Raw genomic sequence first — 106,199 nt, forward strand, 5'->3', positions numbered from 1 at the left:
GGGGGCTAAAAAAAGATCAAAAATTTGTTTTTGATTTTTTAGAAAAACGAGAAACTACCGAACGTTTTGAATACGGTACCAAATACTACCAATCAACCACCAAACGATTGGTAAAAAAAAATATATCAATAATCTACTTGGGGGGGCTAACTTTGTTGAGGTCGCTGACGCGAGTGTGAGAAAGTTGTCGCTGCCATCTATGAGCAACGATTTGAGTAAACCTGAGCACGTTTGTTACCAAAAATACGTAAAAATTTTCAGTTATCTTTTTTCTCATCGGTTTCGCTCAACAAGTGTCTTAATTAAAATTACGAGATTTTAACCTACAATTTCGAATCTTTGATAGTGCTTTGTCGCACGGCGCACGGGCGGATTCTTCGCGTCGCGCGGTGTCGATTATCGGGCATCGGTGTGAAGTTATCCGCGCGTAGTTTGAATTTCTCGCCGGCCAGCGCACATCGGTCATCGCTCGTCCGTTTATAACTGTCGCGTCGCGTGCAACGACCGGTCATCTTTTCGCGTTATTTACTCGTTCGTAGCGGATCGTGCGTGCCATCGGGAGCGTCGTACAAACTTCCGAGCGACTGTCACGTTGTGGGTAATCGTGTTTCTCCAATGGACATGTGTTTGGATGAGCGAGTATCCAGAACGACGAAACGAAGCAGCCGGAAGCCGGAGCAGGGCGAAGGACGGGGCGGCATCGATGGTGGTCGACGACGGATCGGTGAGTAAAATTATTTGCTGCATCCGCATGCTCGTTAATCTTCGCCGCGAGCTTAATTACGCGATTTAACGGGACGAGATCGTGAGTCGGCACTCGACTGCCGATACAAATTCACGGCAAATAAGTGGAAAGTAGGTTAAATTAACCCACACATGCGAGAGAGAGAAAAGTGTCGCAGAACAAGTACTTGGGATTTCTCTGGCCGCTTGCACGCGCGGACCACTTTTATTCGATAATATAAAACTGTCGTGGTAGAGTTGTTACAATGGCGTGCAGCGTTCATTTCTCAGTTCCACGTACATCTCGTGCGAATTGATTGCGGTGTTCGTTCCGCAATATTCCCACCTGATCAATCATAAAATTATTTAATTAATTATTATTGTATGTACAATTTATTTCGGCTTGTTGCATAAAGCTTGAATGATCTGTAATTCGCATCAGATTTTAATTCAAAATTCTAGTTATAATTTTATGTGCTGTACGTTTAAATATGTATATAAATAAGTAAACATGTCATATATGTATTTAATAATTAAATTTATAAGATATATTTTATATATTTAATTAAATTTATAAGAAATATTTTATATCTTTGATAATTAATATATAAAATATGATAAATATATATTAACATAATATAAAAGAATTATATACACATTTTTTTACATAATTTCAACGCTTGTATTTGATATAATTTCTCTTGGTTTTTGGTATCATATGACACATAAAATTATAAATAGAAAATTCCAGAATTCTGACACAAATTATAAATTGTCTCTATAATCGGCTTAAACATGAACTTAATCACGAGACGCGATAGAGAATTAATCCTCTTTCTTCCGAATAAATCTGATAGCTAGCGAGTTTTTATCGAAATAATTATATGCTGCGCATTTACCTATGGCCCTTACGATCTTCGAGAGCCAGTTTATTGAAAAGTATTACGTCCGTATCCGGATCAGTGTCCTCCTCGGTCATGTTAAAAGTGCGCTGATACGAGACGACACCGACGATTGATGCAACATCTTCCGTTAACGTGTCAAAATCCACTGCCGCAATGTTATAAAACGCCATTTGTTCGTTTATCCGTTTGGATAAGCTTGAATAATATTTCGAATATTACAATATTTAACGGCTCTGCTACGTAAATTAACGCAATTTACGAAATTCAAATATTTATCTGATTTTATCAAATATTTACACATAGATAAATTGTGTAATTTACGAAACTCAAGATTGATCTTTTTTTTCAAATATTTATGCATACATTGTGCAATTGTACGTTACAAAAGAATATAATTAAATCACTATCTTTTGAAAAAAAGAATTGTAGAATTAAATGCCAACGTAATATGTAACAAAAACTTTTAAAATTCATGCGATATTTATTATATAGCAATTTTTACTTACGTGCATGGAATTCTGAAGAGTGTTGTGGAATTAGCAAGGAAGATTTTGAAAAGCAATATACCAGATGTTTTTAGCATATTTTCGGACGTCATCACTGATGCTCTGACTGGTTGACCTGAAATTTACGACATTTTCCAAGTTTCGTAATAATAAGGTCTCGTATAATTTTGCTTAAATATAATTTCGTATAACAATTGTCTAATAATATATTTGTATAACAAATTAGTATTAATGTCAATATTCTTCTGCTTTTCTATATTTACTCCATTTACTCCAATGAATAGATAATTATATCCTTGTATTCTGATACCGCAAAACGGTGTTTCGGCTTTAGTCGCCAGATAATAGATTCCCAAGGCTCCACGATTAGCCGCGTAACCCATCTCTTGGTTCCAATTCGTTGATTCCATAGGGAAGCATGTCCCTTTTGCATAGGATATTCCTCCTTGTGGACAGGGCCATGCGATAAATTTGCATTTCTCATTTTGCGAGCGGACGGTCTCTATATAGAGCTGAAAAGCTCTTAAATGGCTACACGCTATATTCTTGTCCAATAAATCCTCTAAAACAAATTGTCGAAAAAGAGATAAATGTAATAAAGATAATAATTAATAAAAACAGATAAATGTAAGATAAATGTAATAAATATAATTAATAAACCGAGTAATAAACATTTTTTAATGAGAAACGGATTAAATACTTTATGATAATCGCAAAATAAATCTAAAACTTTTTTTTTTGACGTTATTAATCAGTACAATTTGCTAGTAATGTGTATTGAAAAATTAAAAAAACTATATGGGAATAAAATATTTTAAAATTTAGACACGATATAAATATTTTGCATCTTATAATAACTTTAACTGACAATAAGTCAAAATTGAACATAATTAAATGGAACGCATAATTAAATATTGGACTACTTCCTGTTAGTGTATGATCGCGCTCGCGGATCACTTTTTAATTTACCTTTCAAGTGACTGACCATCACCGAGTTCTTAATATCGGTGCAGCCGGGCTGCTCTCTGCCGCCGTTGGGGAAAAAGTCGATGTGTCCGATCGGCTTAAGTAGGCCAAAGCCATCCATGAAATCCTGAGAGCCGTCGGTGTGAATGACATCGACGAGACGGGCATCGGTGGCATCCAATTTTCTCGCCCTTTCCCGGAACAGATGATGCCTGAAGAAGGGTGACGCCGGGTCGAGACCCGTTATGCGACCCAAAAGCAGACTTCTCTTTTTCAACAGTTCCGAGGCGCAGCCGGCCACGTGTGCGCCGAGACTGAAACCGATCACGTGGATGTTGACGGGATCGACCCCCAAATTAATGGCGTCTAAAAGCACCAAGGCCAATTGCCGGCCAACCAGTTCGCTATTTGCCACCGCAGCTCCGTAAGAACTGCCTGCCCCCTTCGTCCAATCCAAGATAATGACGTTTACGTCTTCCTGTACGCGAAGTTGAACAGAATTTTGAAGATCTTAACATTTCTTTAATGATTGCTTGAAAATACTTTCTTTCGATTTACAATGGTAAATCGAAAGAAAAAGATGTTTAGTTAAACTGTTAAAACTGAAAGATAAACTCCTGAAGATTACTATATCGAGAAGGAAATTTATGCCAAGTAGTGCGCCGACGTCGCTTCCGCTGCCCTTGAAACCGTGTATCAACACGCTGAGAGGCTTGCTGACATTGAATTGGGAATGAACGATGGACTTTAAGTTGTCCCCGTACTGTAAGGGTTTCGGATTTTGCCGGTCCGCACGTGTGTAGAGGAAGAACCTGGTTTGAATTACGTTAGGATGCTCGGGTGGCCGTTTTATCGATAAATGCGGCGGCGGATCCGCAAAGCAACCGAGTAGATCTGAAATATTTGACGATATTGGGAAATAAATATTTATTTTAAGACATGTTAAAGTTCCGGAAAATTGACCGTTTGTTATTTTATCTGGTTTAAAACTTTCTTCTTTACAATTTTAACATTTGTATTAAGAGAAAATAATTAAAAATTATTTTAAAATATACTTGTTTGAAAAGAAAACGAATTGCAAACGGAAATATCGAATTTGTATTAAATTTGTTTATGTCAACGTATTAAAATTATTCTAGATAAAAGTAAAATCTGTGTTATCTTACCGTAACAAATTTTACTTTTTTCCTCGCGAGAAATGGCAATCCGTCTTAGCATACCACGATTTCGCGCCGTGAAACGTTTGACTGCAAAGAAATACAGTATCACTTTAACGGGAAAAGTTTAATAACGGAGCTTCAATCGCGATATTGTGTACATCTGCGCGTTATTAACATTTCTTTTGCCTGATCGCCCCACTTATACTTTACTTTCACCCGCGGAGCACCGCAAATTATCATTGGCACAACATCGCTTCAGTACGATTTGCGCGCCGGTGGATGCTATATAGTCTGCGCTCCCATAATTTAATTTTCAATCTATCACAACATTGCAATATTGCATCATGAACCCTATTATGATAGTCGTGCTGTGAAAGTGTGTCATATGTAAATGCGACCTTAAGGTGCAAAGTACGTCGGTATCTCTCATCGTGCGAATGTTTGTTTCGTGCGCATAGTGAGCGTGTGTGGTATTTGGTTTATGTGATTTTTTTTTTAGTTGAATGACATTTCACGACGGAAAAATTTAGATATTCTGCTTCTGGCGACTTATATGCGCGTGTGCACGGCGCACATGTCTATACAGCAATTACGTAACAAATATCAGCAAATTATGCTGGTATCAACCTATATTAAAGTTAATGAACCATAAACGCGGTGGTCCGATCAGTGAAGATTTAAAGTTACACGATATATTTGGAGGGGTAAAGCCTTAGTGATGTAAGTCAAATTTTTTAAAATATTGACTTACATCACTATATGGCTTTTACTTATCCATTTATACTTTAACGAACTACGATAATATTACGTTTCATCGGCAAAATCATTTTTTTACTTAGAAAAATATTAAAAAATAATTGGCAAATACACAGTGTGTATAAAATCATGTAATCTACATTAATAGATACGAAAATGATGAAGAATTTTGACAATTTTTATTAGCGCAATACCTGATTTTCAATCCAAGCACTTGATTGTTATTTTTATTATTCTGATGTAACACGTTTAGCATTATATTCGTTAGAGTACTTACCAGGCTGCAATTTTCCGGCAATTGACGTAATAACAGCAATGATCATCAGCAAAGCAAGCAGAACACGATGAACGTTGACTGACCGCATCTTGCCACTGAATCGTCGAAACTTCGCGTCCTTCGTGGAGATCGTTGCATCCCGCTTCTCCTCCTTCTCCCACGCTTTCTGCCGCTTCTTCTTCTTGGTCCTCTTCTTCTCCCGCCGAATTGCTTCGCGTTTCTGTCGCTGTACGCTTTTTGTTTGCCTACCGCCAGACTCTGCGCCCAGGAACAAGCTCTACCCAACTGTAGAAAGCGCACCTTCTATGAGCAGCCTTCTTTTTGCGCAATCACCTTTCCGCTTGCCAGAGCCTGACGACTGCTCCAACATTATAAGTCTAAGTTTGCGACAATTCGCGACAAAGAAATTTATTTGACGTCGTCTATTTTGTTTTTGTTTCACTTACGTTACATATTTTCCTATTTTTGTATTTTTTTTTAATATATTAAAAGATTTAAATAAAGAATAAGTCAGTTTTATAATTTTATGATTTTAATCTGGAGAATCTTCCTTTTCTTTATTTAGAAATTAATTTTTCACGTCAAACAGAAAATATGCCGAATTTAGATATGTTCTCGATTGATAATCTCCCATCGGTAAAGTTCAGTGACATTGGCGTGTGAGTACGCTTTCGCTGAATAACTACGACTGCCTTGACATGATGTAACTATGTCATACCATCCTCCAATATAGACAGAAACTGCATGCGCGGCGTTGTACGTGCGACGATGCATCGCTTTCACTCAAATAAATTATATGCGACGTGTCTTCTTGCATAAAACACCTGACACCGGACGAAATAGAAAACAGATCGATTGCCCCATCTATATGGACAAGCGATTAAACAGGTTGGAGTAAGTGCGCGTTCTTTTTTACGTTCATATATCTCATACGTATCGCGTATGAATTATCGCCGAGTAATTAATGTAGCGTTACGACTTGCGAAACGGAATCTCTTAAATAATTCTAGGCGTTTCTAACGCAGAACTCTGTTTTACGGGTCAGTACGGTCAATTTCTTCGGCTTAAATTACTCGTAACCGGCCGAGTCAGTTTCGCGATTATGCAAGTGTACACACTGAAATTACATAAACTGAAAACAAGTTAATTATAAGTTATGCACGTTTCGGTTATGCTTTGCTCAAATCGATTTTACATCATTCTAAAGCAACACGCGTAAAAATTGTGACCCTTACCTCTTTCAAAACAATTAACTTAGGTGATAGATGTGAAAACAGCTATATAAATTGATAATACCAAATACTTTCACTTCTTTAACAAACGTATAAAGAAATAATAAAAACAGCAAAATAGAAATTGTATTATTATTCTTTAGAATTATTAATTTTTTGTTTACTTCTCGCAATGTTAAGATTAAATTTTTAATTTGTAAACATCTGAATTTTACTTACCTTCGATTTTATAAAATTAATGAATTTTTTTACCAAAATTAGATCAGAACATCACGCATCCAATTAAGTTTTGTGCTGAAAACTGACCACGAAGAAGGGACAGAGACATAGCAGACGATTACTTATAACATATTTATTTGTAATGTTTTATTAATATACTCCTTACCGTAGACATATATTTATATCGTATGGCAGCATATTATTATGATATTGTATAATATAGGTGAGGTGACTGACAGAACGATTCATTATTTTTCTTTTATTACTCTCCGCGGCCGAAGAACGACACACGCTTATTCATTGCTCCCTCCCACGCTCATTCATACCCGTGTCCACACGCACACACGCATACGCACATATTGAAACACACATACTCCGTACTCGTCTACGTACACTCATGCTCCTAATTGCTCCATTTATTCCGCTACAGTCTCTTTCGTTCCTTCCTCTCGCAATTTCGCGAATCGACAAAGCCGCCCGAACACTTCTTTCACTTCCCATTGCAGCCTCTCGACCGGCATCTCGCGTTCGTCCCGCACTTCGTCGATTCGTCTCCCGCGATTAACTCGCATTCGACTAATTAATTGCGCCGCGCGCGTCACACGCGTATCGACCGCACGCGCGAACCTCTGCTAATTGCGATTATCGCTGGATCGCGCGATAATCATGATAATTATTATGATATATAGTCTCGTTTATATTACTCGCTCGTAACATTATCTCATACTTATCTCGCCTAGTTAAAATATCAATATACATTATAATATACTCTAGTAACGATAATGCAACACGTCGTTAATTTATTATACTTTGCAACTTAGAAAAATAGTCCTGGCTAGCCGCGGCCGCGTCGCGTGCGCTTTCTCGCGCGATCGATCCTTCAAAAGCGCTCGATATTGTTACATGCCTGTGTACATCCGACATATATTCTACATATACATTTATCTATATATATATATATCTATATATCTTTCATTTTTCTAATTTTCTGGGGCATTTCGCGGTCGCCTAGATCAACTTATGGGAAATATTCCAAGGGATTCTCTAATTGACTAAATCCACCGATCGAAATCGATCGCTCGTTTCTGGGATACAGAGGAAAACTCTCCTCCAAAGTGGTTATCTATGAGTTCTATCGATCCCTCAATTTATTTCGCATAGGCGATCGGCGATCTTTTTTTTTAACAAACGCGCAGCTCCAGTGAAAAATCAATGTGTCTTTCACTATTTTACGTCGTATTGTGTCACTCGTAAAATATAATCAATGTCGTGCAACACAACAAATTAAGAGCGACATTATAAATACGTGATTTTTATGTTTTATTTTATCGATGTTTAATTCTAAATTTCCATTTTTTTCCCCTTTACTATCAGAATCGAATTTTGTCGATTTACATATAAATAACATTTTCTTCTAACTTAAAGGCATGATTATTTCCTATTTTACGAATGACGCTAGGAAAGTTAGACGCTAAAATAATTTAATAAACAAAATGTTCGGATTTTCAAGTTTCGTTTCCTTTCCAATTTGAGTATAATTATAAATTCTTGCGATTGTCAATTATTGCCGGGCATAACCAAGTTCCGATATCAAGTGATCAAACACATGGTCATGATCGAACAGAATCATTGACACATATTGCAGCGCGCGTTGTGTTATTTATTGAGAACGGCGATAAGTTAATCATTCTCGCGATTAAGGAGCGATTTTATTTTTGTGCTTGCTTCCCGATCGCGGATGACTCGACGCGGTCGCGATGCAATAAAATCTATGAAAACAATTAACGGAACAACGGTAGTATTACCCCTTTGAAGTTGTCACGCTCTACTATATCTACTGTTGATTCTTTTTTTCTTTTTATATATATATATATGTATAATCGGTTAACGAATCGCTCGTTCGCGTATCGTTGACTCGCGCGTCGGACTGGCGCGAATCTAAAACACCGACTTAAGCGTCGCTCAACAGCGAAACTGGAGTCCTACGTATATCATGTCGCACACGATATTACTCGACAAAGCTCACTCAGATTAACAATCGAGAAAAAAATCAGTCATTTAAGCATTCGAGAATCGCGACGGCGTAACTTTCCCGATTGACGATTTTCTCCTCGCAACGAAATGCAGCGATCGCTTCCGAATTGCCAAACTTAACGAACCTAATAACAATAACGACGAAAAAAATGAAACGTTTAATACGCTACATCTAAAATGAAATTTACGTCTCGGCGCATCGCGCGAATTTACGAGACAACGAATCTCGTTTAACGAATCGTCGATTTTTTTTCGTTACATCAAAACGCTCGACCACCAGATAATCAACTTATCGTAGAAGAGCCTCTAAAAGGCATAATTTTCGTATTGCAAGTAATTCTCTTCGTTTCTTTGGTGTTAAAGTCGACTAGTATCCACACACTGCGCTCTTGCACTTTCTTGAGATGTGTTCAGCCTTAACATTTTTCCCGACAATTATTATTTATTTATTTATCAGCCCAATCTCTTTTCTCCGTCGAAATAATTTGGAGAAAAATGTGTCGCTTGAACTTGCAAAATTTTATTCTAAATTCAGGCAAGCAGATTTATCTCAGTAACTTCAAAATTAAAGAGACATAAATTGATGACGGCAATTATTTTTATAATTACGAAATATTTTACATATAGATTATAAAATTACGAAGTGCGACACCATATCATAACTCTTTGTTGTAATACTTTGCCGTCATATCTCTATGTTGAAGTATATTTCAACATAATACCCTCATTCTAGTTCCAATTTGAATTTACAGATAAATCAAAGGGCATGTTCGTATAAGCTTTTGGGAAGAACCGAAATTTATGAGGTTCGCGTTAAAGCTGAACGCATGATTTACAATTGACGCATTTGTATATCTCGTTCACTGACACATATCCGCATATTCCCATGTACTCGTACACGCACAACACGCAATCGATCGATCCTCGTCTTTCGGATAGTGAATTTTCATATTTTTTTTTCTCTTTCTCTCCCTCTCTCACGTATTATCGGTTCGCATAAGCGGCCAATGATCTGGCATGAGACGCGGCGACGCACCCTCGCAATTATAACACTAATATACCGACACGCTACTGTTTGTTTTCGTTTAAATATACATCTACTTGCTTGATATAGCGATCAACGATAGTCGTCCTCTTTTTTCCTTTCTCTCTTTACTACGATTCTTCGTTCGCCCCACTCGCTCTCGCTTTTCAGCCGTTTTTTTTTTACGCGCGCATATATCTTCGCCTTTTCTCTCTCTCTTTCTCTTTCTCTCCCTTTCTCGCCCCTTTTTTGTATACTTTTAATGCTGCAGTTTCGATTAGAAGATCCAAGTAAAATTATTTAAATGCTGGCAATAATATTTATCTAAGTCGCGACGATAGTTCTCGATTACTGCGTAAATACTGATAGATATACTTGTTTGTCGTTTACGTTGCACCACCATCTTCTAGTATCTCGTCGAGTATCTTTTTCTCTTCACTTCACTTTCGTTTCACTTTCTCTCTCCCTGTCTCCGTTTTTTTTTTTATTCTTTGTCGTATTTATACCTTTCTCATATTTTTTTTAATATTTATATATTTATATCTATATCTCTTGCTTTTCTTACTGTCGCTTCTACTCTTTCCGTTTCGCTCCCTTTTCGTTTTCCACTTCTGTCTTTTCTCTCTCCGTCATAAATATATTTGTAGACTTAAAATTTTCAATTTATAGAACGATTTAATCGCTCAATCATGCAGTTTTACTTCTGTTTTCTTTTTTTAAATTGTATCTTCCCTCTTTTTTTCTCGCGATCACTCTTGCCACCTGTCCCGCATTCTCTCATCAGATGCATTCTCTACCTTTCGCGCTTTCAATTTACATTAACAACTATAGTCGTTTAGTCTTGTAGACGTCGATTACTCGCCGATTACCATGATTTACTTCAAACCGTTTTTCGCGATTACAATCTTTGACAGCATATATCATCCTTGTATTCCGTATAATTACTATAACTGATATTATAATTAGCAGTCTGATATATTTGGTATAAAAGAATTTGACGACGTTGTTACTTAAATTTAATGAATTTATATTTGTTTGCAATATATTTTTAAACCGTTTTACTTGTAATTGAGTTTTTCGTATAGTTTCATGATAATTTACCGTTATTACGATAAAAAAATTATATAAGAAAAGATCTCTTTAATTTTCGGAGTATTTCTAATTATATAGAAAATAATTCTATTTTGCAATCCCCGATATCGCTGGTTATTTATTGTATTATTGTACTTATCGTTATGCTACTCTCTCATTTTTGGTCATTTCTTATATTTTCCGTCAAACTTGGCGCGATTTGAGTGAAAAGAAAATTTGAATTGCGAGTATACGAATAGGAAGGATCGATCGAAAATAGCCTTAGATCTTCGACGGTAATTAACGTCTTGCATATTCCCCTTCAGTAGTCGTGTATGATACATTTAGTAACTGTGGTTGTACATTCGTACTATATCTTTGAGTTTCGACTAACAGAGAGAGTTTACAGGCTTGTCCCTAAGCACTAAGAATAATCAATCTTTCGCCCCTCTCTTTCCTCTTCGCGCGATTATGATCGATAATGATATAGTTCGCAATGATGCACGCATTGATATAGTGTGTTTACGGGAGAACGAACGCGCCTCTGTGGTTTACGTATGTTTAACGCGGCTAAAACGATGCGGCAATTCATACGGCACTGCAGCGGGTATGGAAAAGATTGTGATGTGTGAAAACGATTGCCACGAAAAGCGACGTTTTTCACGAAACGAGCAATGACAAGAATGAGGATCGTCGCCAATCGCGCGAAGATGACACTCGTTGTCCTCGCAGAACGCCGAACGAATTATTTTTCTAGGTTTTCCGCGCTTGTTTTCTTATAAAATTGGAAGAAGTAAGTGAAGTAGAAATTTCCGATCGTCGAAACGGTTAACATGCTCGGTTCCGTCACGTAAACTGGAAGTCGTAGATTTGTGCGAGCTACGTGCTGAATGAAGCGTGAAAACGAAAACGAAGATCGGCGCCGAAGTAGGATATTAATGACATAATTTAGAATTTTATTTTGTACTGGCTCTCGATCCAAGTCCAACCCAATTCGCATTTTATACATCGTAAGTGTATGTGGAAATTCGGCCGCGGCATTAATCTCTGCGTCACTGTTGATCTCGAATAATATTTATAGTAGGGTTTTAATCATAGGATCGATGTACAAAAATCGGCTTGTAGAAATTCGTTTACTGACGTGCCGTAATTCCAATGCTGCAAATAAATGTAGATGGGCCTAGCTATCGTTTCCTTAAAGATTGAGTAAGAAAAAATGTTTTTAAATATTGAGAAAAGGATAAGTGTGTTAAAGTGTTTATTGTTAAAGAAGGCTGCAACTTTCCGTGAAATTTGTCTCGATGAGAAAACCTTACGAACGTTAGTTAAATCGCCGAGTTTTGCACGTCACGTCTACGCTACTGTTCCGTATGTCAAAAAAGAAAATAGAATGAGAAGATGCTACGTAGCAAGAAAATAAAAAATAGGAAATTCTCGTTCAAGGTACAAGACGTGCTTCCCGATTGACTGTCGGGTCTAGGTCGAAGCTGCGACTAATTCTAAAAGCGTGTTTCTCGTTCGTCTCGACCGGACCGTACGAAACGCAATTCGCTTTCCCTAACAGTTAATACAGTGTTGTGAGGCCCATTTTGTTTTATTTGTTTTACCCCTAACGCACTTTCGCTCGCTCTCCATCTTCTCACGATCCTAAATACAAATCATATCGACATATCGAGGGCTCGCAAATTCTCCTTTGTGTTTATAGGCCCGTCTGTTTTTCTTTGTCTGGAAAAAGAAACGTGTCTTTCCTCTTTGTTTCCCTATGATATGTAGGACGATGAAAGCTTCAGGGTAACCCTATGACCTAATGATGCCCCTGCTCATATGATTCATTCATTAATTTCGTTTTCGCACACCAGCCATGAGAAAAATCCTGAGAAACGCTGCTTCGAACGGGGATGGTCTCACATTGTTTAAATCACTCAAGTTGAGACTACGTCGTATTAATTCTTTTAAGTTTTCTAAGGAAATTTTATTAAATATCCTCTGCACTGCTTTCAGCTCAGTTATATATTATATAAATGTATATAAATTCAATAGTATTTGAATAATTATTTCAATGAAAATTTCAAAGTAAAATAAGGTATTTATAAGTTAATGTTTCTTATGATTTAATACGTAACCATCGCGTTCAGAGTATCGTTTTATTAATTTTCTCCGGCATTATTCACAATTATTATCTACAACTCACACGTTTGCCTAAGTAGGATGCATCCTGGGTGGGATATGTGTGTTCAGAGCGATTTCGAATGATATACATATTTCGATAATTACACGAGAAAAGCTACGCTCGAAAATACAGGTGTACATATACATGACGTGTGTGTTGCGCGCGTTTTTATATATATGTATATGTGTGATTACTTCCTCTTTAGTCATGTTGCGATTCAAGTCTTGCTCACGTGACAACTGAGACTGAAATTCATTATTTACAAGCAGCGTCTTCACATCCCTCCTCGACCTCCCTCGTCCAGTTCACCTCGGTTCCTTTTACGCACGAAACTCTCCCGAGAATTGCGTCCCCCGATTATGTAAATTATTATTATTATCGCTATTATGTACAGCGTCTCGTCTCTCGAGAAACGCTTCTCTCGGGGAAAGGAACGTCATCTTTCGACGTCGCAGCTCAAGCTTGAGAGAAATTTCCGCGCGAGATGATGAAAACGATCTTACTAGTTCCAGTCGAAAAATTTGCACATATTGATGCTAAAATATAATTAGCAATTACAGAAGATTAGAAATGAAAATTTGGAGTCAAATAAAAATTTCCAAATAATGTAACTATGTCGCAGCTTGGAAATATTTGATATATTTAACAGTAAAGTGCAAAGGGATGTCCGATCTTATGTATTGCGTTTTCACCATCGCAACCTCAATTTCCTTCGACATAAAACTGAACGCGATTGCGGCGAGATGGGATGGCGACGCTTATCATTAATATACCGACTATTAGCTATTATTATCTGTTCAGAGTCATTGAGCACCAAAAAGGAATGACAGTACATTATTAATCTCTGCTTTACTTTTCCAATGACTATTCCAGCGACTATTTACAATGCTAACACTCTGCACACGTCGTGTCGCGATCGGTGACTCGGGGAATTTGACTCTTCCGCGATCTTCTCGCGCGTCTTCGGCATATACGTATGTCGCGGAAAATATTCTCCGCGGATCGCCCGGCATCCGGAAGGACGAAGGAAGAGCAACGTAAATCGTAGCCAAGCTGTGCTAAAAATCGTCTCGAGGTTTTCTTTTTCAAGCGCTTTTTAGATCGTTTTGTAACACGAAGAAATTGGAGGCGATTCTCGGATTTTTCTCAGATCGGAAAAATCTTACGGTTCAAATTATGCGTAGGATTCCTCGAGGATACCGCCATCATTATTTAAACAAAGAATACGCGGTAATGGTCTTTGCAAAATACTTTTTTTTCCGTCGGCTAAGCCAACCGCATTCGTAATCGATCCATCCATTTATTTGAATTATCTCTTAAATTTCTTTTTTGATAAAACTACCGTGGACATTAATGCTTTGCCGATCGTAAACGATCCCGTTTGTTTGGAAGGAATCGGAAGGACTTGATCGATCGTTCTTAAAGAAAACGAAAGGGCTGATGTGTGCGACGAATCCTTCCGCTTCCTTTATGAAGGATCGATCGCCGTATCGGATGTAATGTTTGTCAACCTCGCGACGATTCGGGTTTGGGAAATAGCTAAAACTATACGTATAGTATACAAGTGTTATTTGTAGAAAGTTAATTATGGTTCATTTACGTACGAAATTTATGGTGTCGGAGCGCGGAATAAAAACCGATGCGCTCCGCTACGTTCTGCTTCTAACTTATAGAAAAATCATGAAAAAATTTTTACTTTTTCTTTCTTTCTTTCTTTCCTTATCTCTCTTTTTTAGAAACGTTTTAGTATGACAAACGTGGTCCATCGTATATATATTTATATGTAAGTGCTAAGATTCAAAGATCCAGTAGACTTGTATCCATGACATGGTAGTCATTTGAGAATATCTTATAATGTAATTGTTAACATCGCGTGCGATTATACATATAACTTATAAACAATATATGTGTGCAGTAGCAATAGTATATTATTAAGTTAGAAATATTTAAACTTGTGCGCTCCGTCCCTTACAGCGAAAAATCGATTTGTTTAGCCAGAAATTCTTGCGTTTCTTAAAAATAATAAACTAATACTTAGGATTAATTTGTTGCTGAATAATTAATTACCTTAATTAGCTTAAAAAATTAAAATAAAGCTAGAAGTGTCATATTTTTGTCACTATAAAATTTAATTAGGGTCTTATTAGAGATACGATACATTTTATAAAAAACTTTCAATTATTGATAAAACTGTGCCCTCTTTACATATATATCGCGATTATTGATTTAGCATAAAAAAGAAACTATATCTAATATATGTATGTATATATTATATATATGTATGTATATAAATTTTTTTATATAAACGTGCTTGCAAAACCATTCGATCGAGAGTTCTAAAATCGTGAATACAAGTCTCTGGATCTGTTTAACGCGAATTCCTCCATAAGTAATAATAATAATTTCTTGATTAATGAAATGCGAGTGCACAAGAGAATCAGGTAAAGCGGGTTAAAAAATTATATTTGTATATCGACGTTATGCCCCTTGCTCTTCTCATTATTTTACTATCCTTCGATATCTGCGTCATCTCCTGGCAAGTCGTAAGCAAGTTCTGTGAATTTCTAGCGTGACTCTCGAGCGTTCTTGACTGACTTTTCTTTTGTTCCCGCGAATTTTGTTATTACGCGTATCTTTCCGATCTTTTTTATTCTTTTCTATATCTATCCCGACTCGTTTCTTTCGGAGGTGTACTCATTTTTTAAAATTCGAAACTCGACTGTTTAATACGGCCAATCAATAGCACGAGATCGGAATACTCTCTGTTACCTACCTACTGTTTTTTTTTTTTTTTTATTGAAAGAAGAGATGCAAAGGGGAGAAAAATGATAAATAAAATGTGGGGATTGCGATTGTGTGGGAAAGTCGAGAGCACGATTTACTGCGTCCGTTTGCCGTCCCTGTTCCTTTGCTTAGCTCAATTTGACCAAGGGGTTATCCTGCGCGAGCGATACGAGGACTCTCGAAGGACCTCGCGTTACATCCAGTCTATGGCGCGCGCGAACAGAGGGATATTTTCGAAAAATTATTACATAACCAAATTGCGGATATAGAACGCGCGAAGATCCCGATGAGTAATATCCTCTAACGAGCTTCCGCTATCCTGCTGATCCTCCGGCCGCGTTTGTCACGTTTTTTTTTTATCGAAGGAGAAAAACTTACGAAAAATTGCATATCTTATCATTTATCGATAATCGCAAATTTATACAGGCAAACATGTGTAATAATAATTATTTTTATTAAATATTCTTAATATTTTTAGATAATGTTTTTCTCGGTAAGATACAGAAATCTGGAGACTGTTTTTGGGTATTTAGATATAAGTATCTCTTAGATATCTATACTCTGTGGAAACGCGTTGCCTCAGAATTTCTGTAAATCTTAGTAGGGATCAAACGTGACTCTCGCCGCCATCGAAAGATTTCAATTCATTTCGGATCCGCGCGTCAGCGGAAGAAACTACCTTAAATTAAATCACTGGCCATATCCTGGACTCCTTGCGATCGACACGTATCGCGGCTCGTTAAGTCTCGATTAATATGTATATATGTATAATGTGTATGTATATAATGTATATAATATATATATGTACGTAGCTATAGGTATAACAACAGTCAATTATATAAAATTGCGGCAGTGTGCTTTCACGTATAATAGTTAATGTTAATCATACTCTCATTCTTGCTCTCATTCTCTCTCTCTTTCATAATTGATTTATTACTAAAATCAGGACGGCGAGGAACACTGGATACTTTGTGTCTGCGTCTGTTCTTCATGATGAATTAAGTCGATCATATTGAAAAGCCAAGACCTCATATGGGCTTATAAGCTTATGCGTTATGGAGTGTACGAATTCTATCAAAAGTAGAGCACAATCTACAATTGAAGAAGTTTGACGCAATGCGGGTACAAATTAAAAACTTATGATCTACAAACAAAGCACTTAAAAATTCACAACGCTCGATCACGGAAATGGATTGTATGAATATTTGACTTTATTCGTAAATGTGTATTGTTTTATTATTCGATTCTTGTGAACATTGATTCGTAGTGAAAATGTAACGCCAGCATCCCGCAAATAATTTAAAAGGAATTGCTTCGAAGATGAAAGGATCACGATTGGCTTTTACCTATGAATTCTACTTTTACGAAAAGGGATCTTTGTTTCTCCGGAAAATCCGTTGATATATCCGCGGGGAAACGAAAGAGGATACTTTTGGTACCCGGCATTCACTCGCACGCACTCACCCACGCAAACACATCGAACGACATTCACACAGTCTGGGGCTGGAAATACAGCTAGGATTGCGTATGGCGGCTCGTATATGTATACGTATATATGTACACGTTACACTCAGCTATACAATTAGTCTCGGTTTCGTGGCTACTTCAATTAAAACTTTACTCTCTCCCTATCTCCTCGCCCCGTCGATTTGCCCTTCGCCCTAAACCCTCGAGTACGGTAACTCTCGCGCGGTAACGCTATAACTGTGCGGAAATAGGTGATTACGCGGATGTGTATAATATCTATTTATACGTGCGTGTTTATACAGGTTACAGTGCTCCTTTTTCATTTTTTCTTCATCGCGAACCAAGCCACGAGTGAGATCGTGTGATAACAGTGTGTTACGGCGATAACTATGACGAGTCGCGATCGGCGCTCGTGGCTTCGCTCCGAATCGTAGTGCGTGATTTTATCGTCGCTCGATCGTTTCCAACAATCACGGCGACGACACGGCTGCGTCTACGTTTAATTCTCCTCCTTTCTTCCCTAATCGTTTATTAATTTTACGTTAGTTCATTCGCGCCTCTCTCTCTTCTCTAGCGCTCTCATTTGCTCATTGCATTTTCGCATTCTTTCTCTCGTTCGATCATCGTTTTACTGCTTTAGACGTATAATAATACTGGCTATTTTTTACTCGTTTTTACGTTCCCCGTTTTTAAAAGTATAGATAATTAACGGTAGCATTTCTGTTTACTCGTAATTATTATCGTTTTCGGTCAGTTCCTCCCGCGGCGGCTTCTCCTCTGCTCCTCCTCCTCCTGTTCCAATCATCCGCGACCCAATCTCGGACAATCGATCGCCCGGTATTGATACAATAGCCAGTTGATTGCCCGATACTATATCTATGCGCAAACATGTCCGAACGAATCCGCCTATATGTCCTATTGTCGACATGTAGAAACACCACCATGTCCTCGCGCTCCCCTCTTCCCCGGCGTATGTATAACATCTTTATATATATTATGTATATCGTCTAGTTCAGCTGTTTGTTTGTTTGTTTGTTTGTCGGTTTGTTTGTTCATGTATCTTTGTTTTTGTATACGAGAGCTAGCTAACGCTACAAGTAATAGTTTTTTATCAAAAGCACACACGTAATATCGTGACTAGTCTACGTATGTATATATAATATGTATATATAGTATATCGCATATAAACTGATTATTATGTATGCCACATGCGCCTCTCTTCGTTGACCGGCTCGCTTAAGTTATGTGTGTTGTGTGTCATGTGAGTCGTGTTGACGTTAGTAATGCCGACGATGACGACGTGGAGGGACTATTCCCTTTCTCCTCCTTTTTCCTCGTCCCCCTTGGTGGCCCGAGAGCATCGAGGGCAAAGTGTGCGCGATGGATCCATCTGCGATCTAACATTTGCTCCGAGAGACCATTACTTGTGAAAGGCTATCGAGTGTTTTCGAAACAAGGAAACTCTCGTGACGTGCGGAGGACTGAACGTGTTTGAGGACTGAATTGTTTGAGTTGCCTTCCCAGCAGCGACTTTTTAATAACGTAACGTAAACCATCTTCACCTCCTTACTTGTCTAGCATTTCGGTTCGAATTGTAGTTGCTTCTAGCAGAATAGATATATGTATATCCATCCCTGATTTATCTTCCTATGACGAATAACGATCATAGTATCACGTCTCTTCGTTTGATTGCTCGACCACCTCCGTGTAACGCTACCTTTTTATGACTATATTTAATTAAATACAGTCGTAAGTATACGTATCGCATTTTATTCCTTACGAAATTTCAATTGCGATTAGAAGAGGCGATAAATCGAGACGTAACATTCAAGGGAGATATTTACTATCGCTAGTTTTTATTTTACTACATAGTAGCTCCAGCATAATGTAGCAACACTGATCGAGACCATTTGTCCGTCCGCCTTTTCCTTTTCTTGCTCTCTTCTCGTTTAACTTTAACAACTCCTCGCAAGCGAGCATGCCCATTGCAACAGAATAGACTGGAATCAATCAACTACCGTAACTCTCGATTGGGGTGCGCAACGAAGATTCTTACGAATCGACATTCGAACATTAGCACCGTGCGAGACTTTCGTCCAGATCACTTTAACATGCTCATCCTATCTCGTATTTAGCTAAACGTTATCAGCCCCTGATAATCCGAGAATATTTACGATTCTACAAAATTAACGATTTTAATAAAATTAACTAAGTCGCTTTCTGCAAATTTGTTTTATTTCCCGAGCCGATCGGTCTAACTTTCAATCTTCTGTCCGTCAATACCACACGTAAGAATTGACGAAGCAGCCCTTAATTCGTCTACGTTGTCGAGGAATGGTCATCTCCGTGGCTTCTCCGTTACTCACTGCGCACACCCGCGCGACGACGACGGGCCACAATTAGTGCGTCTTGGACATATGTTGGTGTCGATCGTCGTCGCTCGCTTCAACGTCACCCTCGACGCCTTTCTCGCCCTCCTCGGGATGTTGGGGATTACCCTCCTCGGTGTCGACGCTGCTCGTAGGCGTCACCTGCTCGACGCCGACACCTGTACCGGCGCCGGCGCCGACGCTAATGCCGCCCGACGTGCTCGATGTCGTTGTCGTCGTCGTCGCCGTCTCGTCGCTCTTTTCGTATACCAAGTTGCCCAGGAGGCCCTTGTTAATTGGCTCTGGCGAGGCCTCCGACTCCTCGCTGCTAGGTGAACCGGGAGACGAGACTATCACCTGCGCGAACAAAATGGACCCACCGTCAAGGTGTGTCGGTTAGTCGCGCTCGACGTCGTATACAATTGAAATTCACGAAGTTTTATCAGACGTTTCGAATTTCTTGATACAATAAAATAGAAAAAATAAGAGGAAAAGAGAGAAAGCATATACATAGAATCCTTACTACTGAAAGTTATTAGAATTAATATAGTTTTTTCATCTGTCTAGATAATATGTTTTTAGATAATTTCTTGAAATGTTCGAAACATTTGATTAACTATGTGGATGACACTGTATATATATTCTCTGATACATATGTTATGGAAGGATAGTTTCCAACCATAAGCTCGATAATAATATATAAAACTTGTGTGTTATCCTATATCGTCAAAAATTCTTGCAATTTATATTTCATTTTGTACTTATACCTTTTAAAAAAAAATATTTGATTTATTAAATAGAAAAAACAAGGCCAATAAACGAGCATTAAAAGATGTTTAAAAACATATAATCAATAGGTATATATACATTGTTTTTTCTATTTAATTTTTAATTTATACGAGCGTAGTTACTTTTTATTTATATATTTGATTTATATTACGAACGAAATCCAACGTGTATTTTCTAAGAAAATTAATAATTCTGCGAGATCGTTTTCAAGTCGGTTCTGCGTAATTTCGCGGATACCAGAGAGTCGTGGTAGTGGAATGCAATTGTGAGCATACGCTAAAATATGTGCTACATCAACGTAGAAAAGTATTTACAAATACTCGGCATGTTGGCGACATTTAGATCGTATAAAACGTGATAGCATGAAGGTAGAATGAGAGTTACATGAATGAATGATGAACGTTTCTCTGATATCTGAGTCGGGCCATGCATGTGACAACGAACTAAAGGCGGCTGATGTACACGATAATGAAAACGATAATAACGATGATACCTGTGCAAGAAGCGGCGTCTCTGTGCTGTCAGCGGTTTGGTAGAGCCGGCAATTTGCGCTTGCTCTGAAGAATACGTGCCCAAACGAAAAAAGATAAAGAAGACAACGTAAATTGTCATTATAATAGGAATGACGTCGAAACTATATACACAAAATGGAAATTATATCGACCCAATATATGCCCGTAAAAGATACAGAAATGACATCGAGCATGCACGAAGGTATTTCGCATAAATGATAATCTACCTATGGAATATATGTACATAAACTTATGAAATTTCTATCGCGAGATATAATAATGATTAATGGTAATGACTAATGACAATGAATGACAATCGCAAACTATTTCGGCTAAATATGTTTCGCAGAATAAAAATAGACTTTTTCTTAACCAAGAATAATTTTTTCAAAAATACATTTTTTCCTAGTCAGTTTTTTCTCTCTACTTTTTGTAAAAATTTATATTTAATTAGATAAGTTTTTTTAATTATATTAATTATTATAGTGTTTTATATCGTAATTGTTTTTACTTTGACGTGACAATTTTTGAAATTATCTTTGAGAATAATTGATTGAGAAATGATTGAATATTGATAGAGAAATGATACAACTTTTCAAATTACATACTCCTCGAAACACTACATGCGAAAACGTTTGCGAGTTTGTAATAAGTGGAAGTTCTTTGATCGAAATCTCATCGTGACTGAAAACACATAAGCAGGGCGAATAAATCACTAAATGGCGTAGATTCGATTTCGTGGAAGCGCGTCGCGATTGAGGTTGTCTGCGAAGCGAACAAAGGAGAAATAGAATCGGTACTTTGCCTACCATGCTGTTCAACAATGTTTCAATATGCATAGGATATGACAAAAAGCGAGAATAGAGAAAAACTGAGTATATACGTTCAGAATATTTGGCGAGCGTTTTCTCGATCGGTTTTTCTGGTCCCGAAGTTTTTAATTGCTCAAGCAAAGATTTACGCAAGAACCAGAAAAATCAATGCAGTTGACCCTAAACAGTATAAAATAATTTACATAAAAGTACTAAAGAGACAGACTCTTTCTAATTTAATAAGAATATTATTAGTCGTATATTCTTAAAGTCTTTGATGATATTCTACATTTCCTGCGTTTAAATTTTCATAGGCAGCTCAAGATCATAAGCATTTGTAATTCAATAAAGTATTCGTAACGAAAAAAGATCAGAACTGTTTAGGGTTAACGTTCACTTCGACACAACGTTCGAATCGTGCGAGAAACGCACACGTATCGGTGGCCTACCTGACGAGGCTTGACCGGTGGTGGAGGACGAATGGAAGGTCCGAGGACTGCGGCTACCGTAGTTTGGGGTTGATGATGAAGTGAGGGTGGCTGCTGCCAAGGCAGCCCTGTGCGTCCCAATGTTCCCTGCAGTTGCACCTGTTGCTGCAGCTGCTGCTGCACTTGCTGCTGCGCTTGCTGCAGATGCTGCTGACTGCTGCTGCGCTCGACTACTGGCGTAACTCGAGGAAGTGTTGAACCGACTGAAGAAGTCTTCCGAACTGTCTGTGAAATTAGCTACTGATTACTCGGCTCTTAGACGACCTAATTTCTTTCTTAACGCGCACGTCAGTAACTAAGCCCAAGTATAACAATTAGAACAAAATCAAGTTAAATATATGGAAATATATCATCGACTTAAATCTACGAAAGAGCAAGTTTTACGTAAATTGATGAAGAACAAGTACATTACCTGACTTTACCGGCCAAATCTCCAGTAGGTACTTGAGTACGGCGATCGGCTGTTGGAAATCCAATGGGGGTCCGTTTTCTTCCGAGTGTAACATCAATACCGGGCCGAAGCAAACGGCGAGGCTTGCAGGTGACATTTTATTGCACTGCGACACCACCATCGCCAAATGATCCAGCAAGTAAATCAACGTGCACTATTAAACCAAGAACACACGTAATTAGAATCTGAGTATAATTGCGGGAAAAAAAGCCTCGTCGCGTATGTAGTTTTACTTCTTCTGGCTACGGTCAATGCATTTAGAAATAACTTCGTGGATACGTACCCTGTTGACCTTAGGCAGGCAATCTAGTATACTGAACATAAGCTTAGCGTTGCCTTGCGGGTCGTCCGGCAAACAGACGGCCAGTGCGTCGACCATCATCTGGTAGAGGCACTTCGTGAAGAGAGGTTCCGGAAGTTCCCGTAAATAATCCTTCAATACTCCTGAAAAGGACGGTCACGATCAGTCGTCTCGCGTTTTTCTTGGAATTATTTTATTGGAATATTTTGCGACACGTTACCAGTGATGACGTTGATGTCCGGCACGTTGTCGGGCGACAGATTCACGGACCGTGCGTTCCTCTCGAAAGCTTCCCTAAGTATCCTCTTTTTGGTCGCCGAACCGCAGAGTCTATACAAACCTGTTGCACCAAATAAAGCAACAATTTTTATGGTGCACACACACATGAACACTTTCGATTTCGAGACGTTTTCTATTATTTGTTTGATACTTACCGATAATGTCAAGTCCTCTTCTCTCTACTTCTTCGACGCAACGCCACACAATAATTGGAACATTCGGGATTCCCATCGCCAAAGCCGTGGAAACTCCACCAGGAACTCCACCAGTTTTAGTTTCTCGACTCACCTATTTAGTTAACAAAAAAAAAAGATTATTACATATTTTAAGATTTAAATGGATCAATCTAGAAAATATTAAACCTCTTTGCCTAAAAATTAAAGATTGCTATAATTTCTCATTATAAGAAGGGGAGCTTACCACTGTATCCAAATCAACCCCGAAGAGAGGCGCTACCCTTGTAGCTAAGGATATGACCGGCAGACCCCTTCGACGGAAAGTTTGTTGGGCGTCGGTGTATCGTAGTTTTAAATAAATTGTGCCACGTGGCTCGACCTTCACGGCTAGCTGATGTTCCGGCGACTCTTTCAGCAGACTCGCCAAATGTACCGATCCCTTGTAACAGAGTTTATGCCTGTACTGTGGGTCCCAAGAGTAAACGAGCAGATCCAGCTGCCGATTGCCTACGAGGTCCAGCTCGAAGGTTTCGTCCCAGTCAAACATCAGATCACCGGTTCGCACTACCGTGCGCGCTTTGTGCACCCTGTCGCACTCCAATACGCAGTACAAGTCTCTCAAGCCGCAACTAGCTATAGTTTTTTTTTTTTTGCGAATTAGTATATTTATATAACGTAGAATTGTTATATCCAAGATTGGCAATTGCGACATTACGGAACATTATGTCGTTTAAGTATATGAGATTAGGGTAAAGCAAGCGAAGTTTCCGATAGAAAAATATGGAAATTATTTTACTAATATTTGCCGATCTCGAACGACGCGCAGGCATACAACTGTTTCATCTAACGCACCTAAATTCGGCTGACCTGAGGGAGTGGAAGGTGTAGTGGCAGCCGATGAGGTCGTAGTCGATCGGAGACCGCGCCCCGCTAAAAGATGGACCGATAACAATCCGCTGACTCCGCTTGCCAAATCGCCGCCGGTCGCATCCCCGAGCGAGCTCAAAAGCGAGCTCGTCGAGCTTGGAGTGCCCACGGTCGGCGGCTTCTCTATTTTATACTTGAGGAACTCTGCGAAGCGAAACGATCTTTTTAGCGCTCTCAATTTTACGAAACGAGGCGGTAGACAGATACGCGATAGACTGTCTAATCACCCGCAGGATTAATATCTAGCAGTATTTGACCCTGAGTTCTGGTAGGCGTTGGGGTAGGTATGCTCCTCGTAGATTCCAAGTCCAACAGGTTCCTGATCCTCCTGACCGACGTCGCCCGTTGACTCGCGGAGCTCGTCAGCGATGCTTTCTGGGCCGCGAGCGATGAGCGCGCGCTCGAAGCCACCGAGGCTGGCCTCGGATTCGTTGTACCGCGATGACACGTCGAACTGATCGCCGTCGATGCTCTCAGATTCGCGAGATTGACCTGTTGGGCCGAGGCCGATCTCGTCGACAGGCGATCGAGCGTGGTCGAGAGCGGCCTGTATCCACCGTAACTGCCGTAGTCACCCTGCATCAGCCAGGAAGAGATACAGAATACTTCATTACATGCATTCATGACTTTACAAGTGTCTGCTCGATTGAGTAATACCTCGATATTAAGTTTGAGATAAAATTACAATTTATATGAAAATCTATTGAAACTAAAAGTAATAGTTTAAATTAATGATCTAAATTCAAAACAATTTAAAGATCAATTAAACAGATTAATTGATTCTTATATCGTCTTAAATTTAGATTGACTTATTTTACATGCATATAAATACATTTTGCGTATTCATATTTTACATTATTTCTATCCATTTCTATCCTAAGAAATTATGATCGAGTTTATTCATCAAATGTAAGCTAGTGAACTATTAATAGAATAACAGGAAGAGCTATTAGGCAAAATTGATTATTCTATAGTTATTCGTGGTAATAACAAATCTAGCGATATTATCGGTCGATTATCGGAGTTCACTGCGATTTTACCTGATTAACAGCTGCATGAATGTTCTCGGCGCTGTATGTGTAACGGGGTGGTCTACTTGTGGTCGCCCTGATCTGCTCGTACAGGGCGCTGGTACTCGGCGTGCGGCTCAGCCAGGCGCGATACTCGTCCGACGTGAACACACTCGGCGAGGACGGTATCCTGCCTATTTAACGGTGGTTCATGTTAAGTACAGCCCAGCCAATTGCATTGCCGGTTATTGTCTTGATTATCTGGGGCTTACCTCTGTCACGTCTGATGGAAGGCAATTCCGGCGCTGATAGAGCGCCGTCGCTGTCCTCTTGATCGATCAGGCCCGACGCGACCGTGCTGAGGCCCGACCTGAGACCAGGTTGTTGAGGCAACGTTCGACCGCTTCGTGGTAATGAATTCGACCTTAAACCTACGGCAAAATCTTGTAATTTAATGAGAAATGCATTTTGCCGAAAGCAAATTGAATAATTGAATTTAAGATTCTTATAATTCTCTGCAATCTTACGTCCTTTGGACGTAATTGCACCGCATTTATTATCTCATTATCAGTAGTATTTAGACACTACTTACTACTTACACATAAAATTTTAATACTCAATGATTATAATTATAATTAGCAAACTCTTTTAAAATATATATAAGATTCTTCAAATTATAAGTCGAAGAACCAAACGCTTAACTAAATTTGGCTTATTTCCATGGAAATTGATTCGTAGAAAGATTATCAACCGCGAATAAATCCGGAACTTTGAAAGTGCCTGAATATAATTAAGCTCGATAAATGTCTTAACTTACCTGAGGAACTCTGACCGATTTGTGACCTCGATAGGGTAGCTAAATGCGACACGGCGCTGCTTTGAGATGGATTGTTCATATTGTGCCTATAATAGTAATACGCTGATTTCGGTGAACTGGAGCATGTAGCCTCGGTGTCGGAGGCATAGTCCAACGACGGTCGATGCCGCCTCGTCAAGGTGCCGAATTGTCCTTGTCTCTGCGCGGCGGATGTTATGTCAGTCTGTCCGTACCTCGGGTTGTAACGTAATGCTGATGTACCTAATAACGACACAATGCTATTAGAATATAGCAAATGCATCTATTATCAAAAATAGAAAATATTAACTTCACACGTTTTAACTTTATTGTAATGTATAACATTTTCTGCCGAATTTTTTTCATACATTTCATATTTCTCTAGATCTTCTTGAAACTACATTATCATTGCAATGATTTCGAATTGAATAAATTGTGTTTTCTGCGGAATTTAGGAACTTGAGAGACATAGAGTGATATAATTCTTATCGAAGGAAATTTCCATGTATAGATCTCAAGAGATGGTGAGAGAGAAAGGGAGGGAGAGAGATAAAGTAGACGCTTCGATGATAGGTAAACTCATTACGGACCTGATTTCAAGCTGGATCTAAGAAGGGTATGTCGCGCCGGCGTCGTGATGCTCGTGTAATCGACTCGGGGTAGGTGCTGGTCGGAACCACTCCTCGGCATGATCCTTCCGCTTCCGGTGTGCTGACCGTAGCCGTAATGGGTCGACTGCGTGGTTTGGCCCGACAATCTGCCGCCGACTGATTGCATTCCACCACCCGTCGACATACGCCGGCCGCCGTTCGAGGGCATCATGGGCCCCGTGTAGAAGGGGTGTACCTAATTGCATGATCGCACGAATCCTTTGAGTATACTTCGTTCGTCATTCCTTAGGTAGATTTTTTTTAAGTTGCCGATCGCCGTGACTCGCGAACATTCCCGTTTCTTTTTTTATCAATGATTGCCAATTTATTGTCAATAATTGTAATTTTTTATACATTACAACTCTGGAATTTAGATTCTTGCGTAAAAAGTAACGTCAACGGCAATTACAACGATAATGTCTCATCTCTTACGGTCGATCGACGACATCGATTACCTTTTTTTAGCGATGATATTTGCTTATAATATGCTTCGTAAGCTCTGATAAAAAATAGATTAATATAAAAAAATTTTAAACTTTAAAAGAAATGTAAATACGTTGATCTGTGCACAATTAAATGTACACAAAATTTCTTTAAAATGTTATAAGGCTTAATTATATATATATATATATATATATAAAATTTTCAAGTGCAGTCTTTGATAAATTATTAAAATTTATAACAGCTGAACGCGATGCTGAGCAAAGCGCTGGCAATCGATAATCGATCGAACGCGATAACACTAGCCATGGCAGTGATTAACGTTATCCAAGAACACAGGCACAAAACGCAATCGAAAGAACAAACGGACAGCAAGCTTGCAACAAGGAAACATAAAATTAGGGTTCACGTCGCAAACAGCGGCAGGTGTACGCGACTACTACGGTTTAAGAACGCACATAAATATCCGTTAACTCGCGTTACGCTTTTTCTAGGTAGAACTCTAAATGAATGCACCGGTGCACCGTCGAGAGTACGACTAAACATTTCCCTCATTTGTTATTAAACGCCCCCCGCGATTATCTCGTTTATTAATTCTTAAACACGTCGCCGGATAATTTATTGTATCGCGAGTGTAGAAACTTTTTTTTAAAATTAATTCTTTATTAATACCAAAATTTAGTCTCAAGCTTTTGCAATTTTTATGATTGTAATAAGAGGAATAATTTGATTAACGAATAATTATATTTATAAATTGTTGTTATATTATTCCGTAATTTCTTTGATTATTCAATGAAAGAAAAGATACAATTTTTCACATCTTTTTTACTATTCTGGCAAAATGTATATTTAATCTTCCGCATTTTACTGGCTCGATCTCGGGCTTTACATTTAAAAACTAGCATCTCAGCAAAGAATGAAAGAATCTACGTTAAACTTTTTAAGGAACTGAGGGTCTAAACGATGATTGAAATGTAAAATGCGTTGCGTGGGGTGGAGGCATTCGTTCGTCGCCAAGTATATACACGAAAAGGAGGGAGAATATATTTATACTCGTCCATTAAAGGCATTGTACAGAAAATTGCAGTCATACACAAGTCTAGATATCAAGATAGAGTTTGTGTTGTCTTTACCTTTGTAAAATCCTGGTTAATTTCAATGTAGCATTCATTCATAGAACCGATTAGTCATTTGAAGCACGTGGTCGATACGCGAGCGGATCGGCGACGCTCCGCGTCGTTCGGAAATGCATTCGTTGAAATTGTCAGACATTCGTTTTCTCGACGTTTATTCTCACGACCGTGTTTGCTTTCGGGATCATCGGGATAGAATCGGGATAGAAATCCGATACACAGAGCGAACTTACAAAGAGTCGACATTTTATGCGAGTGACATTTCGATCATCGCGAAATACGCGATTATCTGACATTTTTTATTTAATTCTCCCGTTTTGCAACGCATCGAGAAATTATTTTGCGAATTACTCTTTTTAATTCCGACAATCCGAATGACACGGAGATCGCGAGACAGCAAGTGTCCCGAGACATTGCCACGAGTTCACCACTTTCTTTCAGTCGTAAAATATAGCGTTCATTGGAGACAGTGAAGGACAAACGAGTATCGAATTGGTGCAGACAGGTGTGAAATGGTGCTCGATCCACATCGTCTAGAACATCTATGCGTAAACTACATCGGATCGAGATCACATAAGCGACATGTGTTTCAAAAAAATTAATGTCAATATTACGACGAATAATAGAATCGTCATATTCTGTAATAATTAAAATTAAATAATAATCTTCTCATATCATGAATACTAGAAATATACATTGTTGGAAAATTATTATTACCATTTTATTCAAATTAGTATTTAATACAAAAAGAAAAAATATTTATAGCTTTTAGTACTTTATGATTATCCATGTTATATATTATTAATTATTAAATTACCGATTCAATTAGATATTAAAATTCAAAAATTCTTTACTCTCTAATTTTTAACTTATCCCGAAGAACGATTTGTTCTTCGGTGATATTCTCCGTCGTTCTGATAGATCTCGATCCGCGTCAGGATTTTCGTATTTTGGCACTTGAAACATCGCCCAAGACTTACTTTCTCGGCCAAGCTCTCTAACGTCTTCGGATAACCGCGCTCGTACGGCTGAAAGTGTTGCGTCGACGAAGGTTTTGGCTGGTGCGTGATAACCGGCGGCGGTGGTGGTTGATAGGACCAGTGACCCTCCGGCCGTGAATTATAGTACAGATCGCCGTTACTCGATCCGAGATCTTGGCTCGATCCCAAACCCGTGAGGCCGAGTCTCGAACGCGACGGCAACATTTCGCGCCCGTCGCCTCGTCTACGGCTACTGCCATCCCTAGACATAAAAAATTGACCTCCATACATTACTCGAAGTCGCTAATAATAGGGTTTACTGTCTTAATTTATTTAAAAAAAGATTTAAACGATGTCGAATATCGGGACTAACATAGTACTATTGTTGTAATTGGAGGATTGTTCTGGAATATCGGCTTTTCGTTAACAACCAATTTATAGTCTCAACAAGTTTCTGTACGAGAAAAAAGATAAAAAGGTTTGTAATGACGTCAGCAGTAAAGCCAGCCACACGGTGTCTTTAAATAGCCAATTTGTGAGATGTCTTTCGACTATTAATTCAAGAAATACATACAGAAATCAGTCCGAGATAATACCTGACGTGATTACTTGTTGCGTGGTCACTCTCGTCCTCGTTCAATTCCCTCTTGATGACTACTACCGGCGGTGCCTTGTGCTCAGTCTGGCGGCTGTGCGAAATTGGTTGATGTGGACCGTGCCTCGTGGCCAGGACAAGTCGCCTCGGTATCGACATGATGATCACAACGTCATCCAGGCTCATATGCGTCACATCGACCAGATTCACCGCTAGGATCTCGTCACCTACCTGCACGTGCGAATGCATGTTGACTGGCGAGTAGCCGATAAAGACGAGAAACGATACCGCGGCGAACAAGAGGATAAATATCCCTCCCGAATGCGGGACCGATCGATGCCCGAGACCCGCGAAATGTCAAGGTGCAAAAGGATAAATTTAATTCGGCGCGTACTCCCCCTCCCCCCCTCTGTCACGTCTCTCTCTCTCTTTCTTTTTCTCGAAATAGGTTCCCAATCCTAAATGGCTGCTCCGAGCTCGTTCCGAGCACCAGCGGCAATTAAGTTCTCGCCTGATAAAAAGAAGACGAGGCGACGATTCACGGATGTGTCTCGATTCTACTCGCTTCCCTCGTTTTCTCCATCGCGTCGGTTTCTCACTGTCGTCGTCCCGGGCGGGCGAACTTACAGGACGACGATACTCACCTTCAAGCAGCCGCTGTTGTACACGGCGGTCTCCAGGGCTATCCTGGAGATAAAGACTCCGTCGTTCCTGTCGACGCCATTGCCCTCGCGTATGTAGAGGCCGAGGGTCTGTCCCGGTCGTTTGATTATCTCGACGAAGTGGATAGGGTGCTTAGGATCCTGAAACGAAGATCGTCGGCGAGCTTTCTTAATTCGTGCCGTCGAGATATTTCACAGCGTTCGCGCGCGCGTCCCGAATAAAAATTACCCTGCGCAAAATTGCTCCGTTGTCGTGAAAATAATTTTCTCCCAGAATCCCCGGGTGGTACAAATTTAGTCGCGGTGCGAGCAGATTGTTACATTCTGTTCGTCTAACTCTGTGTGGCAAAGTTAAATTCGCGGAGAATTATTATCTCTCGATATATCTGGATAATTTGCTCGATAGTTTTAACAACAGTATCAGTTTCTACAATCATGACGAACGTAGCAAAGGATTATTTTGAAAATTAAGTAAAATAAAGTAAAAAATACATCGCACAAAATCCGTCTAATTTTAACTGAAACAGTCGAGTTTAATATTAAAATTATGCGACCTGCTTTATATTGGGTTTTAGCAAATTTCTGAAATTATATCTGTATAATTCAGTCTCTCAGTAAAATAATAAATATTCGTGCATTTTTATATATCCCAAGCACTAGTAAAACAAAAACGATAAAATATATCCAAAGGTTTTTTAATGCTATTCTATAATTGAATATGGATTTATGTGGAAAAGCAAGGAGATATATACGACGAACAGGGAGTTAATATGTTGACCATAACGAAAGAATTGCGCGTCGTGTTAATTTATGACGAGATATTTCGTTATAACGCAAATGAATCACAATCTGTCGGAAACAGACGGCTCATCGATAACGTACCTGCATAGCAATGAATTTTTTCGCCGCCTCGGAAGCCTGTCTACCCATTTGCCGAGGCTCAATGACACGCACGACCATCTCGCCTCTCCGCTCAACAGCTTCGAGAGCCGCCGCTGTCGATGCGTCATGATCGTTTTCGACAGTCTCGATCTGCTTGAAGATCTCTGTACTGATCCCGCTCACCTGTAACGGTACATCAGCCTTCCGTTTCAGAAAACGCATAGCGAGATTTTACTATCGTTTGCATGGACCGGTGGAATTGTCTCGATGACGAAATAAGTAATGCTTTTCACATTTATTGCTATTTACTAAATATCATTTCTATCATGCAAAATATACGAACATTAATTAAAAGATAAAACATAGCAATAATGTGTTTGATATAAATAATAAATAGAGAAATATTTCAACTAAAATATATATGATTTTATTAATTATATGATTTTTATGTAACAAGATATTTTTACTTTTAGGAAAAACAAACATACACACACAAAAATTAATTTCTGGCTTTGTATTAATAATCAATTAGTAAGATATCGCTATTATATTTTATATATTTTATTACTCACTTTGCTTATTCAAGCAAAGATTTATGATAGTTTGATTTAAATTTGACATGTTTAATATAATAGCGATCAGATTACGTGAACAATACGTGACGATTAAAGCACACGCCGATACGTTTCTGTCGGTCGTCGAGACAGTTTCACGAGCAACACAATAGGGTCCCGGGTTTCGGAATCCATCGTCGCGCTGTCCGGCAATTGAAGTTTGCCGACACAACCAACACTAAATTCGTCCATTGTGTCGGCAACGAGTTAATGAAGTGTCGCCACTACCTTCCTGAAGTCTCCTTGAATGACCATGGGGGGTGGTTCCTTGGGGCGCAACTGGTTGGCAGGTGCCTGCCTCCCAGGACTTGCGCTTATGTCTGTCACTTCCCCCCGGCCCTCCTGTAAAGCAATAACCGATTATTTTCGCCGTTTGGTTAGGCTACTCCTAAAGTGATTAGGATTAATTATTGCAAAACGGAACGACAAATGAAAAATGACGATCGTGTAAGTTCGGTCGTCGAGATATTAGGCGCGATTGTGGGCAACAACATGCGATATCGAGAAAATTTGAACGTCCGAGTGGTAGCCCCTCATCGAAAGCGGATTAGTCAGGGTCTAGATCAATGATAACCACAGCAACCAAACTACATATGTCACGGGTCAGCTACATATATCGCATACTCCATTGGCAATTACATAACTTGGCTTCCCCACATTTTACGTCATATAGGATCGCAATGATTTAGAAAGTCGCGATTATGATGATAATGAACTGATAATAGATTTATGTAATTTAAGTAGCAATATCATCTATGTATTTTTTTTGGTGTTTTGTAAATCAAAACTTAATTGAAGAGTTATTTAAGTAATTCAAAATTTTATTTTATGTTATTTCTAAATTGAAGAGATTTCATATAAGGATTCACGAAGAAAAAATTATTTACTAAAATGAAAAATTCAAATCGTTAATCGTTACTACGATCAATAAAATTATTGTTAAGTGCAATCTGATAAAAGCAAGTGACAAAAATCAGACGCACTTAAACTTCTGCTTCTACTTCTTGAATATCTCATATCAATCTTGATTATTAAGATGTAAACCGTAATAAAGTTACCAAATATATTCCAGAGAAATTATCTAAAATAGCACTTTTTTATTCGAGACAAATACGACGTGTAAATGTAAAACTAAGATCCTCTCAGGGGCAGAAGGGAGCCCTAACAAAGCACGCGACGTCTCGCGAAAACTCATCAATCTGTCACTTCGACAACGCACAAGCACCAGCCGTAAATCCTCGCGCTCGTTGACCGTGATTTCGGATAGATTCGCACCTCACTGAGACTATCGAGAAAAACGTACTCTTATCGAGCCACGCGAGCTCATCTACCTGTCACGAACATCACCGTAAATCTTCGAGCTCATTCGTTAACCGCGGTGTCAGAAGATACCGAAGGGGGGGGGAGGGTTACTCGCTTCTAAGGGGACTAAGATTTTTGCGGGACAATAAAACCTTTAATCGATCGCGCCTGCCTCGAGCAAGCTCATTCCACCTGTCAGCACACTTAATAGTCGTTCGCGATGCCGACGGAAGAACTAGCACAAAAGGGTGAACCGTGGGAAAAACGCACCCCGCGGAGGCATGTAACCGGAACGAGCCACGCGGCAGTGCCGCACATCCGGTCGCAGAGCGACAGCAGGGACATCCACGCTGCCGCGGCCGATTTGCAGCCCCTTTCGCTCGCCGACGGCGGCGGCGGCGGCTCCTGGAGCTCCTTGCCGCCCTTGCTGCCGGTAGCCCACCACCCCCGTGCTCCGTCCGTCTTCTCTTTCCGTCTCTCGGTCTCACCCGTCTGCCGGGCGAACGCCGCCGCGCGTGTCGCGCTACCCCGTCGCGGCGGTCCCATACGTGCGCGAGTCGTCCTCGGCTAGCACCGTTCAAGAAGACGCCGGCCGGTCTTCCTCCCTTATGGCCTGTCTCTCTCTCTCACGAGCGCCAGACCACTAGCCCCTTCTCGATTTCATGACTGGCGGACGCCCGGACGGTGCGAAAGGGCGCGCGTAGGATGATTAGTAGGTAGGTGTCCGATGAGGAAATGAGTGCGACAGAGTGAGAAAATGATAAATAGACAGACGGAGAATGAGGAAGCAAGAACGAGAGAGAGAGAGAAAACGCGTGGATTACCTTGCGGAAGAAGAAGCACCCCGAGCCACCCCTGTCGCACATCCTCGCCTACCCCATGGTGGCTAATATGGCGGGAAGCGGCGTTCAGGAGCGAGTACGAGTGTCGGCGGTACGAGTAAGGGGTAAAAGGCGCGCGTGCGCCATCACCGGGGGGTTATCGTGTCGCCGCACGCGGAGGAGTAGTATGAGTGAGTATCGACCCGGCGTGACGTCACCTCACCCCCTCCCTCGACGTGCCCTCCCTCTGCCTCTGCTCTCTTTCCACCGCGACGTACCCCATCTCACCGCGCTCCTCACTCGGTCTGCCTCTCTTCGTCCTCTTCTGCCTCCCCCCCCTCTTCCTACGCGCTCGAGCACTCCTACTACCTCGCAATGTACCTCCAACGCTTCTCCGCCATCCTCACCCCCCTCTTTCCCTCACCCTCTGTGTACCCATTCGATTTCTCTCTGTCGCGCCCGCTGCTTCTTTCCGCGTCATCCTCTTCTCTCATTATCTTGGTCCTTCCCGTCTGCGTAGTCCTTCTGACCCTCTGTCTTCGCCTCTTTTCTCTCATCGTTCATCCCCCGAGGACGGCGCTTCCTGACTCTTCGTATTCGCGGTTCCCCACAAAATGCTCTCCTTCTCTCCAGGTATTTTTTGGTGTTTCGGCAATCTCGTTCACGCCTTTTTACTCGGACTGAATTACGCATGAACACCCCCCTGCTAGTTCATTTTGTCCCGTTTTGCTTTCGGGACGCTCTTTGAAGCGACCGAGTCAGCTACTCGCGTAGTTCTAGTTCTTTTTAAGCCTCTTTCCTTGTCTCCTTCCCTCCTGTTATCTATCTTCACGTTCCTCGCATTTTTCTTGACCGTGCGCGCAAATCGCCGTTGTCTCTATGTCCCTTAAGCGTCGCTTTTCATGCTTCTCTCACCTCGCGCATGTCTTCCAATTCTTTTCTTTTTTTTCTTCGCGATGCGCTCTCGTTCCCTCTCCTCCACTCGCGCGCCCTGTCGCTCTTTCTTCCCTTTCCCCGAGAACTTGCGTTCCGTTCTCAGCCCGCGCGGTCGCAGCTCCCTTCAATTGGATTTTCCCCGTTTCGCTTACTTCTTATTGCGCTCGCTGCCACTCCACTTACGGGTGTCAGCGGTCGCGCGGATTCTCTCCTCCGACCTCTCACCTCACACGACAGCGGCAACCTTGCGTTCGCACTTTTTTTCGGCGTTACGACGGATTTTTGCGAACCCATGAGAGTGGATTTCTTTCTGATCCGTACTCGCGCTCGCGTTCACCCTTCATGCATCAAAGTGTCGTTCCGGTCGTCCGGTTTCTTCTACCACGATAATGTCCCGAGTTATTTCCGCGTGTATCTCTTCACCGCGTCCTCTTTTCCCCTTGTTTTATCGCTGCATCTTTTCTGACACGTTTCTGCACACGATATCAGTTTGCACGTCGCACATTCCCGTATTATTTCACGTGTCATCTCGCGTGTTTCCCGAGTGGTACTTTTTCCCTCCCTTCCCCTCTTCCCAACGTGCGTTCGCTCTTTTTGCGCTCTACCCCTGTGTGCAGTTCCCGTATACGCTCGATATACAGAGTATTTACTTTTTCTCGAGGTTCTTCACCCCTCCATCACGTCTGTTCTCGGCTACTACTTCCCCATCGCGCTCAACTTCTTGCTCCACATATGACGGCGGTACGCAACTCCATTACAGACAGCAGCTGCGACTTGAAGCCGGCGCGACTCGGCCCCCGGAGCGATAAATAAGCCCCGGGCGAGGAACAAACGCGAGAAACGCCAGTAATGCACTTTCCAAAGTAGTCTATATCATCATCCTCTCGCGTTGACATAATGCAAGTCGTTTTCCAGCCGGAGGGTCACCTCTTTGTAGAACTTGTAGAACGTGAAGCGACATTGAGCAAGAGCAGATCGCCGGTATTGAATGTACAATAATATTTTTATTGAAAAACATTGTACAGCAAGCTTACGCTGTTTCTCTCGCGAAAAACAAAATATCAAAAAGAATACGGGAAGCAGTCCAGTAAAATGTAGAAAAATGATAAATACGAGAAATATCTCACAAAGATTTTTTTTTTATAGAGCTTCCCTTGATATTAATTGTTTTATTTTATCTCATCTCTTGAAAGAGCGAAAAGCCAATGTAATAACGATGTCACTTTTAGCAAAATAATTCCATGTCGAAAACATCAAAGGTCACGAGCTGAAAAATTGATCTCGTTGAAACTTCGCGAATAATGGTCAGCGATAAAATCTGCAGATAAAAATCCATCGGAAGGTACAAAGACCTCCCTGCGAAATAAACTGATTTCCACCGCCAACATAATCCGTTGATTTCCGGAAGGTCTGGTAATGGCCATTACGATAATTTGGGTTACGGCGATCTTCGAACATCCGCTTCGAAAATCACGATCTCTCGTTGAACTGAACGGCTGCTCTTCTCCCCCTCCTGGATCTCCATCCTTGTCGGACCACCCTCGCCCACCCCGTCGTTATTTCGCCGACGTGTCCAGTGACCTACGTGGATGCCCATCGCGATGATTTACGAGGTAGGGGAACGGACGGACGACCGGATTCTTCCCCACCAAGCGCGCGGGCGAGGAGTACGGCGCGGCGTGAGCGTAATGGACGGTGGTGACAATATAGCGATGGTAGTAACAGTAGTAACGCGTTGTAACGCGTGGACATCGGGGAATGTTGTAATGGCGTATGCACGGTATATTAATGCCGCGTTCCACGCACACTTTCCGCTTTCAATTTAATCCACAATGCTTTTTCTACCCTCAGTGTGCTCTCGTCCTTTTTCTCTCTCTCTCTCTCCTCTTCCCCTTATCTTTTTCTCCCTTGGTACACTCGCCTATGTTATAAAGTGGGCGGAAACTCTCTTAACGATGTGCCGGATCCTTAATGCGAGGAAAAATTGATTTCTTTATACGGCGAATTCCCTACTTATACGCGCCGTCGCATGGCCATCCGTTATTACTTAAATTTTTACGGAAAGATGTTATAAATTTCATGTAAAGAATGGCAGTGCTTTTCAAATTATACCAATATTATCTGTCACGATGTAAGGACAGTTATATTTATTGTAAAAAATTATACGATTTCGTTAATGACGATAATTTTTCAAAATTTTCATGATTATCGCAGATTATATTACACTTATTAGAATACTGTTCAAATATCACGTTCACCTTTAACATTTAGATTCCAACCACTACGTAACGTTATTCATATCGTATCGCAGTAATCGATCTTATCTCGATAACGTAAAATTAAATCATGTCTTTCCGTTCTGTAGTTCACGCTTTCGTGATAGCACGCGAAGGACGATGAATAATGATCATCATTCATCGGCCTTACCCTGTTACGTCGTCTCTTAATATCCCGTCAGATATTATTGTAAACGCGGCCTACCGAGCATTCCCGCAAATTTATATCTTCCCTACGCGGGGGGGGGGGCCGCAAGTTAACGGTAATCTGCTTCGCGGAAGGGTCGCTTGAATTTAATGTTTCCCGACCTACGCGCAACCCCAAACGTGCCCGCCAAACTCTCGTATTGTCGAGTTACTCGTTGGCAAAGTGGCAGCATGGATATTGTGCAACTTTTGACAACGGGTACTAAATTCGTGCTCCGGTTTCGTGTCTCGCGTTACCGCTACGGGATGGAAAGTTCGGACGTGAGTTTTGTACACACGCCGTACATCTAGTGCCACACTGGAGATCCTTATTTCCGATACAAATCGAAATACACGTGAAACGCATGCGGAAGATGTATCAATATATCTTCAATGCGATATATTGCGGACCCTACCGCAATGCTCAAGTACATTCCTCGATATATGTACATAGTGTACATATATAATGGAAAACATACCATATCTGACATCGTGAGTCGAAGAAATAACTCGATTAAGATCTCATTATCGAATTTGTACGCTTCATTAATCTTTGTGTCCTTTAAATGAATTACTTTCGTTTCGCGCGTGAGAGAGCTTGGAAAAATTACACTCGCAACCAAGCAGAAAATAAAGTTTTACTTAAGGGGTTAAGAATGAGGAACGAGGGCGAAGTCTGGCCTACAGTCCAGAAATATATCCTAATGGAATCGAATCCGTAGTGGTCGATTTGCCCGATCTCCGTTTCAATTTGGTACGAATATTTTGACCTATGAGTTTTCGTTAGTCAACCCAGATTCTCTCAGAAATAGAAAACCGTGATAAGACCGTATCTTGATGATATGAAAGGACTGGCGATTTCTGCTTTTAACCCCTCGTAATATGCATCGAATTTCACACTGCTGCAATACTTGCTATAATTTAATAACGGTGCCGTCCTACTTTCGCGAGATAAATTTGGTTTCAAGCAAAACTTTTTAATTACGAATGCAATGCTCATGCCCACGAGAATATATGAAAATTTTATGCTACTTTTAAATTTTAATGAAGATTGAACTAAATTTATGTTATCAAAAAAAAATTTGCACAGTTAGAAACTAAAATGCGTTCTTCAACCATCATTTTCAATTTGAACAGGAGGATCTGACAGTTAGATAGAATTTCAGTGAAGGGAATAGAGAGATTGGGGAAGCTAATAAATAAAATAGATACGTAACAACTCGCCATCGAGATTCGGTGCGCATTGCAGTGGTAACTTCGCGAGGAAGCTAGAAGGAAATAGCGTACATAAATCGCGTCGTCGCGGAGTACGCGTCTCCTTTCCTACCCTCCTGAAAATTCCCCGGAAGAAATCTCGCGGTTGCTCGCGGGGCGAAGGTCGGGACGAAAGGTCGTCGATACGCCACTGCTCGTAGTAGTACGCGAGCATCAGTAGTAAAGCGTAGTAGTAAGTAGTAACGACGTGTACGCAGGCGTACGCACGTTCGGTATCAGCGGTCGACTGCCGAGGGGGATGAGGAACAATTTGAGGGTGAAGGGGGAGAAAAGGGACGAGGAACGAATGCGGGAAGCGAGCGAGAAAGACAGACGGAGGAGGAGACGGGGGGGGGTGAACGAGAGAACATCGGAATGGGAAAGAGACGGACCCGCGGGATACACGGCAGAGGGAGGGAGCGACGAACGGCGAGGGAGGGTGGATGAAGGACTCCGCTATACCCCACCTGGATCCCGCGATACGATAACCGTTCAATGCGCCTGCGTTTCGCGGTCCCGAAATGAGCGGGTTTGGAAGTGAATTCGCGTGTGCGCTCGCGCGTCCCCGCCGGCTTGACCGCACACACATTGCTATCTCCGCGGCTTTACGCGCGTGTGTCCTCCTCCGGCCAGATCGATGTGAGCTGGTGTGAGTTTTATGTGTCTGCGTCTGGGAGACGCGCCCGCGAAAGGTGTATGCACCCTTCGTTCGTAACCCCGACGCGGATGATGGTCTTCGCGATCGCTGTCTTTCGCGAAATCGCGTCTCATTTTTCTTCGACGGTTGCCTCGGTACACGGACTGAATAATTTGATGGGATCAATAATTCTACGAGTCACGTTTCGTGGTAAGAATACCGCGATGCTATCGATTGTAAATCGTAATGCGCTGGTGATCGATTTCCGTCGAAAATGACGGAACATACGGAATTTCAATAAAGGAAAGATTCTTCATTACTACTTGAAAGTGATTTTTGAGCAGATTGCGCATATACGCATAATTATATTTTTAATGAATAATTAATTAACGGCGTGATAAAATTGTCGCCTGCACCGATAAAAGATTTGGCATACCTAAGTAATATTTTATAGAGATTAGTTTTTATCATTAAAATACTTGTCGTTTATAATCAACTTTCCCAATTAGCGATAAGGGGAATCCAAGATTAGTCGCAACAATTTTAGGAAAATTTATATCTCAATCCAATTAGATCTTATAGGAGAAGCATGATATTTGTTACGCGATTATTCAACTATACTGCTTCCCGTCGACATATACAACCACTAAGGGTTCCAATTATCGCCGGTGTTACAATTGTTCCCGGTTACAATTGACCCCCGCAAACGGTCCTATTGACTTATCCAGCCGTCCGGCTCGACTGCACGATAACCAAGACTTCAATCACGATTAAGTTAACCGGGGTTGCAATCGAGCTTACCACCGGCTGTAGCTTCCGTGTAGCATCGGGGGTACGTGACTTAAATGTGTCAGGTGGCGAACGTTTCAGCGGGGCGGAGTGCTCGCGTGATTCAAGGGGGCAAAAAGCGTCGGCGCCGCCATAAATTGCAACAACGTGCTCGTGGTGCGCACAGCTTGTGCGGGACCGTAACAAATGTAAATTGCAGTACGTACCGGTTTCAAAGATCGTGAAGGAGTTCCGAAAGACGCCGATAGACTCGATCGATAAAAAGTACACGATGGATCGGTGCAATGAAGGGACTTTATCTCCCCTCGCAAATATACAGGTGCATTTTGCATGCTCCGTTTATTTCTTGCCTCTAAAGTATCACGGTAAACGCATAAAAATAGCTATTGCTTATTTTATTTATATCACGTTGAATCAAATTTTTACCAAGAGAAGAAATTCAAGTTTTAATTTGTTATACGACCTCGATTTTGGTGCAAGTGCAGTGACGTACTCTGCAAACAAAAGTATACTAATATTTGTTTAATACATTGAATCCCGAGTAGAATGATATCAGTGGCTCCGATAAAAAATTACTTCCTAAGATTTTCAGTTATAATTGCAATATTTTTTTTATAAAGCGCATGCGGTTGTGTTCTTTACCTTCTGTGTAAATGATAGAGCGGCTCGTTTGTTCGTGCAATTGTTTGTTTTCCACAATTTAATTAAATGACCTGGTAAATCCGCGACACGAATCCAACGCGGACGGAAATCGACGTGACGGTTATCGCGGCTAGTCGCATTAAAACTGACGAGCGATCGACCGGTTTTTATGCATCTCGCCTTGGCGCGATGTGCGCGTTATTGCGTCGCGATGGCTTTATAGCGGCCGAAAGGGAATTTAAATGGAAATAGAAACGCGCATTGTTTTACGCGGACTCTAATAAAACAACGTGACATCGTGCGGGGTGCGGTGATATAGGTCATTAGGCGGCAAAATGAAAGTACGTTAACGTGTTTCCCGTAAACGGCATCGATGCTAGAAATCGATAAGTATGCAAATGCTGGAGTTGCGCTATTTGAGGCTAATAGTAGTTAAACCGTATATTTATCGAGTGTAAATATCGAATGGATATTACGAGAATTCTGTGCCAAATATAACTCTTCCGAAGAACATTCACATATTCTCGAGTATATCCATTATTTCTCAGCAAGAGAGAGAAAGAGAGAGAGAGAGAGAGAGAGAGATCGCATCTGTTTTCTAATCGCATTATAAGACACCCCGTAGTGTCAAATAGAGATTTGCGTTGCATTGCGAGTTGATATCTCAAATAATCAATCGTTTCAATTAAAGCGAGAATTAAATGTAAGTTGTCATTCGGATTTACATAAAATCGTGGTCCCGTAAAATCGATTTCCATAATCGGACGGTTATTTTTCGGGGAGAGCCTTCAGAAGCCGCTCCGTCAAACTAATTTCCGCCGTGGTTATATTTGCCGTGTCCCATATGTGCACAGGAATCGGTGATATCGGTGTGTGCACCGTGTGTACGTGTGTGTATGTGTGTGCGTGCGCGGTGGTACGAATATTGCGCTCCAACGCAACCGCACGACATCATACATGTAATATTCGACTCGTACACACGAGAGAGATACGTTTCACTGTTGCCGCACGTATGCAAGTTCCCAGAGTGAGCCTCGCACATCGTAGAGAGTCACACACCGCCCGCAACCTGCAAATATTCTCGCGCTCCTTCTTACGTTATTCTATCTGCGAGCGTGTACGGTCTCTCGCGTTCCCATGTGCAAAATGTAACGACGTGCGTAGCGATGTGCGGAGAATTTTACACGTTCGGGTGTAACGAGTGCGGCTCTCTCCCGTCACGTGCAACAGGAACTTTTTATTTATATGCGCCGTTGGAATATTAAACACGTGCTAATGCACGGTACCAGTAATAGTATGTATAGCGCCTATACGTGTATAAAAGATGGCTCAAATTCGTGCCCATGCGGTGTATAAAATGAGAGAGAGAAAGCGAGAGAAAGGTTTCTCCATCAATTTTTACATTTTTCTTAAAAAATATATCGGAAGTACTGATAATAAATCGAGAAATGTAAGCTTTGCAAACTAAGAGAGAGATTAGTTAATAAATTATAATTTGTTCTCTATTAATTTGCCTTGTTTATCAGCGAAAAAACGTATTTCACTTGAATTTTATTCAGTTCGACGCTTATCAAAATATATTAAAAAATTTGGCACAGACATACATACATACATACATACATACATACATACATACATACACACATACCGACATTTTTTTAAATGCAATATTTCGACGTTTTAAAACACTCTGAACATATTGACATTAAAAACTCAAAAAACAATATTTTTTTTGGTTTCTTCTACCCCTATTTTATATATAATTCTTTTAAATTTGGTTGATTAGAGCCAACTTTATACGCAATCAAAGGTTCATATACAAATTTACGAAAATGAAACATCAGGAAATATGTGGCACGAATTTTTGAATATCTTCTACGTACGTTCTCAGCGATGGTCTATATGCACGCTACAGCACTTTCTCATATGTCTGCCTGTACTTTCCGTTGGGTCGATGCACGGTGGTATAGTACTGTTTATTAATGGCAACATTACCCCCATCTAACCGCCGTAATATCTTTCTATTATTCATACGTGCATATAAATGCACGTATTTTTGTATGTTTGAGCGAAAAATGTATGAAAAAATAATCAACCACTGCGAATGAAAAAAGTAGTACGATTGACCCAGTTTGCTAAAAAATTAACCAGAAGCTTTTTATTTTATCGGATTAGCGTAACTTTCCAAAATTAGCGTATCGTTTTTATCGCAACTATATATATAATGAAATGGAATATATGTATTACTTTGCTTATTTTATAAAGTAATTACTGCCTAGAAAAAGTTACCACACAAAATTAACCGGTAACCACAAACATCTAAAAACAAACGTATAATTATCAGAAACCTCATTTTAGAAAATCTACAATTTGCAAGAATTCTTCAGAGAATCCTATTTATAATTTTATATGTGTCGTGTAAATCCTACGCATATATGTTCTTATTCAGAATTTGCTTTCAAGTGCGTTTTCTGTATGTAAATTTATGGACAGAATTCCGTTGTGTGATCTCTCGTGTGTTGTAAGCCATCCAAAATGGCTTTAAAGCGCGTCCCGCAGTCTCTCCTTCCAGACGTCTTTCGGACTTTAGTAGACTTTTAGTTGTTCAGCTCCATTTTCCAACCACCCACACGCGCACAAATAGACATTTGACGACACACGGAAGAGTTTAGAAATGGAGAGGGAGAAAGTTGTTAGATAATGCTAATTGCGCGATGCCATTAGGGATGCTATTAATGAACGGAGCTGTACGCGAGTTATATGCTCCAGCACGAAGCCGGTGGATGGCGGCGCGGCGCGGCGCGGCGGTACTTATGCGGGCGCGCGCGGAGAGTGGACGACGTTCTCAGGATCGACGACGACTCCAAGGAGAGAGAGCAGGGGCGGCGGGACGGCACCTGGCCGCACGAACTTTTGTAATTAGCAAAGTAAATTGCCGGTAACCTCCCGATCCCGCGCGCGTGCGATACGACTCTCGCGATACGATGTTTCATAATTTAATAACGCGCCCGGTCGAGTTTGCGAATCGTCGCCCGTCTCGGCGACACAACTTTTAACCAAATGCGTCGGGGCCATAATTGAGGAGGAAAAAAAACTTGCTTTTTACTGTTCTCTCCCTAGCTCTCTTTCTCGATATAACGAGATTCTTTTCTCCGCGATACGCGATACACGATTATTTGCGCGACGAATCGCCGTCGCAAACGAGAATCTTCGTCTTAGGATTCTCGAGAAACGGAAAACCACGACTCATCGATTCCGCTGTTTACCCCCCCCCCCCCCCCCGATTGCCGTATTCTTGAGAACGTCGTTAGCCATAAATATCCTCCGGGAACATCGTTTTCCATTGAAGAGCTTCTCCTTCATTTCCTTTTTATTTTTTTCTCCTATATTCATGCGCGAAATAAAATTAACGAAGTAAGCGGACGCGCTTCTATATGCAGACGCATCTGTGCTATAAATAGAAATCTGCAAGTCCAGAGTATCTTATAGGATAAATTTCGAGAGGCTTGAAATTAACGTTAAAAAAAACTAATTTGCCATCTTGTATTCCAATAAAACTGCAGAGTGAAATATACCCTAAATCTTACGTAACCGTGCCTGCGTTCCGTTTCATGAATTTCTAATCCGGCCGTGAAATATGAACGAAGGACCGCGAGGAAACTCTCTCCTTCACCTCTCGCGTGGGTTAAACCATATAGTTTCCCAGTTAGCCGCAGCATGGATCCTAAATCCGTCTAACGATGTCGCTTGTTTGGATTTTACCGCGTACAGTTTATGAAGTATGTATAGGGGGATCGATCGATCGCATCGGCGCGTTCATGTACAGCGTTCGTCTTTTCACAATCTCGGAACGCACACGAATGCCGGCATACTGATAAAAGAGATAGATAGATAGAGAACGAGAGAGAGAGAGAGAGAGAGAGAAACTCGAAAAAAAAGAGAGAGAAAAAGCTTTGAATGAGCTTTGCGCAAACCGAGAGGTACGAGAGGAGTCCGGGGGAAAACGGCGAAATCGAGTCGGTCACTCGGAAGACATCGCCCGTAGAAATCGAATAACGCTCTCTCTTCGGGGCTTTATCCGTGGAAGCGAAGAGAGAAACGCGCGGCTTATATTGGGCACGCCCGGGCCACTCGAAGCGCAAAGTACACGTATAATCGTATTGAAAGGCAAATATGCGAGTATCCATCCTATCCTAGTCCGACGCTCGTTACAGATCGCTTTATTCTATAATACTTCGAGAGGCGCGGCCAGAGACACGGCCGAAGAATTGAAATTCAAAGGGCGCCGGCGAAAGCTTTCCGTTATAAAGGGATCCAATAAAAGGGAAATATTCAAATTTGAGTAGTACGTCTTTTCTCATATTTATAGAACAGCCGAAGAACGTCGAACGGAGATTCTCCCGTGCTCTTCTGGTGTCGAGAAACCAGCGCGATAAACTGTAGTTTTAGAAATGTTTCAGACTCAAATCCTACCTTTAAATTTGATAACATTATCCGAAAAGACTGAAAAAAATTGGATCTTTCACTTGCGATCTCTCATTTGACAAAAAATATCGCTCACTTCGGTGAACAAAAAAAATACGATATATTAAATTCGATCAATTTTACGTACCAATGATTTTACGACGTTTTTTAAGAACGACAGATTGCTCCTATTTGTAAATGAAACTGTTGGGGGCCGACAAAAATATACGTACACGGCATATCGGCCTTCTATACGGATCGATTTATTCTACTTCGAGCGGCAAAGAGATTTATTTGATGGGCTAGACGCGCGCGCCATAGAAGCGCGCGTCGATCAAAGCAATGTTTCCATTGTAAAGGCAGGTAATTTAAATAAAAAGTGAAAATATTAAAATTCATAAAACATATTTTTATCCAGGATGCGCTCTCTCCCGTCCATGCGCATCCCGCATGACGATCGAGAGAGTATCAACGTGTGTAACGTAATTCATAGACTGTCGAGTTTATTTTGCGCGATGAGAGAGCATGCCGCATTTGAATGCCATAAATTTACAAATCTAATTTTTGGAAATGAAAATTGAGCATTTGTATTTCAAATCGTTCTGATAAGGTCAATAGCTTTTTAAAGGGTAATATATTAGTGATTTAAAAGTTTTATTTTAAACCTCGCGTTCTAAAAGAAACTAGAGTGCAATGAAAATGTTTTATCTCAATAATGTGCCAATTTGCATGTGTGCATGCGATTTGAAAATACTCTCGTATAGTCGAATAATTATTTGGATACGTTAACTACATTAAACTGTTTGGATAATGCTCGTACGATTGTGTCGTGCGTAATGAGTAATTATTATTCAATCGACTAATGCAATCACACATTTAAAAATTATTGTTTAAACAGCCATTTTATTTGAAATAAACGACGGTACTAAATTAATCGTGAGTATACTATTTCGCAGCCTCCGCAGCCATGATGTTCGCGTATCGCGTATTTTTCGAATCAGTCCATTCGGGCCGCGAAGAACAAATATTCCGAGATGCAATATGGAGAGAAGCGAAATGTCGATCAAGATTGTGCAATCGGAGCAACGGAAATTCAAGACGCGGATACTCTTCTCCTTTGCGTTTTATAAATTATGCATTCGGTATCGACGTTCCTTGTCGATCAACTTCTTTTCTCTGCGCTACCTCAGTATAACCCGTAGTATACCTTGTGATCGAAGAACCGGCGTATACGGTAGACGCATTTTCCGCCGAAAAGCAAATTTTCGAGAAGCGTTTAGAATTCTACGAAGCTTGTATCGTTTGCTGTATCGAACTGCGTAAAGAACTTTTAAACTAATCCACATTAGAAAATCCAAACTTTTTCGATCAATTTTATCGAGTTTATTCTGCGTTGCTAGTAAGTGTATGTACATGAATTCACGACATTACGGTACACGGCAGCCTGGAAGAAAGAAACATAAAAACAAATTTGATGTGTCCGCGATTCGGGTTCCAGTAAATGACATATCTGATCTTTTCCGAACGATATCACCCCCGCGATTGCGAGGTCTCGCAATAACAAATGGGAAAGCCTGGCGCTGACAGGTAGGAAAATACAGGTCAGGCGCGAGTATCCTTGTAAAATCATGGTGGCATAATAACGATTTCGCGCGGCGACTACACTCCTCTGACTCCTCCACGCGAGGCAACGCCGCGCACCCTCCCGTCGCGTCGTTTCCATCAACCACTTTCTCGCATCTGTCTCCCTTAAAAAGATTGTCCTCTCGATCTCCCTATGTAAATAATGCAAAACATTACGAGCAGCGTCGACACTGGTATACTGAAATATGCGACGAGGTATATTTCGCTTCCGAGCTCTATGAATTCTCCATCAGGGTATGAAAATATGCATTATTAATATATATAGTATATTTTTACCGAACAAAAGTTATTGCGTGTTATCGCTTCTGTGAGATACGTATTAATAACGTATTTCGTATAAATATACGTATTTCAATATTTAAATCGGGATATTATATTAATACGTTTATTATTATTTGTTGCGTGCAACGTGTGCGTGCAAACACGTATTTTTGATGCACACAGCCATGTATTTTGTTGATCCACATCCTATTCGAAATTCTCTGTCGCGGATTATAAATCGTACAAAGCGGGATTCACTGCGAAATCTCGTAACGCGCACGTCAGCGTTTGGTGAATAATCCATATTGCAGAAATTCGATCTTTCTGCAACGTAATCTCAGAATGCCGGCAACATGGGACTTTCAGAATCAAGAATTCTCGAAATTTTTATTTGTTGAATTGCTAGACGCATTCGAATTCTTAATTAAATGGCCGGAAACTCGCGAATCTCCATTTCTTCAAGTGTTAAAGTTTCTGTATCTCGGACTATACGTCTTCAAATGTTCCATTCAGTTCTCGTTGATCTTTGTACATTTTCCCCACGCGTTTATCTTACCCTTACATAACGTAGCCGAATCATAACTAATGTAAAGTGAACTCTCGACATGCCTTGGCTAAAGGTTATAGACTGTTGCCGGAGGATCGATTGACGGTTCCCAAAGTCGATAGCCCGGCTACACGTACACTTGGCATTCGCGCGACTGTCTGTGTTAAATGTCAAACATGTCCGGAACTTTCGGCCAATCTGTACGTCGTAATTGTTATCGTTATATCGCACGTCCCGTTTTGGAAGCGGTCTCATCAGGGATCATAATTAGCGCGGCCGTGGCCGCGCAATCTGGTAAATTGGGCAAAATAAATCGGTGAATTAACACAAGTTGATAATATTTTTGTTCATGCGGTTATGAGTTAGCATAACGCAATAAGTAAATCGTGATAATCAGGCTAACGGCCACGCAATGCAGCGGCGAATTAACAACAATTTCCCGCTTCGATGATGATTATTTCTGCATTCATGCATACGTAATTCACGCACACGCGATAGAAACCGCGCAATTTTTTGGCAACAATAAAATTTGACATAATTTAGCCTCTCGTGTCTCAAACGGTACTCGAAATCGTCCCAATTATGCGTCGTAAATCGAGCGAGTTTTACATCAACTCGATCAATCATCATCAATCATCGTAATTAGTTATAATTAGCTTGTATAAAGCAGCATAATTATAATCCATAATTAATACGTATACTGATTATAATATTGTACGTTATTCGAGATGAATAAACGATACGTCTCGTTTATGATGTATCATCGCGGCGATACAACGCAGCGGCGACGACATTAATGAAATAACTGGAGAGCGTAATTTATTTAAATATATATATATATATATATATATATATATATATGCCGTGATCGAAGCACGTAGGCACGCTATGAAAATGACCAATATGAAAGAGGGGATAGAGAGTAGAGAGAGAGAGCCTGTAAAAGTCGCAACGGCAATTATCGAATAATGTAATAAATTAAACCGCCTGCACAAAATTCCTGCGAAACGCCGTGCGTCCAATGATTTACGAGCAATTCTATGGAGAATTCAGGGGCACACGCGAGGTTCGTTCTTCTCATATTATCAATTGACCCGATTGCTATCACCAATATTCCCGATGGAGTCCTTCGCGGTATAGCTACTAGATTGAATTATATAGCTAACGATTTTATCCAAATCACATCGCGCATTATCGCATGAATCTGATTCATAGAAGCGCGCAATAACGCAATAAGCGATAATTAATTTGCTCGTACGCTTCTCGATTTGATTTACATTCTTATATGAAGTTCTCCCAGTCTGTTAGTTTCACAGATCCAAATTTACCAAAAATAGAAAGATATAGAAAGAAATCGATCTACGAATTTCCAATGATATCAAAAAATGATGGAAGTCTTCGAGGAAATCGTGGCGTCCAGCTGTCTCCCTCGATAACCGAGTCTGATGCTTTTCGATGACTATAAATCGATGTTACCGGAGACATATAAGTCGCAACATATGTTGTCGAAATAAGGATCGATCATTCGTCGCGAACGAGCAATTCCTTCGGTTTTCTCACCGATGGATCCTTTCGTACATTCTCGCCGAAGAGCTTCGAAGGTGCGAGTCACGGAAGGGAAAACTAAAGCAGAGGTACAGACTAGAAGCATCGTAACGATCCAGCTGCTCCAGTTCCGGCGTGCCAGGGGCAGTGCGCGGGGGAAAATTGCGGGGCCGTCTCTCTGAAAATCAAAGGGACGCACTCCCTTCCGTCCGACGTTACTTCGTCTCGCGCCTACCCCCTTTCCATTTTTTTCCGCCTGTCAGGATGATGTCCACGTTTTAATCCACGGATGCCATTCTCGTCGAGAGAAGAGGTATTTCGGTCGGGACGAGCGAGCGGAGGAACAGAATTTTCCGCCAGCCGATCCTCGCGCCGCTATTATTTTTTATCCCGAAATCACGCTCGTTGAGAGATATCAATTAAATACGATACGTTCTAGAATCCTCGATTCTCTATTGCGAGAGAGCAGATTTTCGGGCGTATCCTCGATTGACTTTTCGCCAAGAATAACTCCCCTAACCGTTTGTTTAAGCGCGCCATCGAAATTAACGGGCTGAATCCGGTTGAGAGTAACGAGAACATAAGGGTATACATTTGTATCGCAGGATGGGCATCGCGAAACAAGCTGCGGGTCCTTCGCGTTAAGAAGAGATAAAAAACAGATAATGGCGGTAAAAAGGAAAGAAATAAATCGGGGAAGGCGGATCCGACGATGTGCATTTTTCCCACCTCGGTTACCCTCAAAGAGAGAGCCGCGTTTACGGTACCTTAACGGTATCCTCTCTGTACATATATATGTACCCGTGGGGTACATAATCGCGCGCGCCTCTCTATCTCACCGTCCGCTTTCTCGAGTATCTCTTTCCCTCCCTGCCTCCCCCTATCTGTCTCCCCTGTTCTTCACCCGTTTGTCATCCCCTTCACTTTTATTCCCAGCGCTCCTCTCTTCGTTCGAACCCCGACAGGCAGGGCGACAATTAGTCCTCAATTATGAAACCTCCCTCGGCGCGGTAACGCGTGACCCGGAAAGAAAGGGTGGCCTAAGGGAGAGACAGAGAGAGAGAGCCGCTTAAGGATGTGTCGCACGCGCGTGTGCAACCGATCGAATGCATGCACTTTTCGATGTGGTGCGGCTAATGGAGGGTCGTCGACGTTAGGTGCCTATCGTCTCAAGCGTATCGAGCGGCCGATTCTTCTTCGACTTTCTTCATCGGTGAATAGTTAATGATGAATCGATTGTTCCCTCCAACTTCGGATTGAACCAAATATCCTTTGAATAAAGGAAAGTTCGGAGGACCTACATAATTCTTTCAATTCTCCGTAATCATTTTTCCCTCCGCGTTCTTGTTTTTTTTTACGAATATATTTCCTTACTTCGCCTTATTTGCTGTTCAACCCAATTGAGATTTCAGAACGATACGGCACCTACCTGACGCCCTCGCGAAACAATCTGTTACATCGACGACTGGCGTGATTCCAATTCTGAATTATTACGCGCAAATTTGACATGCACGGGAGCGCGGCCTCGTCGGGGGTCCGTCGCGGCGGGGTTACCTGTATTACACCTGCGTTCAGGCACGCGTGTAATGTCGAGCAAGAATGCGAACAAGCGAGCACGATCGTGCTTGCGCGGCTACGTCGCATTGTTGCGGCAGGAAACTTTAATCCGACCGCCGCGCAGCTGCGACGCGTTGCATCGCTTCGGCCGGAGAGGCCCTAGAATGTATCTCGGATAATATAATGGCATACAGGCAGTGAGAGGCGCACAAAGACGAGAAAGGGAGAGAGCGAGAGAGAGAATGGCAAACTGGGGCAGAGAGAGAGAGAGAGAGAGAGAGAGGATATTCGATGACTCACTTAAAGAGATGCACTACCTTGGAAGCTCGGAAATCAAGACGTGAAATTCTGGAAAAAGCATGTAAATTGAAGAATTCACTGTTCTCACGAACGAAGATCCCCCATTTTACGCGTTTCAAAGTAGGTGAAATTAAAGAGAGTGCCAAGAGACGAGACGCCGCGAGCGGGGACGATGAAAAAGAGATAATAACGGTGGCGTTGTAAGGCGGGATTAATAGGCCACTCATTTGGCGAGTTACATCGTCGCCTCGTGCGGAACCTCGTGGAGTATCACTTGCCACGCGATTAATCGCGCAAGTGCGCGAACATAACTCACTCGGGGATGATTCTATCCATATACGTATATATACACACAGCTAGATATTTGCGGCTAATTCCGTTGCACGCGTTATAAATAATTCTGATAATTGCACGCTTAATCGCGGAATGCTGGCGCGGGGGTGATTGCCGGTTAATATCGTATTAACACGTCGGGCGGCCCCGACGGTCATAATCGTCACGCCATTTCATATCTTGGTCGAAATCGCGTTAACGTCACGGCGCGTATAATAAAGGACTGTAATTAGCATGAAAAAAAGAAAAAAATTTGATAACGGTCATACAATTACAGCGTACAATGAGAAAACCGTGAATGTTAAATTAACAATATTTTTACGCATTCTATCAATTTGCGTTAAGAGAAAGAGCAAATATTTATTCGCACGCTGGCCAACTCTGACGAGTACAATATTTGTAAAACGCAGCCAAATATCACGACGGGTATCGAGTATTTAATATCGACGATTACAACTCGCTCGTTATTTTCATGATATTTCCAGGCAATTCCGGCGTAAACGCCGTGCATGGGATTGATCGAGAGACCAAAGGCAGATGGCGAGGGATAATTAAATATTGATTTTGCATTAGAGCGTGCTAAGATAGAACGACCATTCATTAACGTGTTGTAACGAGTGCCGTCGCTCATTGGCCGATCCATTAAAATCAAAGACCGGCTAGGGCCTCCTGGCCATATTACGCGACCGTTCCCTCTGTTCGCCCTTTTCTTCATCTCCCTTTGAGGTCGCCCGATTGTTCCACCTAGACGGTGATCTGTCGCGATTACGTCGCCGGCAACAAACTTTCCTCCGGAATAAGAAAGGACCAGACACTCCGCTCTCATTAAGTCTTTGTAACTCTAATTGATTCGACAGAATTATTACACGTATATCTCGATGACACGATCTAAAATTGTTAAAGTTTGAAAAAAATACATGCGTTTGCGCTTCCTGCATGCTCGATCGTTATTATTTCAATCTGCGACGGAACCGCAATAAACACTTATTTATCCCTTGTTCGTTTATTCGTACAAAAATATAAAAATGCAATATTACTTTATAAGATGGGTTAGAAGTCCGTGAAAGAATTAGCGATTAACATATAACATGAAAGATATTGCGATCGGGATATTCGAGACATATATTTTTTTTATACATTCTATTTATACATTCTGCTTATACATTCTATAACTCAATCCGAAGATTTTTTCTTGTTAATAAGTATAGCCAAGAGAAACATTTATATTCCGTTAATATTTTTAGAGACTTGAACTGAGAGAAATCGAGTGTTTTGCCCTTTACAACTACTTTCTGTTTAAGTTGTTGATCTTTCTATTTATGTAACTGCTGGGTATAGAATTATAGATTCATAAAGTGTCGTGTATATATAACAGGTATATTCTTTTTCTTTATCATTGCTTTGTACTATTTCTAGATCACTTAGAAGTGATGTAGACTGATTATTTCCAATTAGAATCCTCCCTGTAGATGATTACAAGAATCGAGTTATCGAATTTACCTAGATGAAAGAGTTTGAGTGCATTAACCGTTTACTCGCGCCGTAACGACTGCTATTGTAACTGGTTTCGGCGAAAGAAGTCTGCGCGCTTTTACACCGTCCTTCCGAGAACTTGTGCAAAGTCGTTGATTTTGTAGGGCACTGCACTTTGTTCTCGGAAGGGTATTTCAATATTTACGCGCTCACGGAGCGCGCGTAGTCGCGAGATAGATAGCCTTACGGATAAACGAACAAGGGATAAGTGAATAGATAAGTGTTTATTGCGGCTCTGCCGCAGATTGAAATAATAATGATCGAGCAGTAAAAGCGCGAACGTGAAATGCGTGCGGTTAGTAATAATAGTCAAAGGAAGGAAGAGTTCGCGAATCACGCGATCAAATATTCAAGGACTTTAAATTGGACGTAATCTGTGCGAATCGGCCGGAAAGAGGGATTCCTCGCGATTATATTCGCATTCGCTGGATGTAATACAGGCACATTGCGCTCCGCTTTTCACGTCTCCCGCCGATGTTTCTGCAGAAATCCGGAGAATTCTAGGCGTAACAAATATTCTCGAGACGAAGGAGGAGTAAAGAAATTACATCTCCGGGTTGAATATTTATCCGTGTAGAATCTCAACAGATTTTTTGCCGTTATTATTACATCGCGATTGTTTATCTGTAAAATTTAATCAATTTTCTTTGAGAATAGACGCAAGACAGTCACTTGCTTTTTTAAAGCTAATTTCTACGACTAATTTATACGAATAAAAAACTCACACACGAATACTCACAACCGAAATTGCATAAAAATGAAAAACCTTCTATAATTTAATTGAGGTTCAAATTTAAATATGTTGTGCCATTTTTAAGTTGTTTTTTCGAACAAATTATTTAATATTAATGAAATGAATACGCGACTGTGCGTGTGCGTCTACATGTGCGCATGTGTGTTTTAATTCTCTTTTAAAGATTTCTAAAGAAACCAAATAATTGACGTTTGTTATTCATCGAATTGTTAAATTATGCAAAACCACTGAAGTGACACGTATAGCTATCACAAAAATATGTAATATACAATTTATAGATCGCTTACATAAAACTGTCATCTGCGTGACGCAAAATAGTATAAATTTGCATTTTCCATCTTCTCTAATCATCAATAATCTATGAACGTTAATATATGTGCACATGCAATGTACATATGTATATATACACAGACACACACGATCAAGCTATAAAGTTACATCGATTTTTTTCAGTGTCTTTTTTATTAACGAGCTGTGCATTAACGAAGAGGACCGCGAGATTAAAGTTTGAATGATCATTTGGTGCTCCGCGCGAAAGTTTTATCCACGGACGGGAATCCGCGCGCCGGATTCATGCGTAATTAAATTTCGCGTAAGCTCGCGTACATTGACGCGAACGTACAATCGCGAATGCGTTCTCTCTCTCTCTTTCTCTCTTCCCCCCCCCGGCCTCCCCCATTCCTCTCCTCCCTCTCTTATCGAGCATTCGATTTACGTCAGCCCGAATTCGGGTCACGCTGAATGATTTATTCGATCCAGTAGGTCGCACCTATATTTGCAAAATGCCGTTTGTACTACGAGCGCACTTCGAAAGCGTATTTCCAAACGAAACGTCCGAGAATTTCGGAATTTTACGCCGGGCGAAACCGTCGCTCTCGCGCGCTTACGCGATCGATAGCCGGCTAATCCCGGATCGACGAAACGTTTTCGTTTTCCATCCGCGAAGCGGAGCTTTCCACGACCGGTATTCAACGGATTATTAACGCTCGAAAGTTAACGACGTGTACGTGTACGAGAAGTTAAACTAATAATTAATCGGTGTATAATTAACGAGATAGAGTCTCTTTCCGCCGGCAGAGCTGCAACAGGGGAAGTCTTATGAACTTTTGAGAGAGTAAAAAGACAACATTAAGCTTCATTAAATAATATGTCGCGGCGCGCAATTTATCATCGAGAGGATACTTTCGCAATTATTTATGGATATCAAAGTCACGACCCCCGCTTGCCTTCCACTCGCAATCGGGACACTTTTCTCCCGAAAAGTGGTAACGTTCGCGGCGTTGCGGAACAACAACGGCGCGATTTTGACGCGGAATAATTGTTTCCGCGGAAGTCGAGAAGGGGAAGAGAAAGGGCGAGATACAATTACAATTCAAATTAGCCTCTTGTAACAACGAATCATGCCGCTTCTGTGACACCCGTTATGCATGAGCGGTTCGCCGCGTCGTCCTTGCCGAAACATCCGGTTTGCGTGCACGTAGAGAGGACTCGATTGCACGTAATGCACTCCCCTTCTCCCTCTATCTTTCTCTCTTTCTCCCTTACTCTCCATAGGGGGGGAACGATTTTCGCAGAAGCATGCAAAATATCCGGCCGGCTGTGCCGACACGCGTGATACGCGGAAGGAGCGTAAAGCCGAGTTCCGGAAACTTATACAACCGCCCCCTCCGCCTCTATCTCGCTTATGGTAATATCGAATCGGAAGTTACTTTTTACGACGCGCCGGACCCTTTCCTTGGCACGCCGTCAAGCAGGATGCACACACAAAGGGAACCGTAGCCGATATCCGTTGGTTTCAGGCAAGATCTATTTTATCGTGCTTCATTTAGCGCGCGGCGCCAAATTTCGTCGGGACCGCGAACAAAGTCGGCTAACAGCGGAAACGAGTTGTACAAGGGAGAAGTCGGGTAAAAGTGGATGGCGCGACAAAACAGAAGATACTACAGTTACTCTTACTTGGAAAGTAAATAATACTGGGAAATCCATGAACTGTTTTCCTCGGAAAAACATGCCTTGCACGGAGGAAGACTGAAAATGCTATTTTACTAAGTTGCTTTAACTTTTAATTAATAACGTAGAAAAACTCAATGTAATTGATGAATAAAGTTCTCCTAGATCTTTTATTCACTTTTCAGATCTTTTATTCTTGAATGATTTTTAGACAAAATCTATATTTATATTTTCATATCTCTGATAATTCAATTATATATATATTTTTTAATAAATTTCAGTTATAACCCTATTTCCTCCAACGTTTTTTCCGCCCCTTTCATCCTCCAACCATGCACTTTCAAGTCAGACGTGTTTTTCAAAATGTTAACAGCTTTGAAAAATTCTCCAAAAATTATTATAATATCTTTGTACCTTCGACTAAAAATCAATGTAAATAACATTTGGAAATCATTTATTTAAATATTTTTTTACAACAACTATATGTTGACAAACACACGTTACGACTCGTTTTATTTAAAAAATCATAACTCACGAACAAACAAATTGTTTGTCACGATCATTTGTTTTCCGCAACAAACGAGTGTTAGAAACTCGTGGGACACTAAAGGGCGGATTGGAGGAAATAGGGATAAGGTACATTAATATCTGAAGGCTCTTTAATCATTTATATCTCAGAGAGGTCGTTGGTATTTCGAATTTTTATTAAAAAATTTGAAAAACTCAGCAAAAAATAGATTCTGAGAATTATTAAACGTGAAGAAAAGTTTGTAAAGAAAATGAAACGCATAACGTTTTTTCACGCTGGATTTGGCAGTCGCGTAATCGCAAGTCGAAAGTGCACATCTAGCTTCCGATTTGATTCGTTGCCTTTATGCGCCGGACAAGTCGAGCGTTCGAGTATCGGACACCAATATAATCGGGACGCGGTGGCCGGGACAGAATTCGTGTTGACGAATGAGAACTTTTTCGATTTCCGAGGATTTCCCACGTCATGAGGATTGAGGCTGCTATATATACGCGGGCGACCGTGCCTCGAGCCGGCGCATTCTACTTTCTAAACGACGTCGTTTATTATTTTAATGATGTCATTAGTGGAATTTAAGTTAAAGTTGTCAACTTGCCCCCTCGTCCGGTCGGCACGGTGTAAGTCTCGCCAAGCCGTGTCGGCGCGCTGGTTGACACATCGCCGGTGTAATTTTATCTGGGCATTTCTCGTGAAAAATATAAGTTCATTATGCAACGCTACTTTTGTTTGTTTTTTTTTTTTTTTAATTGATATTTTTTGCGTTATTCAAGAATGTATTAGCGACGATGGAGGAGCGGAACGCGTACGAGGGAAATTGCGGCATTTGTTTTCAGCGAGAGAAAGAGTTTCGCTACTTACGTGATCGTCTTTTTCTTTAATAACGATTCGCAACAACTGCGAATTATTAAATCGATTTCTTCCACCCGATGAGAGCGGCGATAAGAGTGATTTAGGAGGGCGAAACAGAATCGGTGATAATAAACGACCGCTGATTACGCAACGTCTCGAAGATAACGGTAATTACACGGTCGGCTGGATTTAACCGTTTCGCAGCTAAATTAGCCGTGATACTTGTTACTAAATATTCACACAAACGGGTTTTGTTTAGTAAACATAATGAAATATGTAGAAATGATATTGTGGAAAAAAATCGATATTTTCACGTGAAATTATAATGTAATAGAAATTATAAGGAAAAAAAGGAAAAGGAACGTGATAGAATTCATAAATTTAACAAAAAACTCACAAACTTAACAAAATAAAGTTTTTATTTATTTATATACATAAATAAATAGCGTGTTCTTTGTCAATTTATTATATTATATTATAATTTGTTTTAAACTTATATATGTGCTCTATTTGCTTTTTTTAAAATAAACTATTGCTCTACCTATTTATAAAATAAAGGTATAACATATTACGATGAAACAGATTAGAACATATAATAGAAAACGCAATACACAAAAAAAATTAAGAGAATATAAAACATTCATTTTATAAGTAAGAATTACGATAGCTAGACAGTCGAGAACACAGACGCATCATCGATAATCTGTTAAAAATCACCGTAGCAGTCAGGAAAAAAAGACGTCTTTTTTTTCACTGCGTCCTCGGGGTATTTAACAAAAGAGCGTAGCAACGGCGACGCAAAGGGCAGCGTGCGACGCCCGGCGTCGCCGTTTCTTTCGCGACGTGTCTCGACCATCCTCCTCTCTCGCATCCCTTGAACTTGCACGATGCAAAGTTCGCTTTCAAAAGACACGCTAGTGATCCCTCGCCGGCTTCCACGGCTAAGGCAAGGCGTCAGTGGAAACTGGAAAGCGACGGGGGCGTATGCCAAGGGCCGTGATATTTCACGATAATCCGAGCTCGGGTATCCCCGAGTGTACACCCTCGTGCCTTCTACTCGCGTATTTAAACGAGCACCACCCTGTGACAGATAGAAGTGTAGAATTCTGGAAAATTCGTCTTAGTAGTCCGATTATTATTTTTCTTTTTTAGAATAAACTTCAGGGAAATGCTTGTCTTTTCTTTTGAGAAATTGAAAAATTGTTTCAGAGAAAATAACATCGTGTCAAGGAGCAACGTTTCATATTTTATCATTTTTCTTTCGACCTTATTTTTCTATAATATTATATTAATTTTCACAACATTTTACTGAATAGATTACGAAGTAAAAAAAAGATTATATCTCATCCTTACTCATACAGCGAATTTCTGGTGGATCGTTATATTGAACAATAAGAACGAGGGATGAGGCGATAAACAAAACGAGGATCTCTTATATAGGATCGAGTGCCTTTCGAAGCGAAGGTAAAATTGAATTTTATGAGGCAACTTATTGAACGACGACCGTACTCGAATATACATACGTACGCCAAACACAATACATCATATAGAGAATATCGCATTGAGAGCTCGCAATGTAATAAGTCCTTCTGATCGACCGGTTCGATGAAAAATATCGCGTTAATGAAGGACTTAAAATATCAAGTGTCATGGGAAAAGTCTTTCTATCTTTTTATTCGTGCAGACTTATTATTAAGACCTGCGTAGTTTGCCATAGATGGCTTTTATTTTTCGCGACACCCCTCGTCACATTAAGCGCGTTAAAATATAGGTACGTCCCACATTAGCCATATACTAAACTTGAAAAATAAATTTTTTAGGAAGCAAAAAATTAAAAATTTTGTTATAAAATGAAATGATATGCAAAGGGAGGAACTTATCGCGAGAAAGGGTTTACCTGTACCAGGATTTTCCTAAATAGTTAAGAAAGAGTAATCGTCGCAGAACTATTGTGAAATATTATTCTATAGAAATGAGGAGAAAGGTAAAGGCTACCAACGCCAATGGTAAAGGGCACGAGAACAAATTATGCAGATTATGTCAGCTTCTTCGATGCAAATTTAGAGTCAATCTCTCCTCGACGAGACGCTCGGCGATGCATTTTGACGTGCCAATCCCTTTCTCTCCCCCCCTGACCCCCTCCTCCCCCCACGAAACGACTATAATCCGCACGCGCGTACGTGTTTTAATTGCGTTCGGCAATCACGTCGCATGTACGTGTATATAAATAAATTCCCCTCCTCTTCTCCCGTCCCCCGGCCTCTCCGCTATTTTCGCCGACTTTCCGGCCGCGCTAACCGAAAACGCGGTCGACCGTGCCCCTAACCCTCCTTTCCCCCCCCAACAGAACGGGGCCCGGATAGAAAATGTATGCGCGTTTATTTCGTCCGGGCTCCGGGCGCCGATAGAATGCAAAATAATGGCAACCTGCCGGATATTTGCGGGCGCAACTGTGACAAATATATCAGATAAAGCCCCCCTTCCCCTCCCTCCCGCATCGCCGTCGCCTTCACCCCCGTCCAACGTCCTGCGCGCCGGTCCGTCCCATCCCGTCCCGGCGCCGTGCCGCGTTCCGTATCTCTCTATATTGATTTACCGCGAACTGATACTCCGCCGGTATCATATTTTTGATCCCCGCGAGCGCGTACCCCGCGATGATATCAATTCGAGGATGCCGGCACGCCGCCGCGCCAGCCATCGACGAGAGCTCTCTACGCGACTTTCATTGCGAGTAAAGAGTTTTCCCCCCCGGAGGGGTTAAAACTCTTGGACGCACTCTCGCGTCGCGTATCGATTCGTGACTCGGGATTTCGGGTAGTTTAATATCGAGGTTTTTGCGTTACAAGTAGCTATACACGTACGATATCACTGAGAGATCCGATGTGCAGTCGGCGCATACAAAAGTACGGTGTATAGTCCCAGGGTTCAACTGCTTTGCAAGAATGCAGATATTTCTATACGTGACTCCTGCAAAAGCTTTTGCATTCTTCGACGAATTTTTTTCCGGGAGAATGTCAGATTCCGTATAGTATACGCGATCGCAAAATCGCGATTCAAATGCTTGCTAAATTGCAAAATAACGAACGTTTTTATAAACACGGTGAAATTCCCTGGAATATTAACGACCTGAACTTTTCGCTAAGCATTATAGATCCATGTGTATATTCCTAGACCTAAGCGGCAAACGATTAATGTCATAAATAGCTGTGTTATTTTAAACAGTCGGTATTTATATCTATCATGTTCTGAGACACAATCCAAACGGCGCGCACGGTTAATCAGGAGGTTGTCCACAAATCAAGTAAATTTTTAATTAGAGTAAGATTAATAGTTGCTTGGCGTGGCGTTGCAGAGACTCGCAATGCATACGTTTCGAAATATGACACTATTCACAATTGAACTTTTGAACTAACCCTCGACATATCGGAAAACGTTAGCCTCTTTCAAGCCGATTGATAGGAACATATCGTTCTCCCCTATTAAATCATCGCACTCGCCTCTCGTTCCTCGCAGCTTGCAGCTTCCACGGCAGATGCGCGCGCTGTGCAATGATTGCCGTATATAATTGTTAAATTTTAATAAAGTTTATTCGGAAATAAACCCGCGTGATTCAATTAAATTATTAAATTCTCGTTACGCCGCGCCGGCTCGCGTCGGGCCATCGCGAAATGGTGCATTATAATTATGGAACAATCACGAATGATATATGCAAATGCTTTCGCGTTCATATAACTAACTACTGAGGACTACAAAAGAGTGATCCGCCTTAAATACTAATATCAGACATTAAAAAAAAAAGGGAAAAAAGAATTGTTGGAGAAAAAAGAATCAACGCCTGATGAGCTTTTAAAAATTTTTCGATGGACAAAATCTGTAAACTCTTGACGTTAATTCCGCGACTTTATAACGGTATATGATAATGCGATATTGTGCATATGACGCATTTCGTGAAGTTTACATGGCGCGACCGTGTGATAAATTCAGGTGCAACGCTATCCTCGCAACGTCCGCCGGTATCAGGTCTGCGGATACACGTGGCGACCTGCGGTAGCGAGACGCGCACGTGAAAGCCCGTGACATTAACCCGATTAATCTCTACTTCGCTTCGATGTGGACCGTTCGACGCGTCCCGCGCGATGTAAATCGAGCGCGGCGGCACTCGATCGCGAGAAGCGAGCGACGAGAGGGCACGACCTATCTTAGATAAATCAGGCGTGTTTCCGGGCGTCGCACTAAATCGTGATAGGAACGCGATCGATACATTAACAACAATACTTTCTTCTAACGGCTTTCTCGGATAATTTTAGATCGTCGCGTCGTCCTCGTTCTTTTCGTTATCGAAGCGAGATCCATCGGAAACTCCGAGCTTCAACATATTTCACAGAGTAGCGGTGTTAATTTTGAAAACGATATCTCATACTGCTCAAATAATTCCGAGGAAAGAGAGAATTAATTTTTATGTACTAAATCGCAGCGTAATATTTTTTTTTAGTGTTAACGCGATGTATTTTGCTTCAAATTCGAGGGTAGATCTTGTGAAAGGGAAAATCGCGTGGCCGACCGATGAAAACCCACCGGGCGATTTATCGAGACAAATTGAATGGACGGCAATGCGAAGCCGGCGTTCGACAGGCGGTGTACTCGAACGACTTCGGCATCGTGCTTCCGGCGTCACCGTTTCGAGAATTCGCGGTATACAGCGATGAGGAGATGGGACGATGGGTTCGAAAGCGACTTCGGTTAACCTCCTCGCTCCCGGCGGCGCCCCACATCGCGTGTATATAAATATACTTTTTCTTCATTTCTAATACTGCATCAGAATATATATCCGACCTTTTAAAAATGGTAACGGAAGACGTAAGTTTAGTTCGAGAGAGGAAAGAAGATAATCTCTCCCTCATGATGGTACAGTCATTTATGTTTCACGATTATAAATAAATATAAAGCCTTTAGAAAACTTTAATGTTACAATTCGAAACGTACGTTAAATATTATTAAATACTTAAAAGCAAACCTAGCGACTATTATTGTTATTTTTATTATTCTTATTGTAAATGAAAGTGGCGTTACGTGTCATTGAATTTTATTACTCACTTAAAATCTGTTAAAACTAGTTTCTCGCCAAAATTAAGCTTCCCGCGCGGAGCGCGGAAGATCTAATATCGAGAAGTAAAACTTTCGACGGATTTAACTTCGGGAGTAGATAAAATTTCGCTCTTTACAGATGATTCCGAGTTATTTTAACGGAAACTTGATTTAACGCTTGAATAGTATCAATTACATATATTTGACGTCGAGATTCGAGAGTCGCAAGTTTTCCCACCGGGTATAAACTTACAGAAAGTAGAACGCGGCGAGTGACGGGGACGCTCTGCGTAGAATGTAAAATTAAATGTGTGCTCACATACGAATAACTTCTGCATCGTGGGTAGCGCGCAATATTATATCGGATAAAAGTTGCGATATAAATGAACGCGTGATGGACATGCTGGACGATTCACGTTTGCCCTTTAACGTGAAATGTGATTCAGGCATGACACGTCGGGATCCTCGTGCGGGAATCAAAGATAGAAACGCACGAGGGACATTTCCACGATGCGTGGTGTATACGCGTGTACGCGGGCATTCTCAAAGGTCTCCTTTTTTTAAAACCACTGCAAGACTTCAACGTACATGATATTTAACGTAATGATGACGCGGCGGCGAACCCAGTTCGATCATTGGAAATGGACTCTGGCACATTCCGATTTGGCTCGAATCCATCGTAAGATTTATCGGTAAGATCTATAAGCTCGCACACACACACACACATACACATACACACAAAGTTGCTAGCTAACTTGTCCTGTCGATATTTTCGCTGAATCGACTTGGAAAATCTCTGAGACATCTCTAAGCGGTCTATGATATTCGATTACGACTCTCTCTCGGGGAGAGGGAGATAGATTCTCCCGCAGAGAGATTCGCGGTTGTGACCCTCGGGGAGTTTCCGAGGGGGTACCACTCGCCGTTTATTCGTGACCGCGCGGTGCGCGCGGTCTGCCCTGCCGTACGTCTGCGTGTGCGTCAGTCGTGCGTTCTATTGCACTTACTTTCCTGCGGCCGCAGCAGAGCATGGCTGCTGCGCTGCAGCTGCGGCGAGCCGTCGACGAGAGTTGAGGCTGATGACAGACGTAGCTGAGTCGTGCGCCCCCTTCCCGCTGCAGCTGCACCACGCGCACCTGCAGCTGCCCTTGCTCCCGCTCCCGCTGTCCTTGACCGACACCGACTCGACCACCGTACTTGATGCGCACGTGTTTTCGCCACTGCATGAGTTCGGTGCGTCATGCCCTCTTCCTGAAATCACGACGATAAGTCTGGTCAAAATATGCCGTTCCTTCGAAAGACCTTTCTTTTTTTTTAAGAAAGAAAGATCAGTAAAGTTCTCTTCTCTACCTTATCTTGAAAGTAAAAAATAAATTTTATAATATGTACATATATTTTTTTAGAACGGTAACCGTTGCGCAAATTATGCAGCAAGTAGAGCGTAGAAAGTATTAGCGGAGGGCGCGGGGGAAGTATGTAATGGGGCAGAATTGTGAATTCGGATAGTTTAATGGCGCGAATATTCCGTATAATTGCCCGCGTATCGAATATGTAGACGACGTTCTTATAGGCGGCGCGCGGTTAATTTACGGCGACGTTAATATACGGTTAATATTGAGGCGCGCGCTCGTATTTTATCCACGGACGAATCATAAACTTGTAATGGATCCCCGTAATAATCCCCACGTGTCGCTCTTCTCATTTTCCTGTTCGCCTCCCTCCCCTCGCCTCCATCCTTTGCCGCAAAACTGTTTCCTCCGTCGCGTCTCATTAACCCATTTTCCCTCTCGTTCTCCGATTCGCGGTTATCTTAATTTAACGGCCGGCCTGTATCCGCGCGCGATCGATTACCGATTCGCGCATGCAGATGATTCCCCCCGCGTCCGCTCATCCCCTTTCTTTTCCCCCCGCAAATCGGCGACAGTTATATAAATCCACGAGAACGTGTGTACTCTCTCTTTCTCTCCCGCTTTCTCTCATTCTTCCCCTCCACCCTCCCCCTTGTTCCCGTTCTACATTTCTATTATATCGTCCTCCGGCCACGCGAAATGTCTCTCATCTTTTTTTTTTCCTCCCAGGAATAATCGTGACACGTGATGTCGGCATTAATAATTGAATACGCGCTCCGAGATACATCGATGTCGCGATTTCGCTCGATAAAACGACGAGCCTCGCCCGATCGCGTCGTCCTGAATTTGCCACATCAGTCAGTACCCTCTAATTTGACTTCGCTGCAATTTGTCAAAATTCGTTGAACACTTTATCTTAACCTTGATTATTTAAAAGAAACTAATACGCCACACAGAACCATTTCATTTGTCAAAATTCGTTGAAAACTTTATCTTAACCTTGATTATTTAAAAGAAACTAATACGCCGCGCACAGAACCATTTTACTTGAAATTCTGAGACCGCAGAAGAAATTTAGAATAAACGTCAAGCGTTATTGGCTAGAGAGTCTGAGAAAATAATGCATTTCATATCGTCAATGTATTATAACACTCGCGCAAACGTATATTCGATTAAAATATTAATAAATTAATAAATATTAAATTGTAGGACCCTAAATCGGCGATATAATTTCGACGTAATTCGATTGCATACGTAATTAATGTATAAATTAAGCATTTTGGCCGAATTGTGATCGGCATATTGCTTATATAACTTCGCATTCAGATTTAATAATTATTTCCGATGTTAGTACGCACAACACGAATCGAGCTAAATATAATTTCGTCAAAGGATATAGAGTGAGAGAGAGCGCGCGCCTGTCAAATATTTAAACGCCGCCCGCTTTCGATTCTCGGGGTAAAATACAAACATCACTGGTTGTTTCAAGACAATCGATATACTACTATTACGTGTTGGCACGTACTTACTGTACTAATAAATCTGCGTCGTTCACGACAGTCTAAAATTAAACGTGACATCTTTCATCTGTGAATCGTTCTTTCTTTTTTTAAAAGGACGGAAATGGAAAGGATGAATTTCATCGGAACAAGTTTCACAAAAGTGTCCGTAATAATAAAGATCGATTGTCTCTTACCCAGCTTGCCAAATTTAAAAGAAAAATAATAATCTCTCTAGTATGAGCAGTTTTTTCATAATTAAGAAACAAAAATTGATGTTGCGCATTTATTACAATATAATTTATAAGGTAATTCGGAGCACTGCAGAAATAAAATTTCTCTGAATTTTTTTGCTCCGGGTCACAGATTCAATTGTAAATTATGTTAATCTTCCCAATCCCCCTCATTGAAAATCTTATTAAACATTTAATTTATTAACGATTTTCCAGTTTTCTATATCAAGCGTTATCATTAATTAACGAAAGGAGAGAGGGGAAAAGAGAAGCTGAAGAAAGAGAATAAAATCCGAACTATTTAAAATTATACAGAGAAAATCATTTAATCATAGAATTAATTAAGCGGTGAAACTTTTTTGAATTAATTGTTATCCAGATTATGTGCGAAAATTCATTGACTTTTACAATTTCTAATTTATTTTTATCTCCAGGGTGAAAAGAATTATAAACTGGATATCGCTCCTCTCGGAGTTGGATTTCTAATATTTGCAACCTGAGATGGGTGACCCAATTTGTCGGACAACCTATATATCGAACATGATCGGATAATCTATGGTACATGCCGACATGCGATCACGGTTGATCTGGGGTCATAGTGTGGCATGACAGGAATCTCATGAACCACGTCAGTCGCGACCGGCTATGCCAAACCGCTCGGATTACTATTTCTAACGACATTCTGTGTCAGACTCGCTCATTAAGATTCAATGAAATCCCGAAGCACGTGTCAACCGGTCTCTCTCCCTCTTTTTCTTCCTTTTTTCTCTCTGCGCGCCGAAATCCTTGACCCTTTATTGGTGTCTCGCCCTAAAAAGGTTCTCCCTTCCGTTTGTCCTTTCTCGTTCAAGTTCAAGGGAGATTTCGCGAACCCTCCATATAATTCCACCAAATTGTTCTTTAATTCTCTTTAGCAAGAAAAGTAAAGGCAAAGGAAACTCATCCTCCGCATAAAACGAACAAATGTTATGCTACAATATTACCTTGCAAAAATTCGCACAATATTTTTGCAGCTCTTTCTCTCGTGGAATTTATAGCAAAATCACTTCTAGCAATATTTATATAAAAGACGATTGATCGACAGAATTAAAAAAAAATCTAGCTGTGTTTTTCGTTGAAAAATTGTTTAATAGAGTGCTATCTAAGCTATCTTTATAATAAGTGTTAAAATATTCTGTGAAGAAAACTTCTACTAAGTCAACGCATTTTGTAGACTAACGGGCTGTGTTTGCTGTAGAGATGAGTTTGCTAGAGATCTTGCCCGTCCGAAGCAGAATTTAAATAATCGTGCCGAATAAAATTCAAATACTGATAATTAAGAGCAAATTAATACTGGCATTTAACGGTGTGCAACGATAGCGTGTCGCGGTAAATTAAGAATAAAGGAAAATACTATTGTATTATTAGCGAAAGGACGAAAGTTTTTGTCACGTGTCAATAGTCAATGATATATTACCCGTGATATATGAGCGTCTGACCAAACTCCTGTCCCAACTCCTGACGGTATTACTTCGCCCGCATCGCAAATAAATCGACGATACTTTTCAAGTTTGATCCTCCTGCGAATTCCCCTCCCCCCTCTCCCTCTAACATGATAGGTTTATCTTTTCGGTAAACTTTATTATCCTTGACACTTTTGGTGACAACCCCGCCTACACTCATTCACGCAATTTAATTAGAGCCAGACGAACTTCATTCATAGAACTTATTTGAAACGAGCACATGTCGGGGAAAAGTGGAGCACGCCGAGGCGCGATTGTGAGGAAACGCAGATGTCGTCCCGGCTTGAAACGACCGGCGTTACTTGCGTAATTGAACCGTTGAATGGAAGAGCGTTATTATTATCAGTCTCCTTCGAAAAAAATAAGAAAACTCTTCAAAAACGCGCTTAAAAAAAATCCAATCGTTATTATTAAAACGTATTCTTTTACTTTTACGTAGTAAAGAGCTCAAAATTTCTTGTTACGCCGGTCTCGTTATATTGTTAAACTGCATGCACTTTTAAGAAGTATCAAGTAAGCGCTTTTAAAAAGAAAACGTGCGTTGCGTGCGTCGCTGTCCCGTAAATTAGTTTACCGTAGTTGCGGACACGTGAATTGTGGAACTTTGCAATGCCGCCGTGTTCTCCCTCCCTCGGTGTTCCTTATCTCGTTTTAGCCCATTCGATTTATCGCTCGCGTGCCACGGCGATGGATCAGCGATCTCCCTCTCGCGAAATCCGCCGCGCAGACGGTGAGATCCGCTCGAACAACGAACGCTGACCGAGGAGGAGGCCGTAACCGCTAAGAGGTCGCGGCTGCAGCGGCTTATCCCGCCGGCTATTGCACTATGCATCGTAATGCGGAGTCGTAAAAGTGTCGCTATAGTTCGCGAGTAAACGGCCAATCGTTCCCTTGCGAAATTCTTTCGAGTCGGTGCGCGCCGCTGCAGGGAAGCGTTCCGTAGCGAAAGACGACGGGATGGTGAGGGGGCGAGGGGTGGCGGGGGGCGGCAGCGGGAGAAAGAACGAACGGTATAATGATAATAATGCACATGCAACGGAGGAAGATAAACCGTCACGCGCTCCCGAGGGTGCCGTGCACCGATTTTGTATCCCCCGTCCCCTTTCGCCTCCCGCCACCCGTCCCCTTCGTCGCAATCGCGTAAATCTTCGAGAACGCGCCGTTCGTGCTTTATGGAGCCTCGCCGTAGCTGCCCGTGATTAAGCTTAAACACTCCTCGAGGCCCGTATACTGATTATACGTTGGAACGTTGGGAGATGCACGACGGAAGCGGCAACAGAAAAACTTGGGACTCGGCGAATTACGCAAGTCGTCATTCTTTCGGTATTTCGGAAAATGAAGGCGGCGACCTAAAACGGTTACTGTCAGCCGACACTTTCTCGCGATTCAAAGCAAAGAATGAGATTTACGCGTTTTCACGTCACGCAGAAAAAATAATTGCGCAGAAAGATATTACCGTTACCCGTTTCACCTCGTTGTAACAGCTCGGACAAGATTACGCCAAGTGGCGAAATTTATCGCGACGTATAAAGGCATATTATTACTGCGATATTGTGTCGCCGCTGATATATTTAACTATAATTGAAGCATTTTGGGCTGGCTGGAATTATGTTGTATAAATGTCATAGTAAATTTATTAATATCATCAAATTGTAGTCAACATCCTGTATGGTTTCTGCGGACAGGCACAGCCCATATTCATTTGATGCCGCGGTCCAATTTATTTCTGCAAGCGGGGAAACGACCCGGGCGAGAAATTATTTTTTTTTGTATTCAGATCTCGATGTTGCCACGTGACAGCCACCTTATTTGAGAAAAAAAAAACATCGACCAGTACGAATTTTCTGTCATGCTCAATCGCCAATTCTCTACGTGATTTCATTGGAGGAGCGTTATTACAGTTTCACGACACGTTACATGCAATTCATATTTCCAGAGTAAGTCGGAAACAAATAACTCTGGGCACACGATTTCCGGCTGACAGAGAAGAAGATTTGCGAAAGGAAGTAGAGGAAAAAAAGTGAAAGAAAAAGAAATTGAACTGCCGCGGAATTGTAACACGGCGCGGAAAGAGGATGATTCCGTAAAATAACGTGCTCGATCTCGGTATTCATGTTACACTTTCGAGACGGTGCAAAAAAAGAAATACAAAATCGGAAATTGCATTCTCTTTTTTTTTCATCTTTTTACCACATTTAGCTCATCTAGTTTCGCGTCTGGGCTTTCTATTATCTTTTCTATTTCTATCAGTTTCACAGTCCCGACAATTCGGCAACTCCGCTACAGTTGCTACGCTTTTTTATTCTTTCGCTAAAATCAGTTCCAACTATAGGTTGTTTTGCCGGATAGCGGTCGATTGTGATAATTTATTTTCCCGTTGGATTGCGATTAGACGAGCGAAGCGTCAAACAGATAAGAGGACGCGCGAGCAAGTGTGTGAGAATCCTCCGTTTTACGTACCTTCTAAAAACCATCTCTCGTGCGAAGGGCCGGCGGGTCCCTGCTCGATCGGCGACTGACGATCTCTCTCATTCTGCCGGGCGCCGATTCTCACCCTGTTCCGTCCTCCTGAAAGATCACAAAGCGACCACCGTTTATTGCTTACGCGAGTCGCGAGGGCCACGTGATTGCGGCCAATAAATTATCGCCGTTATCGAGAGGCGCGATTACCCCCGGGGCGGAGGGGCGGTGGACGCGAGAAGAGAGCGGGGCGAGCAGAGGGCAAGGGAGAGCGTGCTACGGCAATTTTTTCCCTGTAAGTATATCGGCGTTTAAACGGCGCCACTCCGCTAATGGCGTATCGAAGGTGCAAAGAAAGCAAACCGATCATTTCTACGCACACGTGAGATTAACTACGTCCTATCACGCCACACGGGTTATCTTAATACTCTTACACACGCCACTTAACACTTAACGATGCCCGGCGATTTTTTTTCTCGCAAATGTTATTTCGGCTCGTTCCTGGCAACACCGTGCCTCTCCCTCCCTTTCGCCCTTCCTTTGCGCTACTTATTTCCTTGTAACATTACGCTCGCATGACATGCAGATTAGTAGAGAGATCTAACATTTGCCCGATATTCAACAAACACGGCGAAATCCGTTGGAAATAACTAGTTGAACGCGCCAAGCAGTTAAATCGCTTAGCTGTTTGCGGTATCAATAAACGATCTCTCGATTTGTTCGGTGCGATGTTTAACGCAAAAACCACGTGCACACACACGTCACGGTGACAAAGCGGAGTTGTTCAACGTGAAAGAATAATGAGGATCAAGCGAGAGAACGCGCGCCGGCATTTGTTTGTTTATAAATACATTTAAACGTTGGTTAGCGCTTCTGTTAAAGGGGCAGAGGCATCCGGAGAAACTTTCGATACACGGAGAGATCACAGCCGAAGAAACTATTTGATTTCTAGCTCGTCTAACTCGCCCGCATTCCGCTCGCCGATGGAATCTAATTGGATTCTTTCATGTTTGACCGTTCATCGGAATTCAGGCATTTACTCCGATTTCGCACCGAAACTCATATTTTTCGCGAAAGTACAATCGTACGTTTAAAAGAATCGTATATTTCAATGTAAAATATATTTTTCGACATTTTTTTATATATCTGGTAGTGTAGCAAAGCAGTAAAAGCCTTTTTGCAACAAATAAAAATCGAAAATTGGAGTAACATCGATCATACGCAACGTGATACATTTAATCCCTTTTTATAAAAAGAAACTGAACAGAAAATATTCTTCTTGAATATCATTCGGAAGGGTAAGCGAATGTTTCGATGCGGTGACTCGAAACCTCGTTCCCTGAATCTATGATAATATTTCTTCGGAAACGAGGTAGGGCACGGGGGGGCTAAAGACGCCTAAAGAAGTGGAAACGGACGGACATAGTCAGACAAGACGTAGCGAAATCTCGTGAAGATCGTTCGCACCGGCGTCGCTCGCACATCGAGCGACGGCGCCGCGTCACCACCGCGACGCCGCCGTCGGCATAACCATTTACATAACCGACATTCAACTGGTTCTTGAACTTCGCTCTTCGATTCCTTTCTCGCCGTGGCGATCCTCCTATGCTATATCGATCCACGGCCACCACGCTGAAAGGAGGGGACCTCGCCGGCGCGTGCAAGACGGAGAGGCCGACAGCCGGAAGAGGCGGCGGGGAGAAGACGAGGGGTATTTTATTGCACACGCCGGGTATATTTGTTTTTTTTTTTCTCTTTTCCATCCAACGCTGTACGCGCACTCGCGGCGAACCGGAGCACGCGGACGCACGCAAGAACACACGTTCGAAATCCCGAGGATCAACGTAGCTCAGGAATACCGACGATGAAGACGGGTAACCGCACGTTCACTATATGTAAGAACGTGCGAGTGACATTTCCTAGGATCCGTCGCTGTTCGCGACGTCGAAGAGCGTTCGTCGTTAACGCGTGCGTCTGACGTGAAGACGAGAAAGGCAATCATGTTTCTCGCGAGACGTCTCGTTACGCGAAGAAGCGTAACACGTTTCGAATAATGACTTTAACGGAAAGAATTTTTGACGCTCCACGTTATCCCGTCTTACCTACTACGAATTATATTCCACTTTAACGCACGCGAGAATAAAGCGTGTACCACTAACGATCTGCGCAAATAACTGACGTATTGACGATTCTTGTCAAGAACAAGAACCTATCCGAAGTAACGGGGGCGATCAATCTCTCCTCGATGAACCCGCCGACAATCGGACCAACTTTCTCGAGAAATATCACTCTCAATACTCGCTTATCACAGAAATGATTGCCGGCACAAGGCTAGTATCGCGGAAAAGGCTTTTTTATCGCGCCGGACGAAAGTGGAGATTGTCGAATTCGTTTTCGAGAGTCATGCACTGACGGAAAATCGCTCACCGTTAAAAACGAATTTCTTGAAGCGAAACGACACATTCGGGATAACGTATGACGGTCCTTACGGAGAACCTACGGAGGAATCGTCGATGAAACCACAGTATACCGCGCACGAGCGAAGCATGCCGGAAAAGGGGAACCGCACACGCCGAGTCGAGTGCGACGGGGACTCACCGGGGACCGCGTTGTCCCGCGAGGATGAGGACACCGGCGCGGCGCGTCGACGTCCGAAGCGCGCAAGGAGCTTTCGAGCGACACCTGTGCCGTCTCGAGGTCGGGTCGGATAGGAAAAGCGAGCCGGTGGCGCGTGGGAAAAAGCGATGTGCACACGATGCCGGTGGTATATTGGATAAAGAGAGACAGATAGAGAGAAAGAGAGAGAAAGGTGGGAGGAGGAAGCGGAGGAGAGAAGGAAAGGAGAGAGAGAGAGAGAGAGAGAAAGAGAGAGAGAGAGAACGGAGCCACCACGAAAATCGTGTGGTGGCGTGCCAGCCGATGGTCCCGGACCAACCCGATCGATATACCCTTTTTTCGAGAGTGCCTTCTCTCTCGGTCCGTCTATCTTTCTCTTTCCCTATCCCTCTCTTGGCCACTCTCCGTCTCTCTTTCATCCGTTTCACTTGATCTCTCGCTCACGCTCGCGAACTTCGCCTCACCCTCGGGACGAGAGAGAGTCCGACGACCCGTCTGTCTGCCTGCCTGCCTGTCTGCTTTGCTCGTTTCTCCAAGACGAGAAAGACGAGCGAAGGACTGGCGCCGCTGAAGGAAAACGCGAAGGGAGAGACACAAAAACGCAGATAAATCGTAACGCTTAAGAACGTCCCTCTCTCGCGAGCGCGTAAAACGTACCTGACGAGAGCGGGAGCACGAGAGCGGGAGACGCGAGAGAGCGGTGTGTCCCGGCGCGAGCGGCTCTCCTCTCCCCCTTTCCTCACACTCGGCCCGCTCTCCTCTCCGGCTATTTTTCTCCTCGCTCGCTTCTCCCGCGGCGGCGAAAGGAGGCAGGAGGAATCTTCCGGTTGCAGCTTTCTCACCTCACCGTATAACGCCACGCGGGAATCAATACGCGCGCCTGCCTCGAGCCTTTTTCCCTCTCTCTCTCTCTCTTCCTCTTCCTGGCTCTCTTTCTCTCCCTCTCTCTCGCGCGCACTCTCGCTCGCTCGCTCGCTCGCTCTCGCCTCCTGTCGCTCGCGCACTAACCACTAACCCTCCGTTCTGTTCTTCCCTCTCGCACTCGCTCGCCCCCTTCCCTCTCGCCCACTCGTTCACTCGCGCTCCCTCTTTCCCGCACGTCTCTCTCTGTCACCCACCCTCCGGCTGGGCCACCCTCGCCGACCGTCCGCGCACTCCGTCCCGCGATGCCTTCGCCTCTCCTCTCTTCCTCGCGCGCGAGCGCACCCTTCGTGTTCGTATACGCCACTCCGCCGTACGTTGCTGAAGAGCAGCACCCCTTCACTTCCCCGTTACCCCTGCTACTCGGACGGTGCACCGTGTATGTCCGTCCTTGTCCTTTCTCTTTCTCTCTCCTCGCCACGAGCACGAGCCTCGAACGGGGCTGTTCCTCCTCGTGGAGGGTCGGCGAACGAAATAGCACCTCGACGACGACGACGACAATGACGACACCGTCGGCGACGACGGTGGAGGCGTTGACACACGAGGACCGTGATTACGAGCTCGCTCAAATACGCACGCACGTACGCACGCTCGTACTCTCTCACGCACGCATGCACGACGACGACGCGAGGGCGAGGGTGAAAGTTGCGTGGGGCGCGTGGAGGCGCTTCGCGCGGGAATTGCGAGCCGCCCCTGCGTCAGGGAACTGGAGGACTACCGGCTCGCGGGGTGCAACGCGCCCCGCCGCATAGCCACGACTATACGCTCGGCCGCCGTCGCGCGGACATGTTGAGGGCTGCGAATACGCACGCAAGCGCGCAGGCGAGCGAACGTACGAGCGAGGGTGGCGACGGGTGCGACGACGACGTCGACTACCACCGCCGTAGTCTTCGTCGTCGTCGTCGTCGCCGTCGCCGCGCGCAGTAGCGTATATAGATGTCGGACACGCCGCCGGTCTTCTTCCCTTCGCCGGCCGGACCTTCGATCGCGAATTGTGCCAAAAACCCTATCGATCTCGCGCGTCGTTGAAGGAGAGTTTCGTGGGTCTTCTATATGTTAGTAGGAGGAGTATAAATCTGTAGAATAGATTGAACTGAACATTTCCCCAGATTTTGACGTAATATTAAGATCACGGCTCCTGCGCTCTGTGTGAGGAAGGGAAGAAATAGACGTCGTTAAAATTGGTAGGATCTCAGTATCTAAGTTGATTGTGTTACAGAGATAAATTCCTATTTTATATTCTGGTGTTCGCGCTTCACTGCGAAACAAGTAGGGTAACAGTATTACACCTTCGTGTGGAGCGACTTAAAATTTTCGACGTTCCCTTCGCGGAAAGACATTAGAAGCGCAGCGTCAATTATTGCATACTGATTACCGGGAGCATCTTAAGAGGTCGCCCACTACTAAGGTGGATGCTTAAAGAAAGTTTAAGGGCTGCCGAATAGACTCCCGACCGTGGGGGTGTTCCAAGTTTTCACCATAACTGACGTTCCCCTTCGATAGAGAAGGAGAGAGACTATAGCGCTTAAAATTCAAACTTTCAGGGAAGTTACAGGACGTAAAATATTACACTTACGAAAATTATGTCTCCCGCAGAAAACAATACGACGCGAGCTGAGAGTGGCCCAGTTTCACAATTTATCGATATGTGATTTCGAAAATAAGAGATTTCCTTGTCCTTCGCGCATGAAATTTATAAAAGCACCTCTCTGTCATATTTTATTTAGCGAGACGTCTCTATTTTATTCCGACAATATGCCTGAGAGATTATATACATCGTAATGTATATAAAATCACATTTTATATACATTACGCGCAAATAAAGCGTATAACATTGCGAATTTTATTTAGATTCGTCCGACGATAGCGAAGAGAGAAGTCGAGCACGAGACTCCGTTTCGTCGCGGGGTATGCGGGGATTATTCAGAGAGATCGATGACACTTACTTACGTTTCAGGGAGTATATCAGTTTCAACAACAAAACATTACGGAACTTGAGCGCGAAGCGGGTAGACATGCTAATCAAGCCGACAAGAATTGTGTTGCACATTCTCGCAGAATGGGGCCAACGAATGTCATACACATGACTGCTTTCGCTCGCGGATTTTCCCCGGTGCATACGATTAATTCGGGTGAGATTTTTTTCTGCCCGTTTACACGCTAGCATAGATTACTACATGTTACGATTAATTATCTGTTTAGGTTTAAAGCGTTTCATCGAGACCTTTGTCCATGCGATATCGTGTATCGCCCGCCCGACAATCAAAATAATTTCAACGACACTTTATCAGAGCGCACGGTGGATAATTGTATATTCAATAAATATAGAGAGGGCAATAACGATCATTTTCAGTGAATGACCGGTTTAATTCACGGGGTTATCAAGCTGTTTATTTGAATGCACGAGTCGATTCGTTTTCGCGATTCATTATACAATACCTTGCCAAAATTATTTATCACCGACTAATGGGATAGCAAAGATAAACAATTTGTCGTAAGAATTCAGTTTCAATTTTCAACGTCTCTCCTTTCTTTTTATAATAAATTTGTATTATTATTTCAATTGTCTTTCTTCACAAAGAATAATTCATACGTGTATAAAAAAAAGGATTAATTAATAAATTTGTCAACCATTTATTTAACATCCATTACGCTTCTTGATGTTACATGGAAAAGATATCTCATTTAGTTCACGTTTTCTCGTTGAAGGATTTGAGTGACTTCCTCCTGAAGCGAGTGACGACTCGAGAGATCCTAGACTTAAGACGGTGGCTTGATCCTCCTCCCGTCTCTGCCTCTCTCCTTCTGCCTCTCTTGTCGTTGTCGGCGGGCCTAAACGTCCTACTTCCGGTTCGGCTATTCCAACCTGGGATCGATTGGGTCGTCGGTCGTCGACCACCTCGTGTCAAAAACACTCGGTACGAAAGACGTCACGTCGATTCTTCGCCGAGGAAGCGGCATGCAGTCCGACTGTCAGCTCATAAATTTTACGACGAGGCGTGTAGCGGCCGGCCGCGGATTAAATTTTCGCGACGATGGATTATAAACCCATCGAACTCTTTTGTAACACATCCATCACATAGCGAAAACGACGCGAGACATTATAGATCGGAAATTTTAATCCAGTAATGGACCGTTAATTAGATGATTATCGTGCAGTGTTGTGTGTTCGCTATACGTGTGTTGCACACGTTACATATATCTTTATATTAATATAAAGTTCTGATTTGAGTACGACAGTTGTGCACAAAAATATTGAATAGACTGCTTTCTCATGAATTAACATAAAAATATTTTTTTTTATTTTATTTTATTAAATTTCTTAATGGAACTATTTCGTTTTGCATTTTTACAGACGATTTTTGGAGTTTTGTGCGCTATAGATTTCATTGTATTTAAAAAAATGCATGTTTTAATTAGCGTTTTTATAATCATAACGATTAATATCGGTAAAAATGGAGCGGAATTTTCGTACCTCTTATTTTATTAAAAAAAAAAAATAACCTAATTATCTGATTATCTGCGATACTGATTATTAGACTAATGTTTACTTTGTCATATGACAAGTAGCAATATCAAACATTCAATTAATTGAACAATCCAGTTACCTATCGAACAATTGAATTTCTTTCTACCCTGAAATGCTTTTTTCAGCAGAGCATCACCAGAGCATCAGAGATTCAGCAAACATATATAATAAGATTACTTTGTCGATTAAATATCTTTTTATAATCATTTTGATGTTTTATTTATATCTTCTTGCAATTTGCTTTAAATTTAGTTAACAATCTTGCTGCAATTACTGCGTTGATTCATCTGCATTAATATCTTTATCAACTGTGCCAACTCACGTTTATGATTTTAGCTTTGAGTGAGATTCGAGAGAGAGGTATAATTGCGCCATAAAATAATTGTTTGAATAACCGATTATTCATGAATACCGATAATTGCTAAAGGAAAGTAACTGTGTAGTTACTTTGTCATCTCTGCTGGTACGGCGCTGCGACAATTGAACGAACGGTGGACGACATTCACATATCCCTTTTACTACGAAAACCCCTGTTAAAGCTTATTACAGCGGCTGACATGCAAACCGCATCCACTCACGTACCTCTACATTGCAAGACACGCAATAACGCATCGAGATTTTTCCAAATCACCCCGCGAAGACGACACTGCGTTCACCACGTTAAATCCTTTCGCGGTCAGTCGCAGAACTCTCTCGAATGTCACTCTACGCAAATATAATCTTTTACATTTTGTAATCGTACATTTACAATTGGCAATATTTTTCAGTTCAAATTTAAATAATCCCCTTCGAAACGCGCGCTGTTGGACCGCGACGACTGAATATCTCTCGGAGGGATGGCGATTTTTCAAGCATGCCGAATCACGCGTCACGTCTCCCGTTGGGTGTGAGAGGGTCAACTTGCGAATCGTCGTCGGCCCGGACCGGCCTGACCGCGCAAGTGGAACATGTACGTCACTGCTCGGCCGCGTACGCACACGTCGAACCGAACGTGCGGTGCGGCTTACGTACAAACGCCGCGCCGATGCGCCGGCCGACGCGACGGCGGCCACGTTACACCCCCACATCCCCCTCCCCCCGTCCCCGTCCTCCCATCAGCACGTACTACGGGGGATACTACGTTCTGTGATGCGGTGCAATTAAGCCCGGAACCACCTCCACTCCGCGCGTCGGTGTGCCACCACCCCACCATCGTCGTCCGGCCGGCACAGACGTTCGTAGCCCTGCTGTCGGGGCGCAAGTCTGTGTCTTCTTTTACCACCATCCCCCCCCATCCCATCCCCCGGCCGTTTATCCATTCGTTCATTCATCAGAAAGAACACACGTACACCTTGACCGGCCTGACCGGGCTTCGGTCAACGCGGCCCCGAATCGGGGGAGATCCAGAAGTGGCTCTGTAAACCGAAGGGGTTGCGACAACCCGCGCGCGCGGTGTAACTCGAGACTCACACGGCACATCGTTAACGATAGCGACCACGAGGCGCGGTGATTTGTTAATCCAAACAAGCTATTTTTGTTACGTGTAACGAGTATTTCATATGTAATTTTTGAACGCGCGCACTTGATGCAGGAATACGACGATTTATCGATGCAAATCGGAACTGCGCCACTTGCCTGTGACGATATCCAGGATATAATATAAAAGTTTTATAATGTAATAATGAGATTGCGTAATTGAGACATTATTTAATGCGCCTGGTACAGTTTAAGAGGAATGGCTAAGAGAATAATTTCTTCCGCGATACCTTTCCAAGTTTAACGATATAAATAACGAACGACGTATAAGAATACTTTAATTTACGCCCCTAATTTTGCAATTAACGATTATCTCAATAGTTACATATGTACAAGTAAATTTATCGTGTCTCGAATTCCTTTTTCTTCCTTTTTTCTACATTTCTCCCCGTACTTTATTCTGGCTTAATTCTTCTGACTTTGCTCGCAATAACGGCCGAGATAGGTAGTGTAAGTGAACAGTGGGATATTTTTTGCATTGCTCGAATTTTCGTCTCCTGCTTTTCTACTGAATATCTTTGGCTACGGTCAACGTGACGCTATAAATGCTTTGGAGCGTTCTTCTTCTCCTTCTTTCTTCATCGAAAGAAAAGAGAAGAGGAATGTTTCGAAGCATTTGTAGCGTCACGTTGACCGTAGCCTTTATCGATTGTTCGTGGTACAATCTTAATGTAAAAGTAATAGATATTATTTTTTTTATTAACGGGAATTTTTTAACGTTCAATTTATTTATCTATAGGTATTTGCAAGATATTTTAATTAATATCTCTTAAACAAGTAATTACATATATATTACATATATATTATATATTACATATGTATATATATATATATATATATATATATATGTATATTTTTTTTAATTAAACTATGAATAACTATTTAATTTTTTTAATTAAAAGAAATAAATTAGTAAAAGTTTATCGAGCATTATTGAACCAAGTTTAGCATTATTGCTAAACAATACAGACTGTCGTCAAAATGCAGAAGACAAAGAAAGCTTTGCGGGAATGGGAATTGGGAATTGTAATAAGCCAATCTTTTCCGCAAAACGAATTTCGGTACACGTGGCGTCACCTAAACGCCGACACGACAACCTCGGTCATGGAGTTTGACGGTTTTGCCTCCATTGGCTCCATTCGTCCGACGCACGTGTGTGGAGTTCGCGTGTCAGACGGATCGTCCGCATTTTGGCGCACAATTAGGTACGCATAATTATCCGCGGGCGATTTCGCGCGTGGTCCAAAGGGTTGCCGGACAGCTCGCGCGAAAAGTTAGCGATCTCGGGAGGCGTCGCGAGCCATACGGAGTCTCGTTTGTTCGCCGAGGTGAGGTGGCGAGGTCTCCTCGACTCCGCTGCTCCTTTCAACGTCCGGTCTCGTCCCATCTTGTCTCGTCGCGTCTCTCGTCTCGCGTCGCGATCGTTTAGCGGCGATGCGACGCCGCGGATGTCGGTCCGTCGCTTTCTCCCTCGTGACGTTTCTCCTCGGCGAATAACGCACGTGTCCCCGTCGAAACCCCCTAACCTATGCCTTACGTAACGCGCGAAAACGCCGCGGCCCCCCGACTTGTGCTGACCCGTAACCGACGACCGCCGGTTGAATTCCAGGTGAGAGGCAATGCCGTCCGACGCGAAGAAGAAGCAGCAGCAGAAGAAGAAGGAGGCCGCGAAGGCGAGGCAGTCCGGCAAGAAGCCGCAGAGCAATAATCAGTCGAGGGCGGCCGAGGACGGCAAGGAGCAGAGCCCGACGTCGGGGGTTCTGCAGAACGGCACCAACGGCACGGCCATCAGCGTCGAAGGTGAGATGGAGGAGGGAGAGGAGTATGCCTTTCTCGTTTCCCGTTTTCTTGCAAGTTCCAGTGACGCGTATCCGAGCCACGATTTAATTTTTAAATAACACACTGTGACTGACGTTTTTAAACGGAGGTCTCATAATTAAAAACAAGATATATTATTTGTAGATGTTTCTGAAAAGTAATATGCTCGTGGATCTTTTTTGTTTGACATTTCATTATCATTGTCTTGGTATTACCGGACTGTAGATATCACAGGGCTTTTAGTGTAAATATTTTCCAGAAATATTTCAAAAGACCGTTATATATATACATACATATCTTCAGCAAAATAAATTAATTTTGAAAACGTACAATAAAATGAGATAATTTTAATTTTTTGTAGTGCTTGAAACATTGTGGAATTTAATGTGATAATATTTGGTGATATTTGCGATTTTTTATAATGCTTACAATGAATTACAAAAGTCCGCTCTATAAATATATTTTTTATCTTTGAAGCATATACTGTTTGCAATTGCCTTGTGCCTACAAACACACCTATTCTGTCAAACATCTGTTAACATATGCACAATAACGTGTGTTCGCAGAGGCATTATGTCTGAAATTGGAGGAAGACGCCAGATTAAATGCGGATGCACGTTCGTGCACGGGCTCGCTGGCTTCGCATCCGCGCAGCCGGGATATCAAGATATCTAACTTTTCTATTACTTTCCATGGCTGTGAACTGCTGCAAGACACCATGTTGGAGTTGAATTGTGGTAGACGTTACGGTTTATTAGGTCTAAATGGCTCCGGGAAGTCTACGTTGTTGGCGGTGCTAGGACACCGCGAAGTTCCTATCCCGGAGCAAATAGATATTTTTCATTTGACTAGAGAAATGCCCGCAAGCAATAAAACAGCTCTGGAATGCGTGATGGAGGTTGACGAGGAGCGTGTGCGATTAGAGAAGCTCGCCGAAGAGTTGGTGGACTGTGTCGAGGAAGACGCTCAGGTTTGTCCAAGACTGATATTTATCGAGAAATCTTTATTAAAAATAAAAAAAAGGAATTGTTATTTTTACTTATATACTTGCATATTCATATGCAGGAACAACTCATGGATGTATACGAGAGATTAGAGGATATGGCGGCTGACACGGCGGAAGCTCGTGCTGCCCATATTTTACACGGTTTGGGTTTTACTGCAAAAATGCAAAAAACTCCTACCAAAGACTTCTCAGGAGGTTGGCGGATGCGTATAGCTCTCGCTAGGTATGTAAAAATTTTAAGTATACATATATTAAAAATTTAAATAAAAAGATGACCTCTTATGGTCATGGTATAAAACTTTTTGTTTTGCATTTCTTCTACAGAGCACTATATGTAAAGCCGCATTTGTTATTGCTCGACGAGCCAACCAATCATCTCGATCTCGATGCTTGCGTATGGTTGGAAGAAGAACTCAAAACCTACAAACGGATTCTCGTTATAATCTCCCACTCTCAAGATTTTCTCAATGGCATTTGCACCAATATCATTCACGTCAATAAAAAGCAATTGAAATACTACACTGGTAATTACGAGGCATTTGTGAAAACAAGGTGAGTTGCGAAAAATATAACGCTCTGATAAATCATTTCTAATAATATTACGTCACCGCTTTATATTTTCCCTTTCTCTTTTTTTTTTTTAGAATGGAGTTGCTTGAAAATCAAGCAAAGCAGTATAACTGGGAACAGGATCAGATCGCGCATATGAAAAATTATATTGCGCGATTTGGTCACGGTTCGGCGAAATTAGCCAGACAGGCTCAATCGAAAGAGAAAACTTTAGCGAAAATGGTGGCGCAAGGCCTGACCGAAAAGGTTGTTAATGACAAAGTGCTGAACTTTTATTTCCCTTCGTGCGGAACGATTCCGCCCCCGGTTATTATGGTTCAGAACGTCAGTTTCCGTTACAACGAGGACGCGCCTTGGATTTACAAGAATCTGGAATTTGGAATTGATTTGGATACTAGACTCGCGTTGGTTGGACCAAACGGAGCAGGAAAGAGTACCCTGCTAAAACTATTGTATGGTGATGTACGTTGCGAGTGTATATTTTATTACAATAGTAAACGTGTCACTCGATATTTTTTTCTTGACAAGATAATCTCACGTTGCAGTTAGTACCGACAAGCGGAATGATTCGCAAAAACAGTCATCTCCGAATTGGTAGATATCACCAACACTTGCACGAGTTACTGGATTTAGATATATCGCCTCTCGATTACATGATGAAGGCTTTCCCCGAGGTGAAAGAGCGCGAAGAAATGAGGAAGATCATTGGCCGCTATGGTCTAACTGGGCGTCAACAGGTATGTAATTTATGAAGTAGTGAAATTTAACGACGACACGGAGTAATCGCCGAGTAATTGTTATATCTCGTATTTTATTTAGGTTTGTCCTATTCGTCAATTGTCTGATGGTCAACGTTGTCGGGTTGTGTTTGCCTGGCTGGCTTGGCAAGTGCCTCATCTGTTGCTGTTTGACGAGCCCACCAATCACTTGGATATGGAAACGATCGATGCACTCGCTGACGCCATAAACGACTTCGACGGCGGCATGGTTCTCGTGTCGCACGACTTCAGATTGATTAATCAGGTACGTACATTTCCACATAGCTTTATTTCGAGAAAGCGATAAGCTCTGCGAACGCGTATCTGTATAATTCTATATATCCGATGTTTAGGTCGCTGAAGAAATCTGGGTGTGCGAGAATGAAGCGGTCACAAAATGGAGCGGCAACATTTTGGATTACAAGGAGCACCTCAAGGACAAGGTTCTGTCTGACAACCAGAAGAGGCAGGACTTCGCGAATCGGGGAAAATAATGGAGGCAGCGCTACAATCCGCTTCTCTCTTTCCAGTACACTACGCCTCTATATTTATAGGAATCTTTTTTTTTCTAAAAATTGTAACATGCTAATCGGCACTGTGTGCGCTGTTCTGTAGCGCGTCAGTGATCGATCGAATTACTTAGTTAATTTATTGAATTACTAGGTCGAAATTGATTCTTTACTTGACAACCCGCAGGTTGTTGTGGCGCATTACTCTACCACAGTAGCAATATAGAAATTGGAAAATTCGTGCATGTGCAGGAGAGTACAGATTAAATTTAAACAAATTACCGACAAGCTATTTATAATGATATAGGTATGTAAAAAAAAAGAGGACGAAAGAACTGAGTGATTTCTCTTTGACGATCAACTTCATTATAAATTCCTACTACTAATCTAAAGAACAATTTGATTATCTTCAGGAATATAAAATATTGTAACGTGTACAAACATATGCAGGTACGATCGATTATATAGTCTCAAAATACATTTTTATCCGTGTACGTATATAAATATGATAATATAACATGGAAGACGTCATTTTCGTATATCTCTGTGTATTACAAAATGTCGTATCTTGGCGAATTTTCACCGCGTTTTAAAAAACGATTATTAAAATATATTCCTCACGATACTTCCGACGTGTGTTGTATATATACCTAATATATTTATATGCATTCTTTTTATAGTAACGATAATTGACATGAAGCACTGACAAGTTTTTTTTCCTCATCAGTAATCTCGAACTTTAGTCCATTTTGTGCTTTGAGATCAGCGATGATCTATTTTCGCGTATTTGCCGCCTGATACATGGAATGCACTCAATGTTTATGCTATATTTACAAATTTAGTGACCATATTATGTAGAGCTCCCGTTGCTCGTGACGACGTTATTGTAATGAAAAAGCCGTAAGAAGCTAAAGATATAATCCAACGATTACAAATACTGTGGCGAGAGAGATTTGATTTCACCGCGAGAGATCAACCGACGTGTACTCAAACTGGCGTAGAGGCTGGGATAGAGCAGGCCACTTCCTGAGCCAGCGCTGCGTTTCTCAGCACCAGCAGATGCGTGTCCATGTCGTTCAGGGCTTGATCGATAAACGCCAGTTTCCTGGCTTGGCTCTTGGGCACGCCGTGCTTGGTTACCAATGCCAAGTGGGTCACAGCCAACACTAGAGCCGCCACCCTGGCCTCTAATAGTCTGGCGTCCAACGGGGGATACAGACTGCGAACGACATCGTCTACGCGAGGCGGTATACGTCGGGCAACCTGTGTGAACAAGAATAAGATTAGGAATAGGAAAAACATTACAGAAGAATAATGTACGGTAATCAGACTTACATCAACTATCTCTAACGGGACGGTATTGCTGTTGACAGTTCCGGCAATAGTGGTAAGACTGGCTGCGAGAGTGTGACAGGATCGGAGCACTGCTATGCAAGGCGGAGCCAAACCAGTAGCATCATCCACCCACCTGTAAAAGCGTTACATACCTTTCGAACGAGCTGTATGATATCTAAACTTTTGCAAAATTGATGACAGGATAAAAACAAGAGACACAAATGGTGCATCTTGCTATGTTTCTCATAGCTTAAGTTATCGCAATAGATATGTCAAACTAAATCAAAGATAAAAGTGAAATATTGGGTGTTGCATTGTCTGATACTTTCATTTATGGTTCCTTTTACCTTTCAGCTCCCGCCAGCCACTCTTCGCTCTCCCACGCATCTAATCCCAAGCCAGTGATGTTCTCTCCTTCGAGCAAGTCGGAGCTCAGCTCTGCGGAATCCTTCTGATTCTGGAAATGAGCAAGATCGTTGTATTGCCTGCCGACTACCTAATGTTCCTGTCCAATGTCTCTCTCATCATCCCGGACTCACGTAATAGCAGCGTTGTCTGCGACAGATGACCAGGAGCACCAGGAGGGCGCCGAGGAAGACCGCGGCGAGTGCGCCCAAGGCGACCGCCACCACTGTCTCCATACCAGTAGCGGTGGCCTGTGGTCCAGCGTTGCTCATGGATATCGACGAGCTCATGGTCATGCGGGGTGAATCGTAGCGTCGCGACAAACCCCCGGGCGAAGAGACCAGCGTCAACGATCAACCGGATTTACATTGGCACTCGGAGAAAAATGTCAACAATCGCGCAGCGTCGCGATCCACTCTCCCGGTGATGGGGCGACGACGGTGGGAGGCGGCGACTGTCACGGATCTTAAGCTCCGTTCACTGCACGAGATTAGCTACTGTCATCTACGCAAGGACCAAACTCCGATTAACTTCTGTGAAGCAATATACCTGTACTATTTATGTTGAAATAAAAGTTAATTATGCAATATGTTAAGAAATATAATAATATATTTATTAATATATGAAAAAAAAAGATTGGATCAGGGACGAATTGTGTAGTTAGAAAACTTAATTCTAATTTTAAGTAACTAATTAATATAATTAATTATATATTTGTTATATATAGTAATGCAGTATTAATTTTATAATTGATATAACTCATAACATTAAATTTATTATCAGCGATTATCGAGCAACACAATATATATAATAATATAATTAATTATATATAATTATTAGTTACATATTTTATACATATAATATTAATTTTATTGATAACTCATAATATTAAATTTATTATTTAAACATTAGGTGAACAAGTATGTATCTCTACTACGCGTGAATATTCGATTTTTATTAAAAATCGCACTTTCATCGTCATCTGTGCATCTCGCACGAGTCGGCGAGTGGGCCTTCGAAAAAGACGCGCCAAGCGCGTTCCATCGCGCGAGCGCTTCCCGTGGTTCCCGATTCACCGCGATTCATTCAGCGAGATATCCCACGGATGATAGGTTGTTCCCGTACGCGAGGTTACGCTTTCCGCACGGTAGCATGGTAACCCTGACATCCCGGGGATGAATTAATTCGGCGGATCCCGCCAGTCAGATGTTTCCCGTTGTCGCGCGACCGCTCGCCACGCTGTCGAGTTCCGTTTCGGCCGGCGGTCGCGTGCGCTCGCACTCTCCCGAGAGCACCGAGGCGATACGTCACCCGAGCGCTTATCTCACCACCCTGCACTGCCCTGCAGTCCGACGCCCGTCGACCCGACCGTCCCGACCCCGACGCGCGGCCAAGTGCTTCCACGCGGATTCACGTCGCCCGATTCCCACGTTCGTCATTCCGCGCGACGACGTAACCCTACCTCGTGCCGTCGCATCGTCCGTCTCTCGGGGATCCCGCGAACGAGCCCCAGGGAGGAACGTCGCAGCGGCCGATTCCCACGCGGATGCCTGCGATGCGATTCGACGTCGGTCGCGCGACTGGACGACGCTGAGAAACGGACCCGCCAGCTCGCTGGTCGAGTGAGATTCCAGCCTGTAAAACGTCACGCGCGAAACGACGAGCGGAATCGTTACGGTCGTTCGGACGAGGAATCCGAAGGAAATATCAGTGCGGGGGGATTTCCGACGGTGTCCGTTTGCAAATAACACTGGGCTACATGGTAAGGATGAACAGAAAGGCCAACAGTGCGACGGCCAGATTGAAACAGGACTATCTGCGCCTGAAGAGAGATCCAGTGCCGTATGTTCTTGCGGAGCCAGTGCCTTCTAACATCTTGGAATGGCAAGTCTATTAACTCTAGGTTAAACTAGTTCACCCGTTGATCGTGCTACCCACGCGTAATTTTAACGTACAACTGGCTTGTTTCAGGCATTACGTGGTTATCGGGCCGGAAAAGACGCCTTACGAGGGTGGCTTTTATCATGGAAGGCTCATATTTCCAGGAGAGTTTCCGTTTCAACCTCCTAGCATTTACATGACCACTCCCAACGGCCGATTTAAAGTCAATACGAGACTGTGTCTGTCCATTTCTGATTTTCATCCAGATACGTGGAATCCAGCGTGGAGCGTATCTACCATTCTCACTGGCTTGCTCAGCTTTATGGTACGTTCTCTGAAATATTTCGACAGTTTGCAGTTTGGAGGAGTGTTTTAATTACAGTGCACTGCGATTACACGTTGTTTCATCTTGATTGCACGTGTCTCGTGCGAATCGAGAGAGAGATTACGAATCGTACGTCTTTTCCTTAATGGCTAGAACGTGTAGAGAGTATAATACAACTTGTATCTTACAATCGACCCTCGATATAAAAATCTATGAAACTATCTTGCATTTACAGATTGAGAAGAGTCCCACGCTCGGCAGTATTAATACGACGGATTATGAGAAGAGACAGCTGGCCGCGCAGAGCTTGGAATATAATCTGAGGGACAAGATGTTCTGCGAACTTTTTCCAGAAACTGTTGAGGTAGTGAAATCTGCTGTACTAATAATAGCGCGTAACTGCTGAATTTGAAATACTGTCAATTTGATAATTTAATATTATCCGTAGACGATCAGAGCGGAGCTGGAACGTCGGAAAGAACTTGAGAAGCAAGCGAGGCATCAGTCCACCGCGTCCGAGGTCTCTATGTTGATACGAGATCAGTTCCAGAGGGAACAGAGCCCGCTGCACAGCGCGCTGGCCAATCTCGTTGTCATCATCAGCTTCGCAGCGTTCTTGTACACGGTGAATTACGTATTGAAGAGCATAGCCACGGAATAAGTCGGAATCGGACTGTGTGTTTCAAGCTACAACGAGTACGAGTGAAAGGGAGAGGGAGCCGTGACGATGCGTACATCCTGGAAGAAAAGGATTATGAGACATGGGCTCCTGTTGGACTTGCCTATCGATCAATCTTTCGAATTCGTGCCGACGAGCGCCATTCGGTTCCACGCGGCTCGGAACCTTCGCCAGTAAACTGTGGATAGTTTCATAGATTTTTATATCGAGGGTCGATTGTAAGATACAAGTTGTATTATACTCTACGCGCTCTAGCCATTAAGGAGAAGACGTACGATTCGTAATCTCTCTCTCGATTCGCACAAGACACGTGCGATCAAGATGAAACGACGTGTAATCGCAGTGGCTTCCCTGCCTTTCTTCTCATATCGGAGTTAGTCTCTTCTGGCGTAACTTGTAACTAAGGGAATCAAGTTTCTTCTTTTCGGTGCTGACATCCTTCCTTTCAATGATTTTCTACGCTTTTACGATTGATTGTATTAAAATGCGTCCAGAGAAATATGAGAAATATTTCAATACATTTGTCTAGCTCCGTTTACACAGAATCTCTCGGATAGAAATGCACAAATTTACTGCACGTGCCAATGAAATTAAACCAAAATTGAAATTTCGGCAAATCCAATGCTTCGCAGCTTGACTCGTTCCGTTTATGGAATGGGTCTATTTTGTAAATATATTATAAGGACGGAGGCGTCATAGAGATATGGTAGGTGCCTCTACGCCAACAACACAAAAAACGAGTGTAACTATTATCTATTGCGTCAGTGATTATCTCGGCTTCTTAAAAATTTTGCGATTGATATGTTTCTTGTTTGTTCCGGTTAAAATGGCTCGTAGTATCATTGCTTCGTGAATTTCTTCCAGTTAGCATTTCTTCCTTAATTGACACGAAAAGAATACGTTTACAATTCAAGTAAATCGTCGCTCTTCCATGACTGACTATGTAATATCGAAAGAAAAGTAATAATTTTGCGTAATTTGTAAAAAAAAAAGCTAAACTATATTTTATTCGAACATATTGAAAGTAGAATAAGTATATATTTTTTCTTCTTTTTTACGATACATCGATAATCTCTACCAATAATATTTTTGTCAAATGGTAGGATGGTTGATGTTACTTTTTATCTGAATTTACTTTACTACTGTATGTCTATCGATCTAATTTCTACGGGCCACGGATTTTCAATTTTATTATATCTTCTTTCAAAAGTGATAAGGCAATTTCACGATTATGCTTATACATACTCTATTCTGCCGTCGTATATGTATAAACATATATGCGTATCGTAATTATTAAATAATTACGGCGAAGTAATGTAAATACCTAGATGTTATTATTGTAAGCGTGTGGAATATAGTTTACTTACCTGAAAAATATCGCGTGTTTCAAGACTGTCTTATTAAATCAAACTATCCAACGTCCGTTCAATCCTTCGTTGCAAAAATTCAATTGCATATTGAAATTAAAAAATGTGTACAATATGTTTCAGAGATTCGCGTAAGGATCAGCAAACGCCGTTCAAATTTTAGACGAGCAGTATCGGTTTCGACAAGAGCGATTCTTCTTGCAACAAACGAATCTATTAATAATCGACGGGGATACACAAATCTGAAAGCAAATCGGCGGAACGCGTACCGGTCGTTGCAGCTCACCGCTCACCGCTCAAAGGGACTCCTGTTACAAAGGAATTTTCGCGAACGAGAGGGAAGCTCGTTTACGAACTTATCGTCGGAACACGAACAGGGGAGACAGCGAGCATTCTCTCGCGGTTGGCGCGCGGTTTACCGTTCCGGTAAACTGTTAGAATCCCGGCGCTGAATGCTCCGTTGTCCGGGTGCGCTCGGGAGGAAGGACGCGTCCTGTGAACCGAGCGCGCGCGTCTTCTTGTCGAATGTCGTGTTTATGCCGCCTTGCGCGGGGGCCGCGGATAAATCCGGGGCTTTCACGACGCTCCTCTCCGCGTTAGTGACTGTTTATTAACTCTTTCAGAGTCCCTCCCTCGGCTGTGTACGTTAACTTTTCGTTTTAGCTTCCGTTTAAACTCGCCACATCTACTCCGCGATCACACGGGAATGTGTTCATCACGAATCTGCGTTTCGTGTCGAATTTTATTAATAAACGTCGCAATTCTCGTGTCTTTGAAATACGGAACAATTTTTTTGAATTGATTGTGATGTATAACGACTTGAAATAATTTGATACTATTTTTACAAATCGTAAATCTTTAATTTTTATTGTTTCATAATTTTTGTAAGTTATTTTCTAATTACATTTTTCTATTATTAGTATTGTTAATTTATTAATGGCATTTATTATTAATATATTAATACGTTAATACTTTGTTTTAGTGTCTGTCAACGCTCGACTCCGCATGTATCTCGCAGCCGATTTGTCTTCCTTCCTCCAACGGCGAACCGGCCGGCACATGTCGCGGACGTGATGTTATCCCATATCCCATCGTCGCGTCCATACGATCCGTTTTAATCCGAGAAAACATCCCGCAAAAGAAGCAAACAGCAATTTATTCGACCATGTAATAACAAGGAAGTTGCTCGCGCGCAGTCGGCCAGCCGCTTTCCCGTCGAAGAGCCGCATCTGTAATCTTCACCCTCGGGACCATCCTTCCGCGTCGGCAACGCGCCCGCCCCTTGACGTGTAAATCACTGAGAGAGGCGCCAGGATACTCTCGGTCTCGCTTCGAATCCTGCGTAAATAAGATGCACATGTCCGCGGCAGCTAGGATGCCGGGCGCGTATACGTATCTGCGATACGCGTTCATTGAGATCGCTTTTGGAGGTCATTTCCCGAGCCGTGAAAATGTACAGCCGAAATTATTGAACTAATATAAGAGTGACAGATGCGATGGTTAGCGCTTTTTCCCTGTAAATTTATGTATCTCAAAATAGAACGCGCTCTTCGCGCCCGGAGCAATTTCCAGCGTGAAACATACGTGTTCTGTAGAAGAAATTAATTAAGAAAAGTACTAAACTACTTGAACTCCGAATGTACACTCTTGAAAAATTTCTAAACGTTTCTATCATTTCGTGAAATTAATTTATAGCCGTCACGAGTCAGAGTCTAGCATCGTCGAAGTATAGCATTATAGCGTTTATAAAATTTACATCACTGCTAAATCGCTATCGGTAATCAATCGGCTTCCAATTCGGTCACACTCTAGCTTTTACGCATTCGATACCGGAAACGGGCGAGATGAGGACTCTCCCGCGAGGGTGATTTAGGGTGTCGTCAATCGGGTCGGAATGGTTCGTGGAATCATTTTACGCCCTCGGTCCTCAGTGGGTGGGACGAGACGCGATTGCAACGGGAAGGAAAAAAAATGGAGGAAAGGGAACGGGAGCTCGACCATCGAAAACCGTCTCCGGGATAATTAACTGTAGGGACGACCTCATTACGCGGCTTAATGAGCTGCCAGCGGCCGTGTCGCGGCGCTGATACTTTTTCGAGTTTTTCGGGAGAACGGAGCGGAACGTCACGTAAAAATTGCTTGCACCGCGGCAATGATTTATCGTGACTTGCGGGCCGGCGCGACCTGATTTGTCAATTTAACAAGACGCGTCTTGAAAAACGAGACAATTAGTCTAGAAAAATAAATGACAATTATAAATTTTCACACCGCCAGACTTTGTCCTGCAACGATATCATATCAAGCAAGCAGCAACCATTTATGCGAAACGAGTTTTATTTATTTTTATTATAAATTTATTTATAGATTATAGAATCCGTCGAATTGAATTTGAGAGTATAAAATATTTAAATAAAATAATTAAAATAAAATATTTAAATAATTAATATCGTGTAAAAATATGAAAAATGTAACGTGATAATGATAACATGATAATGAACCCAGACTTTTGTCGACATGGGGTACAGGAATTTATAATGACAGATTTCTTAGGGCATCGATAAACCTAATTATATTTGTTTATTCTAGACATTTTGTATTCTACGTACATATCACAGAATATCACGTATATTTGTAACATAAGAATTAAACTTCGCTTGAATGATAATTCGCTTAAGATACTAGTATCACCGTCAGCTTCTCGCGGTGGACTTTTCGCACGCTTCTATTCCTGTCCGCGGCGACGTCTCTCAATCCACGTGGTCGCTTCATCGTGGACCTGCACCGGAACTGGCACGGTGGTTCCCCGCGTATTTACCCACGTACTTAGTCTGTCGTAGAAAAGAAAGAGAGAGAGAGAGAGTCCATAATCTGATCGCGGGACGGTTTACTGCCGGCGGTAAAACCGAATAAGTGCGCCCCATCAGGAGAATTGGCTCTATTCAGATATAAATATATTTACATGAGGAACGCGCACACACGGAGTGCTCGCGTACCGCGTGGCCCGCCACTAACGACGGGCGATTCATCATCCCGGGGAAAACGAAAGGAGTGACAGAAATCGCGGTGATCCAGTAGGAAAAGACAGGGAACAGATGTTTATGCCGGCGACGTCGCCCGTAACACCTTCGACCGCCATTCTCCTCTCCCGTCGAACATCTGTCTATTGCCCCACGGATTTATGTTATAATATATACTAAAAAATTATATATGATGTAATTTGCAATTCTTATTTCAAATTGAAAGTCGACTAATCTGACTTTATTTAAAAAAAAAAAATGCTCCATCAAAGTGTTGCATACATATATAGAAGATAAATAAGTAAATAATAAATATGTTTTTAAATAACTTACGAAGAATCAGAATCATTGATTAATCTGTCAAGAGCTTGAAAATACAAAAATAAGAATTAGATAAATAAACTCTTCGAAATTTGGGAAGTTAATGCTACCTCTCTCTCTATATCCTGTATAATCTTTCCATCATTAATATTACAAGATTCAGAAATAACACCCTCGTCGGGACAATCATGGGAATCTAATTGGGACTGCGCGATCGCGAAGCGAACCGACAGCAGCGTTAATGGAAAACCTGACTCTTTCTCTCTATCTCTTTCCGTCTCCCCCGCTTTTCGTGGTGATCCTAGAAATCTGAGAAACCGCCTAAACTAAACATAGAGCGGACCCACCGCGCACCCGGTGGCTTTATTTACGTACACGGTGGAGGCCGATGGAAATCCTTCCAGCGGCTCCAGACACCGATTATACTGGAGCGAGCCGCTTTTACGAGTTCCGATGTTTAATGTCACCGCGTTACGTACGCTGTTGCTTTTTGTACCTTGCCATTGCGTATATACACGCTGTCGTAGGTCGGATGACGTTACAAATGCAGACACGTACGTGGAGTCTTTAAACACGTTGCAGCAATAATCCTACTTACGCTCCGCGCCAAAAAATACAAAGATAAAAAATATTTAAATAAGGTACAGTCAAACATTTCGATCAACTCAATTAGATTAAAGAGATTGATCAAGTTTAATCGAAGAAATGTAAAAGATATAAAAAGATAGATGCATTTAAAGATAAAGAGAAGGATTGAAATATTTCTTGATTTGCATTCAACGGGACTCCTTTAGCATAAAAATTCATCAAACATCCAGATAAAAAAAGCAGAATCATCGAAAATTGAAAGCTTTCGTAACGATGACAAAACCGCTTGGTGATTTCGCATTCTCGCGCCTCTCGGGTCTCTGGACCCGAAGATGAGGCAACGAGAGGAGCTCGGCATCCCGTCCCGATTGGCGCGGGCATACCGGAGATGACACGGCTCTGGACCAATGGCACTGGACTGGGCGTCACTGTACGATTCCGTTAGCTTGCAATAATATTTGCACTGGCACGTCTATAATCCATTAGGGCCGCCGTCGCCGTCGCCGGGCGGCGTTCGGTAAATTATTTATCGACTCTTCCGTCCCCCGGCTTGTTCCCCTCGCTCGCTCGTCTCCGTCTCATTCGCACGTAACCGCGGATGTTTCTTCTCTCCCGCAATTGCTGGACCTCCTCTCCCCTTCCTTGATTTACAATCTCGCTGGCATCCGTATACGTTTTGCGAGACGCGCTCGTTTACGCGCATCTAACATCACGAGCGCTCAAGGCGAGAGATTTGCCGTTACGTTAAGTCTCCGTGTAATCGCCCATCTAACCCGCAACAATAACCCGCGATGAGGGCCCAATAATTTCCTGCTGTAGTCTGGAATCCTCGCGTTAACGTCGCTTTAAATGATGGTGCTTTTTAGCTAAAAGCCCAGTTTAGCTCACTCAGTCTAAAGTTCAGTTAGCTCTTAGCTCCTGCATGTGACGACTTAAATAAAAGCAATAATGAAGGGTTGACAATGGAGAACTTCTAAATTGAATTTTACGGCTAGGGTTTCAGGCTAATTTTGCGACGGACGCTCGAATGGTTTTTTTTAAGTTTTCAGGTAATGAAAGTTTCGAATGTTATTTGAAATTGGAAATTCTTGGAGATCTCGAAAAATCTCTGAAAGTTTTGAAAATACCTGGAAAATTTCCCTGAAAAATGTCTATGTAATATTTAAAACTCTGAAAAGCAATTAATATTATTTATGTAAAGTATCATATATCATAGACAACAATACTTTTTCAAAACATTCAAGAGATACCTTTAAGGTTTGCAACATTTTTGAAATAAAAAAAACTGACACTAAATAATCTACTAAGAAATCATTACTCATATCGTAACCCTTAATTAAACGTCTCCAAAGCATCCTGTGTAAGATAAAGAAGCGGGTTCACTTAAGTTAAGAAGGTTAAGAAAGACACACATTATATATATCTGTGTTCACAGTTCCTTTATTATTCATTGTTGTCGCTCAATTGCTTAGAATTCCTTTCTATATTTTTGCATTTATCGCAGTGATCGCGACAGTATAAAAATACTGTACATAAAAAATGCGCGAGCGAAGGGAGAGATCGCTCGGATAAATAAGCAAAATGCAAGGTAGCATCGAGTCGAGGGAATGGATACCGAGATGTCGTCTCGCTTAAAGTCGCCGTTAAAAATCTATCACACGATTATTTACAGAGCACTTATCTATCGATCGTGTTACGTTGTAACGCGTATATACATAAGCAAGGAAAGATACGTGTCAAATTTGGCGCGGCAGGTTCGTCGTGTTTGTCAAATAAAGTCGAAAACGCGATTTTTCAGCAAAATCGAAGCAAGAGATTGTAGGCTTCTTTTTCTTTTTCTTCTAGAATCTTTTCAATCTCCTTTTCAGAAAGTGTTTCCGGTCTTCACCTGATGCAAAGCTTTCGATATAGAGAAACGACGAACCTTTCGCACCGATTTAACATGACAATGCGTGACACACACAGCACTCGCAGGTTCGCGTCGATGTCGATATACCACAGGATGAATAAATTATTGCATTTATCCGGCCACGTGGTTGTGAGTTCCACATCGAATCGTAAGATTCGTTTTGTCGCGCCTTCACATTACGAAAAAAAAAAACGTACGTTCGGACCGAACCGTACAAGAGAGCCTACGTGAATTCACAGCATTCTTATTTCGCAACGAAAATAAATGTTACAGCTTGCGTAACGTCGCAACGAAAATAAATGTATATCTCTTCTATATCATAGCAGAGAGCTGCGTGATACGGACGAGCCAAGGCAAGGCGAGATCGCCGCGCATTTGGGATCGCTTCCTTCCTGCCTGTCTCGTGTGAAGTCGTAAATTATATAGCTCTGTGTTACGTGCATATATAAAATATACGCGCGATAACAATTCCGTGCGCCTTGGCCGAACGAAAAGATACGACGGTTTTGCACAAAGCAGCCACAGCGATGATTTTGCGAGACCTTCGGAAGTCGCGCTGTCGCCGAAGCTTATATATATGTCTATATCAAGGAACGCAGTCCGTACGTCATATTTTTCGTCGCTTTATCGTGCCCGTTGTATTTTAACATGGATTCTGTTTCATATCAAAGATCAGAAATTTGGTAAATAAAACCGCGGCAGCGTCAAAGAAAGTCTCGAAAAATAACGGCTGCTTTATATAAATCTCTAGTTGCATTCGTTTGGCAAAAGTACACGGGACCGTTATCCGAATAATAGCCTTTCCTCAAGGGAAAAACAATCAAACTGATACAAGCAGTTTGTTTAACTAAACTATCTTTTCTCTTTTGAATAGTAGTCCATACTAATACAAATACACGGAATTATTGTCTGGAAGTTACGCACACAGGGCCTTTTCTCGAGACAATTAAATCTATATAAAATTGGTAATTCGGCAAAGAAAATCTCGAAAAATAACAAAACAGCTGCTTTATCGTCTAGCAAAAGTACACGGCACCGTTATCCGAATAATAGCCTTTCCTCAAGGGAAAAACGATTAAACTGATACACAAGCAGTGTCTTTAAACTAAATTTTTCCTTTTGAATAGTAGTCCGTACTAATACAAGTATACGGCATTGTCTGGAAGTAACGCGCGGGACCTTTCCTCGAGACAATTAAATCTGTATAAGCAATTCTCTTATATTTCCTTTTTTCCGGTTAAATAATAGCTCTCATACTAACAGTATACGAAACTATTATTTGGAAGTTACGCGAAACGATTTCCTTTCTTTCCTCGAAGCAGTTAATACTATAATGTAAGATACTATAACGACAAGTTTTTCTAAACTATCCTTTTTTTCTTCCTTTTAAATAACGATTCATATATAATAAATGTACAAGACACATTTGGAGTTTTTCCTGCGAAAAGTCCAAAATCTTCTCGCAATCGCCGGCGCGACGACGTCGATTACGACGATAGGATCCTCAAAAAAAAAAAAAAAACGTTTCATAGATACACAGTGAACGCGTTTTGTCAACGTCGTGACAGATGAGCCTTCGTTCGCTCGCTCGCTCGCTCGCATGTGAAAATTATTTTTGGGGATACCGGCAATTACTAACGCGAGAAAGAAACGAGGAGGTCGGAAAGGAAGGAGAGACCGTAGGAGAAAGAGGAGGAGGAGGGAAGCTCTTTCGGATCGTCCTTGGATTCGCTGCACAGCTCGTTGTCTAGGGTTCCCGCGATGTAAAGCAGCTGTCACGGTCATTCTCGACGTCTTTCTTTTCTGCCATCACGTTACGGAGGCATATAGGAGGAGTCCGGCACTCTCCTAGCTCCGGGCTCTCCCGAGGGAACCATCGGGGAAACGTTCGAAAAATTATCGGGCCTGATTGATTTCGCAGAATCCAGCGGGCACTCTCTCGAGAAAGTAAAATTAGAGAATCTCAGTCTCTCGACATTTGTTTGTTAAGGCCGCGAAGTTCCGGCCGCTCTCGAATGGGCAAATCCGCTGAAAAAATCAACGGTGGATTATTGATAAATTGATGACAGGACCCGGATTATCGAGACGGATTTTCAATGGTCAATTCCGGCCTTAGATCGGGTGACGTCCGTCCCGTCGACGGGAACGGACGCATCGGGTTTGTTTTTGCAGCACGGTCGAGAAGCGTCATCGAACGGGGGGGGGGAGATGCCCGAAAAGGCCCCGCCGGAGAGGCGGGAGGAAGACGAAGGGACGCCGAACGTCTCGGATGTGTCTTGGCTAATTGAATTCAAAGAGATTTATGGTCGCGGCACCGGCGCGTTGCGCGACGAATAAAAAGCACAGAGGCACGGGAGAGCGCACGCGGCCGCCGCTTTCGAGACCCGCTGCCGAGATTCTCTCCAGGACTGTCGCCCCGGCCGAAACGTAGATAAATGTTTTTACCGGCCCAATTAACGTTAGCGGAATAGCGAGGGAGCCCCGGATTCAGCGTCCGCTAGGTCTCGGTTAATCGCGGAACGCGGGGAAGGAAAGGGGATGAGCGACGCAGAAGGTGCGCGAATGAGATAATGATGTTAATGACAGAACTTGGCGAACTTGTGATATTTATTCGCCCGTAATATATTTCGCGATTACCTCGTCCGTCATAATCCGTAGCGTCAAGCGTGATTAGATTAGCTATGTTAGATCCGCTCGCGATTCTAAAAATACGTTTTCGGAAACCTTACACGATCATTCCGAAAATTATAAGAATACATTTCTTAACGCGACGCAAGTTCATATATGAGATCCGCTCGACCGAATCTCTTTCTCTCTCCGTCTTGATCGCGAGATTTTTTTTTTCCGCGAAGATTCGCTGCCGCGATAAAGCGCAGGGGAGAAGGGAATGTGGAAAAGGACGGCTCTTCAACGCGGCGCGTCTTCGTTAAGCGGTTTAAAACGCGGCCGAAAGTTTGCTTTGACCGGTTTAAAATAACTAACGCCATTCGGAATATTCACGGCGCGGCGCGGCGGTTATTTTATGCGCGTTACGCGACGAGGGAGCCCCCGCGACTGTCATCTCGGGAGAAAAAAATAATATTGTGCCCGACCGATGGGCGCCGAAATGCTCGTTAACTCTTTCTCATTTCCTTAAGGAACGATCCGGCGATTAATATTTAGTGGATGCGCGACCGACTTCTCTCTCTCTATCTCTCCTCTTCGTAGATGAGCAATTGAGCACGAATGACGCGCTCGTATCCCGTTTCTTGGATGAAATCAGCATTGCAAGTATTTGCATTTTATCCGGGATTACCTCGATATATCAGAACATCATTCGAAATGTTACACAAATGTTTTACGCCCGAATAAAACGAGAGATACTCGCCGCGTTCAGTTGCGCGAGTTTACGCCGAGGCGTTTTATCGGCGAGAATTCGCGGCGAAACGCCGCGCGAGGCCGAGGCTTATGAGACTCGATAAATCGCCGCGCGGAGATTGTTTGGACAGACCGGGTAAACGCTCGTAAATCCGCCGTTAACGGGCTGCAACGCGCACTCGAGAGGTAGTCAAAACGGAAAATGGACGCGGGGGAATCCCCGACGATGATCGACCGGTCCGTCGTCGCTCGTCCGCGAACGAAACCGCTCCGACCGCTAAAATCGGCGCGCTTTACTCCGGGAATTCGGGAAAAGAAGTTCGGTCCGAGTTTACGTAACGTCGTTCGGTATCCAACGAGAAGAAATAGTATGGAAAGGAGGATCACACACAAGATGTAATTTCGCTGATTGATGCAGGTGCGTAACGCGCGGCGCGGGCTAATAAGCGCGCGCTTTGCGACGGTATCGGCGCGGCCGAGTTCGAGCTGTCGCGCCGTTAATAGTCCGACGAGAAGACGTGAATTATTAGCCTGCGTTACCGCGAGCGGGCAAGCGAGCGAGCGAGCGAGCGATGCCGCGTCGTCGCCGGGAATCAGCCGGGACAGAATTAACTGTCGTGAATTGGGTTTCAAAGGCCGCGGCGGAAAGAGACGCGCGCCACGCGTGTTATTATCCCCGGTAGGATCAATCCGCGGGACAACGGTCCCGCCGCACGCGGGATTGTCCCATCGAGGCGCGCGAACTGGCCCCCTCCGATCCGCGAGTCTCACCGGACCAGGATGATGATGCGAGCCGCACGAACATTGTCTGTTTTTTTCGACTCGCTTTCAATTCGCAGGAATCACGCAGAGTGTCTTGGATTTTACTTTGTAAATCGTGAAGCTTCATTCTGAAAATAATGGAACCCGTAAAGAGAAACTAAGCGAGAATCTCGAAGCGCAAATGCCGCAGCGACATTTTAATCCTACGCGCTATTCGATACCGAGTGGAGCATTCGACTTGGATTTAAAATAGTTATCGCTATGTGTGAAATAACTGGAAAATATTTTGAATGAAAGTTTCACGGGAAGGGAAATGTCTCGGTAAAGTATCCATTTTTCTCGAAGACCTGATTTCAATATCTTTATGCTGATTAATTTACAATTATATATATTTCTTGAAAAGTATTGTGTTTACGCCAACTAATTTATTTCATTATTCTGTGCGTTAAAATTAAGTCAGATCGTAAAAAATAAATATTTTACGAGATATTTCATACCTTATATCAAAATACGACAAAAGTATAAAATGTCTCATAAACTATTTACTTTTCAAAAAATTGTTTCTTATTTTATATTGACTATTGATTGATTATACTTTCATGTAATACTTTGTATATTGTAATACATGTTATCATTGATAATACTTTCATATGTAAGAATGACTGGAGGATATCTAAAAGAATATCAGTGACGCAAATATTTTACAATAAAAATGCCTTCTATAAAAAATTCACTTCACCCGTCATATTTTCTCCCGACACTGTAAAATTTTTCACATTCAAAATATTTTTCAGTAATTTCACGCATAACAAGAATATCTTGAATTATTATTAGTTAAATGCCTCACTCTGCACATTATTTTTTCTTAGTAAAAAATAATTTATTTGTAACTTTCTTTGGTATAAAAAAATATAATTTATAATTATAATACACGCGCCGCACACAATTTCTATCTCAAACCATTTTTAAATTATTTATATCTATATATATATGCATATTGCGTGTATGTATGTATGTGTGCGTGCGTGTAGGGAGCATATATGCATATGTGTACATCCTTTTTCTCGAGATGAGCAAAATATTCTCGAATTGGATTCGAGGATGTTCCTGGTCTCTCGCCATCTTACCTCATTAAATTTTAACGTAATTTTATCCTAGCACTATATCCTATGTCCTACGTAGAGGAGTTCCAATCACGTTCTATTCTCCAGGCATTAAATGCGTACGACAGTCTCTCGTGCGCTATGTAATTACTCGACGACGACGACGACACGACCTCCTTCGCAGACAAAATTGCGTTCTGGGCGTTCATCTCTGCTGAAACAAATATTTTTTATGCATCTTTTATTATGTCATCGTCTAATGTAATTATATAGCGTATTTTCTCAAAGGGTAAATTGTCATGGAGAATAATATGATCGTTTAATACAATTCTGTCGGATTTTCTTGTTTGAAGGCCGAGGAAGATAAAGTGGAACTCATAAAAAATCAGCAAATACATTCTTAATTATAAAAATCGCATAGAAATTGATAAAAATTGATATTTTTCTGAAGAAATTGAGGAAGACTCGTTAAATACTATACATTTCGCGGTCAGAATAGACGTTTCCGTTTACCCCAACAGTTTCAACTATTCAACAACAAAATCTGTCTCTTTTTTACGCTCTTTCAATATTCATCTCATTTCCAAGAAGATCCACATCGTTCTTTCGGCGAGTCTCGAGTCTCGCTCTATTTCGACGAGGAAATATAAAAGCGAGGACCAAGAAGGAGAGCCGGCGAAAGAAATCGAAGGGAAAGAAGAGGCCGGAGAGGGATCGTTACGCGATAATTCTGTCCGCGTATAATGCGAGCGCCAAAATAAAAGGGAAGCGGCGCGCGGCACCACGGTATCGCGCTGTAGGAGAGAACTCCCCCCCGAGGAAAAAAGATCGAGTAAAAGAAACGCGCGGCACGTATATGTATATTTCCGTCCCGCGAAAATTCGCGTCGCGCAGAAACCGAGAACGACGAGCCAATCGGCGCCGGTTCCGAGCCGTTAGCCCGGTATCGTTAAGTCACGCCGAGTTACGAATGCGTGCTCGTTGTTCGGCGTGCACCGGGTGGTTCACGTCGCTCGGCTGAGATAACGACGAACTGGGCAAGATTTGTCCGCCGCGCGGATAAAATTTAAGCCGTCATTTCCGCCACGCATCCGAGACGCTGCCGTTCGCGACATTCATTTCCCTCGATTCCCGCTTTGCTCATCTGCATAGTATATCAGAATCAGAGGTTTCAATAAACTTATGATTTTGCTTCTTTATCGCCGGCACACGGGCTTTACGTATTTATCCGGGTCGTTAATGTCGTCGTTGAATGTTATCGCGAGGATTCGAGTGCGTCTACAAGTTCGGGTGGCGGTATAAAGAGCACCGTTAAACGTCGCGTTTGTTTGTTATTATTCCGGACGTAAAAAATTCGGGATACACGCGGCCCGCGCGCGGGAGGCAGGGGGATTTAATCCTCGCTGGTCCATAAATATTATGAGAACGAGTGAATCGCGTGGACGCGTGATATGGGAGAGATCGGAGCTCCTTCACGGAGAGAGGCACTTGAGAGAGCAACGGCGGGCGGCGTGAGTGCTCGAGTCGCGGGCTCGTCGCCCGGGATCCTCGTGTGTAAATTACGGGAAAAAGCCTCCGAAACGGCAGTCTCTGTTTAATTACCCCGGGGGCCGCGCTGTAAACACGTATCTCCCATCCTACGGGGGCAAGGTGCGGACGGAGACGATCCTCGAGCGTCTCTCCGAACAACGTGCAGTCGATAGCGTGAGCTCGCAGCATCCCTTTGGCGATGCAAGATGGCCACCCGAATCATACGAGATATCTACGCACTAAAAAAACAAGCACAGTACGCAGCGTCTTTAACATGGTTGCCACCAAATAATCCCCCTTATTTTCAATCTTTTTCGCACGCGATTCCCTCCCTCCGCGCTCGTCACAAATACCACGCGCGTGACATTTTCGTTCCACGCGATGGACGAGTAAGGGTTGAAGGAAATATTAAGAATACGATTTGAGTGCGACATCGCTCTTCTTCTTTATATATCCAGACAGCACAATGTCCAAAAACCTGGAAATCGGTCTTCGAGACGTCTTACGTCGCGATTTTGGACATTTTTGCTGTCTGGTAAATGTATATATTAGGGGAAGAAAGAGAGCGCGCTAAATGGACGCTATATAAACTGACGTTTGTTTCGTAGATAGCGAAATTGTGGCCTAGCCCTATTCACTCCAACCAGCCCTTTCGTGTCCCAACGAGTTTCTAATTCTAAGCTAAACTTTTAGCTTTAATTTGCGCTTTGGAACATTAAATTTCGTCAATTCGTTCGTGAGTTATGATGCGAGGATTAAAAAGGGCGGAAAATACGTTGGAGTGAATAAGGCTTTTACACCGATCACTTGATACGCGTATTAAATAGTAAATAACTAGTAAATTAGTTTGATTATTGGCTGATCAGCTCAAATATATCGTTTGATACGCGTATCAAGAGATCGGTGTAAACTAGGCCTGTGTGCTTGTAAACACGAGCGAACCGAATCAAAACACAGCGTGTTTTGAAGCGAGAGATGAAACACGAAACAGAGTTCTTGGGCATTCCCTTCAAGTCTTCCGTAACCGACTCGCCACGTTTTCGCGCCCGTGTCACCTTGAACGATATATACGTCGAATTACCTGCGTTCTCGATGTACTCGAGGTTCTCGGTGTTGCTCTTGAGCACGTGGAACAGGAAGTCGATGTACCTGGTGGCGAGCTTGAGCGTCTGGATCTTGCTGAGCTTGTCGCTCGGCATGGTCGGTATGATCTTCCTGAGCGCGGCGAACGCGTCGTTCAGGCTCTGCGTCCGCTGCCGTTCCCGAACGTTCGCCATCGCCCTTTGATTCTGGAGCTCCTGATCGTTCTTGCGTCGCACCTTCGTCCTCGTCGTCGAGGCCGCCGTCGAGCTCTCGCCGTCGGACTCGTTGCTGTTGCTGCAGCAACCGTTGCCGCTGCTGTTGCTGTTGTTGTTGCCGCTGTGCCGCCTCTTCCTCCTGACGGTCGTCCTGACGCAGCCCTCCCTGTCGCCGTAACCCTTGGTCGTCGTCGTCGTCGACGACGACGACGGCTCGGTCGCGTGGCCGAGCTCCGCGGCCTGTTGTTCACAACCGTATCGCGCGACCATTCTCTCCTCCATCACGTTCGGCTTGTACTCCGCCATGTCCACGTAGGACCCGGTCTGGCCGTGGACCGATTGAACGGAGTTAGGGGCGACCATCTCGTCGGCGCCGCCGCCGCAGCCGCTTGGGGAGTACACGCTCTGCGAGGACGGCGTCAGGCACAGGCTCTGCTGTTCGTGGTCCCTGCTGTAATCCGAGAGAAACTCGGGCGAATTGTCGGTCGAGTGGAGCCGCTGGTCGTACTCCAGCTGGTCCCGGGGCTGGTGATGGGGATGATGAGGGTGGTATCGCGTCTCCTCCGGATTCTTGAACATCATATGATTCAGCTCGTTGTACTCGACCGCGACCTGACTGTGCGGATGATGATAGGCGGACGACGATAGGTTGTGATGGTGCGCGTGCTGATGATGCTGCTGGTGATCCGGGGGACCGCTCAGGTCCATCAGGTGTGACGCGGGCGGCGTGTAGCGACCCGCGTAATGATGCCCCATCGAGGACCTGCCGTCCGGGTTGCCCTCGCCGTTGTGCGCCACCGCGCCGACGACGGCACCGGCGCCGTCGTTGACACCCTGGATCCCATTGTTGTGCAGGATAAAGTAAGCGCCCGTGTGCGCCGTCACGCACTGGGACGCCGGCGTCGGCGGTTGCGGCACCGTCGCCGCGCCGCGCATACCTCCGCCCGCTCCGTTCGTCCTCTCAGCGCATCGGGCGTCCTCGAGGTCCCGCGCGCGTGCCGAAGACACTGAAGACAGGTGTTTGTACTGCTGCCCAGCCTGCTGTTGCTGGTGCTGGTGCTGGTGCTGCCAGGTACGGAGCACGGAACCACCGCGACTGTTCGCACCCATCCACTTATCCGTTTGATCACCGATACGCGGGTGTCACGTGTTACGATGGAGAACGATGCGCGATCGTCTCGATACGATTAGGCCATATTAGACGGCCGCGCGCGCGGGGCCGCGTGAATATCGAAATCACGACGAACAAAATCCGGCCGCGTGAAAACCGGCGAACGTCGGCGAAGAAGAGAATCCCCGAATGAGCCGTATGAGCGTCTCTAGTTACTCTAGTATGTCGCGGACGTCGGCCGTCGGCACGATGTCGCGGCGTCTCTCTCCCATCAGTCCCATCCCTTCCTCTCTGGCTTTATCTCTCCCTCTCTCTCTCCCTCTCTCTGTTTCTCACTGTTTTTCCCTCTCCTTCACTCGCCCATCCTCTCCGAATGTTACTACCCGTCTGAAGAAGAAGGCCTCCGGCGCGATCGCTCATCGTGTCACGCCGGAGGAACTCCGCCTTCGGCGGCGAGCATGACTGGTCCCCGGCTATCACTTTGTCTCCACCCACGGAGATGAGGAGGACGGCGCCGAGAAAATAGATAGGTCAGGTAGTAGGTGGGAGGGATACGAGGGGATGAAACGGAAGACTTCCATGCGCGCGGTGGGATCCGCGTAAAAACGAAGCGGCACTGATGACTGAATAGCAAGTTTTGGAGAAATACATACGTTTCTCGAAGAACATAAATGAGATACTATAAAGTACGCGGTAGAATAAATTAATATGAAAACCGAGACCACGACATATGTGAAAATGAAGAAGAAAGTGCGCGGAAAAAAAAGTGCGGTCTCTGTTAGATGAATAAGTACGCTAGGGGCTGCACATACAGCGCGGTTTATTGTTTTAACAGAAAAAATATATATACATTTTGGGCCCCTACAGTGAGCCCAGATCCCACACACCAGACTTATCCTAGATACCGCGGTATAATTATATTCTGTAAATGTTTCAACGAAGTTTCGCAAAATTACTTCTCATTACTCTTCTACTTTCTGTAGCATTTATTTGTATATAAATAATGTATCGATATAAATGTCAATGAGTAAATGCACAGAAATGAATATTTTAATTGCGAACGGTACATTGTATTCTTATAAGAAGCCAAAAAAATGATAGTTTAAAAAAAATATGTTTATGTCACACGTGCATAGAAAATGGCCCATTATACGCACGCGACGCGTGCGTGATGGACCACTTTCCACGCACTTGCAACATAAAATACTGGATGTGTAACACGTGTGTTAAGTTGAAAATTGGACGTGCGGAGTGGACGCACGAGCCGGAGGCGAGTCCAATTTCCATCTTACAGCACTTGTTACACCAAATAACTATTATGTATTTAATGTTATATAAGATATTCGAAGGATTTCAGGAAAAATCATCGAAAAGAGCGAATACCTACTTATATAAATATTAAAAATAATAAATAAATCGTAAAAAGTGATATATTTTACCGGCCAAAAATAATCGTGACACGAAACGCTGCGTCGCGCGTCGGGAACGTAGCGTATCGACATTTTTCGAGCAACTCCTGCAACTCGGAAGGCGAGGCGAGGATGAAAAATCAGCGATCAGAGTTACAACGCGGACAAAAATAAGTGGAACCCCTCGCGCACCGAGCAGCGTAAGAACTAAGAAATACATTCCTGAGTAAGGAAGCGGAGAGCGAAGCGAGAATAAGAGAAGCTGAGAGCAACACACGGTTTTTTCAATATTTTCTCCGACGCGATTAACGTGCGAAGGTCAGGAGATCGCGCGAGGATCTCCGGAGAGATGCTCCCGGCAGAATTTCCCTTGTTCTCGCGTATCTACCGCGACATTAAGTCCGCAATGGACCCGCCGCACGGGCTGACATTCTCTTTTCGCGGACCGAATTAATACCGACAACTTCGCGATGCAAATTAATGCGGCTCGCTCGCTCGCTCGGAGGCACACGTGATGGATGGCCACGTTGGATGCGCCGCGACGTGTTTGTTGTGACGAACGAAAGCTCTTCAGACGGTGTCTATAAATTCCAACATTTCTCCAACTTTCTCGCGAGTCTCCTCCGTCGTGCCCGTGATTTAGGCATTTCGTTCGACACCCGCACCACGCCTATGGAATATTTAGTTACGAGGATAGCTTCGGGGGAGGGATAAAACGGGGCCACGTCTTTGTTCACTGATCTTTGGATAATCCGCGAAATATCCAGAGTATTTTAATTACGTGTATATAATTATATTTTGTACATTATAACGCGAATTTACGGATTTATGTAAGACACGTCATCTCTGAGAAAAATTCAATTAATAATTTTTTACAGCTAGTTATAAATATAATTACGCATGTATAGGAAGACACGCCATCACCATGAGAACGAGCGTGGCCTATTAGACAGCGCATTGGTCTGTTAAGCCAAAGGTCCCGGGTTCGATTCCCGGTAGACCTAGAAAAATTATATATATAAAAAAAAAAAAATTATATTCGCTCGTTCTCCTCTCAGAAGGCAATGGCAAACCACTGAGAGTATGTCTTGCCAAGAGAATGCGATCAATTTTAAGACGAATA

The 106,199-nt window shown here is 42.6% G+C and overlaps 6 protein-coding genes across 20 annotated transcripts; 2 read left to right on the forward strand and 4 right to left on the reverse strand.

The window, feature by feature from the left end:
* Window positions 1-926: 926 nt before the first annotated feature.
* LOC112457742 (pancreatic lipase-related protein 2-like) lies at window positions 927-5,611 on the reverse strand. Its single transcript, XM_025020957.1, has 8 exons — window positions 5,294-5,611; window positions 4,267-4,347; window positions 3,729-3,994; window positions 3,104-3,578; window positions 2,445-2,696; window positions 2,135-2,249; window positions 1,623-1,823; window positions 927-1,069 (listed from the first exon to the last, which is right to left on the reverse strand). Exons 1-8 carry the CDS (start codon window positions 5,379-5,381, stop codon window positions 985-987), a joined length of 1,563 nt encoding a protein of 520 aa, XP_024876725.1. The 5' UTR covers window positions 5,382-5,611; the 3' UTR covers window positions 927-984.
* Window positions 5,612-15,286: 9,675 nt separating this feature from the next.
* Window positions 15,287-73,706, reverse strand: LOC112457731 (rho GTPase-activating protein 100F). Of its 12 annotated transcripts, none has more exons than XM_025020932.1 (22): window positions 73,172-73,706; window positions 69,438-69,545; window positions 63,402-63,645; window positions 32,429-32,542; window positions 31,587-31,769; window positions 30,687-30,845; window positions 30,044-30,273; window positions 29,448-29,709; window positions 28,468-28,479; window positions 26,834-27,089; window positions 26,226-26,486; window positions 25,681-25,839; window positions 25,439-25,602; window positions 24,626-24,974; window positions 24,324-24,542; window positions 23,716-24,104; window positions 23,451-23,583; window positions 23,237-23,356; window positions 22,999-23,159; window positions 22,677-22,869; window positions 22,226-22,485; window positions 15,287-20,020 (listed from the first exon to the last, which is right to left on the reverse strand). In XM_025020932.1, the coding sequence occupies exons 3-22, from the start codon at window positions 63,618-63,620 to the stop codon at window positions 19,694-19,696; spliced, it is 4,170 nt and encodes a 1,389-aa protein (XP_024876700.1). In that variant the 5' UTR covers window positions 63,621-63,645; window positions 69,438-69,545; window positions 73,172-73,706; the 3' UTR covers window positions 15,287-19,693. The 12 variants fall into 12 exon arrangements, with proteins under 12 accessions (XP_024876700.1, XP_024876708.1, XP_024876707.1 ...); XM_025020940.1 differs by lacking the exon at window positions 73,172-73,706 and adding an exon at window positions 72,711-73,161 and having other exon boundaries at window positions 24,656-24,974; XM_025020939.1 differs by lacking the exon at window positions 73,172-73,706 and adding an exon at window positions 72,711-73,161 and having other exon boundaries at window positions 24,339-24,542.
* A 5,429-nt stretch (window positions 73,707-79,135) lies between these two features.
* On the forward strand, window positions 79,136-83,304 carry LOC112457728 (ATP-binding cassette sub-family F member 2). Its single transcript, XM_025020928.1, has 9 exons — window positions 79,136-79,223; window positions 79,628-79,818; window positions 80,403-80,806; window positions 80,902-81,065; window positions 81,167-81,394; window positions 81,487-81,874; window positions 81,958-82,149; window positions 82,232-82,435; window positions 82,524-83,304. The coding sequence occupies exons 2-9, from the start codon at window positions 79,638-79,640 to the stop codon at window positions 82,662-82,664; spliced, it is 1,902 nt and encodes a 633-aa protein (XP_024876696.1). The 5' UTR covers window positions 79,136-79,223; window positions 79,628-79,637; the 3' UTR covers window positions 82,665-83,304.
* On the reverse strand, window positions 83,023-84,899 carry LOC112457730 (transmembrane protein 98-like). The gene is made up of 4 exons (XM_025020930.1): window positions 84,554-84,899; window positions 84,362-84,471; window positions 84,015-84,147; window positions 83,023-83,942 (listed from the first exon to the last, which is right to left on the reverse strand). Exons 1-4 carry the CDS (start codon window positions 84,713-84,715, stop codon window positions 83,667-83,669), a joined length of 681 nt encoding a protein of 226 aa, XP_024876698.1. The 5' UTR covers window positions 84,716-84,899; the 3' UTR covers window positions 83,023-83,666.
* Window positions 84,900-85,781: 882 nt separating this feature from the next.
* On the forward strand, window positions 85,782-88,681 carry LOC112457729 (ubiquitin-conjugating enzyme E2 J2). The gene is made up of 4 exons (XM_025020929.1): window positions 85,782-86,303; window positions 86,391-86,625; window positions 86,861-86,989; window positions 87,074-88,681. Exons 1-4 carry the CDS (start codon window positions 86,179-86,181, stop codon window positions 87,284-87,286), a joined length of 702 nt encoding a protein of 233 aa, XP_024876697.1. The 5' UTR covers window positions 85,782-86,178; the 3' UTR covers window positions 87,287-88,681.
* A 5,334-nt stretch (window positions 88,682-94,015) lies between these two features.
* On the reverse strand, window positions 94,016-104,936 carry LOC112457738 (protein twist-like). Of its 4 annotated transcripts, none has more exons than XM_025020951.1 (3): window positions 102,340-104,936; window positions 99,753-99,939; window positions 94,016-96,534 (listed from the first exon to the last, which is right to left on the reverse strand). In XM_025020951.1, exons 1-2 carry the CDS (start codon window positions 103,664-103,666, stop codon window positions 99,800-99,802), a joined length of 1,467 nt encoding a protein of 488 aa, XP_024876719.1. In that variant the 5' UTR covers window positions 103,667-104,936; the 3' UTR covers window positions 94,016-96,534; window positions 99,753-99,799. The 4 variants fall into 4 exon arrangements, with proteins under 4 accessions (XP_024876719.1, XP_024876718.1, XP_024876717.1 ...); XM_025020950.1 differs by having other exon boundaries at window positions 94,016-98,753; XM_025020949.1 differs by having other exon boundaries at window positions 94,016-99,939.
* Between the last annotated feature and the right edge of the window lie 1,263 nt (window positions 104,937-106,199).

The sequence above is a fragment of the Temnothorax curvispinosus genome, unplaced genomic scaffold (assembly GCF_003070985.1).
Source record: "Temnothorax curvispinosus isolate PA1 unplaced genomic scaffold, ASM307098v1 QBEX01008203.1, whole genome shotgun sequence".
NCBI lineage: Eukaryota > Metazoa > Arthropoda > Insecta > Hymenoptera > Formicidae > Temnothorax > Temnothorax curvispinosus.

Coding starts and splice junctions, on each gene's coding strand:
- LOC112457742 (XM_025020957.1), bottom strand. CDS start 5,381: ATGCGGTCAGTCAACGTTCATCGTGTTCTGCTTGCTTTGCTGATGATC. Junction 3,995..4,266: donor AAAAAGTAAAATTTGTTACG/GTAAGATAACAC, acceptor CAAATATTTCAG/ATCTACTCGGTTGCTTTGCG. Junction 2,250..2,444: donor AGCCGAAACACCGTTTTGCG/GTATCAGAATAC, acceptor CGTAAATTTCAG/GTCAACCAGTCAGAGCATCA.
- LOC112457729 (XM_025020929.1), top strand. CDS start 86,179: ATGGTAAGGATGAACAGAAAGGCCAACAGTGCGACGGCCAGATTGAAA. Junction 86,626..86,860: donor CTGGCTTGCTCAGCTTTATG/GTACGTTCTCTG, acceptor TTGCATTTACAG/ATTGAGAAGAGTCCCACGCT. Junction 86,990..87,073: donor TTTTTCCAGAAACTGTTGAG/GTAGTGAAATCT, acceptor TATTATCCGTAG/ACGATCAGAGCGGAGCTGGA.
- LOC112457731 (XM_025020932.1), bottom strand. CDS start 63,620: ATGCAGTGGCGAAAACACGTGCGCATCAAGTACGGTGGTCGAGTCGGT. Junction 25,840..26,225: donor AATCGGTCAGAGTTCCTCAG/GTAAGTTAAGAC, acceptor ATTTTGCCGTAG/GTTTAAGGTCGAATTCATTA. Junction 22,870..22,998: donor GCCTGCCTAAGGTCAACAGG/GTACGTATCCAC, acceptor TTGGTTTAATAG/TGCACGTTGATTTACTTGCT.
- LOC112457728 (XM_025020928.1), top strand. CDS start 79,638: ATGCCGTCCGACGCGAAGAAGAAGCAGCAGCAGAAGAAGAAGGAGGCC. Junction 82,150..82,231: donor GTCTAACTGGGCGTCAACAG/GTATGTAATTTA, acceptor TATTTTATTTAG/GTTTGTCCTATTCGTCAATT. Junction 82,436..82,523: donor ACTTCAGATTGATTAATCAG/GTACGTACATTT, acceptor TCCGATGTTTAG/GTCGCTGAAGAAATCTGGGT.
- LOC112457730 (XM_025020930.1), bottom strand. CDS start 84,715: ATGACCATGAGCTCGTCGATATCCATGAGCAACGCTGGACCACAGGCC. Junction 84,148..84,361: donor TGGCTGGCGGGAGCTGAAAG/GTAAAAGGAACC, acceptor ACGCTTTTACAG/GTGGGTGGATGATGCTACTG. Junction 83,943..84,014: donor TCCCGTTAGAGATAGTTGAT/GTAAGTCTGATT, acceptor TTGTTCACACAG/GTTGCCCGACGTATACCGCC.
- LOC112457738 (XM_025020951.1), bottom strand. CDS start 103,666: ATGGGTGCGAACAGTCGCGGTGGTTCCGTGCTCCGTACCTGGCAGCAC. Junction 99,940..102,339: donor CGAGTACATCGAGAACGCAG/GTAATTCGACGT, acceptor TTGTTTCAGCAG/AGATGAACGCCCAGAACGCA.